The 121,127-nt window shown below is 41.3% G+C and overlaps 2 protein-coding genes and 1 pseudogene across 8 annotated transcripts; 2 read left to right on the top strand and 1 right to left on the bottom strand.

The window, feature by feature from the left end:
• The first annotated feature begins 7,071 nt into the window (after positions 1–7,071).
• On the top strand, positions 7,072–93,018 carry DSE (dermatan sulfate epimerase). Of its 7 annotated transcripts, XM_059176794.1 has the most exons (7): positions 7,423–7,528; positions 31,104–31,185; positions 34,733–35,201; positions 79,355–79,608; positions 83,956–84,195; positions 87,869–88,076; positions 90,352–93,018. In XM_059176794.1, the coding sequence occupies exons 3-7, from the start codon at positions 34,786–34,788 to the stop codon at positions 92,120–92,122; spliced, it is 2,889 nt and encodes a 962-aa protein (XP_059032777.1). In that variant the 5' UTR covers positions 7,423–7,528; positions 31,104–31,185; positions 34,733–34,785; the 3' UTR covers positions 92,123–93,018. The 7 variants fall into 7 exon arrangements, with proteins under 7 accessions (XP_059032775.1, XP_059032777.1, XP_059032776.1 ...); XM_059176792.1 differs by lacking the exon at positions 31,104–31,185 and having other exon boundaries at positions 7,072–7,528; XM_059176793.1 differs by lacking the exons at positions 7,423–7,528; positions 31,104–31,185 and adding an exon at positions 15,751–16,431.
• A 7,794-nt stretch (positions 93,019–100,812) lies between these two features.
• On the bottom strand, positions 100,813–102,851 carry LOC131833471 (DNA-(apurinic or apyrimidinic site) endonuclease-like; annotated as a pseudogene).
• Positions 102,852–115,677: 12,826 nt separating this feature from the next.
• On the top strand, positions 115,678–118,440 carry CALHM6 (calcium homeostasis modulator family member 6). The gene is made up of 2 exons (XM_059176791.1): positions 115,678–116,626; positions 117,945–118,440. The coding sequence occupies exons 1-2, from the start codon at positions 116,096–116,098 to the stop codon at positions 118,365–118,367; spliced, it is 954 nt and encodes a 317-aa protein (XP_059032774.1). The 5' UTR covers positions 115,678–116,095; the 3' UTR covers positions 118,368–118,440.
• The last annotated feature ends 2,687 nt before the right edge of the window (positions 118,441–121,127 follow it).

Genomic DNA, 121,127 nt, shown 5'->3' with positions numbered 1-121,127 from the left:
GTCAAGCGGAGAAAGACAACTATCATATGATCTCCGTGATATGAGGAAGTGGAGATGCAACATGGGGGCTTAAGTGGGTAGGAGAAGAATAAATGAAACAAGATGGGATTGGGAGGGAGACAAACCATAAATGACTCTTAATCTCACAAACTGAGGGTTGCTGGGGGGCAGGGGGTTGGGGGAAGGGGGGTGGGGTTATGGACATTGGGGAGGGTATGTGCTTTGGTGAGTGCTGTGAAGTGTGTAAACCTGGCGATTCACAGACCTGTACCCCTGGAGATAAAAATATATGTTTATAAAAAATAAAAAATTAAAAAAAAACTTTTGAATGCCTTAAAAATCTCAGGCATAATGAGGATAAATTACTCAAGGAAGGTAAAATCTTATTGAGAATTTTACCTCAAGGACAGGAGCTTGGTTAGGTGATAACTGTTAAATATGTAGTGAGGAGCATACTTGGCCCACATGTCACTGGAAAATTATATGTAGCATACACTATCAAGTTTAACAGTGTTGAATGCAGGGTGCCATCAATTTACATTTTGAATAGGAATTTGATTTCCTCCAAAACTAAAGCTTACTTCTCCTTATGCATCAGTATTTTGTTAATGGGAAGAATGCAGATTTACATTTTAAAATAAATTGCTACAGTTCATGTACAATATGAGAACCTCAAAAGAAGAAGTTAGACTTTTTTGGCCAAATATACAGTATGGAGAAGTGGGAAGAAGAACATGCAGCTAGGACCCAGTTTTCCCATCTCTACCAGTAATTAGCAACAAGAACTGGCAATCACCACCTATGCTAACCTCAGTTTCTTAGGAAAATGAAAGGGTTGGCATATGATTATTCCAAGGTTTCTTCTTTCTTCTTTTTTGCATAGATGAGAAGTGCTTCTAAGAAATACTGTTTTTTCTGTTAGATTGTAGTTGGGTTTTTTATTTTGCTGTTTTAGGTTTGTTGTTGTTTTTGCCTTTTTAGCATTTTTAAAAACACCAGTGTTTTCCATTTGGCCATGAAGAGCAAAAATGGCCACCCCCAAATGGAATTATTTATAAAAATCACAAGAACTAGAATGCAGAAGAAGCTACCTGTATTTTTTGGAGTTAGTTTAGAAAAATGTATGGAAAAATGTAATTGGGTTACATACTTAGGTTTAATACCAGCAAACTGGCAATTATTCCTGTCATCCAAAAGATCATCTGAAAGATTTTATCAAAATGCAAAACAGCCAAGATTTTCTTTGCTTAATACAGTTGATGTCGTTGGCAGAAGAAAAAGTCCTGAGTAGCCTAGCTGTTAAGTTTCATTGGATCTTAGTATTTTTAATACTTGGGCAGCAGAAATTTGAAGTGAAACATTCACTACTGAAACAACTTCATTATTTCAGCTAATACTAAAACCAAGTATTACTTCCTCAAACTGCATATCCAACAGTAGTACTTAGTGAACTGGTAAATGAAAAGCAATCTTCATAATATTTTATGTAAATGAAAGTAAATGTAAAGCAATCTTCGCAATATTGTATGTAATTATTAAATCATTATCGATTATATGGTAAATTAATATATTATCAAAATCTAATGCTTCATTTGGTTCAAGTGCCCATTTAGTAACACTTCTACAAAATGGTGGTTCCCAAACTTTCTATATATCGGAATCACAGGGCTTTAAACACCCCAGTCAGTATGCTTTGATTGGCACAGGCCACTAGAAGCCACCAGAAACTCTAAAAGCTCCCTAGATTGTTCTAATGCTATGGAACATTGGTTCTGACTTTGGCTGCACACTGGAACCATCTGGTATATTTAACAACATATGGGATGCCAAGGCTTCATTCTAGAAAGAATTAAATCAGAATTTCTGAGAGTGAGCCTAAGCATTGCTGTGTTTTTAGGTACTCCCTCCCCCCAGGTGATGCTAATATGGCATTAGAATTACTACTACAGAATATTGCCAAAGCCACTCCTTATCCTCCTCAATACATTTGCATAAAGTCCCATAAGGCTTAGCTTCCAAACTAATGCAAACCTGGCCTAGTCTCAAATACTTAAAGCTGCACTGTGAGTGAGTGGGGTGCATGAAGACAGAAGTTGGGTTATTTCTTGGAATAACACACTGACATAGCACATGGACATTGGGCAACCAGATTCCTGGGCCATGAACCTGTCTTAAGAATCTTCTTAAAGCAATTCTTCCTTAATTGCACTTTTCTGGAAGAAGCCAGAATTTGGTGAAAAGAGCCAAAATTTGGTACGGAAGCACTTGTTATAAGGAATCACTAAATTAAATCATGCCTCAGTGAACATCCATTCTAAACTCCTCAGTGATGTTGACAGTTCTTTATAGTACTCAAAAGCCACATTTAAGAAAAATATTATTATTAATATTAAATATGCTTAAACTACTTTCGGTTCTTTTCATGACTCAAAAGAACAAACAAGGGGCGCCTGGGTGGCTCAGTGGGTTAAAGCCTCTGCCTTCAGCTCCGGTCATGGTTCCAGGGTCCTGGGATCGAGCCCCGCATCGGGCTCTCTGCTCCTCGGAGAGCCTGCTTCCTCCTCTCTCTCTCTGCCTGCCTCTCTGCCTACTTGTGATCTGTCTGTCAAATAAATAAATAAAAATCTTAAAACAAAATAAAACAAACAACATCAGCCATTCATGTTGCAAATATCAATAATCATTTGTTTAATTTCAGAGAATAGTGCTGTCCCTTGGCAGGTGTATGGGACACCTTGGGTGTTTTATTTTATTTTATTTTTTGTTTTTGTTTCATTTTCTCAAGAGAGGAGGACAGGGGAAAGGGGCAGAGGAAGAAGGAGAGAGAATCTTAAGCAGGTTCCATGCCCAGTGTGGAGCCTGACACAGTTCAATGTCATGACCCTCATGACCTGAGCTCATGACTTGAGCCAAATCAAGAGTTGGATGCTTAACACACTGAGTCACCCAGGTGCCCCCACCTCAGGTAGTTTTAAAATAAATCAGTAAGTGATACAAAAATGATCTATTCAAAAGTCAATTGAGAATGGAGAATAACATTGACCTGAGGACACTCAAACTAAAAGTGGGGATTTTAGGTATGAAGTTAGTATAGACCAAGTGATTTAGTACAAAGAACCTGGATTTGATATCAGAAAACGTAATTCTATGTGCTCTGAGCCAATTATATCTTGGGAAACTCACTTTAACTCTCTGAGCCTGTTCCCAGTCAAATGAGGCTAGTAATGCTAGTTATATCAGTAACCTGGCATACATGATCTGTTAGGAGATTTTAAAGCCAGGAAATATGTACCATACCTGAATAAGAATTATATATAAAAGCCTTAAATTGTGACTGAGGATGGAGAGGGTACAATTCAATTATGATTAATAATACCGGTAAATGTTTTCTTTTGTTTTAATGATGAAAACTAACTTCAGAAAGCTTGAGTTATCTGAAGATGAAGCAGTAGCAACAGCACAGTCTGGGCAGTGGAGAGGGGCTGGTCGGCACTGGGCAAGTCAGGGAGACTGTGGGTATGAGTCGGGGGTTTGGAGAAGCCTGGGGTAGATGTCTGAGCAGAGCTGAATGCTCAGAAATGGAAGGGAAACTGACGACTATTACTGAGTAAGTGCAACTCAAGGGCTGTTGGGCTGGAGCAAACCAAAATGATCATACCTCTTCAGTGACTCAAAGATGAAACTTTAAAGGTGTAGGGTAAAGCAGTTTTACAAATAGACTATTTGGCATAGGGAGAGAAAGAAAAAAAAAAAAGCATTTCAAGGATGAAGGAAGTTGTATGGTCATGGACCAGCTGGCTGGTTAGTAAAACCTAAAGGGCAAATTTGAGTTTATTGAATTAAACAAGAGAACTGAAATTATGTGCTTTTAACAGCCCTATAAAATTGGGGTCCATTAGGCTAGAGCCAAGAATAAACCGTAAGGACAACTATATATATATGTATATATATAGAGAGAGAGAGAGAGAGAGAGAGTGTTAGTTTTCTTTGTATATACATATATTTTTTTGTTTTGTTCAGACCAAAAGAGCATAGAAGGGATGCTCCTACTTGAGATAAATAGACAACAAAGAGAACTCATTCCTTGCTTCTTCCTTATCATGAAAAAATAACCATTCAACTGAAAGAGTAAAATGAGCTCTGTGAGAACTAATTACAAACTTAGGTGAAGAATTTGCACGAAGATAACCTAGCTCCCTAAAGCTTAACTTCTCTTGTCTACAAAAATTATATCTCAGCAAGGAGAGTTTGCAAATAAGGACTTTCATCTCGAATCAGCACAGAGAGAGATGAACACTAAAAGACCAGAGATGGACAGGTAGAGTTCCAATTTTCAAAAAAGCAGCGCTTAGATTCCTGAAATTAAGACAAAGGGCTTTTTACATATCCTGAGAAAAATCAATAAACCTATTCTTACGGTAATATTTAGGCATTTAGAAAAGTCAGAAATCCAGGAGTTAAGAAGAATTCGCTAAGTAGTCATTTCCTTTTTTTGACAATGTTGCTATGCCAGTAGAGCAAGGACATCTCATAGACAACACATTTGTCTGTATCTGGGAGGAAGACGTTGCTTTTTCCTAATCCCTTGGCCTGGGTATGGGTGGGTAACTTTTTCTAATTTCTACAAAGATGCCAAGCACATATGCACTTTAGCTGCTGCTCTGGAACAAGAAAAGAAGATATGACTAAGTAACACGTGAGTCCTTCATTGATGAGAATATTCATCAACAGCGTGCTAATTCGGTGTTATTTGGCAGTGGGAAGTGCCTCAGAATGAGAACTTGAATGATGGCATGGCAAACAGACCAAATTTGCAGAAGACATATAATTGGGAGGTAGAATTACTCAATTAATTACATCAGTGATATTCAGCATGTCAACGAGCTAAAAGAAGAGGCGTGACAGACAGCACAATCCAACTTAACAGAATCATGTTAAGGGAGGAACACCAACTAGAATGCGTGTGGGTTGGGAAGATGTGTTTCCGAGTAGTCACGAAAAAGCCTTGACTACTTCAGAGTTTTAGGAGTAATCCAGGAGTCATTAGGGTAATACTGCTGCTCTAATAGCTCACAGGATTTACTTGAGGGAATACAGTAATTAGAACAAAGCCATTCAACATCCTTTTACTCTGTTATTTAGATGAAACCTTGAGTTTATTATTGGGGTCAGATTTTAAGAGGGACAATGGCAAAGGAAACTGCCTTCTAAGAGGTTTTCAGAAAGGATGCAGAAAAGCTGATGCATTTGGTTCCAGACAAACTGGAGAACTTTTCAGTGCAGTCAAGGTGCCAGACGCTTCCTGGAAGACACCAGGGGTCAAAGTTGCCAATCTTTGAAGCCTTTTGTAGAGGGGGCTTTTGCAAGGGGAAGATGTTATCCAAAAGCAGATTCTAGATCAATTGAAAGCAAAACTGGGGGTGAAGGGAAACAAATGACAATAGGTACTGTCACCTTTGAAGAGTTCTAGATCCTGGTTGCCCATTATGATCACCTGCGAAGAGATTTTAAAGGCTGCTGCTTAGATTCTAGCCCTAGAGATTCTGATTCATTGGTCTGGTGTGGGGCCCTCATTAAAAGTATTTTATCAAAGTCCCTCTGCTGATTTACTGTTCTAGGTTGGAAAATCGCTGACCTAGATGACTACTTGTTGAGAAGTTAAATAAATCAAACCAAATGCTTTTTCTAAGGTGCCTTCCAAATTCGAGAAGATCAATGGAAGTGAACACTTCTGGATTACTTTCTTTCTACAGCCAGGCACTTTCACAATTAATCCTCTCTAATTGAATTAATACATGTAAATCTCTTAGCACAGTGTCTGGCATGTAGTAACTCTCAAATATTAGTTATTTTTATTGTACAACCATTGAGCGGAGGTACTGTATCTCTACATTACTGATAAGGAAACCGAGACACTGCAGTTAGTTTTCCAAGGCCTCTAGTAATAAATCACAAATAAGAATTTAAAGCAGATTAAAGCCAGTTCTAAATTAGAGAGCCCTTTCTCCTCTGCTCCACAGGTCACCTTTAAAACTTCAGGAAATTTATGCAGATCAGTGGTTTACCTGAGTGAACATTTAAAAAAATTTAATGAAACCACTTCCTGCTGAACTGTAAGGAATCTCTCTTCAAGTGCATTTTTTTTTTTTTAAAGGAGAAGTATAAAAGTAGACATCCACATTTTTCCTAATGTGGCCTAATGTGGAAGTTCCTGAGAACCTCTGATGACAAGGGAAATGGATGGAGGTGGCCTTTTAGAACCCAACAAAGCACTTTGAAGCAAACCCAGGAAAAACTGCCATCTGGTAAAACATCTCCGATTCTAATGAATGCGTAAACATCACTTTCGTACCCCTAGCTCTGGCAGGTTTGGTTACAGGCTAACACGGAGAGAGGCAAAAAGTCAGGCCTCAGGTGATGTCCTGGTCATATGGGACACCTTCCCGGAGTCAAGATGGACCAGGCTGCGTTGCGTGCAGTGGCTGCTTTAAGAAAAGGGAGGAAACTTCTCCGAAGAGGTTGTGACTACTAAGGTTGCAAATCCTCCACCTGAAAAACTTGGAGGGATCAGAGGTCTCTCTCCTCTCCCTCCTCCCTCACCCTCCTCCCTACACGGGCCTAGGAGGTAAGGTAAAAGAAATTTCTTCTTGAAAGCCGAGAACCTCAAATGCTCTGTCCCAGATCCCTTTACCTTTGATGATTTAAAATCGGTTGAGTTTGCAGGGATCAGTGCTTTAGGATTTAGAGATCTCGTCAGTGCAGTTAAGGAGAGAACTGCTTCTAAGTAGGTGATTTCCTCCCTTCTCTCTGAGAGTAAAATCGAACGCAGGAAAAAAGGAGGAGTAACGATGGTGGAGAAGGGGAGGGGAGTGGGCCACAGCCCCGGGAGCAAGGTTTCCTCGATTTCCTTCCCAGACTCTGCGGAAGCATCAGCTCCTCCCCCCGGGCCTCCAAAAGTATCGCTCACAGTCGAACCCGAAGCGTGTGGGTCACTTGGAAACTAAAGGGACTCGGAGCCAAAGAGGCCTGGCAAGGCAGGGGTGCGTGGAGGGGAAGGGTGCGCGGGGCCCCAGTGGAGGGGAAGGCCGAACGCAGCGCGGAGCCCGGAGTCCCCCGAGAGGAGGCGGGGAGAAGGCGGGGGCGGGCCGGAGGTCGGGGTCCGGCGAGGATTCGGGGGTCCCCGTTTCCCCCTCCCCATTCTCGCCTCCCCGGGCTCTGGTGACGTTGCGGTTTCCTCCTCCCTCCACCGAGCCTCAGCGCCGGCCGCGTCCCGCCCTCCTCCCGCTTCGCCCACACCCCACACCCGCCCGCCCGCCCAGCTCGCAGTAGCGCCGCCCGAGGCTGCAGCGGCGCATCCCGTGGCGCGGCGCCCACCGGCACCCTAGGCGCGGCGGGCGCGCGGAGGGCTCGGCTCTGAGGGCGCCGCGGGCCCGGGCGCCCTGGGGTGAGGGGGCCGGGAGGGGGCTCCGGAGCCTGGGCCGAAGCTGGGGAGACGACGCCCGAGAGGACGAAGCCGCGGCGAGGAGCGGTAAGCGGAGGGGCGCGCGCGGCGGGCGCCGTTCTGGGCCCCGCGCGGCGCAACTTTCTTCCGGGGTCTCGGGCGGGTCCCCGGGGCGCCCGCGGCACAAGGAGAGCCACGTCCCCTGCCGGGCGCGGAGCGCTGCGGGCGGCTCGCCCGGGCCCGGCGCGGCTGGGCTGCTGGAGGGCGCGCGAGGCGTGGAGCCCGAGCCCTGGGCTTGCCGGGTCAGGGCAGCTCCTGGCCCCTTCTCGCTCCTGCAGCGCCCGGCGCGGAGTCGGCGCACCGTGAGGTCCGGGACACCGCTTTCGGCGCCGAGCTTCCCCGGCCCGCCCGCGGGGCTCCCGCTGCCCTCGGACGGGCCGGCCGGCACAGCCTCGCGCCCCTCTTCCCCCGCGTGCCCCGCTGGTTGGGGAGGGGGTGGTGGTGGTCGTGCGTGCGGACCCCTCGGTGCGCGGGCGGCCCTTCCGTGCGGCTGCGGAAGCGGGGGAAGCCCGTCCCGAGCCTCCCCCGGTGCCGGATTCCAGCGCCGCTTGGCTCCGCCGACGCTCGGAGACCGCGGGTAAAGCTCTCTCGCGGCAGCTCCTGGTGGTGGTGGTGGGACGCTTGACTCACTGGCTGGGAAGCTCTGTAAGCAATGCCACATGGGCTGGAGATCGGTCGCGGCTGCAATCTGAGCTAAGTTTGTGACCCGCGAACTTTCTCGTTTTCATCGCTCGTTTGAGGCGGCTGCCTCGGTTTAGCTGGCCGCCCCCGGAGCCTGAAACCAAACCCGCGGCTGAAACGCAGGAGCCTCATTTACCTGGAATTCCTTCGCTCGGGAAACGACACTTGGAGTTTCTAGGGATCTTCGTGTAGTCAAGTTCTTTAACTTTTCTTTCGTTCGACCTGGTTAATGAGACATTAAATTTGAGCAACGACGTCCTCACTTAGACATCTTTTCAAAACAGGCTTTTCAGTATTTTTGACAGAATTTAATCTTTCAGGAATTCCCTTTTCTTCAGCTTTTTAAAATTTTCTCAATAAATGATAACTTCTGAAATGACGTATGTGCCATATTTGGTAGACTGTTCAGACAGTACTACCAAAATGGGATCACAAAAATGTAATGACCTTGGAAGAATTGAGTATGGGATGATCTAAATATTTGTCCTGTGTTAACTTTTTTCTTTTAAGGTCACCCTATGGGCCTAAGTCCATTTCTGAAGTGTGTAGGTTAGATGTATTTCAGTAAAAGTGAGAAAGGGTGAAATTTAATGCCTCCATCATCTACCGACCCCGCTGTGTGGGTACAGCAAAAAATGCAAGACCGTGCTCCTAACTGAGGAGATCTGCAGACGTCTGTAAGAAACTGCCCTAGTTCTCGTGGCGTTGTCAAAATCCGATGGGAGAAAACAAAGCAGCAGCACCTGAGAGTTTGAGCCTGGGAAGTGTCATTTTCCATCATTGGTAGATCATGTCAGTGTCAGTTTCAACAATTTTTGGTTAATAAAGACAGTGGCCTGTGAAGTACATTTTTACATTCAGGTTAGTAACTACTTACAGTTCAGTCATCTCTGAGGTTAGGGGCCTCGTGTGAGAAGACACCGGTAGGAAATCAGCTAGGCTCGCCACATGAGGTCAGGGCCATTATAGTGGCTAACATTTGTGTGAGTGTCAACTTTAGTATTTATAAAATTAGTTCACAAATTAGCTAATACATGTTTTCAGTGAGATCTGTGGTCTGGCTAGTCCAGGTAATCTTGCACTGCTGCCTGGCGGGGACATGGTGGACATCCATGAAGTTCTTAACTTCGCAGATGTCCTGCCTTCCTCAGTGCTTCTTTTTAAAGCTTATTTAACCTCTGAAAAAGTGTTTTATGATTATAGGTGAAAGTGCATTCTGCAATTATGTAATAAAGTACTTATACATATTTTCATGTTCTTCGTGGTAGATTATTTTGGTATTGATTTGTACTGCCTCAGATTCACACTGTGTTGTGTGAAAGAAATTACATTATTCCCATTCAGTATTATGATTGCAGCAAATGGTTGGAAATGAATAAAGATAAAATATTTAAACTTGGCTTTTAATATATCATATTAATATATCAAAATATATAATTTAATATACATATATGTCATGCAGTATATATACATATATATATATATACTTACTAAAATATAGTAAGTATTTTTATCATTTTTCAGCCCTCCCGCCCCTTCAAAAAAGAGAAATAGTGTTATTGTCCTGGATTGTGTTTGTGACAGGCCTTGGAGTGAGGAGCCCATGATAGAGGGAACTTCAGCATCTTAGTGGATATTGGTATTTCATTTACCGAGAGGGGCTGGACCTTTACTATTTTGAAGGAGTTGGTGAGGGACTAGATAAGGATCGATGGGCAGCAGCCTTTTGGAAGAATGTGTCCAAGCAGAGGACAGGACAGTTCTTGTTACTGATGCCTGAGGGGTTCTTCATCTTGGAATTACACTATCTTCCTCTAACTGACAGTCGCCCCATTAGCCAGAGATGTTTGGACGAGACAGTGAAATTCTCTAAACGTAGAATCAGTGCCCAACATGGGAGTTAGGCAAGTGTATAAGCCCCGACTACCAAAAAGAGAAAATGTTTTCCCATCAATTCATTGGGCGAGTTAGTGGCAGAATAGGAACTAGATATTAAAATCCCAGATTCCTGAGGCACTGATCTGTGCGTCCATCTGGTGACAATGATAATTAAGGATGGATGAATTTCAAAGTGTTGCCAACGTTAAAATGCCCGATTCTAATAGGAAATTCCCTTTTAAGAATTAAACTTTGGGGGCGTCTGGGTGGCTCAGTCCGTTAAGCTGCTGCCTTTGGCTCAGGTCATGATTCCAGGTTCCTGGGATGGAGCCCGGAATTGGGCTCCCTGCTCAGCGGGGAGCCTGCTTTTCCCTATCCTGCTTCCCCTGTTTGTGTTCTCTGTCAAATAAATAAAATCTTTTAAAAAATTAAACTCTGCATTAAGGGGATAATTTTTAAAAAAGATTTTATTTATTTATTTGACAGAGATCACAGGTAGGCCGAGAGGCAGGCAGAGAGATAGAGGGAAACAGGCTCCCTGCTGAGCAGGGAGCCCAATGTGGGACTCCATCCCAGCACCCTGAGATCACGACCTGAGCCGAAGGCAGAGGCTTAACCCACTGAGCCACCCAGGCGCCCCAAGGGGATAATATTTTTAATTGAAATAGTTGTTCTTTAAAGAAAATCTTTCTGGGGCACCTGGGTGGCTCAGTCATTGGGCATCTGCCTTTGGCTTGGGTCTTGATCCTGGGGTCCTGGAATCGAGCCCTGAGTGGGACTCCCTGCTAGGTGAGAAGCCTGCTTTTCCCTCTCCCACTCCCCCTGCCCGTGTTCCCTCTCTTGCTTTGTCTCTCTCTGTCAAATAAATAAATAAAACCTTAAAACATAAAAAAAAAAAAAAATAAAGTCTTTTTGTTAGTGAATAAACTTAGTCCCATGTTCTGATCTGTCTACACTTAGTGTTTCACAACTTCTAGTCACACACAGAAAAGTGGTTTGGTTAGCAGCTGGTGGAGAAGTGTCACAGAAAAGACTCAAACTAGTAGAAAGTGTTATGGGTGGGGTAAAGAAGTGCCATTAGGTTTAATAAACTCTTGCTCACAAATTCATATGTTTAGACAATTGAAGGAAAGGAAAAGTCCCTGATAGATCATATGGCTGCATGAATACTTGCATTTTAAAATCGCCTAGTACAGTGAAGTATTTTTTCATATCTAGTATTTTCATATTTTAGCCTATGGAACTGAAGAGTGATACAGAGCAGGTGTCTTAGCCTCATTTTAGGGGTGTGGAAGTGCAAATACTGTGGAGGTAAGAGACTTGTCTGTCATTTTACAAATAATTAGTGGCCTACCTTAAGTATGAGGTGAACCTATATTGCACTTTTAATTCTGCTTCTCTCCTTCATGACTTCAAGTTCATGTGATTAAGACTCTTATATTTCATCTTCCTACAGATGTTGTGTATTATCCCTTTTTCTACTCACTACTGACCAGGGACTGTCAGCTCCATCCAATGCTTATGTGCTTCCCAGACTGCTGTAAACTGGCTGTTTACAGACCCTCTTCCCACAGCTCTGTCTTCTTCCACTCTAGGCCTTGTAAGGATTCCATTGTGGGGCCTCTTCTCATTCCCAAATTCCTACAGAGTCCTAGGCTCATGGCTCAGTTCTCATTAGCTGCCTTAAGGTCTTGGGGTGCTTTACCAGTTGTGTGGCTTGCTTCTGCCTCTCCAGGCAAGCTCCAGCCTGTTGAGGGTGTGGAATCCAGATCCTCTTTCAGACGCCCAGAAGAGTATAAACCTGCAGGAGGCAGAGTGAGCCTTCGCAGAGCCTGTTGGAGATCACAAAGAAGAAAAGGGAATGATTTTCATTTGGCAAGAGAAGAAAAGACTGTTGAGGCCATCTGTTTATTTCTTGAATGGGGTAGTTTGTTCAGTCCTTAATTCAGGAGAACACTATGAATTTTTAATGTGTATGGAGATTACCACTGGATTTCCTTCTAGTTGTTTCAACTCCTTTGGGATATTCCATAAGCATGAACTTGGTAAGTGTTGTAATCAAATGTTAGTAAACAATTCCTGAAAGAACTGAATTTGCCTCTTCAGTAATATCTAGAAGCTATAAACATACTGATAATAAGTCTGGTTTGTTTTGACATTTTATATTTGGGAATGGTTATGGTTGTTAGATAAGTATGGTCCTGTTTTTAAAAATATAACAGAAGACATATATGCTATTAACTCTCCATGGCTTGTACGTGACATATGCATCATTGGTTATCTGTGCCCATCTGCTTTGTCCTAGACAGGGTCAGAGAGAGTTTGTGACTGAGCGTATATTTCTGCATGCCAAAAAAAGTTTTTGGTATTCTTTATGGAATTAATATTGCCTCTCTTCTCCCCAGTTAATATGAAAAAAAAAAAAAAAAAGGATAATCATAGTAAACTTCTGTGTGTGTGTTTAAATTAGCATACATTGCTCTTTAGTAGAAATCAGATAGGTCCACAATCAGTTAAAGAGCTGTCATTGAAATCTTTCCGACTGAAATACTCATGGCATACACAGATGCCGACTGGAATACTCATGGCATACACAGATGCCTTAGAGTTGTAAATTTGTATTGTTGATTAAATCAAGGCTTCTGCATTTTTCTCGCGTGTAACAAACCTAGCTACTAAGCCATACCCTCCTGATGCGTGCAGATGTTATACCACACTAAAGCTGAATCAGCATTTCATAACTCTTAAGAGGAATTTGTAAAGGAAATGGGCTTACCAAACTTGTGGGTCTATAATATTTTTATTGATGAAGTACACAGGCCATATACTGGCTTTACTGTTGGAGTCTCATGGCTAGTGCAGGAAAAATGGGGTTATTTGTTCGCAATTCATGAAGTGGGAGGTAACAAGCTTAGGCTGGTTATGTACGTTTCAGTGTACAATGTAGGAAGTACCTACACATGTAGTAGCACATGTCGTGACGCTAGCAGGAATTACTGATTTCCAGATGTCACAGATGACAGAGGGACGCTTCCGTTTAGAAGACTGCCTTAGAGCGAAGCAGGGAAAGGGTTATTGCATTGCTAAAGTTAGTGTGCGTCCAGAAAGTTGCGTCAGTGACAAGAAACTCAAGAATTGCATGATAAAAATCACCAAGTAGTTTAAAAGTGTTCCCATGCCAAGGTGCACTCAACAGCCTGACAGGCCCGGTAGAGGAGCAGGGAAGGTGGTCTGCCCCCGACAGCCCTGCTTACCCTCTCTGTAGCGCTGCCTGTCATTCTTCTTGAAGCAGCCCGGTTTTAGTTGAGCCTGCTGAGGTTAGACTGGCAATCATGGATCTCTAAATTCCACAGATTCTGGTGAAGAGCTCTTCTTGGGGCCTTGGCCGCTTACTGATAGCATTCTAGGAAGCACAAATGGGGCCAGACTTCCCAACCTTGTGGGAATCAGGCTTGGGCCAGCTGCATTTTGGAATCACCTGCAGTGTTTAGGCTTCTCCCCTGGAGGGACTGGGCCTGGCAGGAAGGAAAAAGTAGCCTGAAAGGGAATGTTGAGCAGCTGTTTTCCATCGTCCCTGAAGAAAAAGTAGAGGAAATCAAATCGACTTACAGCAAGCATCAAGAGGGATTTATGCTAAATACAGGGAAGTTTTTTTTGAATGTTTTAACCTTTAGAATGGCTTTCTGAAGGAGGCCTTGGAGTTCTTCTGTGTTTAGAAAGGTTTAAGTGAGGCTGTCCTGGAGGGATGTTAGCATCTGTCTTCTCAGGTTCTGATTTTATGACGTCGGCTCATCTGGATATGAAAATCTTAGGAATTAAAAAGGATTTAATTATATGAATATAGAAGAAATGGTCAGTTTTAGTGTTACCTTTATGGTTTCTGTTTACCATTTTTGTTATCAGAACAAAATATTTGCTCACAGGCTAAATACTGATTATGTGTGAAAATCCATTAACCTTTCATTCAGGTACACATAATACCTGAAAATTCCTCTTCTCTATACTTAATATTTTCTCCCCCAAGGTTGCTTTTCTCCACATTTCTTTTTTATTCTAGAAAACCTTAAAAAAAGGTTTTGGCACCAGACTATAGTATTCCATTTGGGCTTTTCAGTAATATCTTTTATGTTTTTCTGCTCCCTCTTTTATGGCATAACTAGACCGGCAGTAGTGGCCACAGGAACATATGGGGCATTCATCAGTCATGTGGTCAAAATACAGAGGTTGCCTATGTTAGAGAGAGCCTGGAAACTTGTCTCATTTACCAAACTCCTTATAGCAGTATTTATGGTTAAAAATTAATAATGGTATTTATGAAAATGGAAAGTGAACTTTGTTTCAGTTTGTTTAAGAAAACAGAATCCCCAAGAGAACCAAGGGTTTCAGGCCGGTGGTTCTGTTTTTTTTCTCAATATTAAAAATTAGGCAGTACTTGAGGTGTAATTCTCTTAAAAGCAGGTTCATTTCGATACAATGCAAAGTGTTGGAAAAACCGCTCTCAGCCAGTGTATGAGGTTCAAGTAGACTGATAGCAGTGCACAAGTAGTAGAACCTAGCAAAGTCAGGGTCTTAGGCTATTGGTGTTAGGTGTTTCAACTTAGTTTTACAGTACATGGTTTTAAAGCAGTTTTGAAATGTTTTCATAATTACTTTTCTCAAAGGAATTCTTGATTCTTGGAGGCACTGAAAAACCTGCAGACTTATCTTAGGTAAGAGTGTCTTTTGCTGGCCCCTTTGGTGGCAAGCTTAATTTCTTCTTTACCTCCTTTATCTTCACCTTAAATCTTCCATGAGTTAGAAGCTATATCAGTTCTACTCAGAACCCAGTAGAAGTAGAGAGCAAAGTAAGAATCTGTTAGGGTACCTACCTGGCCCCTAGCTGGAAGACCTAGTGAGTCTTGATCTCAGAGTCTTGAGTTCGAGCCCCACAGTGGGTATAGAGATTACTTAACTAAATGAACATTTAAAAATTTTTTTTATAAAGATTTTATTTATTTATTTGACAGAGACCACAAATAGGCAGAGAGGCAGGCGGGGTGGGGGGAGCAGACTCCCTGCTGAGCAGAGGGCCCAATTGTGGGACTCGATCCCCGGACCCTTAGATCATGACCTGAGCTGAAGGGAGAGGCTTAACTCACTGAGTCACCATTTAATTTAAAATTTAAAAAGTTAAAATTTTTAAAATTAAAAAAAAATTTTAAGCTCCGCCATTTCTTCTAAGGAAACAAACATTGTTCAGATTGGATTCACCACAAGTTAACCATGTACTATGCTATGGTTCTAAGGTTCTCACCATTAAAATTTTTAGACTTACTGGGACTTGCATAGAATTATTCCATATTAAATTCAAATTAACAAATAGTGCTATGAGTATCTGCTGCAAGAATTTGGGAACTTTACAAATTCAATTTCATTTCTAGTTGTTGAATTTCATCTTGCAAGTTTCAGGTTAAGTTGGACCACACTCAGTATCACTTCTTGGGGAAGAAATGTGTGTTGTATTTATATTACTAAATTGCCATAAAATGATAAATCCTATGCCTAAAGAGGGTGAATTGAGCTAGCAGTGTTCGGGCGGTTTCATAACAGATCCTTCTTTGTGTGCTTACACCTTTTTTTCTTGTTGGTGAAGCCACTGAAGTTTGGTTCAGTGATTGCAAGTTTTAGAAAAGATAAATCTGTGTTACTTGGGAATGAATGCTTTGGTATATAACTTTTTCCAATGCACTTTTGAACCTGGAGAGTTAGATGAAAGAACATTATACTTCAGTGATAGAAATACTGAAAGGATTTGGTCGTTCAGCAAGTATTTGCCAGGTACTTCTGTGTTTGAAGGGACGTCTGTGTGGAGGTGAAGAGGGAAAGCATACAAAATAAATATGACCTGGTTTCCAGCCTTGGGGAACTATAAAATCTGGTGGGAGAAGAATAACCGAGTATGAAACTTCATGAGAACAAGGAAGTGAGGACCAGACCCGAATGCATGCAGTAGAATTGCAGGAAGGAGGAGATCCGTAGTAGGATTCCCCAGGCACAGAACACCCAGCTGGGAGGGGTGAATGAACTGGGCCTCCGAGGACTTTATGCCAGAAAGGGGAAGGAAAGAAAGGCATGGCAAGCAGGGCAGCTGAGCCAAGGCACAGGAAGCAGAAAGGGAGTGGCTGCTAGGTTGAGGAGAACTTGGGAGAACTGTGGGAATCCACTTCTCTCCTGTAACATTCTCTCTCCTTTCTTCCCTTCATTCTGGATCTGTTCCTTCACTGTTTTCCCCGAGTATTTCTGGAAGGTCTGATTGCATGTAATCAGCTGTGCATGCCACCATAGGAAACAGACCAAGACCCCTGCCTCGCAGACCCCTTCGAGCCCAGTGGGTAAGATTTACCTCCAATCCAGAGAGGACTGAAACCGTAAATATGAGAGAGGAAGATAACATACACCTCCAAGTAACTCGGCATGCATGTAACTAGTACTAAATGCATACATTACCAAATGCATGTAAGGCTATAAACATTTTTATGGACCCCTTTTTGGGCCCAGGTCAGGCACCACCTCCCAGTCCATCTTTCTCCACCCCAGCTAGTTTGTCATTCTCATGCAAACATCCTTCGTTTTATTTTAGTGGTTTGGGTGAAAATTTCATTGCTTTTGCCATCTTATAAGATGGTGTAAGCACCTTCTTGGCTGGCATTGTTCCTGAATTCTCAAGGTCTATTGAACGGTCATATATGAGGCCACAGGGAAGACCGCTTACAGATGAGTTGCAGGAAAGGCATCGTAAAGCATGTTGCATTCTTTGAGAAAGACAAGAGGTTGGGTGTGAAGCATCATGGAGGGCAAACCCCAGGAAAGAGAGTAACAATGGGAATAAAAATGTGAGTTGTGCTCAAGGAAGAGCAGGTAAGGGCAAAGGTTGAACTTTGTGTAGGGAGGAAATGAGTGATAAAGTGGCAGCAAGTGTTAGATTGTGGAAGCTCTTGGGTGAGAAATTTACTTATTGTGAGAAATAGAGGCTTTCTCGGCTCTTCACTGTCTGTGACCTTGGATAACTTAGAAAACCCACCTATGCCTCAGTTTCTTCATCTGTAAAAAGGGGATGATATTAATATCTACATTATGGGCCTGGTGAAGATTAAATGAGTTAATCCACTTGAAGTCCTTAAAACAGTTCCTGGCACTTGGTAAGCGCTATGTATATATATTGTTTATAGCAATAAGAATTATGATCTTTGCTTCAGAAATGAGAAAATTTAGAGCTAGGACTGTATTTGCTAGAGCCATTGTAGCAAAGTGCCTCTAACTGTGTGGCTTAAACAGTTCTAGAAGTTAGACGTCCATAATTCTAGAGGCTAGAAGTCCAGGATCAAGGCTTGGATGGGGTTGGTTCCTTCTAAGGCCACGAAGGAGAGTCTATTCCATGCCTCTCTGCTGGCTTCCGGCAGTGTCTGCCAATCTTTGGCATTCCTAGGCTTGGCAATACTTCACCCTGATCTCTGCCTTCATCATCCCATGGCATTCTCCCTGTGTGTCTCTCTGTCTCCGAATGTTCTCTTTTTAGAAACATACCATATTGGATTAGGGACCCATCCTACTGCAATATGAGTTTTTCTTTATTAATTATATCTGCAACAATCCTGCTTCTAAGTAAGGTCACATTCTGAGATGTGGGTGATTTGGACTTCTACATGATGAACTTTTACAAGACACAGTTCAACCTGTAGCAGACTCCAAGTCAGATCTTTTGAGTCTACCGCACTGTGACCATGGTGTGCCAGAAGGATTATGGAAAAGTGGAGGAATCTGTAGGTTTGTGTGAGAAACGGTTAATGAGCTCTCCTTGGTTCTTCTCTCTCCTGTTTGCCTGGACCCGCACCATTCCCTGAACGGCTGCAATGAGACATGTCACAGAGAGCCCTGGGATATCGGCGTATCCCGGTCTCCTGAAGGGATCTTTTGCATTTCTTTCTTCTTTCCAGAATAGCAGTCTTTTGCTTCTTTCCATCTGGGGATTGGAGATAAAGGTATTCAGAGAAGTTTAAGGATATTTTTACTTGCAGTGGATAATTTCAGTCTTCTCTATAAATTTGGATGATAGATCACTGTCCATAGTATAGGTGATAAAGGAAGAATTGAATACTTTGGGGAAGAGGTAAAAATCGAAAGTATCAACAGTAATGGTTTTACTGAAGAGTCGATGGAAGGTGAGTAAGCGGGTCAATATGCTGAGGTCAGATAGAAGCTGAGGCCTCTCGGGTTTATTGTTGGAATCGAGGTGGCATGGGCAAGTATGGTTGGGGTTTCTAAGTCACTGAGGACATTAGAAATATCCCCAAGCAATAGAAATTGCCTGTGATGGTTAAAAAGAGTACATCCACATGTGGGGATTTCAAGTGGCAAATGTACCAGGAGAGTTACTGAGAGACCAGGAATCAAAAAGGCTCGCTTTACCTCCCTTGTGGGTAGGGAAGAATGAGGTTTGGCCTCCCAGAGAGCACAGCAGAGCATAGGGTGTCACTGAAAGAATCAAAGTTTCTTTTTTTTTTTTTTTTTATATTTTTATCCCCAGGGGTACAGGTCTGTGAATCACCAGGTTTACACACTTCACAGCACTCACCAAAGCACATACCCTCCCCAATGTCCCTAATACCACCTCCTTCTCCCAAACCCCCTCCCCCCAGCAACCCTCAGTTTGTTTTGTGAGATTAAGAGTCACTTATGGTTTGTCTAAGAATCAAAGTTTCTTTATAAAATCTTTAATTTGGAAGGAGCCTAAGTGACACCTGGTTCCCTGCCTCATTTAACTCAGGTAGTTGTCTTACCTCCACATTCATTTAGGACGATACATGAAAAGGAAGTTTAGAAAATAAGCTTAGCACAAAAGGAGTTTTCTCCAGCATCCAGCTCCACGAAGAGAATGCCATCAGGTTTGACCAAAAGAAATAGCTAGGTGGAATCTGCTTGTGAGCAGAGGTTGGGTGAGATGGGTAGGTGGAGATGGGAAGTGTGTGCCTAGATTAGGAGATGGGGAGAACAGGCTAACATTCCCAGAGTGGGATGCTACAGACAGTGCAACACAGAGACAGTTGATTCACCAAGACATCCAGTGAAGCATGCATGACCTTGGACATACAGACACAAACAGTAAATATCTGGCCATGTTTCAGGCTCTGACTTGGGGTATTTTTGTCAGGACACTTTTTTTTTTTTTTTTTTGGCCTGCAGATCTGTGGCCAGGAGTTACTCTTTTGTTCTGCACGGTGATCATAGTTTCCAGCAGTCTAGTAAAGCTTTTCCTTAGATTGTTTCCTGGCTAGTAACACTTTATAGATCTATAGAAACTCACCATAATAAGATATTTAGCACAAAATAGTAGGAGTAGAATAGGTATATGAAAAATAATTCATTAGAGAGCATCCAGATTCTTTTGCATTCCTGGCTAAAAGAAATGTTATCAGTCCAGGAACTCTTTTTTTAAAAATTTACAAATAGCACTAATAAAGCCCTTATACCAAACCATTAAATAATAATCTTTGGGAATACAGTTAAAAATGAGGACACGAATCACTCTAAATTTCGAAACAGAACAACTTCAATAAATGTCTTAGCACCAGACAAGCAGCCATCCAGCAGAAGGAGAGGCCTGGCTGGTCTGGGCAGGAATAGTGGGAAAAGTGGTGGAATGTCTAATCCAGTGTGAGATGGGCTGAAAGCTTTGTGGTGGCCTTTAGAGAAAGATCTAGAGAAAAACCCATGAAAACCACCTATGGACCGTGGGAAACAGAATGGGATACTCAGGATGTGGAGTGTGGTCTGAGGTGAGCCAGGCACGTAACAAGGATGTGGCAAGGCTTGGGGGCACAGCAAGCCCCCCGCGGCCTGGGGCAGATACGGTGAGAGCTTGGTGCCTAAGGGAGGGTTGGGAAGGCAGCGGGTACGGTGGCAGCTGTCAGTAAAGTGTCACCCTGAAAGGATCAAACACTGTAGTCCGTTTTACCTCCAAATGGTTTGTCTTGGCACACAGAGATTTTTATTGCTTCTTTTTATGTAATTATAGTAATATATTATATAATTATGTATATAGTTATCTCTGAGTTTTTAAAGGTTAACATTTTTTAAAAAAGATTTTTATTTATTTATTTTGAGAGAGAGAGAAAAAGTGAGAGAGAGCATGAGAGGGGAGGTCAGAGGGTGAAGCAGACTCCCCATGGAGCTGGGAGTCCAGTATGGGACTTGATCCCAGGACTCTGGGACCATGACCTGAGCTGAAGGCAGTTGCTTAACCAACTGAGCCACCCAGGTGCCCCAAGGTTAACATCTTGACACATTTCTGAATCCATTCAGTAAATTAACTCTGCATGTTTATTAAGTGTTGGGCACTCTTCTAGATGTTGGGGAAAGAGCAGAAAGCAAAGTGCCCTCATGGAGCTTGCTTTCTAGAAGAGGCAGCCAGGCAGACAAAAGAAATAATAAATTATGTAGTAGATTCGAAGGTTATAAGTATTATGAAGAAAAGTAAAATCTGGAAGGGAGTTAGGGAATGGTGATGATTGATTTAAATAACATGGTCACAGCCAGCCTTGCTGGGGAAGTCACATTTGAACAAAACCTTAAAGGAAGCAAGAGAGCAAGCCACGTAGGTGTCTGGGGGTTCGCATTCTCGGCAGAAGGAACACGGGCCCTGAGGAGGGGTGCGGAGGAGGGAGCGCGCCCCGTGAATACAAGGAGAGCAGGGAGGCCACATGGCTAGAATGGGGAGAGAGAGAGTTGGAGGTCAAGAGAGCAGAGAGGCAACACGGGCAGGCCATGCAGTACCTTAAGAGTAATTGTAAGCACTTTGGTTCTTGCTCTGAATGATGGGAAGCTACTGAAGGATATTTTATTTTATTTTATTTTATTTTACCTTAATTATTTATTTTTAAAGATTTTATTTATTTGACAGAGAGAGAGCAGGCAAGCATAAGCAGGGGGAGTGGGAGAGGGAGAGGTGAGACTCAATCCCAGGACCTGAGCCATCCAGGCACCCGGCTGAAGAATTTTAAACAGAACAGTGACATAACCTGAATTGTAATTGAACAAGGATGGCTCCGGCTCCTGTGTTGAGAACGGCCATTGGGAGGTAAGGGTGAAGGCCGGCAGACTAGTTTGGAACCTTTTGCAGTAATTCCGGCAAGACATGGCATGGCTTAGGCGTCATGGCAGTGGTGAAAGCGTCTGGATTCTGGATGTATTTTGAGGGTGGAGTCAACAGAATTGGCTGATGGTTTAGACATGGAGACAGAGTGGGTAAGGGAAGGAGGGGGGAGTTTGGGCCTCAATTGCTGGCAGGGTTGATTGCCAGTAACGGAGATGGGCAAGCCCTGAGAAGACAGTGCCTGTGTCTTTTTGGTTAATCACATGTATGTATCATTGTTTTACAAACCAAAGCTGTGGTATTCTGAGTTTTGATTATGATTCATAAGAGGACGTTTGGAAAGTACTCAGGGATTTTGGTGCCAAAGAACTGTGATCTGTGAGACAAAAATGAGAATTGAAAAAAGTGCATATAAAAATGTTTGAGAAAAAAGTTAAATGTTGTTATTGGTGAGTATTTGAAGACTAGAAAAATGGAAGAATGCTTGAATATAAATAAGGAATGAAAAAGAGCTTCATTATAGAGAGAAAAGCATCATTCTCCAAAATATACTCTGTATACATACTCATGAATATATATATACACTCATCCAATACATGAAATTTTTATTTTGATTGAATAAGCTGGAATTGTAGGTTTAATGCCAGCAAATTACTTTCCCATGGAACTCTTTTAAGCCTTTTGCCTAACATCTGTGTGTTTCATTTTTTTGGATAATACCTACAACTTTGAGACCATCTCTAAGTCTTGTACTATATATTTTGCTCTGTCCTTTGCTTCAACAACAGGATCCTTGGACAGAATCATTCTTCTGGGAATAAATCCTAGAAAAACAGCAGAAGTTGAGCACCATAAAAAGATTTGGTGAATAGTATCCCAGTACTTTCTAATGGGGCCAATTGTATGACAAGACTCACACTTCTAATAAGAATTTAGAGGACTGGACTAAAAAGACTGGGGAGGGGGTTCCCCAAGACCACTGCCAGACCCAGTGATCCACTAGAAGCCACTCACAACAAGGTGTTTTAATCATGAATAAATATGGTTTGACACAGCCAAGGATACAGATTAAAATCAGCAAAGGGGGGTGCCTGGGTGGCTCAGTGGGTTAAGCCTCTGCCTTTGGCTTAGGTCATGATCTCAGGGTCCTGGGATCGAGTCCCATATCAGGCTCTCTGCTCAGCAGGGAACCTGCTTCCCTCTCTCTCTGCCTGCCTCTCTGCCTACTTGTGATCTCTCTCTGTCAAATAAATAAATAATCTTAAAAAAAAATCAGCAAAGGGAAAAGCTACATGGGGCAGAGTTCAGGAGAAACCAGGCACAGGCTTCCAGGTCTCCTCTCTTTGTGGAGTGGCACTCCTGATCACAGTAGGCGACAACATGTGCCAAGTGTTGCCAGCCAGGAGAGCTCACCCCAGCCTTGGTGTCCAGGGCTTTTACTGGGCTCCATTCATGTAGACATGCAGCACCCACATGACTGACTTCAGCTATTCCGAGTCTAGCCCCTCAGAGCAAAGATAGTCGTTTGTCATCAGTCACACTGTTAGTATAAACCGTCTGGTCATGCTGGTACGACCCAGCCTGAGGCCGCAGGTACACAAACAAACTTGAATCTGGTAGAATAGAACAGGCCCTTTTTAGAAATTTTGCAGGGTTTGAGTGGTGAGCCTACCATTTCCTGCATAGGGTGGTTAGCATGGTAGGGCCTTGAGGATGGTATTAGTGTTTCCTAGAGTCATTATCAGAGGCTAACCCTATAGGACCAGATCCTGGAGGAGAACGATATCAGGATGTACCCCAAATATATATAGATTTAGCTAAATTCATAAATGAGTGACACTGAGTAGATTACAAATGAGAGGTTAAGTGTTTTGCAGTATGTAGCCTGAGAATCTGTAATTGATGTCATGGCTGGCCCCATGGAAGTTTGCAGATACTGGGCTAGAGGAGCAGGGGACCTGACCTACAAGGACATGTGGTGTTGACTGAAATCAGGAAAGAGGTGGAAAGGAAGAAAGGGAGCCTCTTTAAGCTGACCCTGCCGCAGAGGAATTGGTTCGTTCTAGTCTGGAGGCGGAGAAGTCCTATGATCTGCGCTCTGCAGGCTGGAGGCCAGGAAAGGTGTCGGTGTAACACCAATCCAAGGGCAGAAGAAGACTGATGGCCCAGCTCTGGCTAGCGGGCTGGCAGGCAGAGAGTGTGGAGAGAGTGAGTGCCCATGAATAAGAATGAATTCCCCCTCTTTCTTTTGTTCTGTTCAGACCCTCAGTGGGCTGAATAAGGCTCACCCACATCAAAGAGAACAGTCCCCTTTACTCTTATTTAGTCTGCTGATTCAAATGCTAACCTCTTACGGAAACCACTTCCTGGAGACACATCTAGAAGTAAAGTTTAGCAGATATCTGGTTGCCCATAGCCCATCAAGTTGACATATAAAATTAGCTATCACACCTGGTAAGAAAGAAAAAGAGAGTTGGTTATAGAATTACAGGTAGTTTTATCTACAAATTCTAGGAGTTACATTACTAGCTGAAAGTTAATGTGTATTGCCTTTTAGGGGAAGTAGAAAAAGTACTTCAGTCAAACATCAGATTTTTTGAAGTTACATTTAGGTTCAAAGTGGGTTTTTTTTTTTTTTTTCATCTTTTAAATTTTGTCAAGACTGGTGTTTCTGTATGTAGGATAATTTTCTTTTTTTTTTCTTTTAAAGATTTTATTTATTTGATGGAGACACAGCGAAAGAGGGAACACAAGCAGGGGGAGTGGGAGTGGGAGAAGCAGGCTTTCCGCTGAGCAGGGAGCCTGATAAGGGCCTTGATCCCAGGACCCTGGAATCATGACTCCAGCTGAAGGCAGATGCCCAACCACCGAGCCACCCAGGCGCCCCTGTAGGATGTTTTTCTGACTATAAACCCATGTGTGTCATTATGGTATGTCAGAAAACTTTATCTCTCTATATAATTATTGGTTGATGAAGAAATAGTATTAGATTGAAGACTTCTTTTCTTTTTCAGATGTGTTGAGTTACTTGGAATACGTAGCCTGAAAGTTATAAATGTGCTGTTGAGAAGGAAGGAGGAGAAAACTCTTGGCTGCAGATACTTTATATTTGTGAAAATTATTTGATATTTTTAGGCTCCCGATGACTCTGCAAGGTCCTGAACACACGATGCATTGTACCTATTTTAAAAATAACATTCTGCGTGTGATAGTTTAGTGAGCGCTTCCGCCTGGTTTGATGGCACACTTCGTCTCCATTGGACTAACCTTGGTTTCGCTGAGAAGAGGGTGACTGCTAGTACTTACTGAGCACCTGATAAGTCCTAGACACCCTTTTAGTGTTTTAGGTGTATCAGCAAATTGAAGAGCACAGATACCCTATCAGGAAGGTATTATTTTATCCAGTATACTTAGGGGAAAACAGGCACCTAGCTAAGGCTGTGGTGGCACCGGGATTCAGACCTTGGAAGTCTGGCTCCAGCCTGTGGCCACAGCCACTAATCATGTTCTGAGGTGAACAGTGATGACTAGCATTTTTGGGGAAGTCTTAACCAGAAGGTGTTAAGTGCTGTGTAAGTGTTATCTCATTTAATATCCCAGCTGTTATATGAGATGAATACTATTTTCATCTTCATTGGAAATGAGGGACTGGGTTTCGATAGTTGGCTTGTCTAAAGTCACAGGTAACAAAAGCCACTCTGATCCCTCTGTGAGCTCTCTCAGCCACGTCACTGGTCTGCCCTTGTTGATCTATGGCAGGAAGAAAAATTGTGCTTTAGTTTTCATGATTATTTATGGTTTTGTTTAACTGTTGTTTGAAATTATATGAAGTTATATTTAGCCACCAGCTTCATTCTCTTTATCTTCTTTTCTATGCTTTCTATTTTTAGCCAGTAATAATAGAAAAGTGTTTTCATGGTTAAGGCTATTGCTGAGAAAGCCATAGCTGGATTTGTAGAACCTTCCAGAGAATTTGTGGTTACTTACTGTTTAGAAGAATTGTGAGGAAAAAAAAAAATTGTTAATTTTCTTTTGGGGCCAGCTATAGTCAGTTAAATAAATTACATTAGACTAAGGGAGAATTCCTAATAATTTTTATTGTCAGAGTAATACAAGTTCAAGAGTTTAAAATGAACCAACTCAGGGGCTTGTGAATGGCTCAGTCGATTGAGTGGCTGACCCTTGATTTTGGCTCAGGTTGTGATCTTATGGTCATGGGATTGACCGGCGTGGGGCTCCGCTCCTGATGGGGAGTCTGCTTGGGATTCTCTCCCTCTGTTCCTCTCCCTGCTCATGTTCCCACGAATGTGCACCCTCTCTCAAATAAATAAATCCTTAAAAAAAAAAAAAACCCTCAGAAAAATCATTTTCTTAGATTTTTATCTTATAATTATTAAGAGCAGAGCATAATTTTCCTTGTTTACTTTTTATCACTATGCCTACCAGGGTTCCTGGATTTAATAGTTTCTCAATACGTAGCTGAATTAATTAATTAATATTTACAAGAAATTCTTACCCCTGACATGGATGGGAAGTGGATCTTCCAGTTCTGGAAAACAATGCATTGGAAAACTTAATGTGCATAAATTACTACTTTTTTAGGGACACCTGTGTGGCTCACTGGGTTAAGCGTCTACCCTGAGCTCAAGTCGTGATCCTAGAACCCTGGGATGGAGTCCCATAGCAGGCTCCTTGCTCAACAGGAATCCTGTTTCTCCCTCTGCCTGCAGCTCCCCCTGCTTGTGTGCTCTCTCTCTCTCTCTCTCTCTGACAAATAAATTTTAAAAATCTTTTTAAAAATTACTACTTTTTAAAAGCTTTGGAATACCAAAAAGAAATACACTTAATTATATCGAACATTATATTATCAGAAAATAGTATCAGAATAAAAAAATTTCTTAACCATTTTATTTATTTATGTATTATTTTAAAATATTTTATTTATTTGACAGAGAGAGAGAGAGAGAGAGAGCGCACATAAGCCAGGGAGAGGAGCAAAGGGAGAGGGAAAGCAGGCTCTCTGCTGAGCAAGGAGCCAGATGCAGGATGTGGGACTCAATCCCAAGACTCCAGGATCATGACCTGAGCTAAAGGCAGATGGTTAACCAACTGAGCCACCCAGGCACCTCCCAGAATTTTTTTTTTTTAAGGTATTTTCCTTATTCACTCGAGAGATAGCAAGGGAGAGAGAGAGAGAGAGAGAACACAGAGGGAGAGGGAGAAGCAGAGTCCCTGCTGTGCAGGGAGCCCAATGTGGGGCTTGATCGCAAGACCCTGAGATCATGACCTGAGCCGAAGGCAGACATTTAACTGACTGAGCCACGCAGGTGCCCCTTGAATTAAAAAATTTGAAAATACTTGACATATTGTATTCTAACATCATCATTAAGAAGATCAATTAAAATTGTAATAAAGAGGTACCAATTAGAAGGTGTTCAATTGTTAGACTGCTAGGTAAACTAGTATTTACTTAGAGCTTAGAAAGTATAACCAATCATCTCATTTTTCTCATTTAGACTTTTTATAGGTAAAATTAGCTGCTTCATTGATCTCCTCAGTGACTTTGTAGCTGCTCCTCACCTCTACCCTGCTTTCTCTTTGCCTCCATGAAAGTACAGATTTTACTTCCTTCTTATTTTCTGTAAGACAGTCACACTCTCAAAAAGTGGATCTTATTTTTTTTTTTTAGGTAATACCTTTTATTTATTTATTTATTTATTTATTTATTTAAAGTATCGTCTATTCCCAACATGGGGCTTGAACTCACGATCTCAAGATCAAGAGTTGCATGCACTACTGACTAAGTGAGACAGGCTCCCCCAAAGCTGGATCTTAATGGTTCTTAGTTTTGTAGTAATGCACACCAGGCAGAGCTCTACCACGAAATGATGCCTTCAGTTTGATAGCCACTAAATTACTTACTCAAGTAGTCCTCTGGTGAATGGGAGATGGAGCCTTCATTTTAAACATAATTTAGGTTAACCATTCTTCTCACAGAAGGAAGTTATATAGGGTTCATTGTTGGTCTAGAAAGAAGTGAGCTTCAGATTACATTGTCAGAAAAAGTGTTATTTTCACAAAAAAACTTTCCCAGGAACAATATAGAAATGGTCTTGAACTGCACAGAGCTGCACTTAACTTACAAACCTAACTTAAACTTTCTCCAATGTTGAGTGTGAAGGTGGTGAGTACCATTATTATACACAGTGTGGTTTTGCTGTGTGGGTTCAAGGTTGTAATTACTCCCTCAGTAGTGTGTGTAAATTCTTGGGGGTTCCATATGCTATAATTTCATATTGTGGATTTTGTTTTGGAAATGACTTTTTGGGGAGATATATTTCATTTCACCCTAAATAAGGAAAACAATAAACCCTCAGTGAAAGGAACTTTTCATTTTGATTAAGAGCCCATGGTTTTTAAAATATTCTTTTTTGGCTGAGTCTACAGGCTTTTCACATCAGGGAATATAATTTTAGCAAATGATTGTGTAGTACCAAAGCCATATGTTTTCTTAGGATTTGATGTATGTAAGAATAATGTTAGATTTATTTCACTACAGAAATTTACCAAGGACATAAAAGGTTTTGATATTGAGGTAAAATTATTTTTCAAAAAATGGATCCTAATTATACATTTAATAAAACTGAAATAGAAAAGTAAGGAGAACTTTAAAAATATGTACCTTCTCTTCATTAAAATATGTGGAAACAGTGATGTAGTATGTGTGAGGCCACAGCACGCTGGTTCTCAGATACTTGGAAATAGATTTCTCTGAGAGTTAAATCCTAAAATAGATTAAAGAAGGAAATGTGCAACTCTGTGAAGGTATATGTTAGTCCTCTCAGGGCGTCAGAGTTTGCCTGAAATCTGACTGGAGGCCTGAAAATGAGGGAACTTGGTTTTCAGTGGCGTTGTAGTTGCTAGCTTTTATAGCACCTATACATTTTCCAGGGAGTAGGATCCAAGGTCAGGGGCATTCTGTTGTCTGGTTTGCAGGACTGTTTTAGCCCCTCATGGATACGGGCACATCCAGTTCTAGTGTAGGAAGTCTTTAGCTGTCCTAATCAGGTAGCTGGCTACTGGGCCTCTCCATTGGCTTGGGCAAACAGGAACATGTACTCTTGAGCTAAAATCGGCGGGGGTGGTGGCAGGAGCTGTGGGGTATGTACATTTTGCTCTCTCTTAAATATCATTACAATTCAATTTAAAAATTTTTGTTTTTAATGATATCCCAAGGGCATCTGTGACAGATGCTACAGTGCAGCCTCCTTTCAAGCAAGTCATGGCGGTGCTCTTGACTGGTTGAGTTGCCCCAAGCCAGGGCCCCTCACCCGTCAATTATCAAATAATTTCACTACCCGTGTGGTTTTCTGATGAAGCCAGAAAATATTTCCCAATCTGCTTGATAGTTGTATTTCTCATCAATGAAGGCACTGACATTGTGGTTCTATGTATGTTCGGGGAGGAGGGTTTTAGTTTTATTAATATCGGATAGCGTGTCCAGGGTGATCAGCTGAGATACTGATGACATGGCCTGAGTCAACTGTTTACCTTATCAGCTCAGGCGGGGCCAGCAGATGTCTCCCAAGTACTCATGTAGCGTTTCAGTCATATAAATTTATCGCTAGGAAATACTCTCCTGCCAGAGATTTTATTTTCCAGTCCCTGTTGTATCACTGGGCCTTTTTGAAAGAACATAGCAAGAAGCAGTCACCTTTTATACCCCACGAATTATGGGCCTTGGGAGGCAATCAAATTCAGATACCATTTATTTAATCATTATTCTTTTCTTGGAGGGCAAAACTCCTGACAAATACTTGAAAAATCTCAAGGGTTTTATGCTTTCTTTTCCAGTGAGTGTTGAGCTTACTAATGAATGATGTCTTTTTTTTTTTTTTTTAATTTTTTATTTTTTATAAACATATATTTTTATCCCCAGGGGTACAGGTCTGTGAATCACCAGGTTTACACACTTCACAGCACTCACCAAATCACATACTAATGAATGATGTCTTAAAAAGTCAGGAGCATCGTGTTTGAGTTTCAGATGAGTTTCTAAAAAGTGACATTGACCTTGCCCAGTACTTAATATCTGTGATTCCCCTTCTTTTCCTTATAATATTCAGTTTCGTTCAAAAAAATATTTTATGGATAGGTTAATATAATCTTGCATGTCTGAAACTTCTTCCCTTTTATTAAAAATACTTATAGAGCTCTTCACGTCAGGGTCTATGCTAAGTACATCACTATGCTATGTGAAGTTGGGATTGGTTTATGGATGAGAGAATGGAGACTTTGAAAGCAGGAGTCAGTTGATCGAACCTAGCAGACAGCAAAGCAGGGGTTTATTCTTCTGTCCATGCCCAGTGTTAATCATAATGCTGTGCTCCTGGGACTTGACACATGCTGTAACTGCATTTTTAATCCATCTTAATTTGGAACATGTTTTATTTTCTACAGGGTAAGGTCACTCTTCAATCCTTATGCTTTCTGTATTTTCTAAAGCCAGGGAAATTGAAAGAACTTTTGTGCTACCATGTGTTTCATTTATAAACAGTCCCAGACCATTTGGAAACCTACTTCATTTTGAAACTTGATGTTTCTAATAGTTTTCAGTTCTTTTCCTTCTGAACGTATTCTTTCTGTGCTTTCTTTGTGTAAGGACGGCAAAAATGGGAACTTTAATGTCACTGAGTATTATTAAAAATTTGGTTAAAGAAAAGAATGTTGGCTTAGGATTTAAGAGATGGGTTCTAGTTCTTCCTCTAAGATACTGTTAGAGTATCAGTAGACACTAACTCTTAGTACTGTTTGTCACATCAAGTTATCGTAAAGTAAAAGATCAAATATTTGAAAAGGGTTTCACCAAAATTTCTGTGTGTCAGCAATCATAATAGCTACAGTGGATTGTTGGAACCAGGATTAAAGCAAAATAACTTTAGGCTTATTGTTGCTTTGTGAGGACCTACTTAAAATAATTAGAATTCAGGCATCTTGTTAAATACTTTTTGTAATATTTGGCTTGGTGTCCAACTTGGTGCCCAATATTTGGCATATTGTCCAACTTGGACTGCTGCAGAGATGGGCTGGGCATTCTGGCAGGGGGTTGATCAAATTGCTGTCTCAATTATCTGGTAGTGACATGGTAATTCGTAAATGACTATATTGTACTCATTGATTAGGTGAAAATTTAGGAATGTTTTGCTTTCAGAGCTGTGTAGAGTGAGACAGAAGAATGAGAAGAAAACCAGATAACAAAAACTACTGTGTTAGAGTGGAAGAGAAGAGAAAAGGCTTTTAGGGGAAATGAGGCTCCATCTGGGTCATTCAGAAACATCCTGAGAATTGAATTATGGGTAAACTGAAATATTAGTGGCAGGTACCACACGGGCAGTCGCCCATGATGTTGCCATGTTGAAAATGCCATGCTCTTGAGCTGGACTGAGTGCACCCTAAAGATTTAAGGGAGCCAGCAGTGCTCCGCTGTGTCTGCAACACACGATCTAGGGGGAGAATGGCTTGAGAGATCACCCACAGACATCTGAAAGTACAGACTTGTTCCATGTGTGAGTGTGAGTGTGTGTGTGTGTGTGTGTGTGTGTGTGGCGGGGCAGTGGGAGAGTCAGAGTTGGCCCTTCTGGTAAACTTAGTGGCCATTGTTTCACTTAGCATTTCAGCATCTCCCAAACTTTCATCATTCAGCTACTACTCTCAACAATTTTTGCCCTATGTATTTTTTTGACTTTTAAATGTAAATGTGTTTTAAACAGAAACTATATATTTTAGATTGATGTTGAAATCTCCAGTTAGATGTACCAGTGATGGTTTTCCCATTGAAATCAGTTGGTGTAAAACCTGTCCCTCTGTGGCCCACCTGAAATGATCGTGAGAATCTCTCCTTTCATGTCATTTCAGCTCTTCTCTCTGCAGAGTGGTACGCAGAATGCTGAGGGTCGAAGGGGAAATCCAAAGCCTGGAAATGTGGGGGCTTTTCAAGGTGATTTACTGGACAGATTTAAGATGGCAGATGTCTCCCTTTAGGTTATCAGCTTAAAATAAGTTGAGCTAAACCTGAAGTTTAATTTCTTTCTTTTCTTTTCTTTCTTTGAAATTTGCTTTTAGGCTACAGAAGTTTCTCAGCCTTGTGAATATTTACCTCTATATAAGTTTTCTAGCAGAAATTTTTTCTGAAAAATTCCAAACTTGCTTTGGCTTCAAATAAGGGGGAATAAGTTTTCTCCTTGCTCATTTTAGTGGCGATATCTACTCTGCCAGCGCCTAAGTCCAAGGGTTAATTCAGTTCACCCAGAATCTATGAGGTGGCTTTTCCTTGTGAAGCACAGTACTAAGTCCTGTGATGCAAAGAGGAAGCTACGCCCCCATCTTCTGTGAGGCACAGCATATAAAAAGCCCAAACAGGGGTGCCTGGGTGGCTCAGTGGGTTAGTAAGCCTCTGCCTTCAGCTCAGGTCATGATCTCAGGGTCCTGGGATTGATCCCCGCATCGGGCTCACTGCTCAGCAGGGATCCTGCTTCCTCCTCTCTCCGCCTGCCTCTCTCTGCCTACTTATGATCTCTGTCTATCAAATAAATAGATAATCTTTAAAAAAAAAAAAAAAGCCCAACCAGTTCCATGTGATACAGGTGTGATACAGGTACGTGCTAGATCCAAAGAAATGAACTCTTTGGATAGATCAACAAAGGCCTTAATCTCAGAAGAGAGTGGAGGGAGGGTGAGTTGAGCGCAGTATAAAAGGAAAGCAACACACTCTGTGACATGATGAACGTTACAACCCTTTCTTCTCAGGCTGTCTGTGTGCCTGATTGTTCTGTGGAATTTCTGTGGGATCTGCATTGGCCCATGTGGTATCCCAACAAGAATTTAGGTTTTGAGTGTGCAGTAAGTAGCTCACAGCCTTGCTGCCCTGACACCCTCACGTGAATCTGAAGCAATAAGGAGGGAAGTTTCACTAACAGTTGGCATACGGAGGGGGTGTGATTCCCAAACCAACATGGTAATGAGATTCTGGGCTTCAGGAGCAATTTTTCTTGTTTAAATATACTCGGGCATGAACTACTCCATGGGAAGTAATGTGGCTCACCTCCCCACAAACACCTAGAACGTGAGCTACACATTGAAAAACCAGTAATAGAGATCTTCTGTAGTCTTCATGTAGGCGTCAGTTAAAGGAGAAACTTCCAATTAATCCTCACTTAGGGCGCCTAAAAAACCTCCACAATGTTAATTGCATTGATAACTGCATCCAATTTTAGGCTTTGAGGCATTTAATATAGGCAGGCTTTTTTCTTCTTCTTTTTTTTAAAATTGTTCATATGAGTGTTCAATGAAAAGAGCAAAAAATAAACCTCAGGGTGGAGGGTGGGGGTATTGGGACCCAGCATTACTTTCGACCCAGCCATGTCTCTGTGTTGCCAGAGACCACACCCCCCTCAGACATAACCACAGAGGACTATTTCTTTTGGCCGGGTCTCTGACCTTGAAGGGTCTAGCCAGCCGCCTGGAAGCTTTGGGTGCTAGACATAATACAAGTACAGTCCAAGAATTATTTCTATTTTTTAAATTTTATTTAGCATGGTTATATCAATTTTTTTATTAATATGTTTGACTCTTGAAATACATCTAAAATGCTTTACAAAATTGCAACCCTTGAATTTCATATATATATAATATTCATACATATTCATATTATATATATATAATAGTCTAAAACACATTCAGAAATACAAAGAACACTAGAATTAATGGCAACATCCATAAGTAATGCCATATTGCCTTTCTCTGGGAAATACAGTAAGTTGAGAATAGGGATCGATCTCTAGTGTATGTTAAATCTTTGGTTTTCTTCCTTGTGAATGTGACGAGGCAGCTTTTCCTTAGAAAAATAGTTTGTGTTCAGCTGGGGAGGCTGATTTTTCTCCATCAGTTTCTCTCTTTAATAATTGAAAACTACTGTTCATTATTTACATAAAACTGTCTTTTTCTGGTCTGCTTCCTATAACCTTTCCCCTCTGAAGAATTTTAAGAATTCCCTTACTTTCCTCTGGGGGATTTTATGCCTGCTTTATCCCAGATGTGGGACATAGACTAGGCTGAGGTTTTTTGGTTTTTTGTTTTCTTTTTTTCTTTCTTTCTTCTTCTTCTTTTTTTTTTCTTTTAAATATCCTTGTATTTGAAAGATGTTCTTTTAACCTGTGCCACTGGAAAAAGGATTTTTAAGAAAGTTAATCAGTTAAGAAAATACGAGCTTGGTTTCAACATCTGACTTACCGAGTAACACCAAAGTCCCATGCGCAAAATGAAAAAGTAGACAGCGGTTTCACATAATAAGGGGAGAATGCACACGTGTTATTTCAGCCTTTTGATTCTGGGATTTTATTTTCTGAATGCAGCCCTGTCTGTTTCTAGTCCCGGCAGCCCCTTGTCTGCAGAGCCTTTCCATACATGCCTGCTGATGTCAGCCCAGGGAACGCATGGGTTTGGCTGTCTGTCACCCTGCTTTTGTCTTTTCTGTCCCCACCTTCTGCTGACACAAAGAGGATATAGACTTACTCATAATATTTTGTCTGCTTGCACTCTTACAGTTGCATTCATCCTAATCCCTGCTTCAGAGTGTAGAATGTTAGGAAGCCTGAAGAAGCCAGAGTGATGGAGCCTATAATTAAGACAGGATCTTCTCTTTCTTTCCTGATGTCCATTCAGATTCCCAGACAAGATTTCGCCACCAGCTTTTGGTTATTGTGGTTTTCATGTTAATGTCTTAAAAAATACCTTAAGTTGTAAACTTTTTTGAGTTACAAAATATGAGAAAAATGCCAAGGAAAGTTGGTCTTCCCTTCCCTTGTGGTTTCCCCGAGTCCAGAGTTCTGTTTTCCTCAATGAATACATGCCTGAAGTATCATGTTCACTCAATTAATTCATCAGTAAAACTCTTAGATTTCTTATTTGAGTGTAGCTTTGTTTTTTTTTTTTAAAGAATTTATTTATGAGAGAGAGAGAGAGAGAACCTGAGTGAAGGGTGGGGAGAGAGGCAGAGAGAGAGGGAAAGGGAAAAGCAGACTGCCCGCTGAGCGGGGAACCCCCTGTGCGGCTCAGTCCCAGGGCCCTGGGACCATGACCTGAGCTGAAGGCAAACACTTAACCGACTGAGCTCCCCACGCACCTCTGTTTGAGTATAGGTGACACACAATGTTATATTAGTTTCAGGTGCACAACTTAAGACATTTGGCAAGTTTGTACATTATGCTATGTTCACCCCAAGTATAGCTACTGTCTGTCACTATACAATGCTATTACAATATCATTGACCATATTCCTTATGGTGTATCTTTTATTCCTGTGACTAAATTATTAGGTTTTAGGAAGTCTCTTCCTAGTTCAAATTTTTGTTGTTTTTTTTAAAAAAAAAATCTAAGTTGATAAGCTTTAGTTTGTAATATTTAGACCTTCTCCCAGTAAGCAAGGTTGTCTTTCCTACTTTGTCCTGTTCCCCTGTTGATGTCCCCTTTTCTTTTTCCTCCTGTTAGGATCTTTCGAAGATGGTTTGGCTGCCTGGGAGATTTGGAGATCTGATGCCACGATGAGGACTCACACACGGGGGGCTCCCAGTGTGTTTTTCATATATTTGTTTTGCTTTGTGTCGGCTTACATCACCGACGAGAACCCAGAAGTCATGATTCCCTTCACCAATGCCAACTACGACAGCCACCCCATGCTGTACTTCTCCAGGGCGGAGGTGGCAGAGCTCCAGCTTCAGGCAGCCAGCTCCCATGAACACATCGCTGCCCGGCTCACTGAGGCTGTGCACACCATGCTGTCCAGCCCCTTGGAATATCTTCCTCCCTGGGACCCCAAGGACTATAGTGCTCGCTGGAATGAAATTTACGGCAACAACCTGGGCGCCTTGGCAATGTTTTGCGTGCTGTATCCTGAGAACATCGAAGCCCGAGACATGGCCAAAGACTACATGGAGAGGATGGCAGCTCAGCCTAGTTGGTAGATTTTTGTCTTTTTCTTCTTACTGTATTAACTCTGCAATTTAAAGAAGGAATCTATACACAATGAAACCTTAGAGGCCAGATTTTCCCATACATGTGTGAGTGAATGGGTGGGGTTCCTTGTTATTTGTGGTTTTAGTGGCCTATGAATGGCCCATAGTTTCAAAAGACCCAGTCATGTCCTTGTTTAAAGTTCGCAGGAAAATATTTAGATACAACCCAGCCAAAGAAAACATAATTTGCTGTGTTGAGTAAATACTATTATCTCGATGGTTGAGAATTCTTTCCTCCATGTTTAACAAGCATGTGTTACAGTCCTCTGGCGTTAGGCTCTTATTGCCCCCCAAGTGGTTAAAACCCTCTGCCAGCAAGAGATTTTTAGCTAATTAAGATTTATTTAAATTTTATGACAGTTAGGAGCTAAAAAGAATTGTGATAGGATTAATTGGCAATTTATAAACAAGATCTTATCCAGTAACTACCAAATTGCCCAAACCTGTAGGAAAACCTATTGTATAATTATGTGAGGGATTCTAACTACATAGTAATTTATCTTCAGATGTTCTAAGATCTGGAAACAAACTTGCTGCCCCTTTTTGATTAGCTTAAATTTATTTTATTTGTTCATAATGGATATGTCTGCCTACTTCCAGAAAAATATGGGGTGGTGGGTTGATTAGGGATTCTGTGGGTATTCTTAACCAAATTGTGTTTTAATACATATTTATGGTACAATTGCACCAAAAAATTACAAACTCTATGAAATACCGTTCTACAATTACAGAAGCTTCGTCCTTATAGGGCTATAGGGAGCTCAATTTTAAATGTTTAGAAAAATCAGTGAATGCATTTAATGCTGTGATGTGTGACATCACACATCTCATAGGAGTGAAGAATGGTCTTTTGCAACCTTTCTGAATTCTGTCAACGTGATAACAAAATTTAATCTTTCCTAAATTTCTGCCAAGATGATAAAAATGCTATTTGCTTATAGAGTTTGAAGGATTTTCTGAAATTTCTTAGTGAAGAAGATTATGGAAGAGTTGCCATTAAATCCATAGCAGAGCTGAATTTTTTTTTAAGATTTTATTTATTTATTTGACAGAGACACAGTGAGAAAGGGAACACAAGGAGGGGGAGTGGGAGAGGAGGAAGCAGGCTTCCCGCTGAGATGGGAGCCTGATGTGGGGCTTGATCCCAGGACTCTGGGATCATGACCTGAGCTGAAGGAAGATGCTTAAAGACTGAGCCACCCAGGTGCCCCTGCAAAGCTGAATTTTTAAGACTTTTTTTACTTACTGTGGGGTGCCTGGGTGGCTCAGATGGTTAAGCATCTGCTTGGGCTCAGGTCATGATTTCCAGGTCCTGGGAATCCCAGCTCAGCAGGAGCCTGCTTCTCCCGCTACCTCTGCCTCTCCCCTTACTTGTGCTCTCTCTCTCCCTCTCTCAAATGAATGAATAAAATCTTTAAAAAAATTTTCTGTAGATATGTATAAACATTTTGAAGTTTATAATATTTTAAGTTGAAAAGAACATTTTTATTTGATTTGTTTCAAAACTGAGCCATGTATGCAATAGTTTCTGATTTTGATTCTAATTAATTGATTTTACTCTATTCTTGACATCAAGAACGAAAATAAAAGATGTATGAGAATTTATTTGATATTTGAATTAGAAGATTATATTATCAAATGTTATAATTACTTGATATTGGTTCTAATTGGTTAAAAATGGCAACCATAACATACTTTAGGGAAAAGACCTCCATTGCCTGTAGAGCTACTTTTTTTTTTAAAGTCCATTTTTAGATAGACAAGTTAAATAAGATACTGATAAAAATGTTCCAGAGAAAAGTTACAGTAAAAAGCCATCAATTTCACTTCATAACAGAGTAGATAACTGGGAAGTACCATTGTTTCATGGAGATTTTTTAAAAACAAAAATACAGTAACATTAAGAGAATTATACAAAACCAGTGCAAATGTTATAATCTAAAGCATTCAGGAGTATAAATACCACCTTGGATGAGTGCTATCATTAGGGAGGATTAGACTTCTAGGATAAAAAAAGGGAAAATTAAATAACTTCGAACAAGACTGGTCATTTCCATATTGTTTCTACAAGTTGAGATTTATCAGTTATTGGAGGTCTGTATAAATTTGCCAGAAGACTAGTACTTTATTCATGACAGTATTGATAAAAATAGGTATAACTCTATCTTATCTGGTCACTAAAAAGCCAGTCTGTGATTTAATAGAGCTGAACAGCGGACTTCTTTCTCTTGAAGCTGAATGTCAGAAATGGAAAATTTACCTTTACATCTGATTTCTAGTGCCAGAAGTGATCTTAGCAGAAAAAGTGGAGCTACTGGAACATTTTGTCTTGGCAAGTACTGTTACTAGATTCTACTTCTAGATGATTTTATGGAAATTTTAACTCTGGGTTTTTTTTTTTTTTTTAAGATTTTATTTATTTGAGAGAGCATGAGTGGTGGGGAGGGGCCGACGGAGAGGGAGAAGCAGGTTCCCACTGAGCCTGACATGGGACTCGATTCCAGGACCCTGGGATCATAACTGGAGCCAAAGGCAGATGCTTAACCACTGAGCCACCCAGGTGTCCTGGAAATTTTAACTTCTTAGAAGCTACCACACCCAGCCCCTAGATTCTTATATTTTCATTTAGATTTATAGTTGAAGTAATTAATTTTTGTCAACTTAAATGTTTTTTCTAATTCAGCTTTGTGTTTAAATCAACTAACTCATATGTTTCCACAATGCACAGAGAAGTATATTGTGGATGTTGTCACTGTCTTAGGATATAGTTCACCTATACTGGTTTCAGTGGGGAAAAAAAAAAGAACTAGCCCTTATTTACCAAAGAGATCAATAATTAATATCATACATTTGTTTTTTAGAAAGCTTCCTGCAATGGCTTTATCAAACTGAATACATTTGCCATTTTCCTTGAAGGGCATTTCTACCCTTTTTAAAACCAATGGCTAAATTGTGTTCACTCACTTAGTCAATCAGCTAACTTTTATTGAGCATCTACTGTGTGTCATGAACTAGGCTGGGTACCAGGGATTCACAGATGCAGTAATGGCCAAGAAATTGGATACGTCACCCCTAGAGTGAGGCGTGCAAGCCTTGGGTATTTGAAACCTAAGCCAGGGCTGTGCACTCTTCTCAGAAATGAGTTGTGAGATTCACTTAATGAGCGGTGTTATCGGTTTCATTCATGACAATAAGCGAAGGTCTGTATTGTGCGCACTCTGGTGCAGTAGAGAAGTGCTAACTCCAGAGTCTTTTTTTTTTTTTTTTTTTTTTTACTTATTTGACAGAGGGGGAGAGATCACAAGTAGGCAGAGCAGCAGGCAGATAGAGGGGGAAGCAGGCTCCCTGCTGAGCAGAGAGCCCGATTTGGGGCTCATCCCAGGACCCTGAGATCATGACCTAAGCCAAAGGCAGAGGCTTAACCCACTGAGCCACCCAGGCGCCCTAACTCCAGAGTCTTACTACGGCCTGGATTGGACTCCCAGGTCCCCACTCCTCAGCTGTGGTACTTCAGACAAGTGTTCTTCATTGGGCTGTGCCTTTAGCATCCTGATCCGTAAAGTGGCCCCAGCAGCAGTATCTCCCTCACAGCCTTGTTAGGAGGATTAAACAAGGTAACGGAAAGGACTTGGTGCAGTCCCCGTCACCCAGAAAGCTTTCGGTAAGTAAGTATAATGACATTAATGATAAGTAGTATTGCTGTTATTTACTCAGTACTTAGACCCTGTTTGGCTTATCATTTAGTATATGTGGGCTCAAAGGAAATAGTATTGGGGATTTATTTGGAGATTATATTCATCTTTGTTCCAATGCCTCTCTAAACTAGAATATCTGTTTAACTCACAAAATTTCCCTTTTGGCTTTGTTCCATGAAAATGCTCAGAGATGCTCCCGAGGGCCCTTTTTTAATGCATATAAGAATCTGATGGGAAGGCCAGTGAGTAAGCCTTAGTGGAATGTACCAGTGATATGTCTTTTGTCTGGTATTAAAAAGAAGTACATCTGAGATACATACACATTTGTTAATATGGTTCATTTCATTTGAGTATTTTGTAAGTGAAGAGCTAAAAGGTAACATCTATATAGTGACTTATTTAAGGCTCTTGGGTCATTGTGAAAGAAAGATTAAAGAAAAATGTTGTCTGATCCACTGATTCTGCTTTTTATGTCCATTTTATGTGACACGTACCACAAAGTAGAAAGCGGAATCTGGAAGAGTGGTCGTGAGGATGGTAGTGATTGAAAACAGCAGCATGTGAAACTTCTTTCTTCTCTTGGAGTTACACTCGCATGTATCTCCCTGTCCACCCCCCCCCCCCCCATAATCGGGCACCACGGAAAGACGCGTCCTGTCTGTGTGCTGGGTCTGCCTTTGCAGAGATGCCCCGACCTTGCTCACACACTCTGTTGTTCTTCTGACTTCTGCTAAGGCTCATATGTTCTTCGTAACAGGAAAATTAACAGTAATTTAAGCCTGTTCTTAGCCTACATCTAAAAATCAGATTTAAAAAGATGTCATTTTAACTTAGATATAAAGTGGCAAATCATTTTCAGCACCACCAAAAATGTCTCTAACCTTTGAATGAATAGCCTTTTTTTGGTCTTCTATAGATCTCGTCTTCCAAATGAAAACTAGGATTTGTATTTTATATAAAGGGTTGTATTTTATATAACTGAGCATTTTATTATGCTGGCTCTGTATTTTATATAAAGGCTTGATGAGACCTAAATATGCAGCCACTTGAAGAAAACTTATGAGCTGAGCCCCTAAGTCTAGAGCTGGTAACAATAGAAAATGCATTTTAATTCACTTCAAGTGAATTCACTTTTCATATTCTGTTGCCTAGTCATTAGAGCAAGGTCTGCATATGTCAGTTAGCATATGGGGATATTCTCACGTGTAAATGGTTGATTTCTGCCTTCAAAACTTACATTAGTTAAAAAAGAACACAGATTCCAAATAAATATTCTCCATTAGCTCCCCCCCCCCCAAAAGCTTAAGCCTTAAGGTAGAAAAATAATAAAAGCAGTTCTTAGTACAGATTTAAAAGAGATATCTAAAAAGTTCAATTTTTGGAGTTTTGGGAGTCAGCACACATTACTCTACTTCCTTAAAAATTTTATATATATATATATATATATATATGTATATATATATATATATTTTTTTATTTACTTATTTCTACTATAGGTTTCCCCCAGAAGATGAAGGAAACAAAATACAAGATTCAAATTAAAAGGAGTTGACAAAGAAAAGGGAAGAAAAATGTTAGAGACATCAGCTGAATTAGGAATGAGACAGTTGCTAAAATGTTGCATCTCACAGACCATGAGTGGTCCAAAGTGGGCTCTGGTTTTTTTAGCTGTACAAAGAGTAGGCTCAGGAAGTTTTGAAGTGTAGAGTGTCCATGGAGCAAAAACAGATCAGTTACTCTATAGAACTACTACTCAGTATCAGACAGAATTATCTCCTGGGTTTTTTGTGAAGAACCTTCACAACGGTCTCATGAACATCTCTACAATGCATATGCGATGGGTTGCATGAGACTTTTTTTTTTTTAATTAAGATTTTATTTATTTGAGAGAGCATGCGTGCATACAACCAGGGGCAGGGGATAGTGGGCAGAGGCAGAGTAAGAAGCAGGTTCCCAGCTGAATAAGGAGCCTGATGTGGAGCTCTGTCCGAGGACCCTGGAATCATGACCTGAGCGGAAGGCAGATGCTTAACTGAGCCCCCCAGGCGCCCAGTGAGGCTATTTTGTGCCAGATCAGACTCAAGGCAGGGTTGTGGCTTTAGCTTGCACATGTACCCTCTTCCTCTTAGCACGGTACATAGATTTCTGACCAGTGAATGAATGAATCAATGAATACTATAGCATCCCTGGATGAAGCATCTCTAAAATGAAGTTCATTGAAATCCAGGTATGGGGGTGGACGGGATGGATCTGTGGTTTAGCCCAGGCCACTTTGTCCCCTCGTCTAGCTTATTAATCTTCCAGGAGAATCTTGCGTACGTATCAGGCAGCCTCCCTGTACATCATGCATCTCACTCAAGCTCGTGATAGATGCCATTACAGTCCTTAGGAAGTTCTTGCAGTGATCTGGGACTAAAAACGAGCCAAAGCAGCAAAAAAATCACACAAATGATTATTGGAAAACAGTACAGATCCTGAATCGCTTAAGAAAGGCTCAGTTGGGGGCGCCTGGGTGGCTCAGTGGGTTAAGCCTCTGCCTTCAGCTCAGGTCGTGATCTCCATCCTGGGATCGAGCCCCACATATGTCTCTCTGCTTGACAGGGAGTCTGCTTCCCTCTCTCTTTGCCTGCCTCTCTGCCTACTTGTGCTCTGTCTCTCTCTGTCAAATAAATAAATAAAATCTTTAAAAAGGGGGGGGGGCTCAGTTGGGGCTATTTCACATACTAATATGAAGAGATGAATGCATTTAAAAGAAATTTAAGATAGGATTGTAACAAAAAGGCCATGTTCAGCTCTCGTTGATAGTGCCTCGTTATCCTGTGTGCATTTCCAGGCAGCAGGCTTTTGTGCAGGCATTGTGAGTCCTGGAGAATGGGCGTCGTGGAGGGTCTTTGGAGGCCGAGCAGTGCCCGTGCCTTGAGTCAAGTTTTATTAGCCTTGTATGCAGGTTTTTTAACCCCTGTTACCCACAGTGTCTTCATCTGTAAAATGTGGATGATCCTTCTGGTGCAGTGAGATAATGCATGTAAAGCTCTTCACACTATGTACCTGGCACAGAGTTTTACTAAAAACTCTGTTGTTATTACACGGAAATAGGTATGAACGTGGAGCTTGATTCTCAAGCTTCTTGGTACACAGGACCCCGTTTTACCTGCTCTGTCACTCTGGAGTCCTGTTCTTGAGAAGGATTCACTGTGAATCGCACTTTCCTCCTTTCTTCATAGTAGTTTTGCTTACTGATGGTCAGCAAATAAATCACAGAGGAAAGAAATTACTTCACCCTCGCATTGGAGCCAGTCAGCTACAGGAAGTCAGCGCTGGTGAGGGAAACAAAGAAAGTTGAACTTTTGGACAGAGAAGTAATTGTACTTTCGCTTGCAGCTGACTGAGTACTGAATCCTAACCGGCCGATTGCAGACTTCTGGAAAGTGACATCTGAGAGTGCATTTGCAAAATAAAGTAAAATAAACTAATAAGGTAAAGCGAAGGAGAGAGAAAAAGAAAAGCCTCTGGCATGTGGAAATGAACCAATCCGTTTCATTCCTGGACATTCCAGAATGAAGTGTGTGCCAGTCTTTCTCTGCAGAGCCCTGCTGGGCTCCAAGTACAGTTCCCTACAGTTGTTTCACAGACTTTTGACGTTTCTGAATTGTTCGTTAAGGCTGGGAATCCAAGGAAGGGGGAGGGGTAGCTGGGTTCCAACATGTGGAGCCCCAGCGCCGTGAGTGAAAAGATCAGGTTTTCCTCTCATGACCTTACAGCGGCGAAGACTGGGAGGCTTAGCCCAGAATGCACCTGGAAACCATTGGGTTCCAGGAGACACATCCAGGGGACCTGGGGAAGCAAATGCTGGGCTCTCAGAATACCCAGCCCCCAAGTCCCCCAGCTTTTTCTCATTCCTCTTTACCTTCCTTTTACCCTTCCCCCACCTCTTTTTTTTGCTTCTCTTTTTCCTCTCCTTTTCATTCTGTAATCTGAAAGAAGTCATTCCCTTTTACCCGACTTCAGATCCTTGGAAATAGAAGACTAAAACTGAGGACTATGGGGCTTTTTAGGATGGTTAGGTTTTTTTTTTTTTCTTTTTAAGAGATCCTACATTTATTTTATTTATTTTTTTAAGTAACCTCTACCCTAACGTAGGGCTTGAACTTAGAACCCCAAGAATGAGAGTCTCTTGCTCTACCCAACTGAGCTAGCCAGGCACCCCTGATGAACGTTATGGAAACACATGTTAATAATCTCTTCTTGAAGAGAATTCTCTTCTTGAAGGCTATTTAATAGGCAGGTTATTGCCGCAGAATAAGAAACGAAACTCCTGGGCGAGAATTGAGGTCACGGGACCCAGAGCAGGAGGAAGCTTGTGAAAAGTTGCTAATCGAGAGGCAGCATGGGGTGTGCAGATTAGATGAGCATCTCCTTTAGAGTATGGTAGTTCAATACATGGCAGACAAAGTGCTCTCCATCTATTTCAAATGCACGTGAGGATAAAGTAGTTTTAACAGTGCTTCTTTCTAATAACAAATTTAAGATATTTTATAGCAGCTATAATCCTACACAAGTGAACAGAAATCCAAAGTTAATTTTCTTTGGGAGATCGGTTTGTTGTTTGACTCTGAGAGTCAGTATTGGTGATGAGTGACCCTCTCTCTCCTACCTCTTGACCTGTTAGTGTCATTTTCCTTTTTAAGTGTAACAGGGGCTTTCAGAGCAGCCAGAGAGAGCTGTGCTTAGGGCCGGGGGAATCCTTGTCCCTTTTTTAATAGGGTTCTAAGCCAGAGTCCATCGCCCCATATATACAAAAAGGGCAGCACCAATGTTCCACATAGTCTTGACAATCTGGCATTTAAATGTTTCTAATATGAAAAACTTACAAGCATGAGGTTTGAATTTTGTGCATTTCTTGCCCCTTATCTTGAGAGAAGATATTAATTGGCAAGTGCTGCCTGTGTATCTGTATTCTATTCTAATGATGCTTCATAGTCATTTTTTTGTTAAGTTGGCTTTATCTGTTAAGTAAAATAACTGTTCATTTCTTTTTTTTTTTCCAAGACTTTATTTGTTCATTTGAGAGAAGAGAGAACAAGCACAAGCTAGGAGGAAGGGGAGAGGGAGAAGCAGACTCCCTGCTGAGCAGAGAGCCCCACGTGGGGCTTGACCCCAGAACCCTGAGATCATGATCTGAGCTGAAGGCAGATGCGTAACCAACTGAGCCACCCAGGGGCCCAATAAGTATTTAGTTCTAATGATGACTTTAGTTCTAATGACTAAAGATGTAGAGTCTTGCTAACATTAGGTTCTTCTTAATGCTGGGCAGATATTTATAACTCCTAGAGTGTAATAATGCCATGAGTACGCCCATGGGGTCTCTTATAAGCCAGGTAGTTCATTTTACATTAGTTATCTTCAGAATGGCTTTTTTATTTCCTCACCTTCTGCTGCCATATCCACTAAGGAGACTTGTTTCAGCCATGCTCAACAGCCTCTCATCCCTCTGCCCTTTTCCTTTCTGGTGTCCATACGCAGTGTTAGGACAGCAGGAGGAGACATTGTTAGGGGCTGCCAGATCATTGTTTATCCTACATAAGCTGGCGGTTTGGAAGCTTTGTGCGTGGGACGGCTTGGAAGGGGAGGAATCAGGAGGAAGGGGAACTAGGTAGAAGCTCTTAATATCAGTTCGGGGAGGAAGTGAAGACCATAATTAAGACAGTGATGGTGGAAAGACAAAGGAGTGACTTAGGACAGAGAATCTGCATGGAGATTGATGGCATTTGAGACACTTTGTCTCACAGTGTCACAGAGTGCTGCCTTTCTTTCCTTTTTTTTTTTTTTTTTTTAAGATTTATTTATTTATTTATTTGGCAGAGAGAGAGAGATTCTAGAGATCACAAGTAGGCAGAGAGGCAGGCAAAGAGGGAGGGGGAAGCAGGCTCTTTGCTGAGCAGGGAGCCCAATGCGGGGCTCGAGCCCAGGACCCGGAGATCATGACCTGAGCTGAAGACAGAGGCTTAACCCACTGAGCCACCCAGGAGCCCCAGTGTGCTTCTTTTGTTAGAATTCTATAAATATCCTTTTTTTCGGGCAGGGGTAGTTAAAAATTACCTCTTTTCCTCTTAATCTTGAGTTTAGGCACCAGGTTGGGCATGAAGCCTACTAAAATAAGTAATAAAAATTTTAAAAATTGGGGCGCCTGGGTGGCTCAGTAGGTTAGAGCCTCTGCTTTTGGCTTGGATCATGATCTCAGGATCCTGGGATCGAGCCCTGCATCGGGCTCTCTGCTCAGCAGGAAGCCTGCTTCCCTTCTCTCTCTGCCTGCCTTTCTGCCTACTTGTGATCACTGTCAAATAAATAAAAATCTTTAAAAAAATTTTTAAAATTGTCTTTATTTCATATCTGCAAAATCATCCTATAAGTCCAATTCATTTATAACAAATGTGGTTACCAGTGAATTAGGGTTTTTTCTTTAATCGAAATATAGTTGACATACAATAATAGTTTCAGGTGTATGACATAGTGATTGAACAAGCATATCAGTTAATAAATGCTCACTGTGATGAGTGTAGTCACCATCTGTCACCATACGACGTTATTACAATATTATTGATTCTATTTCCTGGGCTATATTTTCCATCCCTTTGACTTATTTTTTTTTTTTACTTCTAGTTTATACCTCTTAATCCCCTTCATCTATTTTGTCCATTCCTCCATACCCCCAGCTCTGGCACTTACAGTTTTCTGTATTTAGGAGTCTATTTCTGGGTTTTTTTTTTTGTTTTTTTTTTTTGGTGTGTGTGTATATGCTCATTTGTGTTCGTTTTCCTTAGGTTGCACATATAAGTGAAATCATATGGTACTTGTCTTTTTCTGTCTGACTTATTTCACTTAGCATAATACCCTCTAGGTCCATCTGTGCTGTCAAGAATGGCAAGATTCCATTCTTTTTGATGGTTGAGTAATATTCCACACATCTATATACCACATTTATACATTCATCTGTCAGTGGACACTTGCTTATTTCCAGGTCTTGGCTATTGCAAATAATTATAAAATAAACACGGGGTACATATATCTTTTTTTTTTTTTAAGATTTTATTTATTTATTTGACAGAGAGAGGGATCACGAGTAGGCAGAGAGGCAGGTGTGGGGGAGAGGGAAGCAGGCTCCCCTCTGAGCAGAGAGCCCGATGCGGGGCTCCATCCCAGGACCCTGAGATCATGACCTGAGCCGAAGGCAGAGGCTTAACCCACTGAGCCACCCAGGAGCCCCAACACTCACTATTTCTTGTCTCTTTGTTACTAGCCATTCTGACTGATGAGAGATAGCATACAGTCCTAAAAAGGCAGATTCCTGGGCCCTACACAGACTCAGTGAACCTCCTTGTTTGGAGTGGGCCGAGTAACCTGTCCTTTTTAACAAGTCCCCCCATGTGACTCTGAGACACACTAAAATTTAAAAAGGAAAGGAAAGGGACGTTTTAAAAAAATGGCACTTGGTTTTCGTCTTGGGCTAGCTAACTGGTTGCACGGCGATGCCCAGAAGCGGGAGAGAATGGAGGAGAGAGAGGATGGTGAACTTTTTCCCTGTCTTTTGGTAAAGTGACAGTCTTTCTTCTATCCGATGTATCCATCTCACTTTGTTGATACCAACCGTGTAGACAGATGAATTTCAAAGCCTTGTGTCCCTCTTGTCATCACAAAGGCTCAGAGTTACCGGCGGTAGGTATCTTGCTGTGTATTTATTATTGTACTTACTTGGGCCTCCCGGCCGTATCTGTTCCTCACGGAAGTTCAGTGTCATCCGCTTTCACCTGTTCTGTGGCTTCTGCATGGTTGCTGCTACACTGTTGACCTCAGGCCGTTTTTCTCGTTCCTTGCCACTCTGCCCATGCATCTTGCTCTTGTTGGTGTCATTGCTGAATGTGGGCGAGCTCTTCAGGAAAAAGTATTTTTAGGTGTCAAAAAAATGATCAGCCTGTTCTCATCAGCATCATAAAACATGTCCCTATCCCGAGCTGACAGATGTTTTTTTAAAGTCTTATTTTTCCCAGAATTTTGTAATTTCAGTGTTTTAAGCTTTTCACTGACAGACACTGATGTGCATCTCCCCCGTGGTCCACCTGGACCACACGTGCTGGCATTTTCAACTCTGCCCCTAGTCTCGAGGCAGCCAGTTTACCATATAGCAGTGCGGAGTCCGCTTTCTGTCCTAGGAGTCCCAGCTGTGTCTGTCCCTTTCCCTGCAGCCCTCCTTGGACTTCAGGATCCAGTTTGCCTTTTCCTTCCTCTCTAAGATTTTTTCCAGCCTGTTACCCTTCTCAGTTTCCACAGTTACTATGTCTCATGTGACTTTTCAGTTTATAGTAGTAACTAGGTTATTTACTACTTGGTTTTCAAATCAGGAGTATATAGCTTCAAGACGAAGCCCCCAGAAATGTTTATCTGGAAACATCCTGGCCTCTAACTTCTACCCTTACCTTGTCCGGTGTGATTCAGAGATGCCAAGAGAACCATGCAAACTTCTTATAGGGTGTCTTGGCCGTACTAGAATTCTAGTTCGTTCTAGAATCCTCTTGTTTGTACTAGAATTCTCTTTTTGTACTAGAATTTGCGTACCAGAGTTCTTGGTCCTACCCCACAGAAGCTCCTTGAGGGCAGCACCATCGTCATTTTTCACTTTTGAGTCCTGAAAGCCATATATGGTCACAAAGATGCTAATAAATGAGTGAACGCATGAGTTCATTTTGATTGAAAGTCTTTGCTTACCCAGAGCTAAAGTCCTGGATCTGTTTATAATTTTGCATCAGGTTTGGTACCTTGGGCAGCATGGGCATGAGTATGTGTCTGCCTCACTGTTGCTTCGAAGGCCTGCCTGTAATCACAAAGGTATTGTTCCTTGGCCCGGCTGGAGGCCAGTAAGAGGTATGTCAAGATTTGACATCTCAGTGTAGTCTGCTGGCAGAGTCAGATTACCTGCTCTCTGAAATGCCTGTGCAGATCCTCAAATTTTGGCATCCAGCATATTTTTTTTTTAAGATTTTATTTATTTATCTGACACAGAGAGAAAGGTCGTAAGTAGGCAGAGAGGCAGGCAGAGAGAGAGGGGGAAACAGGCTCCCCGCTGAGACTCATCCCCGGACCCTGAGATCATGACCTGAGCCGAAGGCAGAGGCTTAGCCCACTGAGCCACCCAGGTGCCCTGGCATCCAGCATCTTAATATGCATATCATATTTGTGGCTATTCCCTGTCAGTGACCTCAATAGAATTCTGTTCACTTTTCTGTTTTTTTCCCATTAAAACCACTTGCTTCAGTCTTTGAAATGTATGGTAGTGATGTTGGTTGGGCAGTGGGAGGTGATAGCTTATTGGAATTAGAGCAAGGACTGTGGAGGCAGATCCTGTGTTCTCATCCCATTTATGGGTCTGTGACCTGAAGCATGTTAGTTGGCTTCTCTGTGGTTCAGTTTCCTTACATATATGAATTGGTGATAAATGTAATACTGATGTCGTAGTATTTAGAGCATTAAATGAGTTAATGAAAGAGTATCTAGCGTAATGTTATTGTTATCTTTATTACTTGGCTCGTATTTTGTTTTCTTATAAATGGATGCCAACAAAGGTAATTTTCATTTATCATAAATGGATGTATATATTCATTTTATTGATGTTTATTTTGTACTTATTCTGTTCTAGGCATTGTGGTAGGAAATTGGGGATATGTTAAGTTCTACATCTTGCCTTATTGTTGACCGGCAGAAGATATCCACTAATAAATATGAAAGCAGATACGAAATGCTGTGATTGGGAAAGGACAGTGTGTAATGGGTAGATGGAAGCGGACTTCACCCAACATTAAGGCATTGGGGAAGACTTTCCCACTGCGGCCTGAAGGATGAACAGGAATCACTAAGTGAAGGGGAAAGAGAGTGCATTTGATTTTTTTGAATGGCAGTAACTTATGTTCAAAGACCATGACATAAGAATGCACAGTACTTTTCAGGAACTGAAAATTTAATGTAGGGAGGAGACTAGTAATTGTTGAGGCTTTGAGTAGAGAGCCAGGTGCCACAAGACCTTGTCTACCGTGTGAAGGAAGGAGCTTGTACTTTTCTTGACAAGCACTGTGAGGCCATAGAAGGGTTTTAATGGGACAGTGACATGATCCAATTTCTGTGTGTGTGTGTGTGTTCTAATCTTTTCAATGCAAAGTGAAACAGAATGCCATATGAACAAGTGTGTAGCTTAATAAAGCAACTAAAGGTGCTGGTGCTGGTGACCACAGCATAGGCCAAGAAATAGCTCTTTGTCTGCCCCCCCGAGAAGCCCCCTCTGGGCGCCCATCCCAATCCCAGCTCCATCTGTCCTCACAGAGCCTTCCCTGACCTCAGACCTTCTGCCCTTGAGTTTCTTTATAGTTCATTCAGGTGTGCATCTCTTTTTCAAAGGTTAACTAAACCTTTTTTTTTTTTTTAATATGCTATTTCTCCTCCATCTATTTTTGTTACGATTTTCTATGGAAGAGCTTGGGACCTTTGGCCTGCGCAGCTCCCCACAGTCTGGAGGTTGCTGACTGTGTGCTCAGGGGGTTGCTGGGGGAGCTCTTCTACCCTTGCTGCTTCCTGCAGACCAATGAGTTGCAGCCAACTGCTGTGATCACTCTGACAAGCGTGGGCGGTGACTATGTTCTCGTCAGGAGACATAAAATGGCTGCTGTTTTCTCCATGTGATAGACTTTTGTTTTAGGAAGAGTCTCTGACCACATGGGGAGAGTAGATTGGCGAGGTCAAACGAGAAAGACCAGTTAGGCCTTTTGTGTTTATACAGATGAGAGCCCGGAATAAGGGCTCTGAGAGTGGAAAGAAGAGCTGCGTTCCAGAAAGTCCTAAGAATTCATGTGTCTAAGACTTGACAATTGTATTGGAGGACAAAGAGGACAAAGGAATTTCTTCATGGGATGCTGAGAAAATGATGAGACCTTTTGGTGAGGAGGCAACACGTGGAACTGTTGGGGAATGCTAATAAAGGGTTCGGTTTTGGATATACTAGGTACAAAGTACCTATGAACCCAAGAAGAGATACTGAGTTCACCACTCTCCAGCGTTATTTTTAGCAGCTTCCTGTTTGCCCTGAGTGTATTGTGACTTTAAAAAATAAAGTCACCACAAAAAAGATTTCATCAAGTATAAAATATTCTTTCGAATACAACATACATCACTTCTGTGAACGATAGAAAAATGTAGAAGGAAAGTTCAAAGAAGGTCAGATTTAATTAAAGTAGGACTACCACAGTAAAGAAATGAATAGCAAAAAGAGAAGAGTGAAAAGAAAAGGCAAGGGCCTGACAGGGTGGTACAGCCACATGGCTGTTTTCATGTTACTTTGTGAAGCTGAAGCCAAAATGGAAAATTATGCAGGCAGCACTCCAGGAGGAAGGCATCAACTTGAGAGAATCCTCCTGTTTCTTTAAAGTGAGAAAAAGAGAAGAGATTCTTGAGGAAGCGTGCGTAACTATTCAGGCTTGTAACAACAGAGTAAGCAATTTTGAGTTCCCTTCTGTGATTCATGTACAGGAAATTCACTCTTAGAATAAAAAATCTGGGGAAAGGAGAAGATAAGAATAAATCCACAGATATTGTGAAAACCTTATATTAACCTTACTATCTTCCTGCCCTAAACTTTTGGCCATAATTTTGAAAAATCAAATGGAATTTGCTGTTTTACCTTCTTTGGAGAACTTGTTGACACAGGAGAGTTTTGAATATTACTGAATCCAGTTTGAATTTTTTCCTCTTGTTTGTTTGTTTTTACCACAGCCTGTCATTGGTCAGAAAAGGTGTGAGGATGAGATTGCATTCGGTTTTTGGGGTGGGGTCAACTTTTATTTTCAAAATGACGTAAGTCTAGAGTGAAACTTGGGAGTGTTTAATGCACATGGCATGTTGATGATAGCTTATAAGGTTAGCTCATAATTGAAACTTAGTTTATTCATTAATTTTTTTTTTCTGGCAACATATTAGATAGTACATCTTGCAAATGTTTTTATGATTCAAAAATCCTAAACTGACTTTTCCACTTTACTGCCAAACTGCTTTTTAAGAAGTACTCTAAAATTATGTCCCAAGGACATGAAATAAAAAAAAAAAAAAATTACTGATACAGACCACTGTTCGTAAGCATTATTTTATTGTCTCTCTTGAATGTAGTTGGCTTCAAAGCCAAACAGAATCACTTTGGGGAGGATGAGAGATGTTTTTTTGGATAGTGATAAAATAATTTTCCATTCCTGAATTGACTGCCTGGTTCTTGTTGGGTGTTTTCTGTCTGCCTTTATCCTACAGTACCTTCTGCCCTCTGCTTTCAACCAGACTGAGCTGGTGCTCTGGGTTCCTTCCTGGTGATCTCACAGTGGGATTTCCCACAGAATTGGCTTGGCCCTGTGCTGGAAAGTACTCTGGGTGGCCAGGTCTCAAGCAAGCTCCACCCGCTGAAGCAGGGCCTGGGCCCAGGTCCTCTCTGCCTGGAGGATGCATCTGGCTGGCCGCTTGTTTGGCGTCCAGGGTACCCTTTTCAAACCTTTTTGAATGTGCCCCATAGTAAGAAACAGAGTTGGCATCACAACCCAGTATACAGGTAACTATGTGTGTGTGTCTGTGTGTATAATACATAAATATAATATACAAATATGTGACATATAAGATAAATATATGAGTGAAAGTTGCATGAATCGGCTCTTGTATATAAGCCATGCTTTTCACCCCACAGTTTTCTGTTCTATTCCATTTCATTAAACTCAAATATATACAGATATACTAGTCATAATATACTAGTCATAATCCATTATATTTATTTCACAATCTATTAATGACTTGTGATTTAAAACTTGAAAACTCTAACATTCTGATAAACACATGATTCCTCTTCAGATGACCCTTTCTTAATATCCCACTCGAATCCTGCCAGTGAAGGGACTGCTCCACTCTTTGAGGTGGCCTCTTTCTTCCAATATTTGAGTGCTCAGAGTCCTTGTTTCTAAAATATATTAGGAAGCATCTTTTTTTCATTAGGAAGGAGTGTAAGTCTGTGATTGATGATGCATTTCAGGTTTTCAGGGCTGAATGGAATAAATTCTGCAGCACGTTGTTTCCTTTTGGTGCCCAAATAAAATCAGCCACCACTCACTGACTGTTTCAAAAAGGCAATTTCAATAAAATCCTTAGAAAGCATATTATAAGCGAATAGTTTTGATAAAGCATTGAAACATGGGACTCTTAAGTAAATATTAACCCTACTGAGGAGATTATAGGAGAAAGTAAAATATCTTTTCATGTATTCTAGCACCTTAAATTTGGCCTCACTTTGGTTTTGATATTTTCCTACCCTTACAGTGGCACGATTTAGCAATTTGAGTACAGTTTTTGCTTTGTTAAGCGTCCTCCAGTTTTTAAACTTGCTATTGCAGGTAATTCTTTTCTCTTTTGCATGTTGTGTGGTCAGACTAGTAGCGGATCGCTCTTTAAAATAAAGGGGAGCGGGGTGCCTGGGTGGCTCAGTCGGTTAAGCATCTGCCTTCAGCTCAGGTCATGATCCAGGGTCCTGGGATAGAGACCTGCATCAGACTCTGCTCAGTGGGGAATCTGCTTCTCCCTCTCTCTCTGCCCCTCCCCCTGCTTGTGTTCTCTTCTTCTCTCTCTCAAATAAAACATAAAATCTTAAAAAAAATAATAAATGGGAATATCCTCATGTTCAGCGGCAGGAAGATGGCGGGTACAGGATGACGGTGATGGCTGGTCAGGCTGGGGCAGCTGTTAACAAAGTATTCATTGCTGGGGCAGCTATAAAAAATACCACAGATGGTGTGTTAACAAACAAATAGAGGCCAGGAGTCTGCCATCAGTGGGGTAGGTTCCTTCCCGAGGCTCCAAGGGAGGAACTGGCCCATGCCACTCTCCTGGCTTCAGGTGGCTGTAGGCAGCCCTTGGCATTTCTTGGCTTGTAGATACATCACTAACTTCTCACACGTACCCTCCGCCACCCACACATGTATACTTCTTATCCCTCCATGCTTCCTATAGAGATATGTTGTAATTTTAGTTAGATAAATTTTAAGTGTTTGCCGGGCGCCTGGGTGGCTCAGAGGGTTAAGCTTCTGCCTTCCGCTCAGGTCATGATCTCAGGGTCCTGGGATCGAGTTCCGCATCGGGCTCTCTGCTCAGCGGGGAGCCTGCTTCCTCCTCTCTCTCTCTCTGCCTGCCACTCTACCTGCTTGTGATCTCTGTCTGTCAAATAAATAAATAAAATCTTTAAAAAAAAAATTTTAAGTGTTTGCATATTTTAACAAGGCAAAATTTGTTGACATCTAAGCCCTATTGTATACTATGATCTCTTTTCAGTTTGTATACAACTTTTGTTTTCTTTAGGATTAATAACAGCTTTCTTGTTTTTAGTTAGTTTCCTATATATTTAGCACTACTTATCAACCAGACTCTCACTCAGCTACATAAATCCTCTCTCAATTTACACAAGACATTCTTTTTTTTTTTTTTAGATTTTATTTATTTATTTATCGGAGAGAAAGTGAATGCACAAGCAGGCAGAGTGGCAGGCAGAGGCGGAGAGAGAAGCAGGTTCCCTGCCGATCAAGGAGCCCGATGCAGGACTCGATCCCAGGATCCTAAGATCATGAGCTGAAGGCAGCGGCTTAACCCACTGAGCCACCCAGGCATCCCACACACATGACATTCTTTTTTTTTTTTTTTTAAAGATTATATTTATTTATTTGATAGACAGAGATCACAAGTAGGCAGAGAGGCAGGCAGAGAGAGAGGAGGAAGCAGGCTCCCTGCTGAGCAGAGAGCCTGATATGGGACTCGATCCCAGGACCCTGAGATCATGACCTGAGCCGAAGGCAGCGGTTTAACCCACTGAGCCACCCAGGCGCCTCACACATGACATTCTTAATGACATTTTAGGTCCTCCCCATCCAAGAACATCTTTCCTATAAAAACTTACAGAAGCTGAAATGGCATAAAGCAAAGAGCCAGTTACCATTCATTTATATGGAAATATTTTTTAGTGAGCCTGGACCCCAAAAATAACCTGTCTTAGATTGTTCTGATGACTTCGGATGCAACTTACTAACAGTGCACAAAATAAATCCTGATAAAGCGTAGATGCTCAGACACAGTTTTGGCAGCCTGATGCTGAGATACTTGTGTAGTTCCCAGGGAAGGCGCCTGGTGGCGCCACTGTCACCGCTTAATTGTGAACAGCCTCCTCATTGCTTGCTACAAAACAAATGCTTAATGCTTTTTTCACTTTTCTACTTCTGCTGTTAAAGCGAAAATCCTCTTCAGATTTCTGTCAGCCAGCAAAAAATGCGTACTAATGTGTGGCTTTCGTTTGGGAGGGTGACAGATACCTGTAATTTTAACGGTTCATCTTGTGAGAGAAGTGACTAACCGGAACTTTTTGAAATGCCGTGGTCTAGATCTACTGTCCAGCTGTTGACTTGTTCTCCTTTTCTGTTTTGTTTTGGATTCCCTGTGCCACGAGAGTCATGTAGTCCTCTTCCTAATTTGGTGGGGAAATGCTCCATTGGTTTCCAGAGACAGTGTCCATGAAAGGTAAAGTTTGAAACCTTGGGTGTCTGCATGTGTTTCTTTGGCCCTTGAACTTGAGTGTAGCTTGGCTGGGTATGGAATTAGAATCTGGAAATTGTCTCCCTGCGTTTTGAAGACGTTGTTCCGTTGTCTTCTGGCTTCTAGTGTGCTGTTGAGATGTCTGATCTTGCTTCGATTCCTGATACTTTGAATGAAACCCAGTTCTTCTCTCTGAAGCTTTCTTTGGGTCCTTTCTGTCACCAGTGTGGTGAAATTCTGGGTCTTGGTTTGGGATGAGTCTCTTTTCAGCCACGTCCTATGCATCTGATGGCCTCTCTCCATCTTGAAACTCCTGCATTATAGTTCTAGGAATTTTTCTTGATATATTTGATTTCTTCCCCTTAGTTTTTCTTTGTTTTCATTTTTGCTTTTTTTCTTATTCAGATATTCAACCTCTGGGGCCAATCTTCTAATTTTCTTTTCCATCTTCTATTTCATTGTCTCATATCTCTCTTGATATTTATTCAGCTTTCAATCAGCCCTCCTTTGGAGCTCGTCTTCCTGTTATTTTTCATCTTTAAGAGTTTTTCTTTGTTTTCAATCCTTTTTTATAACTGCATAATTTTTCCCCCTAGCTGCACTTATCATTTTGTTAATCTGGACCTCTTCTTCCCTATTATGGGATTTCCTTAAATCTCTGGTAGTCATTAACTGTCTAGTCATATATGTAGAATTTTATATTAGTCTCCTCTTGTGGCTGAAGCAAAATTACCACCGACAGTGACTAAAACAATACAGACTTACACGAGATAAGATGTAAGGTTAGAACTCTGGGGCGCCTGGGTGGCTCAGTGGTTTGGGCTGCTGCCTTCGGCTCAGGTCATGATCTCAGGGTCCTGGGATCGAGCCCCGCATCGGGCTCTCTGCTCCGCAGGAAGCCTGCTTCCCTCTCTCTCTCTCTCTCTCTCTCTCTCTGCCTGCCTCTCTGCCTACTTGTGATCTCTGTCTGTCAAATAAATAAATAAAATCTTTTAAAAAAAAAAAAAGATGTAAGGTTAGAACTCTAGCATGGGTCTCACTGAGTTAAAATTATGGTGTTAGTAGGACTGCATTTCTTTGGAGAGGCTCTGGTAAGAGCATTATCTAGTTCCTAGAGGCCACATAAATTCCTTTGCTTGGCTCCTTTCCTACACCATCTAAGTCAGTAACATTGAATTTCTCTGGTTTTTCCTCTGTAGTCACATCTCTTTATGACCATGGCCAGGAAAAATTCTTTGCTTATTTATTTAATATTTATTTGAGAGAAAGGGAAAGAGATAGGGGAGCGGCAGAGGGAGAGAAAGAGAATTCTAAAAAGGCTGCATGGCCAATGTGGAGCCCAACACAGGGCTTGATCTCACAACCCTGACGTTGTGACCTGAGCTGAAATCAAGAGTCAGGTGCTTAACTAGCAGAACCACCCAGGTGCCCCTGGGAAAGATTCTTTGCTTTTAAAAACTTACATGTTTGGATTTGGTTCACCTAGATAAACTAGGATAATCCACCACTGCAGTCCTTCATTTAATCACATCATCACAGCCCCCTTTGCCATAGAAAGTAATATAGCCATGGATTCTGGAAGCTAGGATATAGATAGGATGGAGAAGTCATTGAAGACACCATTGTTCTGCCTACATCAGATTTTAAATAGCTGATTGTCCATTCTGTGTGTGTGTTGGGGAGAAGGTTTCGTGCCCTATAGGGCTGATAATAATTTGACTCCACCTCTTTCCTTAGGAAACCTTTGATGTCAGAATCTTTAGATCTTTATTCTAGGTCATAGAGTACTCAGCCTTTATGTATCGTGTTATGTTTGAAATAATCATTTTTAATTTGCATGTTATAAAATTTATATTGGATTTTAGAAGATTAATAAATATGTAAAGATACACAGAATTATTATAACTGATCAGCTGCTGTAAGAGTCAACATGTATAAGTTGTCATTTTTTTCTGAAAATTTTAATTTTGAAAACTTTCAAATATGCATAGAAGTTAATTATGTAGTCAATATCTACTTACATATGGAATTCCTGCATTCAACATGTATTTGTATTTCCAGAGTCAATTTTGCCTTGGTTGATTTTCTCTAACTACTTGTCTGTTTTGTGTTTCATAGATTTTTGTTTTTATTTTTGTTTACTACCATTAATGTTGGGTTTAATTTGCCCTTCTTTTCTAGCTTAATGTGGAAGCTTAAATCATTGATTTTTTTTTTTAAAGATTTACATATTTGAGAGAGAGAAAGAGACATTGCACATACAAGTAAGAGTGGAGGGAGGGGCAGAAGGAGAGAATCTTCAAGCAGACTCCCTGCTGAGCCGGGAGCCAGATGTGGCTAGATCCCTGAGATGAGCCAAAACCAAGAACTGATGCTCAATTAATTGACCAGGAGCCCCTTAGATCATTGTTTTTTTAATACCTTTTCTTTTCTTCTCTCTTTTTCTTTTTTTCTTTTTTTACAGATTTTATTTATTTATTTGAGAGGAAAAAAAGAGTGCACAGATGTGGGGAGGGGGCAGTGGGAGAGACGAAGAAGCAGCCCTGCCAAGCAGGGAATCCAAGACCCCTGAGATCACAACCTGTGTCAAAGGCAGACACTTAACTGACTGAGCCACCCAGGAGCCACTTTACGTTTTTAAGAGAGAGAGAGAGAGAGAGAGAGAACATGTGTGCACCCACATGCGCATGCAAGGGTGCGAGGAAGGTGCAGAGGGTGAGGGAAGGAGAGAGTCTTGGGCAGGCTCCATGCCTAGTGCAGAGCCTGACTTAGAGATCATGACCGGAGCCAAAATCAAGAGTTGGACACTTAACTGACTGAGCCACCCAGACGCCCCTCCTTTATCTTTCCTCTAAGGACTACATTAGCTGCATCCCACAAATTCACACATGTTATATTCTCATTATCATTTGCAGTAATTTGTATTTGTAATTTGTTCTTTGACCCATGAGTTATTTAGAAGTGAGAGTAGCTTTTATAGATATATTCAACTTTTCTAGGTATCTACCTCTTATTACTATTTTAATGCCTTCGTTGCAGAAGCATACTTAAAATGATTTCAGTCCTTTGATATTTATTGAGACTTGTTTTATAGCCCAGCAGTAAGTAGGCTTTGGTGAATATTCCATGTTCCTTAAAATAATGTGTGTGCTCAAAAAACTACTAGAACTGATAAATGACCTCTGTAAACTCACAGGGTACAAAATCCATGTTCAGAAATCTATTGCATTTCTATGTACTAATAATGAAGCAGCAAAAACAGAAATTAAGAAAATAATTTCATTTATAATTGCACCAAAAATAATAAAATACCTAGGAATAGACTTATCCAGAGAGGTGAAAGACCTGTTCTCTGAAAATTATAAAACATTAATGAAAGAAATTGAGGACAACACAAAGAAATGAAAAGATATTCCCTGCTCAGGAATTAGAAGAACAAGTATTGTTAATATGTCTGTACTCCCCAAAGCGACCCACACATTTAATGTAAGTCCTATCAAAATATCAATAGCATTTTTTACAGAACTAGAGTAAATAATCCTAAAACTTGTATGGAACCACAAAAGACCCTAATAGCCAAAGCAGTCTTGGGAAAAGCAGAGCTGGAAGCATCGCAATTCAGGATTAACTTTGCGGTTATACTGCAAAGCTATAGTAATTGGGGCACCTGGCTGGCCTCAGTCACAGGAACATAAGACTCTTCATTTTGGGATCCTGAGTTTAGCTCTACATAGCGTGTGGAGATTACTTAATAAATAAAATGTAAAAACAACCTAAACTGTAGTAATCAAAACAGTATAGTACTGGGGCAAAAACAGACACTTAGATCAATGGAACAGAATAGAAAAGCCAGAAATAAACCCGCAATTATATGGCCAGTTAATCTTCAGCAGAGGAGGAATGAATATCCAATGGGAAAAAGTCTGTTCAACAAATGGTGTTGGGAGAGCCACATGTAGAAGAATGAAACTGGACCACTTTCTTTGACCATGCACAAAAATAAACTCAAGATTGGTCATGGACCTAAAATGTGAGACCTGAAGAACTGATAGAACTCAACACCAAAAAACACTCTAATTGAAAAATGGGCAGAAGACATGAACATTTCTCCAAGGAAGACATCCAGATAGCCAACAGACACATGAAAGATGCTCAACATTGCTCTTTCATCAGGGAAATGCAAATCAAAACTACAGTGAGATAGAGCCTCATACCTGTTGAACTGGCTAAAATCAAAAACAAAAAAAAGCAACAAATGTTGAAGGGGATGTGGAGGAAAAGGAACCCCTGTGCACTAATGGTGGGATTGCAAACTGGTGTAGCCACTGTGGCTGCACCAGTGTGGAAGTTCCTCAGAAAGTTAAAAATAGAACTATCCTATGACCCAGTAATCACACTATTGCCCATTTACCACCCCCCCAAATTTAAAAACGCTATTTCACGTACTGTTATGTTCATTGAAGCATTATTTATAATGGCCAAATTATGGAAGCAGCCTAAGTGTTCATTGTCAGATGAGTGGAGGGGAGGATATGGTACATACACACAATGGAATATTATTCAACCGTAAAGAAGTGGGGTCTTACCATTTGCAACACCATGGATGGAGTTGGAGAGTATAATGCTAAGTGAAATAACTCAGAGAAAGACAAGTACTGTATGGATTTCACCCATATGTGGAATTTAAGAAACCAAATAAGCAAAGAGAAAAAAAAGAGAGAAACCAAGAAACCGATTCTTAAGTATAGAGAACAAACATGGTTCCCAGAGGGACAGTGGGAAGGAGGGTAGGTGAAATAGGTAAATGGGATTAAGATAATGCTTACGATGATCATTGAGGAATGTATTGAGTTAATGCATCGCTGTGTTGTACACCTGAAATTAATATATTAAACACTGCATGTTAATTTGGTGGAATTAAAAAATTCAGTTTTTTAATTCATCTCACAGTTGTGGGATGTAGTGTTTTATAAAGGTCAATTAAGTTCAGTTGGTTGATAATACTCTTCAGATCTTTTATATACTTACTAATTTTTTTCTTTTTCTGACAATCTATAGAAGAGTATTAACATCTCCAACCGTAATTGCAGATCAGTTTTTTTTTTCCTTTCTGTAGTTCTTTTTTTAAAGATGTTATTTGAGAGACAGAGAGAGAGAGAGAGAGAGCGAAAGCATGAGTGCACTAGCATGGGGGAGGGGCAGAGGGAGAGGAAGAAGACGACTCCCCGCTAAGCAGAGAGCCCGATGTGGGACATGATCCCAAGAATCCGGGATCATGACCCATGTCAAAGGCACATGTAACTGACTGAACTACCCTGGAGCTCTCTTTGTTTAGTTTTGCCAATTTTTGCTTTGTATATTTCTAAAGACCAATTAAGAGGGTACAAACATTTAGGATTATTTTATTTTCATGATGAATCAACACATTTTTATTATAAGACTTACCTTTTAATATCTGGTAATATTCCTGTCTTAGAGCCTACATTGATATTAATATAACCATTCCCACATTTTTTTTATGTTTATCTTTTCTCATCTTTTACTTAAAACTTATTTTTTGTGCCTATATGTTTAAAGTATGTCTTTGTAAATACATTTCCATTTTGTTTTTTTACATACAGCCTGGCAATCTCTTTACGTGGTGGGTTTGTCTCTTTACTTTTATTGTAACTAGTGATGATTGGGTTCAAATGTATTAACTTGGTATTTGTTTTCTATTTATCTCCTGTTTTTGTTCCTCTATTTTTCCCCTCCTGCCCTCATTTATATTAATCAGGTATTTTTTAGTATTTCTTTTTAGTGTTTCTGTTAGCTTTTAGCTATACTTTGAGTTACCCTAGTAGTTGCTATGAATTTCGTTATTTATAAGATATAAATTATACCTCTTCAGAAAAGATGTAGGAAACTGACAGCAGTGTAATTCTATTTCCGTCTCCCCCTTTATGCTCCTACATGATATTTCTACATTTGTTATAAACCTCACAATACATTGTTGTATTTTCTTTAAAGAGACACTCATCTTTCTTTAAAGTTTAGAATGAGTGAGTATTCGTACACCCATACAAATATAAAAGAGGTAAATGTCTTTCTATATTTGCCCACATGATTTTCCTTTTTGGTGTTCTGGATTCCTCTGCATAGAGTCCAGGTTTCATTTGTTACCATTATCAGCCTGAAGGAGATCTTTTAGCATTTCATATAACACAGGTTTGCTGGTAACAGCATTGCTCAACTTTCATTTTATCTTAAAATTAAAGCTTTAATTCATGCTCATTTTTTTCCACCTTTATTTAGGTATAATTGACAAGTAAAATTGTAATGTATTTAAGGTGTACAACAGGATGATTTGACAAACATATACACTGCGGAAGCATACCCATCACCAATTGATTAACGCACCCCTCACCTCACATATTTACCTTTATTTATTTATTTTATTTATTTTTTATTTTTTATTTTTTTTTAAAGATTTTATTTATTTATTTGACAGAGAGAAATCACAAGTAGGCAGAGAGGCAGGCAGAGAGAGAGAGAGAGAGAGAGAGGAGGAAGCAGGCTCCCTGCTGAGCAGAGAGCCCGATGCGGGACTCGATCCCAGGACCCTGAGATCATGACCTGAGCCGAAGGCAGCGGCTTAACCCACTGAGCCACCCAGGCGCCCCATATTTACCTTTTTTTTAAATGAGAACGCTTGAGTTCTGCACTCTTAGCAAATTTCAATTATACAACATGGTAGTATCGACCATGGTCACTATGTTACACTTTAGCTCATCAGACCTTATTCATCTTTTGTTTTTAAAAAAGATTTATTTATTTATTTATTTGACAGAAAGAGTGAGAGAGATCACAAGTAGGCGGAGAGGCAGGCAGAGAGAGAGGAGGAAGCAGGCTCCCTGCTAAGCAGAAAGCCTGATGCGGGGCTCGATTCCAGGACCCCAGGATCATGACCTGAGCTGAAGGCAGAGGCTTAGCTCACTGAGCCACTCATGCACCCCCAGACCTATTCATCTTAAAGCTGAAAGTTTGTACCTGTTTCTCAGCCTCTCCCTGTTTTGCCTACTCCCCACACCCTGGCAACAGTCATTCTCTCTGTTTCTATGAATTTGACTTTCTAAAAAAGATTTTACATATACTGTACAGTATTTGTCTTTTGCTGTGTGAATTATTTCACTTAGCTTAATATCTTCCAGGTTCATCCATCTTGTCACAAATGATAAGATTTCCTTCTTTTTTTTTATGGCTGAATAATATTCTTCTCTGTGTGTGTGTGACATTTTCTTTATCCATTTATTTGTTGACAGACATGGGTTGTTTCCACACTTGGGTATTTTGAATAATGCTGCAGGGACCATGGGAGTACAGATATCTCTTCAAGATACTGATTTAGTTTCCTTTGCATATATACCCAGAAGTGAGATTGGTAGATCATAGGGCATTTTTGTTTTCAGTTTTTTGAGGGTACTCCATTCCATTTTCCATAGTGTCTGTTTATGTTCCTACCAACAGTATATGAGAGCTCTCTTTTTTCTACATCTTCACCAGTATTTTTCTCTTGTCTTTTTGATAATACCCATTCTAATAGGTATGACATGATCATCTCGTGGTTTTGATTTGTATTTCCCTGGTGATGAATGATTTGAGTACCTTTTCATTTACTTGTTTGTATATATTATTTGGAAAAATGTATATATTGTTTTGGAAAAATGTTTGGTTCCTCTGTCCATATTAGGATTTTTTTTTTTTTTGCTATTGTGTTATGTAAGTGCCTTGTATATTTTGGATATTAACCCATTATCAGATATGTGTTTTGCAAATATTTTCTTGAATTCCATAGGATGCCTTTTCATTTTGCTGATGCTTTCCTTTGCTATGCAATTTTTTTCCCCCTGAAGCATTTTAGTTGTTAGGTTGTCCTACTTGCCTGTGCTTTTGGGGTCAAATCCAAAATATCCTTCCCAAGACCAGAATCAAGACGTTTTTTTTGCTGTGGTTTTTGTTCCAGAAGTTTTATGGTTTTAGCTCTTATGGTCAACTTTGGTCCATTTTTATTTGCGTTTTGTGTATAGTATAAAATAGAGGTCCAGTTTCATTTTTTCTCGTGAGGTTATCCAAGTTTTCAGCACCATTTTTTGAAGACACTATCCTTCTATCATTGTATATTCTTGGCTCTTCTGTCAGAAATTAATTTGCCATATATGCACGGATTTATTTCTTTGCTCTCTGTTCTTCATTAATCTATGTGTCTGTTCTTGTGCCAAGGCTATATAGTTTGATTACTGTGGCTTTGTAGTATTGTTTGATATCAAGAAGTGTGATGCCTCCAGCTTTGTTCTTCTTTCTCAAGATTGCCTTGGCTTTACAGAGTCTTTTGTGATTTCATATGAATTTTAATATTTTTTTCTTTTTCTATGAAAAATGCCTTTGGAATTTTGGTAGGGATTGCATTGAATCTATGGGTGGCTTTGGGTAGTATGGGCAGTGAGGACACCAGCAAAGAGCCCAACCTATCCACCCAGGTGTTACCCAGGAGGAAGTACTCTGTGCAGACTTAGAGACTCTCTGCTTCCCCCACTTCCCAGGCAACCAGTGACGCACTTCTGGCTGCTGTGAGCCAATGACTGGCCTCTCTCCTTTAGCCCCTGTCCAGGAGCCTGGTGATAGGTACCTCATGGGAACTGGCCAGCCCATCCTTAGCCCCAGCCCCTTCCTCAAAATATTTTTGAAGTGGTTGAATTACAGAGATGGGAATCTGGAGGGCTGGAGGGGTTGTGGGAATGGGGAGAAAGTGAGGAAGTTTCATTGGCTAGTAAATATCTCCACAGAGAAACCACTGATGGGCCCCTCAGGCTTATAAAGCAGGGTTTGGTTTCTGACTTCAAGGAGAAAAAAATTCTTTCAATTCATGAGCATAAGATAACTCCCCACTTATTTGAATATTCTTCAGTTTCTTTCATCAGTGTTTTATAATTTTTAGTGTCAAGATCACTTACTCCCTTGATTAAGTTTATTTATAAGTATTTTATGCTATTATAAATGGGATTTTTTCTTAATTTCTCTTTCTGATAGCTCATTGTTAGTATATAGAAACAATTAATTTTTATACCTTGACTTTGTATCCTGCAACTTTACTGAATTCATTTATTAGTTCTAACAATTTTTTGGTTTTTGTTTTGTTTTGTTAGTAGAGTCTTTAGGGTATTCTATTTATAAATCACATTTTTAAAAAGATTTTATTTATTTGACAGAGAGAGAGATCACAAGTAGGCAGAGAGGCAGGCAGAGAGAGGCGGGGAAGCAGGCTCCCCACTGAGCAGAGAACCCAACAAGGGGCTGATCCCAAGACATGAAGACCATGACCTGAGCGGAAGGCAGAGGCTTAACCCACTGAGCCACCCAGGCACTCCTCATATTTTCTTTAAATAGAGTCAGTTTTACTTCCTCCTTTCTGATTTGGATACTTTTTTCTTTTTTGCTTAATTGCTCTGGCTAGTACTTCTGGTACCATGCTGAATAAAAATGGTGAGAGTCAGCATCCTTCTTTTGTACCTGATCTTAGAGGAAAAACTTGCTGCTAAGTATGATGTCAGCTGCGGGTTATCATATATGGCTCTTATTTGTTGAGGTATGTTCCTTTTATACCCAGTTTGCTGAGGTTTTATGATGAAAGAATATTTAAATTTGTGAAATGCTTTTTCTGCCTCTGTTGAGGTGATCATATGATTTTTATGCTTCATTTTATTAATGTGAGTATATCACATTTATTTGTTTATCTTTTCAAAAGACCAGCTTTATTTTCATTGATCTTTTCTGTTGTCTCTTTAGTCAGTTCTATTTATTCCTGCCTAATCTTCATTATTTCCTCCCTTCTGCTAAGTTTGGGCTTAATTTTTTCTTTTTTCTAGTTCCTTGAGATGTAAATTTAGCTTGTTTATTTGGGACCTTTCTTTTTTCTTAGTGTAGGCTTTTATCATTATGAAATACCCTCTTAGAACAATTTTTGCTGCATCTAATTTGTTGTGGTATGCTGTGTTTCCATTTTCAGTCGTCTCAAGATTTTTTTGATTTCCCTTTTGTTTTCATCTTTGACCCACTGGTTACTTAGGAGCATGTTGTTTAATGTTCACATATTTGTGAATTTTCATATAATTGATTACTAGTTTTATACCATTGTGGTTGGAAAATATGCTTACTACAATTTTTTTAAATTTATTGAGTTGTGGGGCACCTCGGTGGCTCAGTTGGTTAGGCAACTGCCTTTGGCTCGGGTCATGATCCCAGGGTCCTGGGATTGAGCCCCATGTCCGGCTCCTTTCTCAGCGGGAAGCCTGCTTCTCCCTTTCCCTCTGCCTCCTACTCTGCCAGCTTGTGCTCTCTCTCTCTGTCAAATAACTAAATAAAATAAAAAATAAAAATAAAATAAAATTTATTGAGTTGTTTTGTACCTAACATATGATCTGTGCATGAGAATATTCCACATGGGCTTGAGAAGAGTGGGTATTCTGCTACTTTTGGATGAAATGTTTTCAATATGAATATGTGGTCTCTGTGTATATATGTCTTTATATATATCTTTATAGTCTAATGTGTCATTTTGCTTTTATTTTTGGTTTTGGCTTTTTGGTCTAATGTATAATGTAAGTACAATTTTCCTTTCTGATTTTTTTGTCTGGATGATCTTTTCATTGTTGAAAGTGGGGTATTGAAATTTCCTACTATTGTATTGCTCTGTTTCTTCCTTCAGAACTGTTTATATTTGCTTTATATATTTAGGTGTTCCTATGTTGGGTGCATAAATATTTACAAATATTATCATTATGTAATAACCTTCATTGTCTCTTGTTATCATTTGGCCTAAAGTTTATTTTGTGTGATCTAAGTGTAGCTATTCCTGCTCTCTTTTGCTTTTTCATTTGCATGGAATGTCTTTTCCCATAACTTCACTTTCAGTCTATAAATCCTTGAAGCTGAAGTGAATCTCTTGTAGGCAGCATATAGATGGGTCTTTTAAAAAAATCCATTTAGCTTCTCTGTGTTTTTTGATTGGAGAATTTAATCCATTTATAACTTAAAGAATTTATTGATAGATATGGATTTAGTTGTTAATTATTTCCTGGCTGTTTTTTAGTTCTTTTGTTACTTTTTTCCTCTCTTGCTCTCTTACTTTCTGATTCAGTGATTTCCTGGTGATTCCTTTCTCCTTTGGTTATCTGCTATAGGTTTTCTGCTTTGTAGTCAATGTAAGGCTTACATCTTATAGGTTTAGCCAAGTTTTAAGTTGATGACTTTACCTGCAACACATATAAAAACTCTACACTTTTATACTCCTCTCCACCACATTTTATGTTTTCAGTGTCAGAATTTACATTTTTTAATAATGTGCATTCATTAACAAATTATTGTATTTGTATTGTATTGTGTTGTATTTTTAATAGTCTTCTTTTAAAATTTATACTAAAGTTATAGTGATTTCCTTACCATGATTAAATATTAGAGTATTCTGAATTTAAGTATATATTTATTTTTAGCTGTGAATTTTATACATGTTACTACTTATCATCCTTTCATTTCAGCTTGAAGAAGTTCCTTTAACACTTCCTATAAGGCTGGTTAATGGTGACAAACTCCAGCTTTTGTTTGTCTGGAAAACTTTATTGCTCCCTCATTTCTGAAGGACAACTTTGCTGGCTAGCATATTCTTTTTTTTTTTTTTTTTTTTTTTTTAAGATTTTATTTATTTATTTGACAGCGAGAGATCACAAGTAGGCAGAGAGGCAGGCAGAGAGAGAGGAAGGGAAGGAAGCAGGCTCCCTGCCGAGCAGAGAGCCCGATGCGGGCCGAGCAGAGAGCCTGATGCGGGACTCGATCCCAGGACCCTGAGACCATGACCTGAGCCGAAGGCAGCGGCCTAACCCACCTAGCCACCCAGGCGCCCCTGGCTAGCATATTCTTGATTGGACTTTTTTTATTACAACACGTTGAATATATCGTCTTGCTCTCTTCAGGCCTGAGAGGTTTCTGTGGAGAAATCTGCTTATAGTCTTATGAGGGTTCCTTTGTATGTTAACAAGTTGCTTTAGTTTTGCTACTTTTGATATTCTTTATCTTTAGTTTTAGACAATGTAAATGTATCTTGTGAGTCTCTTTAGGTTCATCTTTTTGTAACTCTTTGTGATACCTCAATCTGGATGTCTGTTTATTTCTCTCCACTTTAGTCATTATTTCTTTGAATAAACTTCTGGCCGTTTCTCCTTTTTTCTATCTAAGACAGTTATAATGTTTATATAGGTACTCTTGATAGTGTCCTAGAAGTCCCTTAAGCTATCTTTACTATTTTTAAATCCTTTTTTCTTTTTGTTCCTCTGATAGGATAAATTCCACTGCCCTGGTCATTCTTTCCACTTGATCTAGTATGCTGATGGATCTCTCTTTAATTTTCCAGTTGTATTTTTTTTCTTAAGATTTTATTTATTTGACAGACAGAGATCACAAGCAGACAGAGAGGCAGGCGGGGAGTGGGGGTGAGGGGGGAAGAGTAGGCTCCCTGCCAAGCAGGGATACTGATGTGGGGCTCGATCCCAGGACCCTGGGATCATGACCCGAGCCAAAGGCAGAGGCTTTAACCCACTGAGCCACCCAGGTGCCCTCCATTTGTATTGTTATATTCTTTAGCTCTGTGATTTCCATTTGGTATTTTTTAATATTTTCTCCCTTTTTGTTGAAATGCTTGCTTTTCCCATACATTGCTCTCCTGACTCTGGCAAGCATCTTTATGATGGTTATTTTAAACTCTCTATCAGGTAATCATTCATTTTCATTTCATTAAGATTGCTTTCTAGAGATTTATCTTGTTCTTTTTTGGGAGCATTTGCCCTATTTGTTTATTTTATTTTGAACATTTTAGTATTTATTTCTGACATATTTAATTTTAAATATTTGAAACATTTACATAGTTTACAATGTGCCATGTCAGAATCATATTACAGATATTACACATAATTCCATGATAAACAACCTTATGCATTTGTGCTTTCATATTCATAGAGGTGTATCTTTGAGGTGAATTTCTGTAAGTGATATAACCAGGACAAAAGATAAAATGTGTACATAGTTGTGTTAAATTATTCCCAAACTCTACACTATAGGAATTGTAAGATTTGAACCCCTAACAGCATTTTAAGAGAGTCCCTGTTTTCTCTACAGCTTTACTGGAGTGTTTGTCATATTTTGATGTTTTTATTAATCTGGATGTTATCTTGTTGTTGATTTAATTTTCATTTCTTTTACAATAAGTGGAGATGAGAATTTGGGAGAGGAGATATTTACCTTTCTTTTTTGTCAACTGTCTTCTTTGTCTTTTGTTAATTTTTCTAATGAGATTTTGCTCTTTTTCTTAAATTTTAAGAGCTTTTTGTATGTTTGGGTAAGTGTAACTATATTCAAGATATATGATGCAAATATTTTTTACCAGTTTGTTCTTTGTATTTGATTTCATTTGTTGTTGTTTTTTTTTTTTCCTCAAAAGACAGAAGTTTTTTTAAAACTTTTATATGTTGCTTTATTTTTCTATTATTATTATGAAATCATAGCTGGAAAGGCTTTCCCTTCTCCAGGTCACAAAAGAAGTCAAGTTTTCTTCTAATAGTAGTATGAGTTCATATTTTACATTGAGATGCCTAAATTACTTAGAGTTTATTTTGTTTTACTCTGAGAGTTTTAGATTCAACTTTATCTTTTTTCAAATACCTATCCAGTTGTTCCAATATAACTTCTTTGAAGTTACTTCTTTCTCCTATTTATTTTTGCTGTTACAGAATTTCTTTATGTTTTGCAGCTTTTTCTCTTTGGCTTCATTAGTGTGTCTGTCTCTTTGTATGTCCGTCCACCCAGTTTTTATTGGTGACGTTTTATAGTTCATTTTTTTCTCTAACAGAGTTAATCACCTTCCATCATTGTTCTTTTTAATTGACTTCCCTGGCTATTCTTCCATGGTTAATTTTTCTCTTACAATCAAATTGACTATTTCTAGACATTGTTTCTTCTTCTTTTCTCCCCCCAGGCATTGTTTCTTATATTGTCACTGCATAGTTGCATAGTCATTGAGTAAAGCAATGACAGCAATAAGATGACCCACTAAACTCTTTGAAACATATTTTACATTGTATACATATAAATATAAAGTATGTTAAACTTATAAAATACCAAGGTAGTTTTTTTGTTTTTGTTTTTGTTTTTAAGATTTTATTTATTTATTTGACAGAGAGAGATCACAAGTAGGCAGAGAGGCAGGCAGAGAGAGAGGAGGAAGCAGGCTCCCCGCTGAGCAGAGAGCCCGATGTGGGACTCGATCCCAGGACCCTGAGATCATGACCTGAGCCGAAGGCAGCGGCTTAACCCACTGAGCCACCCAGGCGCCCCTCCAAGGTAGTTTTTTAAATGGGCAAAAAAAATCATTTGATTAAGCTTTGTGAACAATAGAGGCAAATCTGTGTTATTCTCTCCTTTTCTTTGTAGGTTTCAGGATTTCTATGTTATAATGAGCTCTTTGATAATTTTTCATTAGAATTTGATAGGTAAGGACTAACCCCAGTCCTTTGAGCTCTGCCACTCCAGTGACACAGAGATCTTGTTATCAAATTTGAGTCATCTTGCCTATCATGTTTCTCCCTCTTATCTTTTCAGGCTGGACACTAGCCCAGGCTGGACACTAGCCCACTGGTCAGTTAAAAGGGATTATAAATGTGTTTGATTCTATTTAAATATATTGTGCTTGGATGGCATACTTGGATATTTGGTTAAGACTTTGTGTCAGTTAGTTAAACATTAGAATAATGACATAGCAGTGCCTTTTCCCATTTAACAACACTACTGTACATTTTATTCACATTAGCTTGGTATATTTTGACATTCAAATTAATTCATTTTCTCTACACATTATTTAGAGTACTATTTTAAGTAAAAAAAAAAATTCTCTTTGGTTTTTGCCTTTGCATAATTGATTCCTCAGTATTCTGCTTGAGTAGAGCCAACCTGACCTAAATTTTTGCATTTTAGAATTTAATACTTGGGATACTGAATTCTAAACTTTGAAATGAAATTACTGTAGTGTTCTGTTATACTGAATCTAGTAATTTAATGAATATAGAAATATGGATAGTGAGAGAATATGTTTTTACATTTTAGGGCTGATAAGTTATTTTTCCTGAAGATTTTTTTTTCTTTTAAAGATTTATTTTGGAGAGAGAACAAGGCAGAGGTTGGGAAATGGGGGGGGGGGGAGTGAAAGGTCTTAAGCAGACTCTGAGTGCAGAGCCTGACATGGGGCTCGATCTTATGACCCTGAGATCACGACCTGAGCCAAAACCAAGAGTCAGATGCTCAACCAACTGTGCCAGTCAAGTGCCCTGATATCTTAATACAGTCAATTTCCAGTCTTTCATACTGTTATCCTTCTAGCACTACTTTTCAAGTAGGGAATAAAGTAGATGTTGGGGGAAAAAGGTCATTGTCCATTTATGTTTATTATAGCCCTGTCCAGCTTAAGGAACTGATGGCTCTGAGTGTCCAGTGTCAGGCCCACTAGCCCTTGTACCAGCTATACTTGGAGTAGTACATTAGGAGCCCCAGGTTGAGCAGACATCTGTGGGGAGAGGAACAGTTGTTCTGGGCATTCCATGTGATTGGTATCTCATGTTCTTTGAGTGGGTCTTGAGCAACCATATGAACATGGAGTCATGGTATCTCTTCTAATATCTCCCTCTTTTCTCACATTTCTTGCCTTGTATCTCCCTTGGTATCATGGACATGGCAGAGCTTGGAACCCTGGACTGTATTTCTGCCTGGCTCTTGGTACGTCTGCTAACTCTAGCACTTTCTTCTAGCTGGGTTCCTGTTGTAAACGTGGTGACTATCTTTGAAAGCACTGTGCTTTCCCTCACCAGGAAGAAATAAAAAACAATTCTAGATTCAGATAGCCTTGGGTTCCATTCTTGGCCTCACCATTTAACTTAACTTTCTGATCTTAAACATGGAATTTTCCTATCTAAATGCCAGTTTTACAATTTGTAAAATGGGCATGTAATAACCTAATATGAGATTTGAAGATCAGATGAAATAAAGTATATAAAGGGCTTGGCACATACTATGTGCTTACTTAATATGAAGTACGATTTCTCTCTTTCCTCCTAGCTATAAATAGGGAATTTTGCTCGATGATGCTAATCCCACGCTTAGCCACTGATCAAACACTTAGAATATGGACACCAAGCCAGGCCAGAATTCAGCTGAATCTACCCCTTGGATACCTGGCCACCCACTCAGAGGTCGCCACATCCAGTCTCTCTAAATTCCAGGCTCCCTCGGCTCTTCTTGGCAAATCACTGTGAAGGCCCCAGTGTGCTTCACAGGTGAGGCCCCACAGCTTAGAAATCCACTTCCTTTGGCTAAGGTTTACGGGAATAACTTAGAAAATTTACTGTATTACTGACATTTAACATTCATGGTTAGTTTTCACGTTTAACTTAAAGAGGGAAAAAAGATGAATCATAACCCCCATTAGTCATGTTTTTAGAAACAGTGGTCATATAGGGCTCTCCTAACTCATAGAAGTTGTTGTTTGCAAACACACGAAGACATTTGGTGGAAAATGGAATGACTTTCTATCAGATTACTGTCTTCCGGACACTTTTAGAATGAATAGACTAATTTACATTTTAAGATAGATGTGACCTTATTTTGGCATATTTGGGTGGTGTGACCAAGTGCACCTCATAAGCAGAGGTGTGGCATATATACGTAGACATAGTTGCAGTGAAGCTGACAAAAGGCGGTTGCTACTGCTCTAGCCTTCTTTCATTTTTCTCTTAACATTTATATTGATGTAAATATCTACTGTAAAAAATAAATCAGATTTTTTTACACCTCAGATACACACAAATTTTATTTATATATTACAACTCATTACAGCTGAAAAAGGGGGAATATGAAAACATACAAACAAAAAAACAGAAAGAAATAACTCATTGCCGAATTCAAAATTGCATAGATTTTCTTGTATGTTGTCTTCTAAAAGTTTCATAGTTTTGCATTTTACATTAAAGTCTATGATCCATTTTGAATACGTTTTTTAAAAGGTGGGGGGAAAAAGAAGTGAGATTTTAAATGAAGGACAAATCCTTTAAAAAAAAGAGAGAAAGAAAAGAAAAAAAAGGACAGATAGTCTTTAGTAGCTCTGGGGCTTCTTCACATTAGGCTGGGACCAGAACAACTGATCCCAGGCTCCTCTGTTTGATTTCCCAGCCATGACACAATGAGCTGCTCAGGCAGCCAACTCGGCTCCCTTACTTGTTCTATGATGTGGACTGAAGTCCAGTATAGTGAGGTTGGCTTCTTTGCAATTACTTCATTGGTGTCATAACTTAAGTCATAATCTAGCACTTCAGATTAAACCAGTTTTGTTTTTTTTTTTAAGATTTTATTTATTTATTTGACAGAGAGAGAGAGAGGTCACAAGTAGGCAGAGAGGCAGGCAGGGGCTGGGGGAAGCAGGCTCCCTGCCAAGCAGAGCGCCCAATGCAGGGCTCCATCCGTGGTCCAGAGATCATGACCTGAGCTAAAGGCAGAGGCTTAATCCACTGAGCCACCCAGGCGCCCTAAACCAGATTTTTTAACATGAATCTTCTACTTTATGAATTCACTTAGGTAATACGTTATGGGCTTATAAAACTATGTTGTCTCAAAATGAGAAAAAGGATTGTTTTGAGTTCCGCTTTTTTATAAAGGTTAAACAAACAATAGAACTTCATTTAAGCATAAAAGTAGATAACTTTGCCTATACCATGGATCACATAATGATCTTTACAATATAGTCACATATGGAAAAGCCTGATGTAAAACTGTTAAGCTGTAAAATGTGCTAGATAACTAAACTAATAACCATAATAATATTTTAAAGGGTGTTACGAGTTTCCCCATTGTTTCTCGTGTTTATTTTTTGTATACTACTGATTCATTTAAATAAATATCAGTGTTTCTTGACCCCTCTTAGGTTTTAAATACCAAACTTATATTACTCCACGTATTTACTTTTACAGTACTTGTGTAAATGAAATAAATGTATAAAAAGTTAAACAAGATTATATAAGGAGTTCTGTGAACTTTGTAATCCTAAATGTTAATCTTTTCACAGATGGTTAGTTTCTAAATTATTGTCTATTAAAACTATATGAAAAAAATTTAAATATACTTATTTGATCATTCTTCAATCTCTACAAGTAAAAATAGAGGCCAACATTATTATTTGACTTCTTTTTTGTTTTGTTTTGTTTTTTATTTGACTTCTTTTTATTAGCTTTCTTAATCAAGTAAGCTGTCCACCTTTAAGTAATAGAGACTGAGCTTGCCTATTGTACTCCATACCTAATGGATAGTTCAAAAGGCATTTATCATAAGGGAGGCAGTCTGTTCATATAAAACTGGTATAAAAATTTGAATCAATGAAGCTATTACATTTTGGAAGGATTTTTATGCCTCTTTTCTTCCTTTGACAGTCAGCAGGAGTCATGGAAGCAGCCATCTTGATCAGCTCTGTGCCCTTCCCTACCAACACCATGCCCTTGAACTTGGACAATTCATTATTCATTTTCCTGTTCACATCATTCTGTGTCACATAAATTTGCTTAACTCATCTTTGAAACCATTCTAGGAACAGTTTTTGAACTTTCTGGACTCAGAATTCTTTTACATTCCTAAAAATGAATGAAGATGTCAGAGGGCTTTGGTCTGGACCAATATCTAAATATCAATATTCACCGTATTAAAAATTAAAGCCAGAAATATTTAAAATAAGTATGCACTCATTGGGAAAGTCCATTTCTTTCTTTTTTTTTTCCTTTAGGGTGAAAAGTCCATTTCATAGTAACATTAAATAACATTTTTAGGAAGAAATAACTGTATTTTTTAAAACAAAGTACTTAGTGTGAAGGAGGTCATTGTTTTACATTTTACATGTCTGCTGTATCCAGCCTGTGGCAGTGTGGTGTTTTGGTTGACTTATATGAAGAAAATACAGCTGCTTCATAGCTGTATTTTTTTACAAACAACGTGATTGTAAAGGATGGACTATTTGAAGAATCTTTTCAGATAATTATGGATATTCTCTTTTTAAGATTTTATGTATTTATTTGAGAGAGAGAGCATGAGTGGAGGGGAGGGGCAGAGGGAGAAGCAGACTGTCCACTGAGCAGGGAGGGAGCCAGACCTGGGGCTCGATCCCAGGAACCCGAGATCATGACCTGACCTGAGCCAAAGGCAGACACCCAACTGACTGAACCACCCAGGTGCCCTTGGATGCTCTTTGTTACTGTACTAGGACTTGACAAGTGGTGGTTTCATGAAAGTTAATTTTAAATGGACTCTGGGTCAGAAAAGTTAGTTTCAGTGTGGAATCTGAAACCATGTTATCTTTTCATTGGTAGAAAAATCCATTGGTATATTTTGCACTTACAGTGGATTTTTTTTTAAAGATTTTATTTTCATTTGACAGACAGAGATCACAAGTAGGCAGGGAGGCAGGCAGAGAGAGAGGAGGAAGCAGGCTCCCTGCCGAGCAGAAAGCCTGATGTGGGGCTCGATCCCAGGAGCCTGGGATCATGACCTGAGCCGAAGGCAGAGGCTTTAACCCACTGAGCCACCCAGGCGCCCCTACAGTGGATTTTTTTATGTATGGTTTGGTAATATCATGCTTTTTTATTTTGGATGTTTGTTTGCTGAGTTATTCTAGTCTTCTAAGTGTTGACATGTTTAGTAATACAACATAAAAATAAATCACATTTGTTATCACTGACCTCATCAGAAAAATTTGTAAGTATTGGTAAACTCTTAAGAACATGGCAGCAGATACAAGTTTTCTAAAATTTTTATTTTCTCTTGAAAAAGCTCAAATTTTGTCATAGGCAGCAAAGGCTTTCAGTTTTCTTTAAACTCACAGGCTTTCTTGTACATTTTCAAGGAAACTTCTGCTTACATACCTAAGTCTAAGTAACTAGAATTTGTCAGTTCCTCATTCTCACACATAAAAATGATGTTTCATGAAAAAAGGAGCGAGCTCAGCTCCCGATGCACAATTTCTTTTCATCGTGACAGTTCCTGCACTTTGACATCCACTGCATTTTTTAAATAATACTTCCCATTTCATCACACAGAATATGGAAGAGAGATCTACCCAAAGGATTGAGATTTTGTAAAATTCTCATTTTACCACTTTTCCAAGGATATCCTTAAATGAAACTGGCTCTTTTTTTTTTTTTTTTTAAACTTAGAGTGCATGACTGCATGTAGAATCACACAAGGTTGGTTAGAGTTTGGTGCCCCTGCCTGGATTCTTGCTAAAGGTGCCAGCATATTTTATTTTTTTAATATTTTATTTATTTATTTGACAGACAGAGATCACAAGCAGGCAGAGAGGCAGGCAGGGAGAGAGGGGGAAGCAGGCTCCCTGCTGAGCAGAGAGCCTGATGCAGGGCTCAATCCAATCTCAGAACCCTGGGATCATGACCTGAGCCAAAGGCAGAGGCTTTAACCCACCGAGCCACCCAGGCGCCCCAAGGTGCCAGCATTTTTAACCTGTTAGTGCTTTGGCATCATCAATGGGAATATCAACATATAACATCTTTATATTAGGAAAGTAATTTTTATTTGAGGATTCCTTCAGAGATGCTGGGGGTCCATGGACCTTTCTTTAAGAATGGCTCTTAGGAAGAGAAGGTATAAGTTATAAAAAGAGGACTCCAGTAAAAATTTTCCTAACCTTCCTCTTAACTGACTTGCTGGTGAAATTCACCTCCCTTGCTCATGTAATCTAACAGCAACCCTCCCAGAATGCTCAGTGTCAAGGCCGGTTGGCTGCTATGTCCACTCATCTCTGTTCCTGCCAGTAGGATAATGTGCTTTGCAAGTACCAGTTGTATTTGTTCTCAAACAAGTTTATGCCTAGTTTATTAATACTCGTAATTATACAATTTTAGTAATATGTAAATAGAATGAGTGTGAGTTCAAAAAGAAAAAGAATATATGTTTCTAAAACTAACTTAAATGCTTTGGAATAACATACTGTAAAAGATTGCTATCATATTTTAGTAGCGTTTGTAAAAGTTTAGAAAAAAAACAAAAATCTGGAAGGATTTTACATTCCTTCACAAATATCTTTAATTCTTTTTTTTTTTTTTTAAGATTTATTTATTTATTCGGGGCGCCTGGGTGGCTCAGTGGGTTAAAGCCTCTGCCTTCGTTTCAGGTCATGATCCCGGGGTCCTGAGATCGAGCCCCGCATCAGGCTCTCTGCTTGGCAGGGAGCCTGCTTCCTCCTCTCTCTCTCTCTGCCTGCCTCTCTGCCTACTTGTGATCTCTCTCTGTCAAATAAATAAATAAATAAATAATCTTATTCGACAGACAGAGATCACAAGTAGGCAGAGAGGCAGGCAGAGAGAGAAGGGGAAGCAGGCTCCCCGCTGAGCAGAGAGCCCGATGCGGGGCTCAATCCCAGGACCCCGGGATTATGACCTGAGCCGAAAGCAGAGGCTTTAACCCAGTGAGCCACCCAGGCGCCCCTCACAAATATCTTTAATTCTTATCTTACAGAGAAACTAAGGCTTAAAATTGTGAGGAGGGTTTTGTGTGTCCTTTGCAGGAAAGAACAATGAACTGATCTGTAGACCTATTTTTAAAGAAAGGCTTGTAGCTCACCTTCAAAAGCTTGGTGAATGTGTATACATATAGGTATTTTAAGCTGAAATAAAATTCATAAATTATTATCTGTATCCCCCCCTTTTTTAAAATAGCCCACTCAGCCAGCTTTCCCAGTAGATTTATTAACCAGTAGTCATGATCACATTGAATCAGATAGTTTCTTTGCTGCCATCTATGAGATAGAAGCAAATTTCCTTTGGTTTCCATGACCTTAAAATATGCTCTTTCCCATCACTGCAGAAGCTGACAGCTAGGTCAGCTTGTATTGGTAAAGGAGTTAGATAACCTTTTAGAACTGTAACTATTACAGTTCTGGTTTTATAATAGAGCTATGAGCCTGATGATATAAGCTTTTTTAAAAATTTGGTATATGAACATTTTATTGGATTGGAAACTGCCTGGAATAAACAAGTATATGGGGGAGTTTGGAGATTTTCACAGAAATTGCATAGTAATACTTCCTGCAAGATGAGAATGATAATATGTTCTTTGATCTATAAAAATAAGTTCACTGGTTAAAAAAGAAAACAATAAGTTCATGGGGTAATCAGATGGGTCAGAGTTGGGCAGATGGTAGCTGTTCCTTGATGTCAGCTCTGCCGTTGTTAGGTGGACTTTATAGCTGTCATTTATAGATGCATCGTGACATGGCACGAAGACACAGGCTGGGAAGCAAGTGACTCAGATTCTCTTCTTGGCTCACCAACCACCGGGAGTCACTGAAGACTGTGTTCTAACTTCCTGACAGTGAGCTTGCCGGAGAAGTTGTTTTTTTCCCTAGAAGTGGGGAATGAGTCCACCCTCTCCATAGTCTCTTTCCAGCCAGTCCACACTAGCAAGCTAACTGGCAAGGTGGCTTTATTTGTGACCAAACAGTTTAAAAAAAAACTCATCAACCTTAGTTATTTGAGCACCACGCCATATCACCACTGCTAACCAAACACGGGAATTATTATTAAGTATTAAGAGATTCCTCCAAATTCCTGATTCTGTGATGATCATATAGTCACTGTTAATAGTGTAGCCTAGTTTTATAGGCCTGTTCCTTCTTTTTCTTTTTTTTTTTTTTTTTGGTTTCCAAGAATGTTTACTGAGCATCTACTATGTGTCAGACACTGTTGTAGGATTTAGGGATCCAATAGTGAATAAAATAGAGGAAAAAATAAGACCCTGCACTTGTAGAACTTAAAATCTAGTAGAGGCTGCATATACATATACACACACAAACACTGAAGAGGACAAAAAAGTGAGAAAGGGAAATGAGGCACTGTCAGTTGGAGAGTAATGTTGAAATTCTGCAGGGTGACCACAGAAGGCATCACTAAAATCACATTTTCCATACAAAACTCCTAAAAGAGGAATATAGTCTAGAGGAGGTGGTCTCTCAGAGCATTTTTAAGTATTCTGTCCTGGGATCTGTGGGGTTTGTATGGGAGAAAACACAGCATCCTAATTTGCATGAACTTTAGCATTTCTTATTGAAATGCTAGTTTCATGAAATTTAGCATTTCTTCCAAATCATGAACATAGGTGACCCCTAGAGGGATACTGGGAGAACGTGTAACTTTGTCATAGGTAGGTACAGATATTTGCATATCGCATCATACTTATCACAGATACTATTATTTATGTTCATCACAACATAAATTATAGTGTACTAGCTCTGCTATTAAATCTTGTTTTTTGGTACTATAATAAAGGACAGAGATAACAATTTTTTTAAAAAAATCTGTATTAAGGGGCGCCTGGGTGGCTCAGTGGGTTAAGTCCTCTGCCTTCTGCTCTGGTCGTGGTCCCGGGGTCCTGGGATCGAGCCCTGCGTCGGGCTCTCTGCTCAGTGGTGAGCCTGCTTCCTCCTCTCACTCTCTGTCCGCCTCTCCACCTACTTGAGATCTCTGTCTGTCAAATAAATTTTTAAAAATCTTTAAATAAATAAATAAAAATCTTTTTAAAAAATTTGTAAAGATAGCTACATGTCAAAGTAACAGATTTCCTTATATCACTTCATATTCTAGCTTATGCATTTTAAAGCATTGAGAAAGAGGCTGAACCTTCATGAGATTGCCCAGAGGTCAAGAGGCAAGCTTTCAGTTAATCCCTAGTTGAGTTTTCTTATGCCTCCCATCTATACAGCACACTCTTCATGGGTGTTCCTGTCCTCAAGATTACTCAAATATGTCTTGAGCACATGGCGAGGGCTTTCTAGATAGTTCCATTGAATTGTGGTTGTGAAAAATCCCATCTAAGCTTCCTATATAATGCAGGCCACACACTGTAAAACTACTTACAGAATAATGTTGCCAGCCAAGCAGAAACTTGGCTTCCTAGAAAAATGGTGTCCTCCTTCACAGGTCAGCTTTTACACTTCTCTGAGAGATACTCAAAGGACCTTAAAGGCAATGTAGTTCATCTTATGAGAAAGAACAAGATGTAGAAATCAGAATTAGAATCAGCTCATTTCACTCACACCAGATTTTTAGCCACCCTCCTCATCATGGCCTTGACCAAGTGGGTCTGTCCAGATTGAGAGGTCATAAACTTGAGGCCAGGATACCTGCACCTTGACCAGCCTGTGGGAAATAAGATGGGATATTTGCGTTCCACTGGTTTGCCAAAGTAGCCGTAAGAACAGAACTGAGACCCTGTAACTATGTGTAAAAAGAGGAGGGTGAGTACTAGTTGGATGGATATTCCCGAGAATTTTGCCCTGCCACTTAAGCATACATTTTGTGCTTTAGATCTATTTGAACATAGTCTACCTCTCATCAAGAGTAAAAAATCAAAAGGAAAAATTCTCAGCATCTCTTGATGTTGCCAGAAACCCCAAAAAAGCATTCGCTATGTAATTTTTCCATGGGACAAGCTTTATGCTTGTGTCTAATGTGGAAGGCAGCTAATTCTGAGGCCCTCAACCCTTCGGATTGTATCTTCGATTGTGCCCTTTCCTCCTGAGAAACAGACACTCGAAAAGTGTGACAAATGCTCTGAAAGTGTTGTGCTCATTCACGTGGTTGATTTCCCCTCTGCAGGCTGGTCAAAGATGCTCCTTGGGATGAAGTCCCACTTGCTCACTCCCTGGTTGGTTTTGCCACTGCTTACGACTTCTTGTACAACTACTTGAGCAAGTCACAACAGGAGAAGTTTCTTGAAGTGATTGCCAACGTCTCGGGATATATGTATGAAACGTCCTACAGGAGAGGATGGGGATTTCAGTACCTGCACAATCATCAGCCCACCAACTGCATGGCCTTGCTCACGGGAAGCCTGGTCCTGATGAATCAAGGTGCGTGTGGACACAACCGAGGGAATGCCTAAGCGCTGGTCCTAGGTGCCTTGTGCGCAGAGCGTTTTTATACCAGCCCTAGTACGTGTTCATATTTGGACCCTAACGGAGCTCATGAGTTGAATTAATACCAGGGCATCTCTTAGACAATTGAGAGACATCTCTTCCTCATTTCTGCTAATTATATCAGCCTGCAGGTTTTTTAAGTCAGGCTTTTGATTGCCCCAATCAATGTGACAGTGAACATAGCCATCCTGGGTAAATGGAGTTTTTAAAAGCTTAACGAGAAGTTTATTATTTGAAATGAATCTTCTTTGCACACAGATGTCTGTCATTACAACACTATTTTTTTTTTTTTCTCTAAGGACCTAAAATAACCAATCGGGGTCATTTAGGTCAAATTTGTAAGTGACTTTTGTGGATCATGTAACTATTTTGCTTTAATGTATTACATAATTGCTGATACTACATTGTCTCTGTTCTTGTAATTCTGATTTAATTACAACACTTTAAAAGTCTGCGCATGATTAAATTTGACTGTATTTAAGAAAAGCAGCCCTAAGATCACAGTGAATTATTGGGATATTAAACCTATACTTGGGGCTGGAAAATCTGACAGAACTCAACTTCCCCACAAGAATTAGTATGCATTTTGTAGATTATCCAGCATCAGATTTCCTCAAGTCTAGCATTCTCTCTTGTCTTATCAACCAGCCATCACTTTTTAAAAAATTATTTTTATTTTTTTTTAAGATTTTATTTATTTGTTTGTCAGAGAGAGAGAGCAAGCACAGGCAGACAGAGTAGCAGGCAGAGGCAGAGGGAGAAGTAGGCACCCCACCGAGCAAAGAACCCAACTCGGGATTCCATCCCAGGATGCTGGGATCATGACCCAAGCCGAAGGCAGCATCTCAACCAACTGAGCCACCCAGGCGTCCCTAAAAAACTATTTTTATTAACATATAATGTATTATTTATCCCAGGGGTACAGGCCTGTAAATCATCAGCCAGCCATCACTTTTAATTAGTCTTACAGGAAAAGAAACTAATATTAACTGAGCATGTGGCACGTGTTATTCCTTGTCCCTATTTTATTTGTCACATCAACCATATAAGGTATCAGATTTGGACCCAGTTTTGTCGAAACTCAGAGTGCCCTCCCCATCTATATTTTGTTGCCTCTCTTAGAATAGAGATTCAATTTATAGTGATTTAAGCCATATTTTAAGAGAGCCAAGTTTCATCTTGGCTCCCTTTGCCCCCTATTCTCACAAGAATAAACAGGATTTAAAAGATCAAAATGCGAAATAAAAAATAAAAGATCAAAACACAAAATATCAAATCAATAAACAAATATCAAAGTATTTATTTATTGATAAATAAATCCCAAGGCCTGTGAAAAGACACCCTCATGAAATGGTGGAAAGAACCCAGGACGAGCTGGCTCTCAGCCAGGGCCTTGGGTGTCAGCCTCGTAGTCTTGTTTCTTTATATAAATGTTGAGTTCTTTAGTAGCAAGATAAGAGCTTATTTCTTCATTCTTTGTGGTAGATAAGATTGCTCGAGATACTATGCAGACATCAAAAATACCAATTCAGGGGGCGCCTGGGTGGCTCAGTGGGTTAAGCCTCTGCCTTCAGCTCAGGTCATGATCCCAGGATCTTGGGATCGAGCTCTGCTCAGCCGGGAGCCTGCTTCCTCCTCTCTCTGTGCCTCTCTGCCTGCTTGTGATCTCTCTGTCTGTCAAATAAATAAATAAAATCTTTAAAAAAAAAAAAAAAGTAAAAAAAAAAATACCAGTTCAGGTTGGGGTCAAAAGGTGTAGTCCTCCTCTCAGAGGAGTTTGCGAGTATGTTTATTTCCTGACGAAGGTTACGATGTGCTCAGCAAGACAGTGTTTCTAGAACTCTCACGCAGGCAGTGTACACATTCATAAGACGAGTGGACAGAAGAAGAAGTGAAATCCCCAGCCAGGCCCATCTCAGTTAATAACCAGGCTCGCCTTCCTGGCTCTGTTGGCAAACACACCACCATGAGGAGTTTCCTCACAGGCTGTTTGGACAATCCCACCTTCTCCAGACTGGCCTCACAGATGCTGGCAGAGCTTAGTGTACCAGTAATTCCCACAGGACTCCCACAAAATCTCAGAAGGGGGAGAATCAGAATGTTCTCTCTGCTCTGCTAACTCTCTCTCAGGCTCAAGGATCAGGGACCACAGGATCACACATGAGCCGTTTGCAAATCAGTGGGAAGGAAGCCAGTTGTGAAACATTTACACGAACAGCATTACCAGAGAACGAAAGAAGAGCTGTCATGAAACTCTGGTTAATTCCTGATTGAGGGTATTCAGTTTGAATTGAGGAGAGCCGTGTTTTTTATGTGAGTTTGAGAAGGTTCACAGAACTTTGAAATAGAGGTAAGTCTGGATAAGTGAAGAAATGAAGAACATTCATTTCTGAACATTCATTCAGCAAGGGGTATAGATGGTGGGCGAGCCCAGGGCAAAGCATCAGTAACAACATCAACTCCTGAAACCGAGGTTGCACTGTATGTTAACTAAAACTGAAATGCAGTAAGAGTATCAGTGTCTCATACTGACAGATTCAAAGTTTACAAAGGTAGACGTTGCCTCATCTCTCCCGAACAGGGTTGTCTTTGGGGGGGTAGGGGGGAAAGAAGGAAAAGCCAGGTCATATGATATCAGGGTGATAAGTAGCAGGCCTGATGTTTTTTTTTAAGATTTTATTTATTTATTTGACAGAGATCACAAGTAGGCAGAGAGGCAGGCAGAGAGAGAGCGGGGAGCAGGCTCCCTGCTGAGTGGAGAGCCTGATGCGGAGCTCGATCCCAGGACCCTGAGATCATGATCTGAGCTGAAGGCAGAGGCTTAACCCACTGAGCCACCCAGGCGCCCCAGCAGGCCTGATTTTAGGTATCACGTTGTGGAGTCTGGTTAGATATGGAGGATACAGAGAAGAAAAAGAGGAAAATGATTAGAACTCTAAACCCTAATGATTATAGAATGGAAACTAAAAACTCTCCAGAAGACTGGCCTGGCAGGTGTACAGCTGGACAGGAGGAGTTGGGGTACGATTCAGTCACCTCTCCAGGTGGAGCCCAAACAGTGCTTCCCTCAGGAGATGGGAGCCAGGTCTAGAGCCTGGCACCTGGGATTTAGGCTGGGATCTGGTGGTCCCAGGGGCCCTGGAAGCCCTCACACCCAGCACACACGTGGTGGGCCGTGGTAGTGTTCAGCACTGGTGATCACACACATCTGTGCGAGCAAAGCAATGAGATTCTATCCACACCGGGAGGCGATGAGCTTACTTTCACCCTCACTGGTTGTATGTTTTTAAACAAAAAAACAAACAAAACAAAGCTGAAATCTAAAGACCTAGGTTCAGATCAAAGTTCTGTTCATTTTTAGTCATGTGTCAGAGGTCTTGAACAAGTCAAGCTTTCTGTAATTTTGGAGCAATAATGCCTAATTGAATTGGTAAAAGGATTAAGTAAGATTGTGTTCAGTGCTGTGTAAATTGCAAATGTTTTAGAAATGTGAATTGTGATTGTTACCTAATGCTAGTCACAAGAATTTATAGGAAGCTAGCATTTTTGAGTCAAAAGTATTTCATTAAAATTTTAAGGCCTTTAATTTTCAGTTGCAGAAGTAGAAAAATGTGATGGGTTAAAGCTCTTGAACAAAATTTTAGCTCGTTTTTGGTAGACTCAGGACTCCCAGTTGATATTTTTTACCATCAGAGTAAAAGACACCACTCCAGTGGTGTCTCTGACCCACTATGCTGCCTTTTGAAATCCTGTGAAATCCTGTGGCACATAAAGGATGAGAGATCTTCCTCTAATGACAGAACAGATCGAAGGCTATCTGCTTAGCCTTTATAGTATTTGCAGCTTATTAAAAATCCTCTGAACTAATGGTGCAAGTTTTATGAGGTGATAAGCTTCCAAAATATTTTCAAGTAGTAGTTTTTAGAAAAATTGAATAAAAGTCTTAATACACAGAGCTCTTCTTGTAGACACAAAGTTACAGGCAGTTTGTAATCTTAGATGTGATGGGGTTTCAAATTGATTAAAGATTGGAAACTGAAGCTCATTTCAGGGTTTATCTTCATTTAATAAATGACTTGTATTCAAGAACTTTTTAACTTAAATCATGGACCGGACACAAGCCTGAATTAGCAGAATGTTATTTATATTGTTGATAAGTCCGAGTTTTACAAAATGCTCTTTGTACTGAAGTCAGATAACTCAGAGCATTTTTTTGCTCATAATTTTGTTTATGCTTCCTTATAGCTAGAGTCAGTGTTTCCATGTGTTTTCATTCTGCAGGGTATCTTCAAGAAGCCTACTTATGGACCAAACAAGTTCTGACCATCATGGAGAAGTCTCTGGTCTTGCTCCGAGAGGTGACAGATGGTTCCCTCTACGAAGGCGTTGCCTACGGCAGCTACACCACTAGATCACTCTTCCAGTATATGTTTCTTGTTCAGAGGCACTTTGACATCAACCACTTTGGCCACCCGTGGCTTAAACAACACTTCGCATTTATGTACAGAACCATCCTTCCAGGTATCGTGAGGAATCAGAATTGGGAGAGCAATTAACTATGATAGTTCTTCCCAATTATGAAAATGAGTCAGACCAGGAAAAGAAATGTGGGGTTCGAGTCATGTCGAGATGAAAGGGATTTTTTTTATAAAAAAAAAATCAAACAATGCAATAGTTGTATCTAACCAGAACATTTGGGAAGTTACTGTGAGGATTTGTGATTTATGTACTGTAAAGCTCGGAGCGTAATGGATCAAATATAATTTGTAGCCCCCACAGTACTTTTATTTTTGTAGATGTAAAACTTGGGTACATATACTAATTCCTTTTCATGAATCTTTTTTTTAAATTTCCAAAATATCATTGTGTTTATTTTTTGCATATTTGAAATAGTTCCCAAAACAGTAACTTTGTATTTTTCTGATTCATCTGCAAAAATAACATTTCCTTTTCTTGAATCTTAACAAGATGTAAGCATTTATGGTTACATGTTCATTTTCCTTTACATGCAATCCCAAATTGATCCTCTTGTTTTTTAGGTTTTAGTTTTTATTTCCAAGCTACATAGATATTCACAATGAAAGACTGTGCCTACATATTTGTTGGAGCTTCAGTATTTTCTTTAAATAGTTTAGTGAAATGCATAATATAAAATATAAAAAATCAAAAAATGAGTTGCTACAAAACTTCTAATTCCTTGTTGTCTTGTAGCTCAGTCTTCTAAGAGAACTAGCTCTAAAAAAAGATGTATATGGTTTAAGAACACTTGGATTTCTAGGACAGTCTTAAAACTCTCCTTGTTTCTAAACAGGACTAAGATGTTAGAAAAAGTTTAGGAGGTAGATTTTCATCAGATGGGAATTTTTTTAACACCCCAAAACCAAATAATCCAGTTGAGAAATGGTGGAGAAGAAGTAAATAGGCATTTTTCCAAAGGAGACATCCAGATGGCTAAAGGACACATGAAAACATCAGTTGTCCCAATTTTAGTATATGTGCTGCTGAAGCGAGCACGAAAACATCAGTTGTCATCGGGGGAAAAACAAAAGCCTGAGATATCACCTCAGACCTGTCAGAATGGCTAAGATTAACAACACAAGAAACAATAGGTGTTGGCAAGAATATGGAGAAAAGGGAACCCTCTCACACTGTTGGTGGGAATGCAAACTCGTACAGCCACTCCAGAAGCCAGTATGAAAGTTCCTCAAAAAGTTAAAAATAAATCTACCCTACCACCCAGCAACTGCACTACTAGGTATTTACCCAAAGGACACAAAAGTGCTGATTCTAGGGGGTGTGTGCATCCCGACGTTGATAGCAGCAATTTCCACAATAGCCACACTATGGAAGGAGGCCAAATGGCCATTGACTGATGAATGAATAAAGAAGATGTGGCATGTATCAAAAAGAATGAACTCTTGCCATTTGCAATGACATGGATGGAGCTAGAGCATATTATGCTGAGTGAAATCAGTCAGTTAGAGAAAGACAAATATATATTTCATTCATATGTGGAATTTAAGAAACAAAACAGGTGAACATATGGGTAGTGGGGAAGGGAGAAAAAAGAGAGGGAAACAAGCCATAAAAGACTCAAAGACAGAGAACAAACAGGGTTGGTGGAGGGAAGTAGGTGGGGGCTGGGCTGGATAGGGGATGAGTATCAAGGAGGTACTTGCTGTGATGACCACTGGGTATTGTCTGTAAGTGATGCACCACTGAATTCTCTTCCTGAAATCAGTATTGCACTATAGGTGAACTAACTAGAATTTAAATAAAAATTTGAAAAGGGAAAAGAAAAAAAAAGGATGGGGAATCTTCCCCACCACCCCCCAACCAGTGAAATGTAATTATTAGATGGTGATTCTAGCCCTACACTAAAGAATCCAGTCTTTAAATCTTTCTGCTCTGGTTGTGTACACGTGGCTGAATAGAATCTCCATTATTTGATTAGGTATCCAAAAAATACTGCAGAGCAAAAGAATCATAAGCTTCTTAAAGTTTAGTTGAGAATTAACTTTCAGAACCCCATTGTTTTATTGCTTATTCTTAGATATGCAGGAGAGGCCTGTTTTGTAGCTTATCTTGATAAAGGCCTTGAGGCCAGGGACCTTGGAGAGGTCTCAGTGCTTTGTTATTTGATCTGAGATCTAACAGCCAGCCACATCAGGGCTGTGAGCTGTGTCTGTGGCTGCATTCGGAACTGGAAAGGATAGGGGAACACCTCCGCGAGGGGGATTCGTGTATTTCTGTCAATTAATCCAACAAAACATTACCGAACATCTGTGTGTCAGGCACTGTTCCAGAGAGGGGATTCAAAGAGAAATAAAATATATCTGCTTTCAGGGAATTCACAGATTAGTAGAAGATTCAGGAAATCACATTTTATCATAAGATTTACTTGGAATAGCATTTACTAAACTGACAGAGGAAAAACATTAGCTGTAAATTATGTAAATATGGTCATGGTATCATTTTAGAAGGGATTGTGTGTTAAAAGTCAGTCTATTCTTTTTTTTTTTTTTAATTTTATTTATTTGACAGAGAAAGATCACAAGTAGGCAGAGAGGCAGGCAGAGAGAAAGAGAGAGAGGGAAGCAGGCTCCCCACTGAGCAGAGAGCCCGATGTGGGACTCGATCCCAGGACCCTGAGATCATGACCTGAGCCGAAGGCAGCGGCCCAACCCATTGAGCCACCCAGGCACCCAAAAGTCAGTCTATTCTTAACAACCTTTCTCTCTCTCTCTCTCTCCCCCCTTTTTTTCTTTTCCTCAATGGCTATTCTAGTAATGATTATTCCTGTCTGGCTCAGAGCTGTCTCCTATTCTTTTTCACGAAAAACTGGAGTATATCCAGTCTTACCTGCTTTTGTTTTGATGACCTATTCCCATATGATCTTTGCATTTTCTTTCTTTAACTTGAGGCAGTATATATTAGCAGGATCTTCTGTGGGAATTAGGAAGTTTTCTTCCTATATGGGGGCACCTGGGTGGCTCAGTCAGTTAAGTGTCTGCCTTTGGCTCTGGTCATGATCCCAGGGTCCTGGGATTGAGCCCCACGTGGAGTTCCCTGCCCAGCATGGAGCCTGCTTCTCCCTCCCCTGTTCGCCCCTGCTTCTGCTCTGTCTCTTGCTCTCTCCGTCAAATAAATAAAATATTTAAGAAAAAGTTTCTTCCTGTAGAAATGCAGTGTCTCCCTTAAGCCTTATAACTTCTACTTTATTGGATGCCACATTGAAGCACCTTGTGTCATCATCTTGGTGTAGAATATGGGATAGTGGGTAAGACAGCTAGAGCTCAGTCCAGGTTCAGGAACTCACTGTGCTCCAGAGGAGAACCTCTGTGTCTCTGCAGATATGATGTCGCATAGCATGGACACTGGAAAATGAGGAAGGTGGGCGGCATACAGAAGCATTAAGAATTGTGGCACTTCCCTTCCCAGTGATAAGTAGCCACGTAGCAAATACAAACTTGCACACAAGATTTGTGAAAGAGGTCAGGTCAGAGGTCTCATTAACTGGTTTGGGTCTCATTAACTGGGTCTCCTTAACGTGGATGTCATGCTTTTGGGTTTTTTAAATTCAAGGTACACAATCAATTCCAATTTGCAACCAGGATTGGAAATCATTGTTTAGGTCTTCCGTGGAGTGTGCAGTTTTAAATCTATCTTCATTCTGTCGAACTTTTCTCCCCAGGGTTTCAAAGAACTGTGGCTATTGCAGACTCCAATTACAACTGGTTTTATGGTCCAGAAAGCCAATTAGTGTTCCTGGATAAATTTGTCATGCGGAACGGCAGTGGCAACTGGCTTGCTGACCAGATCAGGAGGAACCGTGTGACCGAAGGTCCAGGGACACCATCCAAAGGGCAGCGCTGGTGTACTCTTCACACGGAATTTCTCTGGTAGGACATGTTGGGCGGCCTTTAAAAATAAATTATACCCAGGGCGAACGTGTGCTAGATTCCTGCATTTAAAAAAGAAAAACTACATAAAGCACTTTGTAACCCCTACTCCATATGCCGCCAGCTCAGCTTCGGCTCCCGTTGCAGCTTTGGAGGCTCTGCTGGAAACATATCCTTACGTGTAGGATCTCATTACTCTTGGCATTTTTTGGTTTTCTTGTGTTAGAGATGTCCTGGGCTTCCACTATTTCATAGATGGTCATGTTTCAATTTACGTCATTTTTGAAATCCTATAAAGAGAAAAAGCACAAAATGTAGACTAGGTTACCCTGGCAATCACAGCAAAGAGAGAAATAAAGGTAGGAAAATGTTTTGTTTTAATAAATGGAGCATTATAATCTTCTAATAGCAAAGTTGTTACTAAATTTCCAAAACCGTTTAAAAGTGTTTGACAGTATTTGACAGTTTCACTTTGATAATAAAAGAACCATGTAATTTTTCCTGCCTTAATCCTTTAAGCCTAGAAAGAGAAGCCAGGATCTCCTTTTTAAAGTACTGCCAAGTATATTGTTGGCATCCAATAAATTAAAATAAAAATTACAGGGAACTGGTTAATCATTAATTCTTGATTTCTTTTCAAGCTATTGAAATGTGTATTCAATTCCAAAGTATGCTTCTGTTTTGATTGGCTTCTCTTCATTATTCTTTTTTAGTTTAAACAATTAAGAAGAAAAAAATATTAATAGAGTTACAACCAGTTACAATTTAACCAACATTTTTTAAAACTATTGTCACAGGTGGAGCAAATATATTAATATGCAACCATTTCTGACTCCTTTTAGGGGTATGAAGTAATTATTTAGTAGTAATTTCACTTATCCTAAATAAACAACCAGGATAGTTCTATAAGCTGACTATAGGAATCAGATTAATGCTAAGTCTAACTTGGTTCAAAATCTGCCATTTATAGGAATATGCAGACTGACCAAATCAGAGAGGTATGGCCAATTAATTCATCTTGTGTCTGGAATTGTTAAATCACAATAATTAAACCAACGTTATTAACTAGACCTAAGTAAAGATACGATCTCTGATGGCCTGAGACTCTAGAACAGCAGACGAAACAGCCAAAATCAAACACCAGTAAGGTTAAACATAGGTGATCAATTCATTTTAGAGAAAAGTATCTAAGAGCTAATGGTATAGGCCTGCCTTTCTTCCCTTGAGCAGGAAATCATCTACACCCATCAGAAATGTTCATCTCAATCATCATGTTTATGATTCCTTCAGGGGCCCTCTCTGACTCACAATACTGTGTTCTTAATCACTGTGGAAGTTTATTGTTAATTCTTATATTAATATGATAATAAATATTTATCATAAATAAAAACGAGAGGCCATTTTTTGGGTCCAAAATCCATGATCTCATCTACAGATTCAAACAGAACCCATGGCTTTTGGTAAGCAGGGGTAACCACAATTATAAATCTCCCAGTATGAATAGTTTCTTGAATTTCATCTACTTACCTTCTTAGATGCGGTATAGGCAGTAAATTTTATCTAATACGTAAAGTTCAACTCTGCTAACATTTATTTTTTTAGAGGGTGAAAATTAGTCTAACAAACTTTCAGTAGTACCGGTTGTCACAGAACAGTAAGTACTTCCTTACAACTGTGGCTTGTTAGAGTCTTGATCCTAACACTGGGTTCTCCAGGATAGGAGTCCCTGGGCTAGAAATTTGGAAGTGTGATTCTGTGAGCCCCCGCTGTTTGGAGGGCAGCTCTGAAATCATTCAGTGAAGAAGGTCCCGGTAGCCACGAGCAGGTTCACAGGTTCACAACTATGAAGATAGACTTGTCTCCCTTCACTAACACTAAAGGTGTTCCCCTGCGCAAGCTCATCCATAGGTGTTTCCAGAAATGTCCCTCCTCCAGAGGACACTGCTAACACTCTGGGTAGCATCTGTGCTGTGTCCTCCAGCCACACTACAAAATGGCACCCCAGTTCTTTTTTTTTTTTTTTTTTTTTTTTTTAAAGAAATCACAAGTAGGCAGAGAGGCAGGCAGAGAGAGAGAGAGAGGAAGAAGCAGGCTCCCCAAAGAGCAGAGAGCCCGACGTGGGGCTCGATCCCAGGACCCTGGGATCATGACCTGAGCCGAAGGCAGAGGCTTTAACCCACTGAGCCACTCAGGCGCCCCTGGCACCCCAGTTCTGATGGCTTATTTTAACTTCCAGCAGAAAAACCATCTAATTTTGAACAATTCATCCCTTCAGGTATGACGCCAGCTTGAAATCTGTGCCTCCCCCGGATTTTGGCACCCCCACGTTGCATTATTTTGAAGACTGGGGTGTTGTGACCTACGGGAGTGCACTCCCTGCAGAAATCAATAGGTCTTTTCTTTCCTTCAAGTCGGGAAAACTCGGGGGCCGTGCCATATATGACATCGTCCACAGAAACAAGTACAAAGACTGGATCAAAGGATGGCGAAACTTTAACGCAGGGCACGAGCATCCCGATCAAAACTCATTCACGTTTGCCCCCAATGGCGTGCCTTTCATCACGGAGGCTCTCTATGGGCCAAAGTACACCTTCTTCAACAACGTGTTGATGTTTTCGCCCGCTGCGGCCAAGAGCTGCTTCTCTCCCTGGGAGGGGCAGGTCACGGAAGACTGCTCCTCGAAATGGTCCAAATACAAGCACGACCCGGCAGCCAGCTGCCAGGGGAGGGTGGTGGCCGCGGTGGAGAAGAGCGGGGTGGTTTTCATCCGAGGGGAGGGAGTGGGCGCCTACAGCCCCCAGCTGGATCTCAAGAGCGTGCAGAGGAACCTGATCCTCCTGCACCCGCAGCTGCTGCTCCTGGTGGACCAGATCCACCTGGGAGAGCGGAGCCCGCTGGAGACGGCAGCGAGCTTCTTCCACAACGTGGACGTTCCTTTCGAGGAGACGGCGGTGGACGGGGTCCACGGGGCTTTCCTCCGGCAGCGGGACGGGCTCTACAAGATGTACTGGATGGACGACACCGGCTCCAGCGAGAAGGCGACCTTCGCTTCGGTGACGTACCCTCGCGGCTACCCCTACAACGGGACCAACTACGTGAACGTCACGGTGCGCCTGCGGCGCCCCGTCACGCGGACGGCTTACCTGTTCATCGGGCCGTCGCTGGACGTGCAGAGCTTCAGCCTCCACGGGGACGCGCAGCAGCTGGACGTGTTCGTCGCCACCCGCCGGCACGCCTACGCCGCCTACCTCTGGACCGGCCAGAGCACCGGCCAGTCGGCCTTCGCGCAGGTCATCGCCGACCGGCGGGAGATCCTGTTCGACCGGAGCTGCGCGGTGCGGAGCGCGCCGCCGCCCGAGCTGCGGGACCACGCCGCGCTGGTGGAGCGGAGCCTGCAGCGCTTCAAGCCGGTCTTCCAGCTGCTGGAGAAGCAGATCCTGTCCCGCGTGCGCAACACGGCCGGCTTCCGGAAGACCGCCGAGCGCCTGCTGAGGTTCTCCGACAAGAGGCAGACGGAGGAGGCCATCGACCGGATTTTTGCCATCTCGCAGCAGCAGCAGCAGCCGCAGCAGCAGCAGAGCAAGTCCAAGAAGAACCGGAGGGGAGGCAAACGCTATCAATTCGTGGACGCCGTCCCCGATATTTTTGCACAGATCGAAGTCAACGAGAAGAAGATCCGCCAGAAAGCTCAGATTTTGGCACAGAAAGAACTGCCCATCGACGAGGATGAAGAGATGAAAGACCTTTTGGACTTTGCAGATGTGACGTATGAGAAACACAAAAGCGGTGGCTCCTTGAACGGCCGCTTTGGACAGGCCCGGATGATGACGACGACGCGCAGCAGGGCCCCGTCGCTGTCGTCGTCCTATACCAGGCTCTTCCTGATCCTGAACATTGCTATTTTCTTTGTCATGCTGGCAATGCAACTGACTTACTTCCAGAGGGCCCAGAGCCTGCATGGCCAAAGATGTCTTTACGCAGTCCTCCTAATAGACAGCTGTATTTTACTGTGGCTGTACTCTTCTTGTTCCCAGTCCCAGTGTTAGCACTAAAGCCAGCCATTGTTTGGTCGTTTTGTGGTCCCAAGAGTCTATGCAAAAAACAAAACTTGCCGCAGTTTGTTATTGGAGTTTTTATCTCAGATTCCTTTTAACAAATTAAGGGGGAACGTACTTTCACACAAAAAGGAAGGGATATGGAGAAATCAGAATTGGAAAGACGAAGGTTTATCAGAGGAGTAAGAGCAGCTTGGTTGTCCCATGGCGTTTCTGGAAGTATTTGCGTTGGCTAATTCAGCAATCCCTGTGATACTACCCTTAGGAGAAACAAGAAATCTGGTTTTAAGAAAAAGATTTAGATAGATTGGGTTTTATTAATATTAATTTAATGTTATTAGCAACCTCCAGATACTATTTTATGGAAAAGACTGAAACACACAATTCTGATAAGTTCAGAAAAAAAAGATTTTTAATCGGGTAGTTTTGTTGAAAAATAAATATTAAGTCCTGGTGTGGGGGTGTGAACTTCCTTGGAGAGTAGTTCATTAATTAAATGAGAGCAGGATCTCCATTATCAGATTCCTATTCAGACAAAACAATAAAATCATGGCAGACAATCGTTAAAAATTTAAAATGTGTTTTCAGTAGAAAAACACATATCCGTGATGAATATTTCCTTTGCGATGTTGGTCTCTGCACACACATAATGCATCCACTGGTTGTTCAGTAAATAAGACAATTCCGGGTAACTTAATTTTCTCTTTTCCTTATAGGGAAAACTGTTGTAAGACCCAGTGGCTCAACTTCAAAGTAAAATATTTTGTATCCCAAACGTTGATTTCAATACCAAAGAAGATGGGGAAGCTAAAATTTGGATATGATTCTTACATTTTTTAATAGAAAACTTTAAGTTTATTTTGCTAAATAAACATAATTATGATTTATCTATGGTGTCTTCCTTCTTTGTTCCATTTCTTTCTTTGAATCGAAAGAAATAATTTCTCTGCTTATTTACCTTTTTGTGGCATTGCAAACAAAAGCCAACTTCTGATATTTAAGTAATTAAAAACATAAAATGGCCGTAGTTATGGTCATTCAAATTCTCCTGTGGTAGCAGGAGCAGAGAGTGCTGGGAACATGTCCCACAGGTTAGATTTCAGCAGAAGAAAATGATCTACTTATAGGGAACTTAAGAGTAATTATCTTACATTCTACATAGACGAGTCTTGCAGAATTCTTTCTTGAAAACAGAAAATACACTTGGCTCAAAGTTTATAGTAAGGACACATTCTCTGATTTGAAAGTCTAAAGTCATAATGGCAATCATTTATTTTTCCTTATCCTTTTTACTCATGGAGATACTAGTATGCAATGGAAAACAGGGATATGGAGAAACCCTCAGGAACACCTTTTTGCAGTGCTAATTTTGAACCTTCTTACATAAAGAAAACAAGGTTTGACTTCACTTCATTACACTTGGCATCTAGAAGATGACTTCTGAGGAAGTAGTTTTTCTTCTTTCATGGAGGAAATCTCTAGGGAGGATGTCGTTACACAGTGTTTAAAAGAATAATGTTTTCAAAAGAATAATGCTTCCGTTTGTCCTGCATGGATGCTGTTACTGGGATTTAAATTTGCTTTATGTGACAGATTCTCCGTTTACTTAACCTCATTCAGCATTCCTCTCTCCTCTTTCTCATTCCAAAGGGTGAATTGTCTGAAATGATCAAAAGCAAATTTTGAAAAAAAAAAAAAAGGGAAAGTTGCTCTTTGAGGCTACCAAGCGAACCTGATCTCAGATTCAAAAACTCAAGGCATACTTTCTAATATGGATGAAAAGCACAAGTGAGTGCCAAATCCAGCTTTCCTTTTGTTTTGGTTAGGTCGGGACTGACAGTAAATTAGTCATCAGACCATGTTCCAGTCTAACACCTTAGTTCATTCTTCAAGTAATTTTTAAAAATAGGGTAATCACGCATCTCTGAAACAAAATTGATTAAATAAGTTTTTTTCTTCCTAATTGGACCTCATATTTCACTTACAAAGAAATTTCCACAGGCAGGGACTTACGTGGTTAAGTGAAAAAAAAAAAAAAGAAAAAAAGCTAAAAAGAATCACAGTTCTTTATAATGAGACATGTTTTATATCAGGGATAGTACATATTTGAATAAAACTAAAGAACTCTTTGTATCTTCCAGAAAACCCAGCAATGTTCAATCTCTCTTGTAAAGTGAGTGAGCAATTATGGAACCTGTTTCAGCTCTGCTCACTACGAAAGGAGTGTTTCAAGCTCCTTGAATATGTAAGCTGTTGTTTGGGGAATTGGCAGGACTCTTAGTCCTAGCCTTAAAGAAAATTTGGGTATTAAGGAGGGCACGTATCCCGTGGAGCACTGGGTGTTATCCGTAACAATGAATCTTGGAATACTATCAAAAACTAATGATGTAAAAAAACAAAAACAAAAACAAAAAAACTAATGATGTATGGTGACTAATAAAACATAATAAAAAAATTGAAAGTTAAAGAAAAAAAAGAAAATTTGGGCGTTATTAGCATACAGAGCTTGTCTGTGCAGTGGAAGGGGCATATTCCCCGGCTGGTAACTGTTTAGCTTATAAGCAACCATGATGATGATGATAGATGGATTTATCACCTGTTGCGAACATTCTTTTGAGATCAACATTCTTAGGACCACTGATAAACTCAGGTGGGAGACCTTATTCTGGGACCGTTTTAATAATTAAAGTTTGTTGTATCACCTCAGATATTTATTCTTCTACAAATACTTCAGCCAGGATTTTAAAGAAGTAGCAAATATTCTAAGTTTAATAGTTTTAATAGACTGTTATGCCCACTGAATGTTTTTTAATAGAAAAACTTACATTAAGATTTATTCTGTTTTTTAAAAAAAATAGTTGATGGTTCACAAACCACCCACAAAGGAGTTTGAGATTTCTCCACAAATTTTTCAGACAAAGCAAGTTGTGAAATGTTGTATTTGTAAGCTAAAAAGTAAATTTATGTTTTTCTTTAGACATATAAAACAAGATTAAAATGGATATGATCATGGGTAGAAGGACCATATAATTTATCATCTAAACTAGGCAATTTTAAGAGTTGAAGGAGAAACAAACAACAGATATAGACCAAGACTGTTCTGGAAACACTAGGACATATGGCCATCTATGCCATAGATTTCTTTTTTAAGATTTTATTTATTTGAGAGAAAGAGAGAACATGAGCGTGGGGAGGGGTAGAGGGACGGGAAGAAGCAGACTCCCTGCTGAGCTGGGCGCCCACTTGTGGGGCTGGATCCCAAGACTCTGGGATCATGACCTGAGCCAAAGGCAGACACTCAACCGACCGAGTCAGCCAGGTACCCTATGCCATAGATTCAGGAAATAAAGGGGGTTAGGGTGGTACTTGTGAAGGTCTAACTTGAACTTTAGTGCTAAAAAAGGAACTTGAGATGATCTGGTTGAGTGTCCAAAATTTGCAAGGGGGGAAAGAGTCTCCAGCAAGGGAGGACTTTGCTCTCTCCCACTTCCTGTCTGTGCTTATCCCTGCGCTTGTTTCATTTCTGTTGGCAAAGCCCATCTGCTAGATTCTCCGGTCTTTATGTCCATATTGAGAAGAGGTCAGTTTCTGCAGCTTATTTAGCTCACTGGCACAGATAACATACTTTTCAAGCAATGTTTCAGCTAGATATCTGCTTTATGTTATAACGCTAATCAGCTACTGACATTTCTCAGGAAATGACTGAGAAATCATGCAGTCTACTACATAGTCTAAATATTTAATTTTTAGACATTCTATTTTAATAGGTTCAAGCTCTGTTAAACAAGACATCATGTGAGGCATTAAAGGCCCAAGTTGCATTAGGACTTTCTTGTTCTTCTTGGCTATATACTTTCCCTCTCTTTGTTTTAGGGGTGTCTTTTGTGGTTTTGGATTTTTTCCCCTAAGTTATAAACATACATAATTGAAAAAATCTAAAAGGCTTGTATTTTTAAACATTTCCTGCCACTCCTTTCCTCACTCTACACTTGTGCTTTCTGAAAATAACCAATTTCTGATCGCCTTAGCTGTTGTGTCCATGATGTCCTTGTTTACGGTAAAGTCTAAATCTTCCTACCAGGGAAGAAGAGGATTTAGCTCTCTGTCCATCTCCCCTCTCCTCACACCTGTTTCATTTACCCCTAACTTTCCAACACAGCAACCATAGTTTCGGTTACATCAGTATTCGGTATTTACATGCCGTAATTACGGTCAACAGGACTTGCCGGTTAGCCACGTAGAATACCGTCTTATTTCCTTTCATGCAGAACTTTGGTTTCCCCAAAGTTGAGGACTATTTCTTTTTTTTTTTTTTTCATTTGCTTAGTTGCCAACCCGTTTCATTTTATCCTCAAACTTTTCCAATATGCGTGGGAATCTTTTCACTCTGTTCAATCACTTCTATGTAATTAGGTGGTTCTTCTTGTTCTTGGGATCAGCCCTCCTCCTATGTTGGTTGTCCTCAGATCTCCTTTCCCCATCATTCTAAGGATTCTCAATGCCTTTTGTTGGCCAAATCTTCTGTTTCCTGAGCCCCGTGCTTCCTTTTTCTTGATTAATATCTCATCTTAGTGGAACATATATTCCCTGCGATTTCCGAAGAAGAACGCATGAGCAGTAAATATCTTGCCCCTTTGCATAGCTGAAGAAACTGTTTGTTCTCTCCTTCACTTGATCTAACCAACAAGTGTAGGTTGGAAATCACTTTTCCTCAGAATTGTGAGGGCATGGCTCCATGACTTCCTAAATATTACTGAGTCTTCCCCTGCACAGAGCAACGGGAACCAGAAGAAGTCTTCATTGTCTTCCCTGGTGACCTCAGTGGAGGGAGGCTGCAGAAGGAGGTACTTAAAAGGCCAGACTGCTCGTGCTCTCAAAGTCATGGAGGAAGGGAGCTAGAGGTCCCCCTTACCCTCTGATTAAGTACAGCATGTCCACTGTCAGCTGTGCTATGTCTTTAAACCAGAATCCCTCTTCTTGGCGTCTCTAGGGAGTCAAAACCTCATCTTGGGCTGGAGTCCGAGTACGCTCTGCCTGCCGTGGCCCCACTTTCCACGTCCAGCTGCGTTCCCCGTCAGAGGTACCTGCTGCCAATTCCTGAGCCTGGTTGCAGCCCCGCAGAGCAAACCGGCTTGTTGCTGTTGATGACAACCCTATTCTCTTGCTGGCTAGGATTTCGGCCTCCTCTTTAGTGACATTACCATTCATCCAACTTTTTTCAGTAGGTGTTCAGTGTGTTTCAGGGATAGGAGGCCGGCGTGGCTGGAGCGGAGTGCGAGAGGGAGGATGGTGGGAAGCGAGATCTGATCGCACATGCCCTCATAGGTTGTAACAAAGACTTGAATTTTGAGGTGAGAAGTCAGCCGGAAGAATGGCGTTACGGATAACTGAGATGTGGCCAGCTTTAGCTGGAATAGCTAGGGGGAGGTGAGTCCAGGAGCTCAGATATTTTGTCTAAACACCCAGTTGGTCCTAGAATCCAGGAATGGGCTCTGGCGGAAGATAGCCACCCGGCTTCTTAAAGGTTAAATGGAAAATCATTACTGTGTAAGTGGAGAAAGGAATTCTGGGTAAATGGACACAAGTCTGAAATGATACAAGACACGAGTCTGAAAAACCAGGTCTTGTTCAAGAACTTACCCAGACTGGTGTGGCTGGCCCATAGAGCACGAAATGGGGAGTGGTTGCAGATGAGACTGGAATGGAAAGCCAGGAGGATGTTAAAGGGAACTTTGTATGCCATGTTGAGGAATTGGGACTTGATTCTGCAGTGAGGGCTCCTCAGGCTTTTTCATGCTTTAGTGTAACCGAGGGAGACAAAGAATGCTCATCGCCGAGCCAACATGGCAGTGACTTTCACCAGGTGGGTTATGTGGATGTGGTGGCCGAAAGGACTCGAAAGAGGGAAGGTGATGATGTCTTACACGTGTGTGGTGGGGGTGGGGGTGGGGGTTGGGGTTTGAAAAATCCTTGAGGTGGCGCTGATGTGCTCCCATTTCCCATACACTCAGTCTAGCGGGAGGTTCCCCCTCTGGTGGGAGATCATTGCAGGCCGTGCACAGCCACTGAAGGATTTTCTTTTTAAATAACCGGATTTGCATTTTAGAAAGACGAAGAGGATGGACCCAATGGGGGAAGAGATAGGAAGCTATTTCCATAGTCTGGCTCCTTCCACAGGTAGGAGATAATCAGCTCCAAAACTCCAAGTCTAGAGAGGGATCCATAGAAGGATCACATAATTTTAAAGGCGGGTCTTAAGGGAAATGTTAATGTTTTAAGATGGGCCTTTGAGGCTTTGGTTTTTATGGGGATTTTCTTATGGTATTAAGGAGGGTACGTATTGCATGGAGCACTGGGTGTGGTACATAAACAATGAATCTGGGAACACTGAAAAAATAAAATTAAGATGTTAAAAAAAAGGTAAAAGCTTCTAAAAACATTTCAGTTAGCTCACACTTTCCAAATTAAACAATGAGAAGTGATTTTAGTATGTATTTAGGAATTATATTCTGAACAAGAAATGTTCCCAGTGGTTTAGGCACCTTCATTTTCTTTCAAACAAAGTATAGGAACAGGAACTAACTTTCTCTGTGGAGGGAACATCTTGTCAGTCTTCTCTACTTTTCACTTTTCAGCACGTGTTGTTTACCACTGTTTAATTTTGTCCAGGATAAGAGACATCCAGTAAAATAAATTGATTGCCTTCCTATGCAGACAATCTTGACTTCTTAGCTCCTTCACCCCCACTCTCAAAGGAATTTCTTGTAATGACAGAAGGGTGGATCCGTGCCATTTATTAGAGTTCTGGGGAGAATCCTTGGAACACTGTATATATTCAAAGCTCTGTTCCTGATACAAAAAAGACTGAAGAAAGGACAACGTGATTATTTTGAAAGATGAATTCGTAGAACTTTTCATCAAAGTTGAAATATAAATTGCAATAACAACTCAAAACATTACTGTTATCGAATACTGCCCTCGGGTAGTTCACACTTAGAAGACACGAAGAGAACATAAAAATCACTACTCTGACTTCCCCACTAGGCTACCCTCCTTGAGGGCCGGGGTTGGGTCCCCTGCTCGTTGTATGTGCATGATTCTTGCACAGTGCCTGGCACACACATGGTATTCAAAAAACACTTGAGGAGGGGCGCCGGGGTGGCTCAGTGGGTTAAAGCGTCTGCCTTTGGCTCAGGTCATGATCCCAGGGTCCCGGTATCGAACCCCACATCAGGCTCCTTGCTGCACGGAGAGCCTGCTTCTCCCTTTGCCTGCTGCTCCCCCAGCTTCTGCTCTCTCCTCTCTATTGGACAAATGAATAAACAAAATCTTATTAAAAAACAACAACAACAACAACAACACAAAACACTTGAGGAACTGCCTAAATGCATGAATGGAGCCCAGACCACAGTGCTCTCAGAAGACCTTAAGGCACAGAGCTGCAGCCAGCACAAGAACGGCAGGAACCTCCCACGTAGCCGTGAACTTTGGCCCAGAGAGATGCTCCAGCGAGATCCCAGAGCTGTTCCAACATTGCCCCCTCCGGGCTGCGTGGTGGTTGGAAAATTCAACCTCCAGGACAGGGCGCGTGAGAGAGACAGATGCTAACGCGGCCCACAGGCAGCTGCTGTATGGCTGTTACACACGTGGTGGTCTCCGGGGGCTAGAGAGCCCAGATGCCACAGCGCGACTTAAAATAACACACCATTTGGGATGTTGTAAACCACCAGTCATCGGCAGACGGTTTCTAAGCTCCGGGAACTGCCGGTGAAGACGCCTTTGGAGTTCAATTCCAGCAAGCCGGGCGCCGCCCGCACAGCTGACGTCCTGACCAGCAGGGGACAGTGCGGCGCGGGTGCGGGGACGCTGGACAGTCCGCGGGCTTTGCAGCCACACCTCCGCCCGCGCCCAGTCGAGCTGCGTGCACAGCTGCCTTCCCCAGGGAAACCCGCAAGAGGAGTCGCTCCCAGAATTTACACACGTTTTCTCTACTTCTAAATAGCCTTTCTGTGTTGCTCCAGGGGTGTTTTTACAAGTCTTTATAGGTGATGAGAGGACCTCTGTGAATTCACTGCTTAGGCGAGGTCATTTTTGATTTAAAAAAATAATTTGGATGCCAGGGGAAGAAATAGGGAATGAAAGAGTACTTAATAATTCTGCAAACTGAGTTGTGTTTTTAAAATGGGGTATAAGGATCCCCAATATGAGACTTATTTTATGAAATGTGCAATAATTCATGAAAACACAGCTTTGTTCTTACTTAGGCCATGATGTTGTTAAAGCGTACTGGCTAGTGACGGTAACTATAGCCATCTTACTAAGAACCTTAGAGCAAGAGTTTTGCACACGATTGCACACCAATTCAGTAAGGATGTAAGGAAGATATAAGCTACAGCCCTGTCATAAATTAGGAAGCGAGGCTCAGAGAGATCAACAAATGGGACCAGAGATACCCAGCAATTATTATGGGCCGTGTGACGAAGCTCAAAATACAACATTTTAATACTTCTTTTAATTATTTGAAATGTTCAAAATGCCACATTATAATAATTTAAACTATTGAGTGATGAGCATAGACATGCTGAAGCTTAAAATCTCGCTGCAATTTTTACCTTTAATCTTGTGACACTGAACAGAGTAAGCAAATTTTTTTTTGTCAAAATAGACTTTAAAAAGTTAGATAGACTAAAAGATATCCCTATATTTTATTTTATTCATTTTTTGAAACAATGGCTCTATTTTCCTGCAGACAGTTCAAAGGAAGTATATATGAGAGAGAGAGAGGGAAAAAAATGGGAAACCTAAGTGTCACTAGAAGCCAGATTGAAGGATTTACATTTTTAGAAAGGAAATGCATGCAGATTTCTCCAGATAGCAGTTTTTAAAGAAGTTGGTGGTAGGAGACTATTTTAAAGCTAGCTTGGAGGGCTTATTTCCCAGGCTTAAAGTAATTTAGGGGAGGTGTCACGGTGCTAGGTTTAGGGTGATTCGACAGTGGTCGGTGCCCTGGGCCTTGGAATGGATCTTGCTGTCACAAAGTGCAAGGTAAGAGACAGTAATCTCGGGGCCAACCAACATTTTTGGACTGAGCATTCATCACGTGGGCCCAGAGGGTGTAGGCATAGGCGGTGTTGGAGTAGGGGTGTCCCAAACCGTCCGCAGTAGCACAGCCTTAGCAATTTCCCAAAGCCTTGATGTTCTTGTGGAGTGAAGCCAACCTTCTTTTTGTTTCCCTTGGGGTAGAGAAGGTGGATTTCTTCATGAGCCACACTGGGGTCTTCACGTAGCACAGGGGGCTTGCAGAAAGCCAAACCTTCCAGAACTTGCAAACGGCTACCTTCCAGAACTTGCAAACGGCTACTGGGACTCTAGACCTCTACCTGCTTTGGGTATATCAGCTGTTCCAGAACAAATGTGTCAAATCTGGCCACAGTCACTCAGCCTTCCTGATCATGTTCCATGAGCCCAGTGCCATGGGAGACTTTGAGTGGGTGCTGGTAGGGGAACAGACCTGCACCTTGTATCCTGTACCTTTCCTTGTCCGACGGTGTTCACCAGGGCTGATGGGATAGTTCAGGTAGCTCATGAAGTTCAGCCGATAGTTTGTCCTCTGAACATTCAGTCTCTCTGAGGCACAGGATATCTGGGGCTTCTTCCTAGACCAGTCTAAACCCTCCTTCTTAATCCAGGCTTGAAGCCCATCCACGTTCCAGGAGCAGCTCTGGAGTGTGGCTGATTTGCCACCGGGTGAAGTTTTCTGATCTGGTGGTGAGGGGGTCCTCAGACAGAATTGGTGCCTCTCCTGCTGCCTCTCTTTCATTTTGCTTTGCTCCCTCCTTATCCTTCTTAGCATCTGGCTCAGTCTTGGGCTCTTTCCTGTCTTCTGCCACAGCTCCTGTTCCCCATGCTTTTTCCACTGTAACGAATACCCTTCTAAGCATGTACCGCATCACCCACTGAAGCCGTATTTTTACTGTGGTACCTGCTTGGGTCCCACTCTGCCTCCCCTCCTCTAAAAGACATCCCCATATTTTGGAAATTACAAGTACTTGTCATACTTTAAGATCCCGCAGCACAGCTTACAGAGAGCATGATATGCCATCAGTGCAAAGTCAGACTTTTGCATGGTTTCTGGTCTCATCTTATACCCAAACTGTGAGTCACTTTGATTTATATGAAGTAGAAATGCTTCATAAACATAAAATCAAATTATTTGCTAATTTCTTCATAGTCATCTCTTAGCTTAGTGTTATTATCTGGACTTTGTTCTTACTCATAAATGCGGTTTTTCAGGTGGTTGAAATGAGTGACATCATATAATGCTTTCGATTGGCTGGCTGTTACTTGACATAAAATAAGCCTACTTTATCATCCTCTTCTAATGAAGACAAAGATTCGTCTGAAATAATTATTACTGGTGTGAAATATAAAAGAGGCTAGAAAATACTTCAGCATCAAAGCATCTCTCGGACAACCACTTGTCACCCCCACTGTGTTTTATTTTTTATTTTTATTATTTTTTAAAAGATTTTATTTATTTATTTGACAGACAGAGATCACAAGTAGGCAGAGAGGCAGGCAGAGAGAGAGAAGGAAGCAGGCTCCCTGGCTGAGCAGAGAGCCTGATGCGGGGCTTGATTCCAGGACCCTGGGACCATGACCTGAGCCAAAGGCAGAGGCTTTAACCCACTGAGCCACCCAGGTGCCCTCCTACTGCTTTTTAAACCCCAGCATTCTATGGAAGGAACAATGTAACTGTTGTTTTGTTTTGTCTTCCGGTTGGGAAAATTTAAACAGTGACTTTTCACTTTTGATTAAACTTTTCACTTTTTGGTTGAATATTTGTATTTTTAGAGATCACACCTGTTTCCTTCTAGAACTAGAATTGTGTATTACAGAATGGTAGAGTTGAAAGGGACCCTGAAGACGGTCTAGTCAAAGCCTCTTGTTTCACAGTTGAGGAAACACCTTGTTTGGCATTTCTTCACTTTAGTGCTGATGAAGGCATCACCAAAATCAATGTTAATTGCTTTGACATTTACTTTGCAAGCTGGACCAGCCCCGGGTTGGGGAATAAACAAATAGGGATGAAAACAAGTTTATGACGTCATCGATCCAGCTGTTCTTCCCCCAAATAATCTCAAGTGAGTTGCAGACTTAAATTCCTGAACTATATCATTTATTTCACAGAATAGAGATGGCCGATAATTTGTTTACTAAACTTTCTTTGGTCTCTGTTAGAGGACCCAGTCAAGGGTTAACACCCCATAAAGCGCAATAGCCTATTACGGCAGTGAATTAGCGCCCTCTAGCACATTTCTGAGTTACTACTGCCAAAAAATCGTATAAAATGTAACTGAAACTGCGCTGGGTTCTTTACACTGTCTCACGTTTAATTCTCACAAAAATTGTATGACATCCATTGAGACAGCGGTGTAAGGAGAGAAAGCCAATATGCAGTGTGGTGAGGGCTCCTTCGGGAGTGAGAAGAGCTGTGGACGGGGAATGACTGACTTTCCTGAGTGACACTGATGAATATGAAGAGGTCCTGGTCCTCTGGGGGCTCCCTGATTAGTAGGAGAGAAAGAATTCCAGAAAGGGGGGCACCTGGGTGGCTCAGTGGGTAAAGCCTCTGCCTTCGGCTCAGGTCATGATCTCGGGGTCCTGGGATGGAGCACCGCATCGGGCTTTCTGCTCAGTGAGGAGCCTGCTTCCCCCCCACCCCCGCTGCCCCACCTGCCTCTTTCCTAGTTGTGATCTCTCTTTCTGTCAAACAAATAAATAAAATCTTAAAAAAAAAAAAAAGAATTCCAGAAAGGAATGTTGCAATAGGCACCTTAAGAACTATTGCAAGTTATTGTATTTTTTAAGAGTGTGGGAGCAAGGAAACAGAACCACTAAGTCCGCTTGGGGGTTGTGAGGATAGCGTCAGTGAAGAGATGACACTGGACAAAGAATTAAAAGAGGAGAGTAGTTTGACGGGTAAAGAACAGAGAAACGTTCAGAGCAGCCACAGGGGCAAGCTTAAGGGCACACAACTGGAGAACACTCTGGTACTTAAGTATGAGTAATGCAGGGGGTCAGTGCTGTTGGAAACCGGGGTGCATGGGACGGGGAGGACAGAGGTGTCCGGAGCAGCACTGGGAAAGGCTTCTGTGACCACACAGCGAATATGGAACTTGTTTTCTTGACAATGGGAGTATTGGGGGTTTTCAACTGGAAAATAATATAATTGGATTTCTTTTTTTTTCTGCCTCAGAAGTTGAGAAATATAACCCACAGTCAGAAGACTACTAAAACAAACATGCTGTATAAAGCATAGTTATAAAGCCAACAGTTCTGTACCCCGCACTCTGGTATAGAAATACAACACTGTGAACACTCAGTCCTTCTTTCTACCCAAGTTATAATCCCACTCAAGCCCCCAAAGACAATAACCACTGTCTTTGTGACCCTTATCACTACTTGGTTTTTCTTTACTGTTTCATTACTTGTATGTACTTCCTCAGAAAATAACATTTCCTTTTAACTGCTTGCGAAGTTTTTGTAAATGGAATGGCACTTAAAATTTTCCTTGTGTCTGATGGTTACTGCTCTGCATAATGTCTGTAACATTCGTGCTTGTTGATTGTTGCTATCATGGCTGTTTATTTATGTGAACTGCTGACCAGCCTTCTCCTGTCTGAATACTTTGCAATTTCTCTTGTATGATGCTGTCGGATATTTGTTCTTTGACTTTTTTAAATGAGTTCTTGACCAACACGAACACTACTGCCATGAGCTTTTTGTGCTTTGTGTCCTACTCACATGTGCAGAAGAGTTTCTCCAGCCGACTTCAATTTCTTTCAGGACATGAACTCTGATAGCAGTGCGTGGCATCCACCTGAGGGGAGCGAGGAAATAGTGGCCTGGTCCACTTCCCGTGAGTGGGGAGAAGAGGTCCGATCGGAGGGATGGTCCTGAGGCGGCGTGGAGCTGTGTAGGAAATGGAGTGGCACCTACAGGTGACTCTGAGTTTTCCAGCTTAAAAGATTGATATCCGGGGCACCTGGGTGGCTCAGTTGGTTAGGAAACTGCCTTCGGCTCGGGTCACGGTCCCAGAGTCCCGGGATCGGGTCCTGCATTAGGCTCCCAACTCCATGGGGAGTCTGCTTCTCTCTCTGACCTTCTCGCCTCTCATGCTCTCTCTCACTGTCTCTCTCTCAAATAAATAAATAAAATCTTTAAAAAAAAAGATTGATATCCTTAAGTCACAAAAAAATTCTGGGGGAGAAGTAAGTTTTAGGGGGGAAATGAGTTCTATTTTGGGTTTGAGGTGACTTCTGCACCTATAGGCAGAAATGTCTGTGAGGCAATCAGAGAAGCCTGTTGAGAACTTGGGAGGGGACAGGCTGGAGGGAAAGGTGTGAAATGGTAACGTACAATTGGTTGTCAAAGATACGTGGAAAGAGAAAAACAGTCATTGACGGACGGCACTTTCTGACAGGGACTAGTCTAAGAATGCTTCATATATCTCAAGAAACACAAGCGTTGGGGAGGATGTGGAGAAAAAGAAACCTTGTGCACTGCTGGTGGGAATGCAAACTGGTGCAGCCACTGTGGAAAACAGCGTGGAAATTCCTCAGAAATTAAAAATAGAGCTACCCTACCTATGACCCAGAAATTGCACTACTAGGTATATACCCAAAGGATAAAAACAAAAAGGCTGCTTTGAAGGGGCACATGTACCCTAGTGTTTATGGCGGCACTATCAACAAAGTATTGGCCCAAAGAATATGCAGACACTAATTTGAAAGGATACATGCACCTCTATGTTTAATGAAGCATTATTAATGATAGCTGAACAATGGAACAGCCCAAGTATCCAGTGATGGATGAATGGCTGAAGAAAACGTGGTATATACACATGAGGGAATATTATTCAGCCATAAAAAGAATGAAATCTTGCCATTTGTAACGACATGGATGGAGTTAGCATAATACTGAGCAAAATAAGAGAAAGATGAATCCTGTATGATCTCACTCATCTGTGAAATTTAAGAAACAAAACAAATGAACAAAGGAAAAAGAGAGAGAGAGAGAGAGAAACCAAGATGAAAACTCTTAACTATAGAGAACAAACCGAGGCTTACCAGAGGCAGGGGCGTGGTGGGATGGGGATACTTGATGGGGAGTCAGAGTGCACGGATGCGCACTGAGCAGTACACAGAATTATCGAATCACTATATCGTACGTCCGAAACAGATAGATCAATGTATGTTAACTCTACTGGAATTTTAAAAAACTTAATAAAATTAAAAAAAAAAAAGAATGTTAAATGTATCAACTCATTTCATCTTCACAATGGCCCAAGGAGTCACAGAATACTATTATTTTCATTTTACAGATGAAAGAACTGAGGCACAGAGAGGTCGAAAGCTTGCCCAAGATCATAGATCTAGCTAGTGGTGGCTCCAGGTGGAGAGGATTGAATTCTCGCGAGTACCGATATCAGTGGTTGTGAGGAGGAGCCTGGTAGGGACACTTAGCTGAACAGTCACCAAGTTAGGAGGAGAGCCAGGAGTCTAGCTTAAGTTAACTGGGTAAGGTTCGTCAGGTGCCTGGCTGGAGGGGGTCAGCGTGCTAGAGTGCAGTCATAATAGCCAAGCTGGCGATTAGGTGTCAACAAACCCTATTGCTGCTTAGCTCATGGCTTCCAAGAAAGGAAGTGAAACCTTTTTAAGGAAATCTAATAATTAAATATAGAAAAATAGTTACTTACCTTTGGTTGCTGTCTACAGCTAAAGTAAAAAGAAAAATGCCTCCCTTGAGAAATTCAGTTAAGCAAGGCAGGGGAAGATGGTGGACGAATGGGGCTGGTGGTGGGGAAGGTGAGGGCCCTCTCTGTGCCAGGCAGCTCTGCTGAGTAAACAGGCTGAGCTGGGCAGGAAGGAGGAAGTGGTGGGAGAGTCCCTCCTGTGCCGGCACCTGCAGCTCACCGCCCCCTCCTGGGGCTTGGTCACTCTGACGCAAGTGAATGGGAGTGGGTGTCCAGATGGCCATTCAGCTGCACCTGGAACCTGTCCCATGGCCCTGTCTTCTCCATGGTGTTGTCCTGCTCCTCCCTGGGTCTGCTCCTCCCTTCTGTCTGTCACAAGGTTGGCAATCAGGCAGGATCTCTGTAGATGGGGTCAAGTTCTCAGCTGAGCAAAGACATGATCCTGACTCTGCAGTAGGAGAAGAGAAAATCCAAGTCTGATTCTCATTCATTCGTTCATCCATTCATTGATTGATTCACTCATCGCACCCACAGATATTTACTGAACACCTATAATGTCCTTGGCACGAGGCTAAGACCTGTGTTACCCAAAAGGGATTAAACCAAGCATGACCCTTGCCTTCATGAAACATATAATCTAGTTGGGGAGATGAAAAAATAGTATGTAGTAAATTAAAGATTCTGAAGCTGTCATGCAAGAGGCTACAAAAGATTAAAGGGTGGATGGAAGAATTTAGAAAAACTGATCACACAACACACGGTAGACTTCCTATGCTCACGCGTGTCCAGTTCTCTCTGCCTTTAATGCATAGGAGAGGACCATACTGCCCCCTTCCCTTGCCAATTGTTGGAGGCTGGTGACTAGTTCGGACCAAGTACTGGTATTTGATGCAGGATTCTTCCTTGATAAAAATCACCTCACATCTTCCCCACTGTCTGCCCCACTTCTCCACTATCTCCCCATTCCCACCCATAAGGGAATGAATTAAGGGAAGGATTTTTCTTTCTACTTTAGCTGTAGACAACAACCAAGAGGAAGTAACTTTTTCTCTGATTTATTCCTAGGTTTCTTATGGAGGTTTCACTTCCTTTCCCCAAATATGTGACATTAGTTTGGCAGTCTCGTGGTGAGCAGCAGGGAAACTGATAGTGCAGGTCTAGAGAGACAGCAACTCTCATTCGGCTGCTAATAAAACTAACTCCTGCATTAATTTGGAAAGATTATGCAGCTAAAGAAAATGTGGCCCTAGGGGGAAAAATTAGAAAACACGTTTCTAGTGTGTTGGTTGCTACTGGCTATGTTTTGGAAAGACTTTATAAGCTTAAAAAGGAATTGGTTGATCTGTAAGCGGAAATGAAAAGGAATAGAGATATTTCAGAAAAATGAGGGCTTGCAAAATTGGAAAACTTGACAGGTTTTAGACCCTAAAATTTTAAAAGAGAGAGTTTGGGGAAACCTTGAAAGACAATGTCCATTAAAGTAAACCAATGGAAAGGCCAAATTAAACGTATGGCTTTTACACCAATTGGTAATACCTCTCAATCACTTCAGAAACTTTGGGACAAAGATAAAATTAAGATATACAATGGTAAAGCGCCTCAGAAAGATCGAAATAAAAGTGTAGCTTTCCCACAGAAAGGTATAGTCTCATGTTTACTCAGGGTACCTGTACTGGCAAGAGAGAAAGATACATACAAGTTCGAGGGGAGAGAGAGAGAATGGGGCAGGAAGGCAAAAGAATATAGTAGATCTGAGAATCATGTTTTAAAAAGAACTATAACAGTATTGGCAATTACAGTTTACTGAAATAAGAGACAAGAAGCTTACTAAATAATTTTGGGAGAGATTTACTGTCAAAGGAATCATAACCCCCCTGGACTTGTAGTCTCCCAACATTGTACAAGTAGCTCATGAACTAAGGGCATATACCCACTGACTACACGGCCAATGGTGACAACAGAAGAAAACCCTCCAGAGGGGGGAGTCAAGAGATTCAACAGATGTTTTTCACCCCCCTTGCCTAGGAAAGAGGCCCTTCTGGTGTTTTTGCCCAGGAATAACTTCAGAAACATAACACATCAGTCAGTGTGCCCTGCTGGCTTCCATTTCTCCCTCTCAGAATAGAGTGTTCTGTGTGGTTGTTCTGGCCCTGTTCCTCCACTGTACATTGCCTGTGGGGGACAGATTAATCTATTACTGTTAGTTCATGGTTCTGTAGCTCAAGATGGGCCACATGAAACCTGATGTAGAGACTGCCACGCACTACCCAGAGTCAGGACTGTGAGTTCCATGTTTGGACTTCTGGTTTGTTTCTTTTGGAAAGAAGGCTAGTGACGTGGAGTGGGAAGAAGAGTGAAACAAAAGAGTGGCCTACAGTAGTAGAACTAATGTTCATTCCTTTCCTTCTGGCAAATGGGAAGATTATATAATCTTGTCCCCTTGCAGTAAGGTGGACCACCAGACTGTGCTGAAGCATTTAATGGCTACTGAGAGGATACCCTCTCCCCCAGAGGAGTGAGGGATCTCACTGGGGGCCTCTTTTATAAGAGCACTAATCCTACTTATGAGGACTCCACCTTCAAGACATAAGCCCCTCAAAACAGTCTCATTTACTAATACCATCACTTTGGGGGGGGTGTCAGAGCTCCAACATATGAATTTGGAGGACGGGGGACATAGTCTGACCACAGCACTGTCTGTAGTGAGCAGGAAGAAGGAACAGAAAATGCCCTAAAGACAGGGTGTTACAGAATTATCCAAACCTTGCCAAGATGCAAAGGTTGCCTAGGAGAGGAATGTAGACGCAGAGATGATGATCTATATGTTCATCATCAAAAAGCAATCCCTAGAGGGGAGAGAGTTACTTCTTAAAAGGAGAATATTAAGCCTTCCTAGCTGGAGCTAGGAGAGTATGGGATTCCTAAGAAGACCAACTGGAAGACAGCCGTGTCCCTCTGGCCTGGTTTTCTGGTTGCCCTGAAGATTACGTGTCAGTATGTATGCATGAGAAGCTACTTCAATTCTGTAATGATCTCCAAAGTGCTTTTAATATCTACCCAACTCCCTCCTCCTATGGGAAGAAAATAATAGCACTTTAAAGTTCCACAATCTAACTGCTCACCCACCTCCATTCTTCTCCACCTGCCTTTCCTGCCTTGTATCTGTGCCAATAATGGGTACGTAGAAGACCCTACAGAGCACAGGTGAAGCCGTCTCTGAAGGAGACAGTGGGTCTTCCATCTTGTTTCCCTCAGGACTTGGATAAATGCCACCCAGTCCCACCTTTTTGTTTGATCTTCTCTTCTCTTCCTACTGCTTTTTGCCGTCTTCCAGTTCTCAAACTCTCAGTTTCTTTATCTTCTGTATTCTTCAAACACACTTTATCACTAGAATTTGTTACTTTTGGCAAGAAGGGGTGAATTGTTAGCATTCCAGGTTCAGGGAGCAACCCTTTATACCAGCTTTGTGTGCAGAGAAGGAAGGACAAGGAAGAGCCCAGGAAATTGCCTCTTCCCGGACTTCCTCCTCAGAGATTCTTCATTAGATCAAAACATTTCACGTGTTTTTTCTTTTTTTTTTTATTTAAATTTTTTTTTTTATTTATTTATCAGAGAGAGAGAGGGGGAGAGAGCAAGCACAGGCAGACAGAATGGCAGGCAGAGGCAGAGGGAGAAGCAGGCTCCCTGCTGAGCAAGGAGCCCGATGTGGGACTCGATCCCAGGACGCTGGGATCATGACCTGAGCCGAAGGCAGCTGCTTAACCAACTGAGCCACCCAGGCGTCCCCACGTGTTTTTAATTGTAGAAGGAACATATGCACATTTAAAAAAAGGACAATCACTAAGAAAGATGTGCTACAAGTCTCTCTCCCTGCATTCATTCACAACCCTCTTCTTTACACTCAAGAGGTAAAAATTTGACAGTATTTTTTAATCTTGCAGAATATTATACAAATCTGCAAGGGACATAAATACATTTTCTCCCCCCACCCATTTTCTTTTATTTCTTTTCACTCTTCCAGCATTCATTGTTTATGCTCCACACCCAGTGCTCCATGCAATATGTGCCCTCCATAATACCCACCACCAGGTTCACCCAGCCCCCTACCCCCCTCCCCTCCAAAACCCTCAGTTTGTTTCTCAGAGTTCTTACACAAATGTATGGCATGCAGTCTTTCTGTTCACCTCTTCCAATTAACATGTCAACTCTTGTCTTTACACCCATACCAGCACACACTGATCTACCTCAATCATATGCACCTACTTTGTATTCCATTGCATAGATGTGACTGTTTTAAATATGCAGCGTATTTCATGTGACATATTTTTTTTCATTTTGTTTCACTTATTTATTTTTAAGTAATCTGCTTACTCACTATGGGGCTTGAGCACAGAACCCTGAGATCAAGAGTTGCATGCTCTACCAGCTGAGCCAGCCAGGCATCTCTCATGTGATACATTCTTTTAGGGAAGATCTTCCACAACATTTTATGTTCTCCATTGAGTTAATGTAAATTTTTGATATTTTCCAATAATGTCATTTATAATTTGAAGAAATCCAAATTTTCTCCTATTAAATTACTTTTTTCTTGGGGCACCTGGGTGGCTCAGTGGGTTAAGCTGCTGCCTTTGGCTCAGGTCATGATCTCAGGGTCCTGGGATCCGGTCCTGCATTGGGCTCTCTGCTCAGCAGGGAGCCTGCTTCCCTCTCTCTCTCTCTCTCTCTACCTGCCTCTCCATCTACTTGTGATTTCTCTCTGTCAAATAAATAAATAAAACCTTTAAAAAAATTACTTTTTTCTTTATTCTTTTTTTTAAAGATTTTTAAATTTATTTATTAGACAGAGGTCACAAGTAGAGAGAGAGAGAGAGGCAGAGAGAGAGAGAGAGGGAAGCAGGCTCCCTGCTGAGCAGAGAGCCGGATGTGGGGCTTGATCCCAGGACCCTGAGATCATGACCTGAGCTGAAGGCAGAGGGTTAATCCACTGAGCCACCCAGGAGCCCCGATTTACTTTTTTCTTTATTCTTAAACTTTAATCTTATTTGTTATTTATTACTGTTATCTTTGGAAATCCAAATCTTTGGTCACAATTCGCAAACTAGTAAACCAAATTTGACAGGAGGGGAATTGGACTTGTGATGAATCAAAGTATAAGTAAGTGGCCATTGACAGTGAAGCTCTAGTATACTTAAAATCACCTGTGAAACAATTGAGTCAATGGAAAAATGTAACGTAATTTACCAAAATTCCTAATAGACATTTTTTTTCTTGTTTTATCCCTTTATTTGGCAATCAGCGATTAGTTCTCATCCAACATTAACTGTAGATTTTAGAAGTGGTGACAGGTACCATAGGTAACCAATGGACAGAGCTTGTTTGTCAAATCTTCCTCCTCATTATGTTTTCTGGACAACTGTACATGGATGTACAGTATGGAACATTCCTTATTCCTTTGGTCCAGACAACTTTGTTGAGCCTCGTGTCAATGTGCACATCTGGAGTTCCCATGTCCTTCATGGCAAATTTCTGGGTCTCTTTGAGTGCCCAAGGGGCACATTTCTTGAAACCCACTCATGATGCACTTGTGACTGTGGATGGTGTATTCTCTAGTCACCACCTCACTGATGGCAGAACGAACGATCTTTCCTCTTCTTACCACCCTTCTTGGTGGGAGCCATCCTGCTGGGCCCTGGTTGGAAAGGAAGCTAGACATGGGTTTTAAAGGCCACGGAAGGATGCGCACCTGGGTGGCTCAGTTGGTTGAGCATCGACTCTTGATTTCGGCTTGCATCATGATCACAGGGTTGTGGGATTGAGCCCCGTGTTGGGCTCCATGCTCAGCACCGAGTCGGCTTAAGATTCTCTCTCTCTCCCTCTGCCCCCCACACCCTCTGCTTGCACTCTTTCGAAAAGAAAAAGAAAAAGAAAAAAAGAACCTTGGAAGGAAAACTAGAACCTTTATATGGTTACGATGTCAGATGATGATGACGATGACAACAGTGATGACAGCAAAGACTGACCACATCTAGGTTCTCAGGGTTAAAATAATCATCTTCTGTAAGAAAATACGTTTTAAGTGTGTGAATCTATGAATATTTAAGATTTTATGATAGGTTTAGACAATTCATGCTAAGAAAAGGGGAAAATAATCTGTAAAAAGGTTACTTGAAATGTCATGGGATTGCCATTTAACAAATGACATTCCTGTGTCAGGGAAAAGGTCTAATCTTTCTCCCTTCTTGCTTTATACTTGCACTGGAAGGACTTTTATAAGCATTCAAGAATCTTAAAATAACAGGCTCGAATTTTCAAATACATAGCATAAACAATGTATTCATAAACAATAACGCACAATAAACTATTCCCTAAGATTAAGAGTGTCAGATCTAAATTTACTTGTTATTTTTTGACATCTAAATTTGGGTCTTGCACATGGTAGATACTTAAAATACAGATGAGTTTTGATTTGATTTGATTTGATTCTTACAGGTGGGTCTTGGGACTGGGATTGACACTTCGCTAGAATCAAGAAGTCATATTCCAAGCAGGGTCACACCATTAGTCCGAGTTTTTGTGAAGACTACAGAGAATAACATTTGAGATCTAGCTCACTTGAAGATGACTACAAGGAACTTTTAGATTCACAGAGTGAAATTCCTTCAAGAGTTTCTTTTCCTTTCTTTTCCATGACTTTTTTGAGGTTTCTGAAACCCATTCCTGACAGTGATAATGACAGTGCTGAGAAACAAAGTCCTACAGTTCAAACCATACCAAACCAAACCCATAACTACTGGTGTTCCAGTGTGCCTACCATGAGAATCTCACACTCATTTTTTAAAAGCTAAAGTAAATTGGCGTTAAGTTACAGATTCTCAAAAGTGTGAAGGTCTTTCAAGTATTATTTAGTCTACCCTCAAGAAAAAATCCTTAAATCCCTCCACACCATTAGTATTTTACTGTTTCCACTAAGTACTGAGCTCAGCAATGTCTTCTCCCGACAGAGCTGGGTATAAGGGGCTGAGCAATGTCCAGTAGACTCCAAACTAGAACCGCCCACTGCTTCAGTGAGGGCAGGGGTAGAGGTCAGGGACTAGACTCATCGGCTGGTTCTGGGAGAACATTCAGGCCGGCAGGCAGAGCCCAGACTCTCACAATTACGGTAACCTGTAATAAGTACAGAGTAATCATTGGTATCTGGGAGATCCACGATCGGGGGGAGCACAGTGGTGGCGACCTCAGGAGGTAGTGTTTGGAGACACAAGCTGATAGGATAATAGGGCAGGAGGCGGCTCAGTCTGTAATGAGTTTCATGGGCAGGGTTGCAAACCCCATACTCTGGTCTACAGAGGCCCCTAAACCTGACCTTCCCCCTGCAGCTCGACCTCATGACCTCACCTTTAATGTTCCTTCACTCTGGCGTGTTTTCCAACCAGAGACTGCTAAGTTCCCTTGGAGCCCGCAGCCTTCCTCAATCACATTTGTCCTTAAACGTCCTCTCCTTACAAAGGCTTTCTCAGGACACTCTCTACCACGTGATTCCATTTGAATTATTTTCATAACCTTGAGGACTTTCCTCCTCATTATCTATCCTCACTAATACAAGCTCAATGAAAGGAAGGTGTCTGTTTGTCTTGTTCCTTATTGTACCCAATACTAGCAGGCACTTTCATATGTTCCTATCTTATTCTGGGGGCTTATTAAACATTTAAATGAATGACTGAATAAACAAATGAAGTAGTTAACTGTTAACAAATGGGTTACTCTAGCTAGGATAGAAGACTGACAAGATGGAAGTTTCTGGAACTAAAAATATTTGAAACCAAATCCTTGATGAAATAAGAGGAGCCAGGGGGAAGAGGTAAGCTGTCACCAGACGCAGAAGTCTTAATGAATGAAAGGAGCGGGCACAGATGGCAGGAGTGAGGTGAGGCAGGAGGTTGTGGGGAATAGCTTGAGCCTCGGTGGAGAATGAACTATTAGAAGATAACAGAAAAGCCTGGGTTTGCACATTGTAATGGGAGGAGGCCAGCCAACCCTCCCTCTTGTTTTGCGAAATGTGTTACTGAAGAGGACTGAAGAGGGCGGAAGGGCACATTTTAGTTAGGTTACAGATGAGGGAGATGTGGATAAGGCCATTTGCATAAAGATTGTGGATAGGGTGGGATTCGTTCATGGTGGTATGCCGAAAGTGTGGAGCGGGGAGGCAACATCTTTGGGAGAATGTGGCAGAAGTAAAGAATCTTCTAGCAGTAAGAGGGGCAGGGTCAACTGAGGGACAAGAGAAGAAAAAAAAATATATTTTTTTGAGATGTAGGAATAAAGCAGAAATGACGTGCCTCAAATACGGAGCTTTGCTGCAAGTTTACAGGCAGGATCCGGTTTCATCTCAGAGAAGGGGGCCTAACTGTGCTGCATGACAGTTTGAACTCACACAGAGAGAATCGCTTTTCCTCAAAATGCTACAGAATGGTGGTTTGGGGCCAGGCAGGGGTAGTGGGATGTAGCTCTGCCCTCCAGGTACTAACAGTGTTAGGACGTACCTGGGGGTTATAAAAAGGCAGAACTCAGTCCAATAGGTTTAGTCTAATGCCCTGTGGGAGATCAGAGGTGACAATAGTCAAGATGTGAATGAGGCCAGTGATTCTGTCCAGGAGCGGAACAGGAGGGGCCAGATCATGGAAGTACTAGAACTTGAGCTAGGCTTTGTTGTGATTTAGCTTATGAAAGAGGAACCAGAAGTTTGTCCTTGAGTAATGTTTCCTGTAACTGACTAGTTTTTTTGTAATGGTTTGGGTCTGAGAGCCGGCTTAGAAGGAAGGGGGCTGTAATGGGGGACAATCTGGCATTCTGCGTTTATGCAAGTAGAATTTTGTTCTCTTTTCTTTGCGTAGCTGCATCGAATCAGGAAGGGTAAGGAAAGTCCCCTGGTTTCTTGTCCGTTGGGTAGAAACAAAGGTAACCATGGAATCAGCTAAACCAGGGATCCTGAGAGGTCAAGGGTGTATCAGCCAGACTTGGCCGGCTTGAAATAAGAAAGCGAAAGCTCACAGAGGCCCAAGAAGCCCTTCTCCCCAGTCCGGAAGCTGCTGCCGAGCAGAGTGGAAAGCCCTCGACCTCAGCCCACCCAAACCGTTTGCAGGAGCGGGGCCCCGAAGAGGCAGACGCTGAGAGGCCTGTGCACGGCGCCCGCGGGGGGCAGGCGGCCCATGGATAAGTTCCGGGCGGTGCTGGACCTGCACCTCAAGCATCACAGCACGCTGGGCTACGGCCTGGTGACCCTCCTGACGGCGGGCGGCGAGCGCGTGTTCTCCACCGCGGTATTCCAGTGTCCCTGCAGCGCCACCTGGAACCTGCCCTACGGCCTGGTCTTCCTGCTGGTGCCCGCGCTCGCCCTCTTCCTGCTGGGCTACGTGCTCAACGCGCGCACCTGGCGCCTGCTGACCGGCTGCTGCGCGCGCGGCGCCCGCTCGGGGGGCTGCGGCGCGGCGCGGCGGGCCGTCCTGGTGTTCGCGCAGCTCAGCGCCACCGCCGCCGTCGCGCCGCTCACCTGGGTGTCGGTGGCGCTGCTCGGGGGCGCCTTCTACGAGTGCGCCGCCTCCGGGAGCGGCCCCCTGGCGCGGCGCCTGTGCCGCGGCCGCGACCCCACCTGCGAGGCCCGGCTGCCGCTGGCGCCCTGCAGCCCCGCGCAGGCGGCCGACGTGCAGGACCTGCTGAAGGAGCTCAAGGCCCAGTCGCAGGTCAGGCGCCGGCCGCGGGCCACGGTCGGGAGGATGGGAGAGGGCCGGGGTGAGGGGCGAGCGGGGTTGCGGGGGTGGGGGCGGCTGGCTCCAGACCCCGGGCCCCGGAGGACAGAAGAGAAGGGCGACTGTTCCCGTGGCGCGAGTGAGAAGGACGGAAGGCGCACGGACAATGGCAGGCACCTGCGCCGGGCCCTTGACCTCCAGTCCTACCTTATCTTCTTGATGCGCCTGCGCAGGTCGCGTTGTTCGTCCAGCCAGAAGAAGGCCGAATTGTTACAATAAAATGGGTTGACCTGGCTCTAAAGCCACCACCCCACGGTGCTTCTGGGCATGTAAAGCTCAGAGGTGGTTCTTCTTCTTCTTCTTCCTTCCTCCTCCTTCCTCCTGCTCCTCCCTTCGTCTCTCTTCTTTTAAAAGGATTTTATTTATTTATTTGACAGAGAGATCACAAGCAGGCAGAGAGGCAGGCAGAGAGAGAGAGGAGGAAGCAGGCTTCTCGCTGAGCTCCCGGTGCGGAGCTCAATCCCCGGACCCCGAGATCATGACCTGAGCCGAAGGCAGAGGCTTAACCCACTGAGGCGCCCCAAGCTAAGAGGTTCTTGAACAGGAATGCTTGTTTCTTTGGATTTGTCAAAATTCCACGTTTTGAATTCTAGCATAGTGAATTCTCTGGGCCTTGGACATGACTTGGAAAATGATTTGTCAAGCAGTTCTACCGAGGGTTTTGGGAGTTATTGCCACTTCTTAAGAGACCAAGACCTGGGGCGCCTGAGTGGCTCAGTGGGTTAATCTTTTACCCTCTGCTCGGGTCAGGATCCTAGGGTCTAGGGATTGAGCCCCACCTCGGACTTCTGCTCCACAGAGAATCTGTCTCTCTCTCTCATAAATAGATTTTTAAAAAAGAGAGAGAGACTAAGACCTAAAACTGTTGCTTGATCATCATAATCACTGTGAGTAGTTCAAACTCTAGGTAGGAATTTTAAAATTTGGGGGCGCCTAGGTGACTCAGTCGGTGAAGCGTCTGCCTTTGGCTCCTGTCATGATCCCAGGGTCCCGGGATGGAGCCCTGGGTGGGCTCCCTTCTCAGCCAGGAGTCTGCTTCTCCCTCTCCTTCTCCCTCTGGCCCTACCCCCTGCTCCTGAGCGTGCTTGCTCTCTCTCTCTCGCACGTGTGCGTGCACACACACACTCTCTCTCAAATAAATAAATAAAATCTTTTTAAAAAGGAATATATATATATATATATATATATATATATATATATGATAAATGTGGCTAAATTGCTGTTTTTTTTCTGTGTTTTTTTTTTCCCTCAGGTTCTGGGCTGGATCCTGATAGCAGTTGTCATCATCTTCCTTCTGATCTTTACATCTGTCTCCCGATGTCTATCTCCAGTTAGTTTCCTGCAGCTGAAATTCTGGAAAATCTATTTGGAACAGGAGCAGCAGATCCTTAAAAGTCAGGCCACAGAGCATGCAACAGAACTGGCCAAAGAGAATATTAAATGTTTCTTTGAATGCACGCATCCAAAGCAGTACAACACCCCCAGTGTCAAAGACTGGCAGCAAATTTCCTCACTGTATACTTTCAATCCAAAGGACCAGTACTACAGCATGTTGCACAAATATGTCAACAGAAAAGAGAAGAGTCAGAGTATCAGATCTAACGAAGGAGATGTAGTGATTCCCATTCTTGGCTTTGTAGATACACCCGGTATGAACACTGCTGCCGAGTTATGACCCTATGAATGAATATAGGGAAAGTTCTTTTGAGTTTTCACTTCATTAAAAAATAAAAAGCTTTGGTATCGTGTATGACTGCTCTTTTTTAGATTTTTCAAATTGTGGAAACAATTTTAAATCAAATGAAAAATTAGTACTTTACCTATTTCTTATATTAATTATAAAAAAGGAAGCAAAGTCTGGTGACTCACTCAAAATGACAGACTGGAGCTAGGTCAGAAATTTTATATCCCTGGTCTAGGGTCCCTTTCACTGAATAATAATGAAGTCAAATAAAAGACTTCAGTAGCAGAAACTGAAAGAACAAACGAACTTCTGACCTTTCTTTTAGGTTATCTGATGTTAACTTCAAATTCACTGTCTTTTTTTTTTTAATGATTTTTAAAAAAAGATTTTATTTATTTATTTGACAGAGATCACAAGTAGGCAGAGGCAGGCAGAGAGAGAGGGAGGAAGCAGGCTCCCCACTGAGCAGAGAGCCCGACTCGGGGCTCGACCCCAGGACCCTGAGATCATGACCTGGGCCGAAAGCAGTGGCTTAACCCACTGAGCCACCCAGGCGCCCCTCAAATTCACTGTCTTGTAGATTATACCTTGTTTAGAACATTAAAATACTGGCATTTGGGGTGCCTGAGTGGTTCAGTGGGTTAAAGCCTCTGCCTTCGGCTCGGGTCGTGATCCCAGAGTCCTGGGATCGAGCCCCGCATCGGGCTCTCTGCTCAGTGGGGAGCCTGCTTCCTTTCCTCTCTCTCTGTCTGCCTCTCTGTCTACCTGTGATCTCTCTCTGTCAAACAAATAAATAAATTCTCTTAAAAAAAATACTGGCATTTTGTGGTGGTTACTAAACAAAAACCCAAAAAATCATCATGAAAAGGAAAATAAAATTAAAAAAATACAAAACATGGAAAACTAGGATAATTGCAAGCAAAACTGTTGGTTTTCACTTGCAGGATCCAAGGGAAAATTTTAAAGGATTTTATTTACTTATTTATTTATTTAATTTAGTGATTTATTGATTTAACCCAAGATAGCCAAAATACTATCATTTCAACATATCATCAATCTTGAGAATTATTAATGAGCTATTTTGCCTTTTGTGTGTGTGTGAAATTGTGTCTGTGAAATCCAGTGTGTTTTTTTCCAATTCCAACTTCTTTTTTTTTTTTGACTTTTTTTTTTAATTTTTTATTTTTTATAAACATATATTTTTATCCCCAGGGGTACAGGTCTGTGAATCACCAGGTTTACACACTTCACAGCACTCACCATAGCACATACCCTCCCCAGTGTCCATAACCCCACCACCCTCTCCCTCCCCCACCCCTCCCCCCCACCTTCAGTTTGTTTTGTGACATTAAGAGTCTTTTATGGTTTGTCTCCCTCCCGAGGCCATCTTGTTTCATGTATTCTTAAAGGATTTTATAATGGAAAATTTCAAATATACACAAGAGTAGAGAGGATAGTGTTATGAACCCCTGTAGAGTCATGACGCCTCTTTGACATAGTACAGAAGCCCGATAAAACATTTACCATACAAATAAATGTAGAAATACAGGTTATGACCAGATTTAGAGGACGGGAGGAGACTGAAGAAATCTGTGAGAAACTGAAACCGGAAAAACAGTAGAGCATTTCTGTTTGTAGAATAGCATGGCAAGGACAGAGGTGAGAAAAATCTTAGCGCAGCTGGAAGCCTTAATAAGAGGTGACTGGAAGAGGCAAAGCAAGGGACAGGTCATGTAGCTCCTTGAAGTCGTGCAAAGGAGTTTAGTTTTCATGCCATGAGCATTTTAGGAAGATTGTTCTGATATTCTTGTGGGAAAGTTATGGTGGGGGATAGGAAGAGCCAACATGGAAATGGAGAGACTGGTCAGAGCACCACTGCTGTGAAAAGAGGTGGGAGTGAACTTGAACTGGGTTGCTGGTGATGAAAACAGACGTAGAGAGGTTCAAAGTAGATTTTGAACATAGACATACAGGCTTTATTGTTGGAGAGGATACAAAGATTTATTGAAAGCAAGGGCGTCTATAGATAAAATTCTGTTGCTTGAAAATACCAGGGGACAATAGATTGTCATTTATGCACATCCCCCAAATTTATGGCTGTTTTGTATATTTTTATAAGGCATGAGGGCACCTGGGTGGCTCAGTCGTTAAGCAGCTGCCTTCAGCTCAGATCATGATCCTAGGGTCCTGGGATCAAGCCCCACATCAGGCTCTCTGCTCAGTGGAGAGTCTGCTTCTCCCTCTCCCACTCCCCCTGCTTCTTTCCTTTCTCACTGTGTCTCTCTGTCAAATAAATAAAATCTTAAAAAGAAAAAAAAAAAGACATGAAAATTGGGAAAGAGTTGAGCACCGGCCCTACTTAGGCCTTCTTACTCTCAGCAGATCTGTGTTGGCCTCTACTTGCCTTTGTTGCACAGGGTCATTAAAAAGAACTAGTCAGCAGAACTGAGTATCTTCTTGCTGTACCATGTATTACAAGAAAGTTGATGGCGGAAACTGCATGATCAGTTTCTTTCTATTGCCCAATGAGTAGTTTTGAAAATTGTAACATGCTTACTTTTACTTTGCTTCTTTTATTTCATTTTCCCATTTCTTTGGTATAATCTTCTCTCTCAGTGTTCCCCCCGCCCCTGGTCTGCTATTTTCCTTTCAACTTCAATGGCATAGTCTCCTTTTGGCTGACTTATGCAGCACTTTATCTTGCACATTATTAATTATTTATTAATTATTAATTATTGTTAAAGTATATAT

Source organism: Mustela lutreola, chromosome 6 (assembly GCF_030435805.1).
Source record: "Mustela lutreola isolate mMusLut2 chromosome 6, mMusLut2.pri, whole genome shotgun sequence".
Lineage (NCBI taxonomy): Eukaryota > Metazoa > Chordata > Mammalia > Carnivora > Mustelidae > Mustela > Mustela lutreola.
The sequence above is the reverse complement of the archived record's forward strand: the minus strand, read 5'-3'. Positions and strand labels throughout refer to the sequence as shown.

Bases quoted from the DNA above. Each gene is read 5' to 3' on its own strand.
- DSE (XM_059176792.1), top strand. From the start codon at position 34,786: ATGAGGACTCACACACGGGGGGCTCCCAGTGTGTTTTTCATATATTTG. The intron at 79,609-83,955 runs GTGCGTGTGGAC...TTCATTCTGCAG, and splicing joins CCTGGTCCTGATGAATCAAG to GGTATCTTCAAGAAGCCTAC. The intron at 84,196-87,868 runs GTATCGTGAGGA...TTTTCTCCCCAG, and splicing joins GTACAGAACCATCCTTCCAG to GGTTTCAAAGAACTGTGGCT.
- CALHM6 (XM_059176791.1), top strand. From the start codon at position 116,096: ATGGATAAGTTCCGGGCGGTGCTGGACCTGCACCTCAAGCATCACAGC. The intron at 116,627-117,944 runs GTCAGGCGCCGG...TTTTTCCCTCAG, and splicing joins AGCTCAAGGCCCAGTCGCAG to GTTCTGGGCTGGATCCTGAT.